Genomic DNA, 144179 nt, shown 5'->3' with positions numbered 1-144179 from the left:
GGTTGTTTAACCCTGAAAGGGTTAAACTTATGCCGAGCAATTTCAAATAAAGAGGTAGAATCCAGCTTCCAAACAACGTATTAAACTTTAATAAATACGTGCTTTAAAATCCAATATGTACAACCAAGTCTACGCGTTTCAGATCATTCCATACAGATCCTTACTCATGACAAGAGAAGGAATGTAAAACTCTGACCTTAAATAAAGGTCAGGTCAAACATATCAGGTGGAAATAATTAGCAACAGCTCCACCTCTGAGACACTAAAACATGTATTAAGAACCAAAAACAACGCATCAGGATCAGTAATGCACTATAAGGTCGTGTCTACGATTTAAACCTATTGGTACACAGGTGTTCATAGAAAAAATCCAATAGGATTCTCTATTCAAAAGAATCCTCCTATGTTCTCCTCCACGTTTAGGATAATTAACTCTTTCCACCCCCTGCACAATAAGACCTTTAGTATTTCCTGCATGACAAGCCGCATAGTGTGAACTGACCGCAGACATATTTCTTGTTAGCGCATGGGGAATATCAGAGATGTTTCTGCGGATTCTGGTTTTGAGGCTGTTAGTAGTGCAACCTATATATTGCAACCGACATATCGTGCAGGTGATACAGTAAACCACAAAATTGGTGTTGCAGTTAACATATTTTTTGAGTAAAACATTTTTTTGCTTAGGGCCCTTTCACACTTGCGTTGTCCGGATCCGGCGTGTACTCCACTTGCCGGAATTACACTCCGGATCCGGAAAAACGTAAGTGTACTGAAAGCATTTGAAGATGGATCCGTTCAGTGTTACTATGGCAGCCAGGACGCTATTAATGTCCTGGTTGCCATAGTAGGAGCGGGGAGCGGGGGAGCGGTATACTTACAGTCCGTGTGGCTCCCGGGGCGCTCTAGAATGACGTCAGAGCGCCCCGTGCACATGGATAACGTGTTCCATGTGATCCATGTGAGCCGCACGGATGGTAAGTATGCTGCTCCCCCGCTCCCCACTACACTTTAACATGGCTGCCAGGACTTTAGCGTCCCGGCAGCCATGGTAACCACTCTGCATGCTGCGGTATTTTCTCCGGCGAAAAAAACGTTCCGTTCCGGAACTGAAGACATCCTGATGCATCCTGAATGGATTTCTCTCCAGTCAGAATGCATTAGGATAATCCTGATCAGGATTCTTCCGGCATAGAGCCCCGACGACGGAACTCTATGCCGGATCCAGACAACGCAAGTGTGAAAGGGCCCTTAGCCAGCTCTGCTGTTTCTGGGAATCATCAAGAAACAAACTAGGGCTGACCCGCTGAGCCAGTGTGGGCACTCAACGAACAATGCATTTGACACCCAGATGTACTGTATCCATCCATTGTTCATCGGCACGCAACACTGACAGATGTTTCTTAACTATTTGGGAGATCTTCTTATGTTCAAGACTGTAATTAGTAACAAAAACTGGGGCCCTATTCCGGGAGGCCCTACTGGTCTTTTTAAAGGTACCTCTATTTCTACCATTAGGAAAAACCAAATCTGCCCGCAGTTTAGTTGATACGAGTGCCCTGGCTTGTTTCAAAAGGTTATCACTATAGCCACGGACAGCCTCAACTCTTCCTGGAAACCAACATTGCTAGAACAATGTTTTCTGAGCAGGATGACATGATGAAGCAAAAAGCGTGCTGTTCCCAGCAGTTTCTTTGCGGTAAGTATGGATAATGATGGTATATTCAATGACCTCACCCACCAAAGTGAGATCTAAAAATGAAATAGATGTAGAATCAAAATTAACTGTAAATTTCAAATTTAGAGAGTTAGCATTCAAATACTTCCCAAACAGTGGTACGGCAGCATGGTCACCTGACCAAATAAACAATAAATTGTCAATATATCGACCGTGCCACTGTAGGGAAGCTGCCCGTACATTGTCTTCAGAGAGGAGATATCGATGTTCACACCATGCCATATAGATGTTTGCCATGGAGGGCGAAAATTTTGCCCCCATGGAAACACCAGCGCGTTGTAGAAAAAAGCTGTGGTTGAACATAAACATATTATGCTCCAATAAAAAATAAACAACATCACAGATGAAATCCTGAAATTCAATACTATAGTCTGCATAAATGTTCAAAAACCATTGCAAAGAAGAAATGGCTGTCATGGGGAATGACAGTATATAAAGATATCACATCCGCACTGATCCAGGCATATTCCGATTTCCATGTGAACTTGTAAAAAGACTGCAAGACTATTCTTGTATCTAGAAGGAAACCCGGAATAGTCTGAACCAATGGTTGTAATAAAATGTCAACCCATGCAAAAAGCCGTTCCGTGAAAGACCCTATGCCGGCCACTATGGGCCGCATGGATGGAGAGAAGCCTGCCTTGTGAATCTTGGGGAAAGAGTGGAATATTGGAATAATGGGATGTGGGACATATATAAAATCAGCCTGCTTTTGATCCATAAAACCACTCTTTACGCCCAAAGACAACAAGGAAAGCAAATCACACTGGTATTGGCGGGTGGGGTAATTCGACAGCTCCAGATACAGTATGTGTCCAAATACTCTAACATAAGAAGATTTTGGGACCTATATATGGAGCGGTCGATGACCACCACCACACCACCTTTATACGCCTGCTTAATAATGACATCTTTCATGTTTTCAAGCTCCCTCAAAGCTGACCTTTCTGTAATGGACAAGTTGCAATTAGAATTAAATTTGGCAGCTACATTACATGTGTGCCTCAAACCGAACAGATCTCGCTCAACCAGCTCCTGAAAGTGATCAAGAGCCGGAAAGCGAGACTGAACCGGATAGAAGTCACGATTGTGGGTGACAAAGATGTAAGAAAAATCATTAACAGGCAAACTGTATGTCACAGTGTGGCATTCCTGTAGATAGGAAACATGAACCAATTCTTGAAATGACACCAGGGCCTCATGAGCAGTGGTCACTATGGGAGATTCAGAGGCAGAACTTGCAGAGGAAGAATCCTCCACATTCATATTTGCGAAATGTTACCTCAAGGTAAGATCTCGGGCTAATTTATTTACATCCAGAAAAGTCCTGTAGATTTCAAAGTGGCAGGTAGGTGAGAAAGTGAGTCCTTTTGATAATACATCAAAGGGACCCTGCAAGTCTTCAACTCACCACACAAGGCATCTCGCCTGCTACTTGAATGGGGCCTCATCAAAGAAGATTCCCTGCTGGCGAAAGATACCACATTGCATCCAGATAAGATCTCTCAGGGCTGGGACACTGCCTGATTTGTGAGTCTCTCAATGTTCGGGAGCAGTTAATTATAGTTTGTAGTGTTGGTCCGAGGTAGGGAGCTTTTGTTTCTTTGTCCCAACTTGTATTCTTCACTCTCAAACACCTTGGCTGATTAGGCCATAAGCTTGTCCAGGCTTTCCTGCCATGTCGGCCTTAACATGTACCTTAATATTCATGTCTCTATTATCTGTTTTATGTTTTGTTTATAATTATGTTCCTGCAAATGCCGTTAATGTGTTTTTTTTAAGTTTTTTTTACTAACTGGTTTCACACTGCCGCTGCAGTACAACTTTCAGGGAATTTACAATTATGGGTCATGGGTAGGGATGAGCGAACTCGAACTGTATAGTTCGGGTTCGTACCGAATTTTGGGGTGTCCGTGACACGGACCCGAACCCGGACATTTTCGTAAAAGTCCGGGTTCGGGTTCGGTGTTCGTCGCTTTCTTGGCGCTTTTGTGACGCTTTCTTGGCGCTTTTGAAAGGCTGCAAAGCAGCCAATCAACAAGCGTCATACTACTTGCCCCAAGAGGCCGTCACAGCCATGCCTACTATTGGCATGGCTGTGATTGGCCAGAGCACCATGTGACCCAGCCTCTATTTAAGCTGGAGTCACATAGCGCCGCCCGTCACTCTGCTCTGATTAGCGTAGGGAGAGGTTGCGGATGCGACAGTAGGGCGAGATTAGGCAGATTAACTCCTCCAAAGGACTTCACTTGATTAATCGATTGATCTGCAGCTGTGCATCATTGAGCTGCTGAAATTCAAATGCTCACTCACTGTTTTTAGGCTGCCCAGACCGTTTGTCAGTCACTTTTTTCTGGGGTGATCGGCGGCCATTTTGTGTCTTGTGCGGTGCTGCGACCAAGTGCATCCAAGCTGCGACCAAGTGCATTTAACCCTCAATGGTGTGGTTGTTTTTTGGCTAAAGCCTACATCAGGGTGGAGCTGTCACACCAAGTGCATTTAACCAGCAATAGTCTGTTCATTTTTTTGGCCATATACTAAATCAGGGGCAAGCTGCGCCTGTCACCAAGTGCATTTAACCCTCAATGGTGTGGTTGTTTTTTGGCTAAAGCCTACATCAGGGTGAAGCTGTCACACCAAGTGCATTTAACCAGCAATAGTCTGTTCATTTTTTGGCCATATACTACATCAGGGGCAAGCTGCGCCCGTCACCAAGTGCATTTAACCCTCAGTAGTGTGGTGCGTCAAGCTGTGACACCAAGTGCATTTAACCAGCAATAGTCTGTTCATTTTTTGGCCATATACTAAATCAGGGGCAAGCTGCGCCCGTCACCAAGTGCATTTAACCAGCAATAGTGTGGTTATTTTTTGGCCATATCCCAGTCTAATTCTGTCACTAAATCCATACCGGTCACCCAGCGCCTAAATACTAGGCCTCAAATTTATATCCCGCTAAATCTCTCGTTACCGCTGTCCTGTTGTGGCTGGGAAAGTTATTTAGTGTCCGTCAAAGCACATTTTTTGTTCTGGGTTGAAGTACAATTCCCAATTTAGCAATTTCATAATTTAGTGGTTCCTGCTATATCAGAGCTATTTGAAATCTATCCCTAAAAGGGTATATAATATTCAAGGTGCACATTGGGTCATTCAGAATAACTTCACACACACCCGCTACTGTGTATTTCCAAGTCTAATTCTGTCACTAAACCCATACCTGTCACCCAGCGCCTAAATACTAGGCCTCAAATTTATATCCTGCTAAATCTCTCGTTACCGCTGTCCTGTTGTGGCTGGGAAAGTTATTTAGTGTCCGTCAAAGCACATTTTTTGTTCTGGGTTGAAATACAATTCCCAATTTAGCAATTTCATAATTTAGTGGTTCCTGCTATATCAGAGCTATTTGAAATCTATCCCTAAAAGGGTATATAATATTCAAGGTGCACATTGGGTCATTCAGAATAACTTCACACACACCCGCTACTGTGTATTTCCAAGTCTAATTCTGTCACTAAACCCATACCTGTCACCCAGCGCCTAAATACTAGGCCTCAAATTTATATCCTGCTAAATCTCTCGTTACCGCTGTCCTGTTGTGGCTGGGAAAGTTATTTAGTGTCCGTCAAAGCACATTTTTTGTTCTGGGTTGAAATACAATTCCCAATTTAGCAATTTCATAATTTAGTGGTTTCTGCTATATCAGAGCTATTTGAAATCTATCCCTAAAAGGGTATATAATATTCAAGGTGCACATTGGGTCATTCAGAATAACTTCACACACACCCGCTACTGTGTATTTCTAAGTCTAATTCTGTCACTAAACCCATACCTGTCACCCAGCGCCTAAATACTAGGCCTCAAATTTATATCCTGCTAAATCTCTCGTTAACGCTGTCCTGTTGTGGCTGGGAAAGTTATATAGTGTCCGTCAAAGCACATTTTTTGTTCTGGGTTTAAATACAATTCCCAATTTAACAATTTCATAATTTAGTGGTTTCTGCTATATCAGAGCTATTTGAAATCTATCCCTAAAAGGGTATATAATATTCAAGGTGCACATTGGGTCATTCAGAATAACTTCACACACACCCGCTACTGTGTATTTCCAAGTCTAATTCTGTCACTAAACCCATACCTGTCACCCAGCGCCTAAATACTAGGCCTCAAATTTATATCCTGCTAAATCTCTCGTTAACGCTGTCCTGTTGTGGCTGGGAAAGTTATTTAGTGTCTGTCAAAGCACATTTTTTGTTCTGGGTTTAAATACAATTCCCAATTTAGCAATTTCATAATTTAGTGGTTTCTGCTATATCAGAGCTATTTGAAATCTATCCCTAAAAGGGTATATAATATTCAAGGTGCACATTGGGTCATTCAGAATAACTTCACACACACCCGCTACTGTGTATTTCTAAGTCTAATTCTGTCACTAAACCCATACCTGTCACCCAGCGCCTAAATACTAGGCCTCAAATTTATATCCTGCTAAATCTCTCGTTAACGCTGTCCTGTTGTGGCTGGGAAAGTTATTTAGTGTCCGTCAAAGCACATTTTTTGTTCTGGGTTTAAATACAATTCCCAATTTAACAATTTCATAATTTAGTGGTTTCTGCTATATCAGAGCTATTTGAAATCTATCCCTAAAAGGGTATATAATATTCAAGGTGCACATTGGGTCATTCAGAATAACTTCACACACACCCGCTACTGTGTATTTCCAAGTCTAATTCTGTCACTAAACCCATACCTGTCACCCAGCGCCTAAATACTAGGCCTCAAATTTATATCCTGCTAAATCTCTCGTTAACGCTGTCCTGTTGTGGCTGGGAAAGTTATTTAGTGTCCGTCAAAGCACATTTTTTGTTCTGGGTTTAAATACAATTCCCAATTTAACAATTTCATAATTTAGTGGTTTCTGCTATATCAGAGCTATTTGAAATCTATCCCTAAAAGGGTATATAATATTCAAGGTGCACATTGGGTCATTCAGAATAACTTCACACACACCCGCTACTGTGTATTTCCAAGTCTAATTCTGTCACTAAACCCATACCTGTCACCCAGCGCCTAAATACTAGGCCTCAAATTTATATCCTGCTAAATCTCTCGTTAACGCTGTCCTGTTGTGGCTGGGAAAGTTATTTAGTGTCCGTCAAAGCACATTTTTTGTTCTGGGTTGAAATACAATTCCCAATTTAGCAATTTCATAATTTAGTGGTTTCTGCTATATCAGAGCTATTTGAAATCTATCCCTAAAAGGGTATATAATATTCAAGGTGCACATTGGGTCATTCAGAATAACTTCACACACACACGCTTCTGTGCATTTCCAAGTCTAATTCTGTCACTAAATCCATACCGGTCACCCAGCGCCTAAATACTAGGCCTCAAATTTATATCCCGCTGAATTTGAATACAATACATTGGGCCAAATAATATATTTGTTGTTGTGGTGAACCATAACAATGAGAAAAACATCTAGTAAGGGACGCGGACGTGGACATGGTCGTGGTGGTGTTAGTGGACCCTCTGGTGCTGGGAGAGGACGTGGCCGTTCTGCCACATCCACACGTCCTAGTGTACCAACTACCTCAGGTCCCAGTAGCCGCCAGAATTTACAGCGATATATGGTGGGGCCCAATGCCGTTCTAAGGATGGTAAGGCCTGAGCAGGTACAGGCATTAGTCAATTGGGTGGCCGACAGTGGATCCAGCACGTTCACATTATCTCCCACCCAGTCTTCTGCAGAAAGCGCACAGATGGCGCCTGAAAACCAACCCCATCAGTCTGTCACATCACCCCCATGCATACCAGGGAAACTGTCTCAGCCTCAAGTTATGCAGCAGTCTCTTATGCTGTTTGAAGACTCCGCTGGCAGGGTTTCCCAAGGGCATCCACCTAGCCCTTCCCCAGCGGTGAAAGACATAGAATGCACTGACGCACAACCACTTATGTTTCCTGATGATGAGGACATGGGAATACCACCTCAGCATGTCTCTGATGATGACGAAACACAGGTGCCAACTGCTGCGTCTTTCTGCAGTGTGCAGACTGAACAGGAGGTCAGGGATCAAGACTGGGTGGAAGACGATGCAGGGGACGATGAGGTCCTAGACCCCACATGGAATGAAGGTCGTGCCACTGACTTTCACAGTTCGGAGGAAGAGGCAGTGGTGAGACCGAGCCAACAGCGTAGCAAAAGAGGGAGCAGTGGGCAAAAGCAGAACACCCGCCGCCAAGAGACTCCGCCTGCTACTGACCGCCGCCATCTGGGACCGAGCACCCCAAAGGCAGCTTCAAGGAGTTCCCTGGCATGGCACTTCTTCAAACAATGTGCTGACGACAAGACCCGAGTGGTTTGCACGCTGTGCCATCAGAGCCTGAAGCGAGGCATTAACGTTCTGAACCTGAGCACAACCTGCATGACCAGGCACCTGCATGCAAAGCATGAACTGCAGTGGAGTAAACACCTTAAAACCAAGGAAGTCACTCAGGCTCCCCCTGCTACCTCTTCTGCTGCTGCCGCCTCGGCCTATTCTGCTGCTGCCGCCTCGGCCTCTTCCTCCGCCTCTGGAGGAACGTTGGCACCTGCCGCCCAGCAAACAGGGGATGTACCACCAACACCACCACCACCACCTCCGTCACCAAGCGTCTCAACCATGTCACACGCCAGCGTTCAGCTCTCCATCTCACAAACATTTGATAGAAAGCGTAAATTCCCACCTAGCCACCCTCGATCCCTGGCCCTGAATGCCAGCATTTCTAAACTACTGGCCTATGAAATGCTGTCATTTAGGCTGGTGGACACAGACAGCTTCAAACAGCTCATGTCGCTTGCTGTCCCACAGTATGTTGTTCCCAGCCGCCACTACTTCTCCAAGAGAGCCGTGCCTTCCCTGCACAACCAAGTATCCGATAAAATCAAGTGTGCACTGCGCAACGCCATCTGTAGCAAGGTCCACCTAACCACAGATACGTGGACCAGTAAGCACGGCCAGGGACGCTATATCTCCCTAACTGCACACTGGGTAAATGTAGTGGCAGCTGGGCCCCAGGCGGAGAGCTGTTTGGCGCACGTCCTTCCGCCGCCAAGGATCGCAGGGCAACATTCTTTGCCTCCTGTTGCCACCTCCTCCTTCTCGGCTTCCTCCTCCTCTTCTTCCACCTGCTCATCCAGTCAGCCACACACCTTCACCACCAACTTCAGCACAGCCCGGGGTAAACGTCAGCAGGCCATTCTGAAACTCATATGTTTGGGGGACAGGCCCCACACCGCACAGGAGTTGTGGCGGGGTATTGAACAACAGACCGACGAGTGGTTGCTGCCGGTGAGCCTCAAGCCCGGCCTGGTGGTGTGTGATAATGGGCGAAATCTCGTTGCAGCTCTGGGACTAGCCAATTTGACGCACATCCCTTGCTTGGCGCATGTGCTGAATTTGGTGGTGCAGAAGTTCATTCACAACTACCCCGACATGTCAGAGCTGCTGCATAAAGTGCGGGCCGTCTGTTCGCGCTTCCGGCGTTCACATCCTGCTGCTGCTCGCCTGTCTGCGCTACAGCGTAACTTCGGCCTTCCCGCTCACCGCCTCATATGCGACGTGCCCACCAGGTGGAACTCCACCTTGCACATGCTGGACAGACTGTGCGAGCAGCAGCAGGCCATAGTGGAGTTTCAGCTGCAGCACGCACGGGTCAGTCGCACTACAGAACAGCACCACTTCACCACCAATGACTGGGCCTCCATGCGAGACCTGTGTGCCCTGTTGCGCTGTTTCGAGTACTCCACCAACATGGCCAGTGGCGATGACACCGTTATCAGCGTTACAATACCACTTCTATGTCTCCTTGAGAAAACACTTAGGGCGATGATGGAAGAGGAGGTGGCCCAGGAGGAGGAGGAGGAGGAGGAGGAAGAGGGGTCATTTTTAGCACTTTCAGGCCAGTCTCTTCGAAGTGACTCAGAGGGAGGTTTTTGGCAACAGCAGAGGCCAGGTACAAATGTGGCCAGCCAGGGCCCACTACTGGAGGACGAGGAGGACGAGGATGAGGAGGAGGTGGAGGAGGATGAGGATGAAGCATGGTCACAGCGGGGTGGCACCCAACGCAGCTCGGGTCCATCACTGGTGCGTGGCTGGGGGGAAAGGCAGGACGATGACGATACGCCTCCCACAGAGGACAGCTTGTCCTTACCCCTGGGCAGCCTGGCACACATGAGCGACTACATGCTGCAGTGCCTGCGCAACGACAGCAGAGTTGCCCACATTTTAACCTGTGCGGACTACTGGGTTGCCACCCTGCTGGATCCACGCTACAAAGACAATGTGCCCACCTTACTTCCTGCACTGGAGCGTGATAGGAAGATGCGCGAGTACAAGCGCACGTTGGTAGACGCGCTACTGAGAGCATTCCCAAATGTCACAGGGGAACAAGTGGAAGCCCAAGGCCAAGGCAGAGGAGGAGCAAGAGGTCGCCAAGGCAGCTGTGTCACGGCCAGCTCCTCTGAGGGCAGGGTTAGCATGGCAGAGATGTGGAAAACTTTTGTCAACACGCCACAGCTAACTGCACCACCACCTGATACGCAACGTGTTAGCAGGAGGCAACATTTCACTAACATGGTGGAACAGTACGTGTGCACACCCCTCCACGTACTGACTGATGGTTCGGCCCCATTCAACTTCTGGGTCTCTAAATTGTCCACGTGGCCAGAGCTAGCCTTTTATGCCTTGGAGGTGCTGGCCTGCCCGGCAGCCAGCGTTTTGTCTGAACGTGTATTCAGCACGGCAGGGGGCGTCATTACAGACAAACGCAGCCGCCTGTCTACAGCCAATGTGGACAAGCTGACGTTCATAAAAATGAACCAGGCATGGATCCCACAGGACCTGTCCGTCCCTTGTCCAGATTAGACATTAACTACCTCCCCATAACCATATATTATTGGACTCCAGGGCACTTCCTCATTCAATCCTATTTTTATTTTCATTTTACCATTATATTGCGAGGCTACCCAAAGTTGAATGAACCTCTCCTCTGCCTGTGTGCTAGGCCTAAATATATGCCAATGGACTGTTGCAGTGGTGGCTGACATGAAGCCTGATTCTCTGCTATGACATGCAGACTAATTCTCTGCTGACATGAAGCCAGATTGTCTGTTACGGGACCTCTCTCCTCTGCCTGAGTGCTGGGCCTAAATTTATGACAATGGACTGTTGCAGTGGTGGCTGACGTGAAGCCTGATTCTCTGCTATGACATGCAGACTGATTCTCTGCTGACATGAAGCCAGATTGTCTGTTACGGGACCTCTCTGCTCTGCCTGTGTGCTAGGCCTAAATATATGCCAATGGACTGTTGCAGTGGTGGGTGACGTGAAGCCTCATTCTCTGCTATGACATGCAGACTGATTCTCTGCTGTCATGAAGCCAGATTGTCTGTTACGGGACCTCTCTGCTCTGCCTGTGTGCTAGGCCTAAATATATGCCAATGGACTGTTGCAGTGGTGGGTGACGTGAAGCCTCATTCTCTGCTATGACATGCAGACTGATTCTCTGCTGACATGAAGCCAGATTGTCTGTTACGGGACCTCTCTCCTCTGCCTGTGTGCTAGGCCTAAATATATGCCAATGGACTGTTGCAGTGGTGGCTGACGTGAAGCCTCATTCTCTGCTATGACATGCAGACTAATTCTCTGCTGACATGAAGCCAGATTGTCTGTTACGGGACCTCTCTCCTCTGCCTGGGTGCTGGGCCTAAATTTATGACAATGGACTGTTGCAGTGGTGGCTGACGTGAAGCCTGATTCTCTGCTATGACATGCAGACTGATTCTCTGCTGACATGAAGCCAGATCCTCTGTTACGGGACCTCTCTCCTCTGCCTGGGTGCTGGGCCTAAATTTATGACAATGGACTGTTGCAGTGGTGGCTGACGTGAAGCCTGATTCTCTGCTATGACATGCAGACTGATTCTCTGCTGACATGAAGCCAGATCCTCTGTTACGGGACCTCTCTCCTCTGCCTGGGTGCTGGGCCTAAATTTATGAAAATGGACTCTTACAGTGGTGGGTGACGTGAAGCCTGATTCTCTGCTATGACATGAAGACTGATTCTCTGCTGACATGAAGCCAGATTGTCTGTTACGGGACCTCTCTCCTCTGCCTGGGTGCCGGGGCCTAAATATCTGAGAATGGACTGTTCCAGTGGTGGGTGACGGGAAGCCAGATTCTCTGCTATGGAACCTCTCTCCAATTGATTTTGGTTAATTTTTATTTATTTAATTTTTATTTTAATTAATTTCCCTATCCACATTTGTTTGCAGGGGATTTACCTACATGTTGCTGCCTTTTGCAGCCCTCTAGCCCTTTCCTGGGCTGTTTTACAGCCGTTTTAGTGCCGAAAAGTTCGGGTCCCCATTGACTTCAATGGGGTTCGGGTTCGGGACGAAGTTCGGATCGGGTTCGGATCCCGAACCCGAACATTTCCGGGATGTTCGGCCGAACTTCTCGAACCCGAACATCCAGGTGTTCGCTCAACTCTAGTCATGGGGATAAAGGTTTTTTCACTTAATGTTCGTGGGCTAAATTCTCTGTATAGACGCATCCATCTGTGGTCGGAGATCCTAAAGTCTAAATGTGATATGGCCTTTATTCAAGAAAGATGCCCACCGATGTACGCATAGGAGATTCCCTGAAATATGCCACTCTCACACAAAACAAAAAAGGAAAACAGGGGTATTTATTGGCATAAAGTCTACACTTGCATTCTCCTTAAAAGATTGTATATTAGATTCTGTGGGGAGGTACGTCATTTTGATATGCACACTAGATGGCAAGCCATTCACATTAGAGTCTGTGTACGCCCCCAATGTCGGACAGGTGGCCTTTTGCAGAAGATTGTTTAACAAAGTGCAAAAAGTAGCAGTGGGTGATGTGGTCATAGGGGGTGACTTTAATATCCCGGTTAACTCAGACTTAGATTATTATTCTTCGCATGATAGCCGCCGTGCGGATCTTCAAATGACCCTTCATGAATCACCCTTTCATGATATATGGCGTTATCAGCATAGTGATGAACATGATTTTACGTTCATATCCACAGCGCACTTGTCTCAGTCACGTATCGACTACATATTAGCATCTAGAAGTCTGCTGCATAGGGTCCTGAGGTCCGACATTGGTGGAGCAACGTGGTCAGACCACACACCTGTGAGTATAATTATCGAAGACGGCCACCCTAACCCCCCTCCCCACAATGGAGAATGAATCCTTAACTGCTCAAATGCCCTGAAAGGGTTGAGGGGTTTTCTGCCACGTTACAAGAGTTTCTACACTTTAATGACTTCCCTGACATAAACATTAATACTTTGTGGCTCACACACAAAACATTTATGAGAGGGATCCTATTGCAGTCAGCCGCAAAATTGAATAAGAATGAATAAGGCAATGCAGGATGCCCTCATCCAATTACAAGTGGCAGAGAAGAACCACAAGCTTCTCAATAACACCCAGACCTTAGCTACCCTTCAGGAGTGCAGGTCCTCTCTCAGAACCTTGCTCTTATACCGCCAAGAATCAGGAATGAAGTGATTACCATCTAATTTCTACCACTCAGGATATAGAGCAGGTGCATTGCTGGCCCGCAGACTGAATCTCAGACGGGCTGAAGCTAGAATTGACAGACTACACTACGCTAATTCTGTGTTCAGTCACCCACAAGCTATAGCTAATGCCTTTGCATCGTATTATTCCTCCCTGTACAACCTGCGGCTTTACAGCAACACCCCTCAGCCCTCTTCAGCTGCCATCTCATCATTCCTAGACTCTATATCTCTCCCCAAACTGTCCTCGGATGCCATAAACATTTTGAACAAACCTATAACTACTCACAAAATCCTTACAATTATTAAACCACTCCATCTAATAAAGCACCGGGGCCGGACGGCTATCCGGTGGAATACTATAAAACATTTCATCCCACATTATTTCCTTACTTGGAAAAGCTCTATACTGGTTTTATGTCATCTGGAGATATACCCCCTGACATGCTAGCAGCTACAGTGGTCACCTTGCCCAAACCTGGGAAATGTCCTACTGCCCCCGAAAATTTTAGGCTGATTTCCTTACTCAATTCAGACCTTAAAATATTTGCTAAAATTCTAGCCGCTTGCATTAACGCCCTGTTGCCCTCCTTTGTTGCCCCTGACTAGGTCGGTTTTGTGCCGGACAGGCAGTGCAGGGACGGCACTAGGAGAATGATAAACTTAATCCAGGTTGTGGAATCGTCCAGGACCCCCTCTGTCTTTGTCTCCCTAGACGCTAAAAAGGGTTTGATAGGGTTCACTGGGGGTTCCTGGACCAAGTGCTTAGGTGGTCTCCAACTACACCCCACCGATGGTTGCACATAGAAGAACACTTTGTCAAAAGACGGTCCCTAAAAACACTTGGTAGCATACCTGTAAAAACCCTTTAGCTGTTCTTTGACTCTGAGCACTATGCAAGCTACCCTTTTTGCCTGGACACACCTGATTAGATTCAAAGCACAAATACCTCTAGACAATGGGCCCTTTCCTATCACGGTTAGTGAATACCATATACCTACACTTTTACTCACTAATTGGTTGAATTGCGGGGTGGGTACTCTGGGATGCCTTTTTAACCAATCCATATTGAAGCCTTTCGAATCATTACACTCCACCTATAAGTTGCCCAATTTGTTGTTCTACCAATATCTGCAGATCCACCACTTTCTTTCTTCTCTTCCGTCTCAGGCAGATAGAGGTGAAGATGACACACTCTGTAGTCTACTTAAAGAAGGTAGCACCTCTCGCTCCAGTCTCTCAGTCTGGTATGCAATTCCACTGTCAATAGTGGGTACAAAAAACCCTTAATGGTTAAATGGGAGGCTGAAATAGGGAAAGTATTTACCCTAGACTCATGGGCAGATGTTATGTACTGGTCCATGAAAAGCTCGAGATGTATCTCCTACGCGGAGCAGAATAGGAAGATACAGCTTCGGGGGTATTTAACACTGAATAAGTTATTTCACATCAAACTACTCACCCTTATGCTGGAGGGGCTGTGGTCAAGTGGGCATATGTGGTGGCTTTGCCCTCCACTTACGCATTTCTGGGCAACTTTATCTACTGTCCTTGACGAGGTAACGGGTTTGCAGTGGATTTTAAACCCTGAATTGGCTATCTTAAGCATAGGATTGGCGGAGATCCGACATAACGCTAGGGAAATTGTGGCCCATATCCTTAATGCTTCGAAAAAGGTGATAGCACGTCAATGAAAGGAGGTGCCCTCCCCCTTAATTAAAGAAGTGGTGAGTCTGGTGAACTTTCATATGCAATGTGAGTTTGTGTTTGCCTATTCGATGAACCACAGGTTTTTTTTTTTACTATTGTAATTGTATTTCTTTGCCCTTTTTGCCTATCAAATACTCAATAAAAATGTATTGATATAAAAATAAAAAAAATGTCCTTTACGGCCCACTGGGTAAATGTGGTTCCTGCCCAGCCACACCAGCAACTTGGCCAGATCACGTCGCTTCTGCCTTCATGTTCTCACTCCATTGGTCCTGCAAAAATGTCCGCCTCTACCTCCTCATCCTCCACCGTGTCCTCAGCCTTCACTGCAGGGACAATTCACAGTGCTCCTCCAGCATACCACATGTGCAGGGCATGGCGGTGTCAATCTGTTCTACACCTCGTTTGCCTGGGTGAACGGAGACACACAGGGAAGAAACAGCTCCGTGTCCTTCATCAAGAAATTGAATCCTGTCTTTCTCCGCGACAACTCAAAATCGGAACCATGGTGACCGACAACGGAAAGAACATGGTATCAGCGTTGCGTCAAGAAGGGCTAAGCCCTGCGCCCTGCATGGCACACGTGTTCAATCTGGTTGTCAAGCGGTTCCTGAAGTCTTCCACCCATCTGCAAGCAGTGGCGTACATATAGGGGTCGCAGGGGTCGCAGTTGCGACCGGGCCCGGCACCCCAGGGGGCCCGGCCGCCTGCGGACCCCTGGCCCCTGCTGCAGCTGCGTCTGACTTCTATCTGATCTAATTTTCTCACAATCACTTCCCAGTTAAGTTGCCCCCTCCTTGCGGTCAGCGCCGGGCCCGGGCAGGAGCGAGCATGGTGTCAATCCCGCGAGACCTGTGAACTCCTGTGGCAGGTGTCTCGGGAACATGCGCGCCCAGTGCGCGCCTAAACTCAGACGGGATCTGGACATGACAGAGAGGACGGACGAAGAAGAGGACCGCTGAGGCGCTGACCGACCAGAAGACAGAAGATTCAAAGTTCCCCTGCCCTAGACAGCGGCGCAGCAGCCGCCAGCCGGTAAATCGACGGTAAGTAAGAAAAAGCCGTGGGCTGGGCCGCACTGACTCTGAGTCTGACTGACTCATCATCATCACTAATATGACACTCACTGGAGACTAGTAGTTGTTGGAGTAGTAGTGAGAGCCCCAGGCCCCGCCCGGCCCCTGGCAGATGACGGGGGGGGGGGGGGGAGGGTTTGCACACTGGCACTCTGGCAGGAAAAGCCCGCATCAGGGCACTGACTATTCGAGTAGGGGGCCCTGGCCTGCTGAGAACAATGACCAGCAGCAGTGGGGCCCTGGGGGGCAGCCGGAATTTATTGATGGGATTGCCAGATTGGCGTCTTTGGGGCCTGGGCTGATCTGATCTGAGGGGTCTTGACACTTTCGGCTGATGATTGATCTGGTGGCTGATGGGGGGGTCTTTGGGCTGATCTGAGGTTTGATGGGCATGGGTGATGACTGGGGGGGGGTCTTTGGGCTGATCTGAGGTCTGATGGGGGTTGACTAAGGGTGTGATGTGGGTCTTTCGGCCGATCTGAGGTCTGATGGGGCTGACTGGGGGTATGAGCTGATCTGAGGTCAGATGGGAGCTGACTGGGGGTCTTTGGGCTGATCTGAGGTCTGATGGGGGCTGACTGGGGGTATGATGGGGGTAGGAAACTAAGATATCTGTCTGTCAACCTCTGCAGAGATGAGAGATGGCTGAAAGAAATCATTATGGTGGTCCGGTCTGAATGGAGAGGATGAAGAAAGAGAACATCCACATCAAAGGAGACATCACTGGATGTAAAAGATATGGGTGCGATATATAGGTAGGGCTGTGCGGGAGGCCGGGGGTGGTGGGGCCCATGGATCAGTTTCGCACAGGGGCCCCATGGATTGTGTGTACGCCACTGTCTGCAAGACATCCTAAAAATGGCTAGGAAACGTTGCATGCACTTCAGTCACTCGTACACCGCAAAGTACACCCTCCTTGAGCTGCAGCGGCAGAACAGAATCCGCCAAGATAGGCTGATATGCGATGTTTCCACCCGTTGGAATTCCACCTTCCATATGTTGGACCGACTATACAAACAGAGAAAGGCCATAAACGATTTATTGATGATCCAAGTGGACAGGAGTACTCCCCTGTGTGACTTCGATGTCAGCCAGTGGCAGCTCATGCTTGACACCTGCCGTTTGCTCAGGCTCTTTGAGGAGGCCACGTTATTTGTCAGTCGCCAGGACTATGGGATGAACAACATCATTCCACTGCTTCATGTCCTGGAACAGATGCTAGTAAATCTGGCTGGTCAGGGGACTGGAGACATGGCGCCTAGATCTCACATTCACATGAGCCCTGTGGGGGCTAAACTGGAGGAGGAGGAGGACATTGGAGCACAAGCAATGTGTAGCCAAATGGGTGGTTTTTACACACAGGTGACAGGAGAGGAGGAGCAGGAGCAGCCAGAGGAGCTACAGGGCGATGAGGAAGACGATACAGAGGACACAGACACACAGCGGTAGTATGCAGTAGAGATGGAGTCCCTCCGAATCACTTGCACAAATGGCCCAATGTGCATGCTCACTTGCTTGCTTAGTGACAGCTGAATTGTCACCATTCAGCAGAGGGATGACTTCTGGCTCTCCATCTTGTTGGACCCTTGCTACTGGTCCAAAATGGGGGCCTTTTTTAAACCCGCTGAGAGGGAGGACAAACTGAACTACTATGGAGACATCCAATCCTCTCGCAGGTCTGACCGGGGTAGTCCTCTGCACTCACATTCCTCTACCATGGCTGCTGTGGCAGGAGCAGTTCCAGCTCCATCAGCAGCAACTTGAGTCTAGAGTCGCTGATGAGCAGCTTTCTTCACCCGCCTAGTGAAGAAAGTACTCACCAGCAGCAACAGCTAGACCTGGAGCAGGACCTGAACCGGCAGGTGGTGGCATACTTGAAGATCCGCTGGACTACTGGGCATCCAAACTGGATTTGTGGCCGCAACTAGCAGTTTGCCCTGGAAAAGCTGTCCTGCCTCGAAAAATGAGATGCACAACGGATCCTGTCTGTGTAGCTGTAAGGCCTGTATGGTCCCAACAGAATTGGTTTATGATTTGGTATCCAAAAGCAGGAGTGGGTACGAAACACAGAAGACATGCAAATATTTCATTCACGTGTCATCCCTGTTTTGGATCCACTTCTGTTTTTTTTGGCTTTAGCGATACTGATGGATTACTGACCAAATGCTGACCGAGTGAAGGCGGATGCTTAACAGACAGGATCCGTTTTTTGGGGGTTATTGTTCTGATAGATCAGAGAATGGGGAAAATTAATCAGTGACGTCAACACAAACTTACTGCTGACACCCTCTCCACTCTGTCGGGGGGCTCTACTTGTATAAGCGTTTAATAGAACAGGTTCTGTAGACATCTATGTGGAATCAGCTGACAACGGTGTGAAAGGAGTGCGCTTCTTCTTGGCACTAACATCGACCTGTAAGGCTGAGTTCATACTTGAGTTATTTGGTCAGTTGTGGCCCCATGACTGCCAAGATGAGTGAAGTGTGCAGTGATTTTAAGAGTGACTCCTGTCATCTGCATGTCATACTGACTCACAGTATTGTTTCACTACCACAGCAGACTCCCTATGCGTGTTGCGAGGCACAGTGTTTTACACCACTATAAAGGCTCTCAGCAGCCCGGAAATAGCAATTCGCCACAAATATATTCGGATGGAACCAAATTTTTTCGATAAATTCGGCGAACCGGCCAAATCAAATTTTTGAGAAATTCGCTCATCTCTAATTGACAGCTATCGCTGTATGCACGGTCATAGAGGGAAGACTGTCAATCACTGATCGGACTGCCTCATTGACTTCACAGCCCAGAATGAGCAGGAATTTAAAGGGTCACTGCACTTTTGAAAAACTTTTGATATGTTGTAGGGACATATCAAAAGATTTGATTGGCAGGGGTCTGAGTGTTAAGACCCTCAATGATCTCTAGAATGAGGAGAGAGAAGCACTTGCTTAGACGGGAGTGACATGGGCCCATAGACTTTCTATTAAGCCCGTCTCTCTTTCTGGCCTGCAGTGAAAAGAGAGAATGCGCTAAGCAAGTGCTTCTCTCCCCTTGTCTAGAGATTGGTGGGGGTCGTGGCATTCAGACTCCCACCGATTAAAACCTTTGATATATCCTTTTTACAGTACCCCAGACCTGGGGGTATCTGCAATGTTATGTTAATATACTGTCATCTTCTTTTATGCCCTGTACACCAGCAGAGGAGGTATGGTTGGCAGGGACAGGGTTAAATACCCAGTTCCTCCACTCTTGGTAAGAATGGGCTGGTTTCGAGTCTAGACAGAGTAGAAGAAGGAGGCACATGCTAGAGCTCCTAATCCAAGGGACCTTATCCAATTCTTTTGTGAGACCACCACTCTAGAGAGATTATCAGAACCAAGACTACAGCGTGTTAGTCAGCAGAATAACCAGCAACAGCCTCACAGACCCTGCTGTAGGTGAAGGAATACAGATTAGTCACCCATCACCAAAACAACATCCAGGCCAGGCTAACTTAAAACATGTATCACACAATTGACACCTATCTCTACAAGTGCCAGCATACTACTGTTAGCCAGAATTACAAGAGACATCAGCAGGACAGCACATCTGTAGTGCCATTTAATTGCCACTTATACAGTCACCATACCTCATCATCTGTTGAGAGAAATTGTTCTTTGCACCTATTACTGCTGGATGTACTACAAGTTAGAGAGACTTTGCTCTTTTACCTCTGACCTGATTCTTTAAACCACCTTTCCACTGCACAAATTCCCAGGGAGAAACAGCCTGAGGGACTACACGGTGGACACAAAATCTCATCAGAGCCATTAGCATTTCCATCCTCTCCACTGGCTCCTCAGGGGCTTGCTGCACCATAATATATGAAAAGTTTTCTGAAAGCACAGTGACCCTTTAAATGAATGAAATACGAAATCTCTTCCCACAAAACTATATATCAATCTGCTCAGCTCTTCGTGCTCTATAACATGCTGCCTGCAGATTGCACTGCATTTTCATGGTGACAGGTTCCCTTTAACCATGTACACTAGAGTTTTACTATTGATATACTGGATGATGCTTCAATATTGTGATTGAAAAACTATTTTTTCTGGCTGGACTTACTTTGGCTATAAACTAGATGGCGAAATCTCCTGGCATAATGGGGTGGAGGAAATTTGATAATTTAAACTTGGAATATAGAGTCAAGAGAAAAGCCGTCATTATTGGGGGGATCTGGATTTGCTCTTTACCTTGGGAGGAAAGGGTATTGCTTAATGTATTTTCTATTGTCTTGTTTCCAATACCAAATTGTTTCTGTAAGAAATAAGAAATAAAAAAACAGGACACACTGTCTGGACAACAATGATTCAGAAATTCAGTGTAGTCATCCTAGAGCAGGGATCAGCAACCTTCGGCACTCCAGCTGTTGCAAAACTACAACTCCCAGCATGCTCCTTCAACTTGTGTGGGAGTTTAGAGAACAGACAAGCAAGTGTGCATGATGGGAGATGTACAGGTGAAACTCGAAAAAATTAGAATATCATGCAAAGTTCATTTATTTTAGTAATGCAACTTAAAAGGTGAAACTAACATATGAGATAGACTCATTACATGCAAAGCTAGATATTTCAGGCCTTTATTTGTTATAATTTGGATATTTATGGCTTATAGCTTATGAAACCTCAACGTCACACTTTTGAGGTCCCCTTTGCTCAGGGGGTATGGACTAATTAGCTGACTAGAGTGTGACACTTTGAGCCTAGAATATTGAACCTTTTCGCAAAATTCTAATTTTAAGCTGCATTAATGCAATTCCTTTTAATTTGTACTACTAAAATAAATGGACTTTTGCACGATATTCTAATTTTTTGAGGTTCACCTGTAGTTTCACAACATTTGGAGTGCCCGAGGTTGCTGACCCCTGTCCTAGAGAGCTTCTGGAAAATAAACATTTTACATGATACCATTATCCAACATTCAAATACTATTTTGTTAATAAACCCAGATAATGCTGCCATACGTTGTTCCATCAATGTCATAATACCATGTCCAAATTCTTTAGATGTTTATAAACGGTTTGTATGTATAAGCAACGGTTTTTATCAATGATATAAATAATGATCAATACCAGGGTTATAGGCAATATCTGCACATGTGTAGGTGTCGTGTAATTTGTAGTTGCAATTTATAAAAAAATGTCAATGATACAGATTGATACAGTCCACTTTACTGACAGACTTGCAATTTAACAAGGCAGCCTTCTGACATATCAGCCGTCCAGACAGTTTAGGAGTAGGGCATTCATCTCTTGCAAAAACAGTTCTTGAGCATCACAAGGTAAAACTTACATGACCGCAAACCTTTTGTTTAAAGAGAAAAGATCTTTCTTTGAAAGAATGTTCCCAGAAAAATCTTTTGCTGTTTGACCATCAACCAACTTCTAATATGTATGGCAAGGGACCTGCTTATAGGCCAGGCTCTCACTGCTACACTATACCTCCTCCTACTGTCTTAATGACTCTTTGGATGTTGTACACTTTAATTTTTCCAAAGCATTTGATACTGGTTGGGACATAAAAGAGAACTTGGACTGGGAGAAAATGTCTGTATGTGGGTGAGTAACTGGCTTAGTGATAGAAAACAGAGGGTGGTTATTAATGGTACACACTCAGATTGGGTCACTGTCACTAGTGGGGTACCACAAGGGTCAGTATTTGAGGGATCACCATCACTAGTTGGGTAACTTAGGGGACAGTATTGGAGAGGTCACCATCACTAGTGGGGTACATTAGGGGTTAGTATTGGGCCCTATTCTCCTTATTATATTTGTTAACGATCTTGTAGAAGGCTTGCACAGTAAAATATACATTTTAGCAGATTATATAAAGGCAGTGTTCACATATGCATTGGAGGTTCAGTTCCCCCAAAGTAACCCCTCCCCCACCCCCAACTCCCCAGACCTAAACTCGATCTTCAGATCAGCTTACACCACTGCTTTCAGTATAAAAATGACTCAATTACTACATATCACAATCAACTACCTTGTGTGTCACCCCTATTTCCTCATAGGCTGTAAGCTCTTGTGAACAGTGCCCTCTCTCCTACTGTTTCAGCTGTATATTAGCCAGCTATGTTGTGATGTCTTTTGTTTTGTACATGAACCCTCTGAATTTCAAAGCACTACGGGATATGGAGGCGCTATATAAATAAATATGATTATTTTAGGGATTTAGGTCCCAACCTTAGGGCATGGACCTCAAAGGTGGTGTTTTCTGAAATACTACCTGTACCACGAGCCACACAAGAAAGGCAGCGGGAGATTAGGGAGGTTAAAAAGTGGCTCAAGAACTGGTGTAGGAAGGAGGGGTTTGGGTTCCTGGAGAACTGGGCAAACTTTTCTGTCGGCTACAGGCTCTATCGTAGGGATGGGGTGCACCTCAATGGGGAAGGGGGAGCTGTGTTGGGGGAGAAGATGGCTAGAAGGTTGGAGGAGTGTTTAAACTAGGAACTGGGGGAGGGAAATTACGTTATAGGAGGGGAAAATAGTGCATATAGAGACCTGGGGCAAGGTAATGGAACTGGGGGAGGAATGGAAGGAGGGACTAGAACAGTTCAGAAGGAAAGGTGTAGGGTACAAAATATACATAAACCTCTTGCATGTATACTAATTCCAGAAGCCTAACTAGTAAAACTGGGGAACTGGAATTAGTGATGTGTGAGGAGGACTATGACATAGTGGGAATAACTGAGACATGGCTGAATGATATCGATGACTGGGCGGTTAATGTACAGGGTTACAGTCTGTTTAGAAAGGATTGTCAAAACTGGAGAGGGGGAGGGGTCTGCCTTTATGTAAAGTCCTGTCTAAAGCCCACACTCCGGGAAGATATAAGTGAGGGACATGAACATGTGGAGTCACTGTGGGCAGAAATACATGGAGGAAAAAACAATAATATATTACTAATAGGAGTTTATTATAAGCCACCTAATATACCAGAGTCCACAGAAAATCTACTTCTAAACTAAATAGACGAGGCAGCAAATCAAAATGAGGTTGTTATTATGGGGGACTTCAACTACCCAGATATAGACTGGGAAACTAAAACCTGTATATCTCATAAAGGAAACAGGTTCTTGGTAATAACCAAAGACAATTACCTTTTCCAAATGGTTCAGGACCCAACTAGAGGGGCAGCCACACTGGACTTAGTATTAACCAATAGACCTGACAGAACAACAGATGTGCAGGTTGGGGGACACCTGGGAAATAGTGACCATAAAGTAATTACCTTCCAATTATCATTCAAAAGAGTGTTTCTTCAGGTAGGAACAAAAATACCAAACATTAAAAAAGCTAAATTTAGCCAACTAAGAGAGGCCATAGGCCTAACTAACTGGGACAAAGTCCTCAAAAATAAAAATACAACCACAAAATGGGATATTTTTAAAGACATCCTAAAATCTAATTGTGAGAGGTACTTTCCTTATGGGAGTAAAAGGTTAAGGAACAAGAAAAAAACGATAAATAGAAATGTAAAAAAAGCAATAAATGACAAAAAGAAAGGATTTAAATCAGGAAGGTAGCGAGGAAGCATTTAAAAACTATAAGGAAAAAAATAGAATATGTAAAAGACAAATAAAAGCAGCCAAAGAGAGTAAAACTAACCCTAAAATGTTCTTCGATTACAAACCGGATTCCCAAAAAGTTGGAACACTAAACAAATTTTGAATAAAAACTGAATGCAATGATGTGGAGATGGCAAATGTCAATATTTTATTTGTAATAGAACGTAGATGACAGATCAAACGTTTAATCCGAGTAAATGTATCATTTTAAAGGAAAAATACGTTGATTCAAATTTTCATGGTGTCAACAAATCCCAAAAAAGTTGGGACAAGTAGCAATAAGAGGCTGGAAAAAGTAAATTTGAGCATAACGAAGAGCTGGAAGACCAATTAACACTAATTAGGTCAATTGGCAACATGATTGGGTATAAAAAGAGCTTCTCAGAGTGGCAGTGTCTCTCAGAAGCCAAGATGGGTAGAGGATCACCAATTCCCACAATGTTGCGCAGAAAGATAGTGGAGCAATATCAGAAAGGTGTTACCCAGCAAAAAATTGCAAAGACTTTGCATCTATCATCATCAACTGTGCATAACATCATCCGAAGATTCAGAGAATCTGGAACAATCTCTGTGCGTAAGGGTCAAGGACGTAAAACCATACTGGATGCCCGTGATCTCCGGGCCCTTAAACGACACTGCACCACAAACAGGAATGCTACTGTAAAGGAAATCACAGAATGGGCTCAGGAATACTTCCAGAAACCATCGTCAGTGACCACAATCCACCGTGCCATCCGCCGTTGCCAGCTGAAACTCTACAGTGCAAAGAAGAAGCCATTTCTAAGAAAGATCCACAAGCTCAGGCGTTTTCACTGGGCCAGGGATCATTTAAAATAGAGTGTGGCAAAATGGAAGACTGTTCTGTGGTCAGACGAGTCACGATTCAAAGTTCTTTTTGGAAATCTGGGACGCCATGTCATCCGGACCAAAGAGGACAAGGACAATCCAAGTTGTTATCAACGCTCAGTTCAGAAGCCTGCATCTCTGATGGTATAGGGTTGCATGAGTGCGTGTGGCATGGGCAGCTTGCATGTCTGGAAAGGCACCATCAATGCAGAAAAATATATTCAGGTTCTAGAACAACATATGCTCCCATCCAGACGTCATCTCTTTCAGGGCAGACCCTGCATTTTTCAACAAGATAATGCCAGACCACATTCTGCATCAATCACAACATCATGGCTGCGTAGGAGAAGGATCCGGGTACTGAAATGGCCAGTCTGCAGTCCAGATCTTTCACCCATAGAGAACATTTGGTGCATCATAAAGAGGAAGGTGCAACAAAGAAGGCCCAAGACGATTGAACAGTTAGAGGCCTGTAATAGACAAGAATGGGAGAGCATTCCTATTTCTAAACTTGAGAAACTGGTCTCCTCGGTCCCCAGACGTCTGTTGAGTGTTGTAAGAAGAAGGGGAGATGCCACACAGTGGTGAAAATGGCCTTGTCCCAACTTTTTGGGGATTTGTTGACACCATGAAATTCTGATTCAACATATTTTTCCCTTAAAATGGTACATTTTCTCAGTTTAAACTTTTGTTCCGTGATTTATGTTATATTCTGAATACAATATTAGAAGTTGGAACCGCCACATCATTGCATTCAGTTTTTATTCACGATTTGTATAGTGTCCCAACTTTTTTGGAATCCGGTTTGTATATAAATGGTTAAAAGTATAAATCTGAAGGTGTTGGTCCTTTACAGACTGATGAGGGGGGAGTTGCAGAGAGCGATGAGGAGAAAGCAAAGCAATTCAATATTTTTTTCTCCACTGTATTCACTGAAGAAAATAAACTGTCAGATGAAATGCAGAATGTAAAAGTAAATTACCCATTAAAAGTGCCCTGTTTGACCCAGGAAGAAGTACAGCGGCTTCTTAAAAATATTAAAATAGACAAATCACCGGGACCAGATGTCATACAGCTTCGTATCCTAAGAGAATTAAGTAATGTCATCTACATGGAGGTGGAACACATCATGATCACCATGGCAGTTTATCATTCATTATTCACGTGAGAGGTCCTTGTGACCATTGACGGGTTTCTTCTGATTATGATCTTCATGTAACAGGTGTAGCTGGCCAGCTAAGACCTGTCCTAGGTTGCTAGTATAGCTTATATGTGTATACAGCTAGACCTGCCAATAGCCTTAATACAGTTCCTATGTTTATGTGTTAAAGACAAAAGCAGAGTTATTTACTGTGACATCATGTTTTGGATGTTATATAACTATATTTTGTGTTCACAGAAACAGAGAAAGATAATATGCCTTTAAGATTCATTTTGTAATTTAAGGTAAGCTCAGTGACACAGCAGAGAAACATAGTATAGTGTTAATCTGTTGTTGCTGGGCAGAAGTCTAGACCAATCACAGCCAGCTTCTCACACAGCAAGAGTTTTCACCAATCGCAGCCAGCCTCACAAACAGCCTGTCTGGAAATTCCCCCAGCTCCTGCTGCTAGAATCATTATTCACCAGAGACAGGAGCTGAAGAGACCTTCACTCCACTGAGAGTCCAGTTTTATGGGAACAAAAGGACAAAATATGTATTTAATCTGTTACGGACACAGGTACATGTACACCCTGATGTTACCTGGTACTTAAGGACACAGGGCGTGAAATCAATCAGCAAGCACCCTGGATCAATGCTGAGGGGGGTCCTGTAACAAGCCATATCATTGATCGCTGCAAACCGCAGGTCAATTTAGACCTGTGGTTTGCAGTTCTTTCGGAAGTTTCTGATCCCCGCGGTGTGTTTAACCCCCTGTTTAACCCCCTGTATGATGATGTCAGCCATTTCAAGCAAAGTGTCAGCAATGTGCTGACACTCTGCTAAAACCACTCGGCCATCCTGAGAGAAGGGGCGAGCAGATGTTTGCGCGCCTGCCCACCCCCTCTCTCAGGATGGCCGAGCGGTTTTAGCAGAGTGTCAGCTGACACTCTGCTTGAAACGGCTGACATCATCACACAGATGTCATCCATCTTACCCCTTCCATACCCCTGTATGGAAGAGGTTAGCAGGGAGGGAGCTCCCTCCTTTCCCATTGGGGGCTGCTGTGCCTTTTCAGCCCCCAATTCTTGACGGGATCACAGACGGAGGGGGCCCCCCTCCTTCCCCATCACCCGCTGCTCTGTTGTGGCAGCGAGTGATGGTTACCATGGCAACCGGACGCCTTCACATGGGGCATTTCTGTAAACTACAGAATCAGGGCAATAAATATAGAGTTTTGTTTGGCTGTTAACTCTTGCTTTGTTACAGTAAAAAATTGATTAAAATGGAAAATTTGCAAAAATATTCAGAAATGTCATCTCCATTTGCCAATAACTCTTGTGGAACACCTAAAGGGTTAAAAAAGTTTGTAAAATCTGTTTTTAATACCTTGAGGGGTGTAGTTTCTTAGATGGGGTCACTTTTATGGAGTTTCTACTCTTGGAGTGCATCAGGGGGGCTTCAAATGGGACATGGTGTAAATAAACCAGTCCAGCAAAATCTGCCTTGCAAAAACCACATGGTGCTCCTTTCCCTCTACGCCCTACCGTGTGCCCGTACAGTAGTTTATGACCACATATGGGGTGTTTCTGCAAACTACTGAATCAGGGCAATAAATATTGAGTTTTGTTTGGCTGTTAACACTTGCTTTGTTACTGGAAAAAATGGATTAAAATGGAAAATTTGCCAAAAAATCTAAATTCTGAAATTTTATCTCATTTGCTATTAACTCTTGTGGAACACCTAAAGGGTTAACGATATTTGTAAAATCAGTTTTGAATACCTTAAGGGGTGTGGTTTCTAAAATGGGGTCATGCATCTTTTATCAGGATGAAAGATGTCTGATTATCGGCAGTATGTCTCCCTATGCTGGTAATGGATTGTCACCACCAGACATCTGAGAAGCTCTGACAGACGTCCTTCAGAACATCCTCCTTGAGGTTCCTTTTGTTTTGCTTTCCTTTTCTCATCTCGTTAGCCTCTCTCAGCTGTCATGTAGTTGCACTGATTGCATCCCTTTAAATCCCTTCCCATACTGCATCACTTTGTGGTTTATACAACTTCCTGGAGTGTATGCATGCTGGATGCTACTACTGAGTCTTCTACAGATAAGTTTTGTTCATTCATTTGTGTTTTCCTGTCTGCTGGATCCCAGGTGACCCTGACTCCCTCCGTATCAAGTGTAGGGAGCCGGTGGTCGTGTCCCCTCACTATTATAGGGTGTTCAGGTGTTATACAGTCGAGGTACGAGGATATGCGATCATCTACCATTGAGATTTTTGCATAGGCTGAGCAGTTAGGGAGAGAGCCAGGTCTGTTGCAGGGCTCTCCCTTTTGTTCCTTAGTTTTGGATCCAGTCAGTCGGATCTTCATTTTGTGTCTTCTAGTTTTCTATACACCTTCCGTGACATGGATAAAACAGAATGAGGGAGGAATGAATAGTTCCTCCAGTATTCTGTTTGCATTGCCGCACCGTACATCGCACCCTAACGTATTTGGATCTGGAAAAAAAGATATCCGTTTACACACGGATTTCCGGATCCAGCAGGCAGTTCCAGGAACAGAACTGCCTGAAGAATTCTTCTAACGCTAGTGTGAAAGTAGCTTAAGAGTTTTAAGCAAAATACCTTGTTTTTGGTCAATCTGCGTATCAATCAACCTTTGTTTGCAGCATTGCTGATTTCCTGATGTACTTTTTGGCCTACACGATCATAGCTTGTGTTTCTGATAGTTTATAGGAAGTTGTGCAATGGACTCCAACTCCATATTTTACGTACAGGAAGTATATTGAAATAACATACTCATCTGCTTTTAATTGAGCTTCTTTGGTCAGACTTTGCTACTTTTGTTAGCAGAGTCTTTAGACCCCTAGGAATTCACCCCTTTTCCTCTATACAAGGATCTGGACTTAACTATTTGGCATTCCTGGTTGGATCTGTAGAGTAGTCACCAACCTGTTGAACAAGCAGGTGACCATAGCCAAACACAAAACCTGAAAACATCAGCCCAAAGAGATATTCAAACTCAGATTCAACACAAGGTCAAACCAGAGGGTACTACAAGTAACAAGCGTCAGCTGGATCATACTGGCCCACCAGAGTATCAGAGGATCCTCCGGGGGGCCCAAGCTTGGACATAAATAATGGACGTCTAATAAAGCTTGAGTCAACTTGAGCTGACTGGACAAACCACATGTGCAGTCTGTGCAGCTGCACAGGGGCCCAGTAGGAAAAAGGGCCTGCAAGTGCTACAACAAAAAATTACTGTGGATGTTCAGTCCAACGCCAGGCGTCAGGCAAATAGAAGTTCAGGCAGTCTGAGTTAGTATGATCAAAAGTGAAAGCAAGCATAATGCAACTGCCCTCTGCAAACATAGAATATATGGACTAATACTATATTACCTCGTAGATTGTAAGCCCTCATGGGCAGGGCCCTCTCTCCTTATGTACCAGTCTATAACTCGTCTTGTTCATGCTTAGTGCAATTGTCTGTATTATGTATGTATACCCTTTACCATATGTACAGCACCATGGAATGAATGGCGCTTTAAGAAATAATAATAAAAAAAGTAATAATAAAATAAATATGCAAATATTTTTCGCTCAATAAGACACCGAAAAATAAGACGCACCTAGGATACAGGGAAGGAAAATAAGAAAATAATATTTTTTATCAGACATCACATCAGACTCCCAAACTTCATCAACCTCCCAAATCATACCCCCAATTTTCATCAGACCCCAAAATCAGCCCCTCATTCCTCATCAGACCTCTTCATCAGACCCCCATAACAACACCAAGCTCCATCTGACCTTTGTATCAGATCCCAAGCTCCATCAAACCTCTGCATCAGACCAGCTCCATCAGACCTCTGCATCAGACCCCCAAGCTCCATCAGACCTCTATCAGACTCCCATCTCATCAGATCTCTGCATCAGACCCCCAAGCTCCATCAGACCTCTGCTTCAGACCCCATCTCCATCAGACTGTTTTGTCAGATTTAAAACAAACAAAAAAACAACAACCCTTATCTCTTTTGCTCCCGATCCAGGCTGCCAGTCTGCAGATCCAGCTCCTCATGTCTTCTGCCAGCTCCACACTGCACTGTGATGTGATGTCTCACAGCATTATGTCATTTTGTGCACCTACGTGCCCTAGGCCCTAACGCTGTACACAGTCAGGACACATGCAGTGCTGTGTCTGAAAGAAGACCAGACTCACCGCTCCCTGTGCCTTCTGTACACTGATGGAAGCGGTCATTGGTATTCTCTCCATAAGAAGCATTGCCATTTTCCTTCTGCTTTTCAGCAGAAAAATTGCATCCTATGGTGCAAAAAATACAGTATTTTGATAAAAAAAACTAAATTGCCCACCCACTACGGCAATGTGACCTCAATCTGGATGGGAACCTACTCTGTGATACCTCTCCCTGTGCCATCCAGACTGTTAATTCAGGGTAAGCAGGTTCCACATGTATACTGTGTCTGCTCTATATGTTACCTCTCTTTGTGCCAGGAGGTCTCTGAATTCAGGGAGAGCAGACCACAGCTATATATACTGCACTAATTAAAAACAGTCTGTGGAATGGATGGGTTAGTTAGGAATGCACAACCAAAATGGAAACAGCCATACCGTATCTCCAAACGCATACTGCAAAGACAAAAGTTAGTCAGCGCCTTCTACAAAATGGAGCATGTCACCATGGCTGAGACTACAAAAGAACATATGGACTAATACTATACTAATATATTATACTACTAATACTATATTCAGAATAATGGCAGACAAGATTGGGTTAATGCAGAAGAGTAGTCAGGTGAAAAGCTGGGCCAATATCATATTTATCTGAACTATACTTAAAATAGCACCAGGTTATAGTGGCAATAACTGGCCAAGGATTGGTGAAAGTTAAACAGATCACCAGAGCTTCTGACTGTCTGTTACATCTGTCCCTTGATTTGTCCCCTGTCCGAGAATCCTGAGACCAGCCATACCATCTCATAAGGTGCATGTGCCACCTGGCATCCGTGCCAGCACTGTCATATGTACCAGAACAGGGGAAAGCATTGCTAGAGTGTGGAGAGGTAAGTACTTTACAGCAAGGCTCTTCAGATGCTATGATGACTATGGACAGATGCCGCAGCCTATGGTGACTCCATCCTTCGTCCTTCTATAGTGAGAGAAGAACTGTTCTAGTGGACCTGTTACCCTTGTTACATATAGTCAGGCTCGGACTGGCCCACAGGGGTACAGGGGAATCTCCCGGTGGGCCCCTGAGCAAGGTGGACCCCTAGTCCCTCACCCCCTGCACTAGTGGCACATAATACAGTAGATTTACTGCACTACATACATTTATTCAATGTACAGCACCTAAACCAGCCTGTGTTTATATAGAAAACTGGTTGAATTATTTATTATATTTGAATGTTTCTGTACGGTGGGCCCCCAAAATAAATTTTACTGGTGGGCCCTAGGCACCCCAGTCCGACACTGCATATAGTGGATGGAAAGAGAAGAAACGTACACCAGGACTTTGTATTCTGAGACTGGGGTTTTGGTGGTTTAGACCAAGATCATCTGACTGATCCTGTAGATCACCATCAGTACCAGAGACGTATATTTGAAGTTTCTCAAATTATTAAGGCAATGGTATGTATGTTTAAAGCGTATAAAGGAGTTCAAAGGGAAAAATAAGCATTTACCATTAAAGCAGACCTTTCAGATGTGTATTTGGGGTCTCCTGAGGGCCAGAGAGTTAGGCCACGTTCATGTGGCAGTAGTAGCATCTTGTATCAGTGTTTGTAAGCCAAACCAAAATACTGCCCAAAACATCCACACGCAAAAGTGGCCTTAGCATTTAACGTCAATTTACCATTTTTAATAGTGGATTGCCCAAACTTTTATAATAACGAACAATTGCGCCTCCATGTAAGGCTGCATCTACAATACGTTAGTTTTCTTTTATGTAAGCAACATACTATCCTAGTCAAGACAGTTCAGACCTCTGTAAGAATTGCTACAATCCCCTGTACTTTCAGTTCAGTGACTCAATTTCATTTCAACCACCGGAAACCCAAGTTTTTTAAGCAGAAGGTTTGTAGCAGCAGAGAAAGAGGAATCGAGCAGAGCAGAGGGTGGAGAGCTGAGGCTAAGAAGGTTCCTCTTGCTCAGCCTGTCAGGGCCTAAGGTCCAGCCTGGGTGGGTGGGGTGTGTGGGGAAGGGGGTGCATGGAGGACGACATCTGGCTTCCCTTCCTGTAGAGAAGTCCTAGGGCTGGGCAGCGTATCCTGGGGACAGGCTCACCATGGAAGATGTAAGTTACACACCAGCCTCTCTTATTAACCCATCCTCTTCCATTGTCACCTGTTTATCGAATCAGTGCTTACTCTGCTGCAGGATGGGCTTGGTAACCCTTTCCTTCCATAGGGATGCAGTGATGCTGTCGCTGTTCATCTTCTGGTATTGCTGAGAAGTCCAACTGTAAAAGTAAACTTCAGTTTCCACTTCTCGGCCAGCGAAATGGTCTGAAAAAAGAGGAAGACAGCATTAGAAAATGCTAAAACCAGCAAACAGCAGCGTACCAGAATGGTGCTTGTGGTTTTAGGCTGTTGTAGCTTCTGAGTGCAGAGCCCAGCTTGTACAGTGTGATCGAGCTCCTTGCCCTATGTGATGCATGACTTCCTCCTCAGTGCAGATGTGAGATGGTTAAGTAGGTGTCCTCTTCTGCACACCGCAGAACCCTGGTTATGTACTTAAAGATGCTGAGTACAAGTATTACAAGGAGCCGCCTGTGATCCCTCTGTGCTATCTGCCAGATATCCCAGCTCTGCTTGTCTTGCCTTACGAATGTGGTGATGAGGGAACAGAACAAACCGCAGTGAGGTCACCTCATTGCTAAAAGCCCTGCTTTGAATGTGGAGAAATGGCTAGATGTGAAGAGAGGATAGAAGCGTTCTTCGTAGATCAGTCGTGCCCATGTTCTGGCTGCGCAGGACGGGTTAATGCACCAGCAGCTGTGTGTCAAGCTGTTGTAGCTTCTCCAGGCAGAGCCCAGATTGTACTCTCTATTCAGCACTGTTTTTCAGCTGATTAAAAGTTTCCAGCTCCACCGCACTTTCACATAAGCAATCCAGAGAAGCCAGGAAAGAATTCCAAATAATTCAGCTTTATTGTGCCTGATAATAATACTAATAATACATGAATACAATGACACGATAAATCCCAATAATACGGAAATCTCTATGACCTGCCCTATGTAAAACCCCAAGAGTTGCCTTAGGGTGCTGCTGTCACACATAGGTTTTTACTGGTGTTTTGTGTTTTTTGCAGCCTGACTTGATCAATGTTTTTTGAGGTGCCTTTGAGCCTTTTTGCCCATATAGTAAAGGAGATTTATCAAGGAATATTAGCTTGGTTGCCCGTAGCAACCAATCAGATTCCACCTTTCATTTACCAAAGGAGCTCTAAAAAATGAAAGGTGGAATCTGATTGGTTGCTATGGGCAACTAATCCAGTTCTCCTTTACACCAGTTATGATAAATCTCTCCTACTGTGTTTTAGAACCTGGTGGGTTTTTTTTAAAATGGCATTTAATGTATGTCTGGCATTTTTGGTATAAAGTATGTCATGTCGCTTTTTCTGTAGAGCTGTATGGGAGAAAAAGCATTGTTAAAAAAAATACCATGCAAACATGCCATTAAAAACACCAATACGTTATTTTTGAAGCACCATTGACCCAAAAAACGAAAACAAACTTAGGCTCCATGCACACGACCGTATGTGTTTTGCGTTCCACAAAAAAACGGATGACGTCCGTATGGCATCCGTTTTTCTTTGCGGATCCATTGTGACAATGCCTATCCTTGCCCGCAAAACGGACAAGAATAGGACGTGTTATATTTTTTTTGCGGGGCTACAGAACGGACATACGGATGCGGAGAGCACACAGTGTGCTGTCCGCATTTTTTGCGGACCCATTGAAGTGAATAGGTCTGCATCCTATCCGCAAAAAAATAACCAAAAAAACGGAATGGACACGGAAACAAAATACGTTCGTGTGCGTGAGGCCCTAAAGGCTGAGAAAAATGCCACTACAAAAATGCCTGTTTGTCCTGCATTTAATATTTCTCATAGACTTCCACGAACCATACAGAACTGGCATTTTATGCCTAAAACAAAAAGCAGCAAATATGCCATAAAAAAAGCACAAAAACAGAAAGCCCCTCAAAAATGTCCTAAAAAGTATAGGAGAGACGGGAGAACTGGCTTAGTTGCCAATAGCAACCAACCAGATCCCACCTTTGATTTTTCAGAGCTCCTTTGGAAAATTAAAGGTGGAATCTGATTGGTTGCTATGGGCAACTAAGCCAGTTCTACTTGACACCAGTTGTGATAACTTCTCCCCTCTTTGACCTTTTTTTGTAATTTTAGTGTAATTTTTTGCACAAGCGTTTTTTGCGGTAAAAACGCTAATTCCAGACTTTAGTTGAAAGTCTATGGCAGGGCTGGCCAACCTGCAGCTCTCCAGCTGTAGCAAAACTAAAACTCCCAGCATGCCCAGTCTGCCTACAGCTATTAGCCTACAGCAGGGAATGGTGGGAGTTGTAGTTTTACAACAGCTGGAGAGCCGCAGGTTTGCCAGCCCTGGTTTATGGCCTATGGGAAATATAACAAGCAGGCAAGCATTTCTTACATTTTTTTGCCAAGTGAATTTTATCTTCTAATTGGTGATGTTTTTCATTTTGCTGTCATTTTTCACAGCATGTTGAAGCTTTTGGCGTTTTTTTCCTGACATCTTCCCACGTCCTTCTCTATAGCAGGGGTCAGCAACCTTTGTCATGCCAGCTGTGAAACTACAATTCCCAGCATGCTCTATTCATCTCTATGAGAGCAGAGGCAGCATGCATGCTGGCTGGGAGTTGTAGTTTCACCACAGCTGGAGTGCTGGAGGCTGCCTACCCCTGATCTAACGCCATTCAAACATTGGTTTTGCAAAAAATCTCCTGATAAATTTACTGAAAAAATACATGTTAATATGAAAAAAAAAAAAAAATGCGAGCAGTTTCTGTGTTGTTTTTTAGTGATAAAAAACTCCAGTCCCAGAGCAACTGTGTGTAGGAGATCTTACAGCGCCCATGCAAGGCTGACTCACAGCTGAATGGTACATAGTTCCACTCTGCTGCTATGTACATACTTGCGATGTCGGATGCTTAGGGTGTAGTTACACATGCAGGTCTTGTGCTGTTTTTTTCTGGGTTTGCGGTTACTTTGTGTAACCAGAATGTTGTTTGGCAGCAATTTTGCACAGAGTGGTAAAAAGCCCAGGAGGCCTGTACTGACTGGTGTTAGTACTGTAGCTAGCACCCGTCTGATGCGTGATTGGCAGAGAAAGGTAATTTGCCAGAGATTTAGGCTAGCCGCTAGGGCTACACGGCGGCCGTTGTCGCACGACTTCTTGTCGCACAAAAGTCATGCGTCAATTTTTATAATGATTGTCAATAGTGTCGCATTGCAGCATGCAACATGCTGCGACATGACAGTCACAAAAACGCCATCCAAGTTGGATTTTTGTGCGACGGTCACGTTGCAGTGGCAGCATGTCACACGTCGCAGTGCGAAGCCATTGATTATCATTGCAATAAATGTTGCTCTAGCCTAAAAGAAGGGATCTACTTTTTCCCCCCAGAAACAGCACCACTCTTGTCTATGGGATATATCGGAAACTGCGGCTCAGTGCCATTCATTTGCAAATTCAGGCACAGCCCATAGACCCCTTTTTCAAATCTCTGACAACCCCTGCACAACACCAGATTTATTTATTTTTTTCAATATGTTTAGCTTTTAAATAAATAAAGTCAAAGTGACATGGCACCAAGTGCCATGCTAATGATTAGGCTTTACTTTGGTACTGTGGTAAAGAAATTCATACACTTTAGGCCTCATGCACACGACCGCTGTTGTGTTCCGTTCCGCAAAATGGGGTTCCGTTGTTCCGTGATCTGTTTCTGTTTTTGTTTCCGTCTGTCTTCCTTTATTTTTGAAGGATCACCAGACATGAAGGAAAGTAAAAAAAAATCTAAGTCAAGTTTGCCATCCAAATGATAGGAAAAAAACGGACGCGGATGGCAATCTTGTGTGCCTCCGCGTTTTTTCACTGTCCCATTGACTTGAATGGGTCCGCGAACCGTTTTCCATGAAAAAAAATAGGACAGGTTATATTTTTTTACGGACTGGAACCACGGATCACGGACGCAGATAAAATCACAAAAAACGGAACAACGGACATGGAATAAAACAACGGTCGTGTGCATGAGGCCTTAATCAATACTCATATGACATTTTTAAATATATAGGTTATAACTAGAAAAGAGCCTAAACCTGAATGCAAAAGCTTGCAAGAAAACCCGTGTTGCTCCTTGATATGGATTTGTTGGTAACACTGTTCAATTTTTTTTTATTTTGTACCAATAAATTATTATCATTGGTGTTTAAATATAAGGAATACATTACGGTAATGAATTTGGCACATTTTAGTCTTTCTAAGGGCTGTTTCACACCAGCATGAGCAGTCCTGAAATCTCGCTCTGTGTGTGAGTGTGATCCTCTGTTCTGGACTTGCAGGAGCACACAACATTATACTGATTTATAAAGTTGTGTGTCTCTGTATGACCTGCCTTCTACAGAATCATACTGACACAAAGCTGTCAGTTATAAGGCTAGGGCTACACGACGACATGTGTTGCTCGACAATAAATCACGCGACACATTGGGCACAACTACACTGCAACATATGTCGCTCGACATTGATGTCGCCCCAATGTCGCACGACAATTTTTATAATAATAGTCTATGCAGTCGCAGCATGTCGCATGTCGCATTGCGACACCATAGACTATCATTATAAAAATTGTCACACGACATTGGTGCGACAAAATGTTGCACGACAACTGTCGTCGTGTAGCCCTAGCCTAATTCTGTAGAAGGAAGGTCAAGCAGAGGCACACAGCATTATAAATCAGTATAATGCCATGTGCTCCTGCAAGACGAGCAGTGTCCAGATGAAGGATCATGCTCACACACGGAGCGTGATTTCCAGACTGCTCAGGCTGGTGTGACACAGCCCTAAGGGTATGTTCACACAGCGTCTTTGGCCATGGAACTTTGGTGCGGACACCTATGCTGAAACTTCTCTGGCGTAGTTTATGCCTCACATTCATTTTAATGGGAGGCAGCGCTGATGATTGCTGAAAAGCAGCCTAAACCTGCGGCCACACAGAGAAAAGGACATGTTTATTTTCCGTGTGGCCCCCAACTTTAAGGCACTGCTCCATGATCCTCAGCACTTCCTCCCATTGAAATGAATGGACACGGCTGCCAGTGGGATTTCTGTAAAGTTTTGGCACAGCTGTCTGCACCAAAATTCTGAGGGAAAAACCACCATGTGAATGGCCCCTGAGGCCTCATGCACATGATCGCATGCAATTTGCAGTCTGCAAATTGTGGACCTGCGAAATACGGATACCATCCGTGTTGCATCTGCACTTTTTGTGGACCTATTGTCTTCAATGGGTCTGTGTTCCACATTTTTCAGCCAAGTGCAGGACATGTTCTATATTTTTGCAGAATGGACATATGGATACGGAAAGCGCATGGATCATGCACATTCGTATGTCCGTTCCACAAAGGATAGAACATGTTCTAAATGCAATCCAAGGACCCTCTGAAGTGTTGGATCCCTGCCGATCAGAAAGTGAAAATCTCCCAAAAAACATGACGAAAACATCAAAATCCAAGATTGTTACATAGACATATTTTACTCTGTTGTCACTTGCTGTACTTACAGCTAACATCTGGTCACATCATTTTAGACTAAACAAAACATAAAAAATTCACAGCAAAACACCACAGGAAACACGGATCCAGCAAAAACACTAAAAGTTTATTATACATTGGCAGATATATAACTGTATAGACTTTTTTTTGCAACAAAAGTGTTCCATATATAACCCGCTTTTACTTTCTGATCCAAGAAGAAGCTGCTTCCTGTCCGCCATAATGGCTCTCATAAGGCTTCTTTTTTATTTATTCGATTACCGTATATAAAGATATAACATATTCCTCAGCACTTTACAGACTCACTTTTGTCACCACTGTCCCCATTGGAGCTCACAGTCTAAATTTCCTATCAGTATGTCTTTACGAAGAAAGCCACGTAAACACGGGGAGAACACAAAAACTCCATGCAGATGTTGTCCTTGGCTGGATTCAAACCTAGACCCCAGTGCTGCCCACTGAGCCACCCTACACTTGTAAGCACACTTAAGGAGCATCTGTCATCAGGATCAACATTTGTAATGAGTTTTTCTCACAGGGACAGAGATAGTTGTCACAGGGTGCAGGGATAGTTGTGTGGCCTGGAAGTCAATGGTTGTCATATAGGTGCTCAACCGCAACGCACACTTGGGTCAATTTCATAGAAAGCCCATTTTCCTATTTGTATACTTTTGGAGTGTGGGAGTAAACCATCACAAACACAGGGAGAACATGCAAACTCCATGCAGATGTTGTCCCTGGTTGGATTCAAATCCATGACCCCATCGCTTCAAGGCACCATGAACCACTGAACCACCATGCTACCCTACACAATGCCTGCTTGGACTGCCCCAGCTTATTAAAAAAACCTCTCTCTCCCATTCCCATGCAGCATTTAGTAGAAATCTCATTTAGAAAAATATGTAAATTAAGCATTAAAGGAGTTGTCTGAGACAAAAAAGAAGTTTAAATGAAGCACGTGTTAGGGCTGGTGTTTGGGGCGCCTACTGGGTCTGTATATCTGTATTCTTCCATTGCGGCCTTGGTACTTATACTACCTGCGTTTTATGGCCTATCTACATTGGTCTGTGTTATTTTTGACCCTAGTAGGTGTCCTGGTGTTTTTTGTCTTTACCAAATATGTGTACTTTTTACTTGTACTATAAGGCCTCATGCACACGACCGTTGTGTGCATCCGTGGCCGTTGTGCCGTTTTCCGTTTCTTTTTCGCGGACCCATTGACTCTCAATGGGTCCGTGGAAAAATCGGAAAATGCACCGTTTTGCAGCCAAGACCGTGATCCGTGTATCCCTTCCATCAAAAAATATGACCTGTCCTATTTTTTTGACGGACAGCGGTTCACGGACCCATTTAAGTCAATGGGTCCGTGAAAGAACACGGATGCACACAAGATTGGCATCCGTGTCCATGATCCGTGGCCGTAGGTTACTTTCATACAGACGGATCGTGAAAACTCAGATCCGACAGTATATTCTAACACAGAGGCATTCCCATGGTGATGGGGACGCTTCTAGTTAGAATATACAACGAACTGTGTACATGACTACCCCCTGCTGCCTGGCAGCACCCGATCTCTTACAGGGGGCTGTGATCCGTACAATTAACCCCTCAGGTGCTGCACCTGAAGGGGTTAATTGTGCGTATAATAGCCCCCTGCAAGACATCAGGGGCTGCCAGGCAGCAGGGGGCAGAACCCCCTCCCTCCCCAGTTTGAATATCTTTGGTGGCCAGTGTGCGGCCTCCCCTGGTCCCCCTCCCTCCCTCTATTGCATTATTTGTGCGGCCTCCCCCGGCCCTCCTCCCTCCCTCTATTGCATTATTAACATTGGTGGCAGTGTGCGGACTCCCCCGGCCCCCCTCCCTCCCTCTATTGCATCAATAACATTGGTGGCAGTGTGCCGCCTCCCCTCCCCCCCCCCCCGATCATTGGTGGCAGCGGAGTTCCAATCGGAGTCCCAGTTTAATCGCTGGGGCTCCGATCGGTAACCATGGCAACCAGGACGCCACTGCAGTCCTGGTTGCCATGGTTACTTAGCAAGTACGATGCTTCTACTATTGCTAAGTAACCATGGCAACCAGGACTGCAGTAGAGTCCTGGTTACCATGGTTACCGATCGGAGCCCCAGCGATTAAACTGGGACTCCGATCGGAACTCCGCTGCCACAAATGATCGGGGGGTGGGGAGGGGGGGGAGGGGGGGGGGGGGGAGGCTGCACACTGCCACCAATGTTATTGATGCAATAGAGGGAGGGAGGGGGGCCGGGGGAGGCCGCACACTGCCACCAATGTTAATAATGCAATAGAGGGAGGGAGGGGGGGCCGGGGAGGCCGCACACTGCCACCAATGTTAATAATGCAATAGAGGAAGGGAGGGGGGGCGGGGGAGGTGGCACACTGGCCACCAATGTTAATAATGCAATAGAGGGAGGGAGGGGGGCCGGGTGAGGCCGCACACTGCCACCAATGTTATTGATGCAATAGAGGGAGGGAGGGGGGCCGGGGGAGGCCGCACACTGCCACCAATGTTAATAATGCAATAGAGGGAGGGAGGGGGGCCGGGGGAGGCCGCACACTGCCACCAATGTTAATAATGCAATAGAGGGAGGGGGGGCCGGGGGAGGCCGCACACTGGCCACCAATGATATTCATACTGGGGAGGGGGGGGTCTGCCCCCTGCTGCCTGGCAGCCCCTGATCTCTTACAGGGGGCTATGATACGCACAATTAACCCCTTCAGGTGTGGCACCTGAGGGGTTAATTGTGCTGATCATGGCCCCCTGTAAGAGATCGGGTGCTGCCAGGCAGCAGGGGGCAGTCATGTACACAGTTTGTAGTATATTCTAACTAGAAGCGTCCCCATCGCCTCTGTGTTAGAATATACTGTCGGATCTGAGTTTTCACGATGTAACTCATATCCAACAGTATATTCTAACATAGAGGCGTTCCCATGGTGATGGGGACGCTTCAAGTTAAAATATATCATCGGATTGGAGAAAACTCCGATCCGATGGTATAAAAGAGACTCCAGACTTTACATTGAAAGTCAATGGGGACGGATCCGTTTGCAATTGCACCATATTGTGTCAACGTCAAACGGTTCCGTCCCCATTGACTTGCATTGTAATTCAGGACGGATCCATTTGGCTCCGCGCGGCCAGGCGGACACCAAAACAACTTTTTTTTTCATGTCCGTGGATCTTCCAAAAATCAAGAAAGACCCACGGACGAAAAAACGGTCACGGATCACGGACCCCGTTTTTGCGGACCGGAAAAAAAAACGGTTGTGTGCATGAGGCCTAAAGCTGATATTTTTAACCATGTAGTGTTCACAGAGTTCACTTTTACTCTTCGGTGTTAACTGGTGTCCTCAGCCTGCATCCGCTATTGAAAGATTCATACTTACCTTCTCCCCATTGCTGCGGTCCTGTGCGCTGGCTCCTACGTGTCCATCTTCCCGCCAGCAGCTTTCTTATTTCTGACCTGGGCATGGTCACCTGCTCCTCTGCAGCCAAATAGTGGCTCCAGCAGTGTGTAAGAGACACATCACTGATGAAGGAGCAGCTGAGTAAGTAATATTTCAATAGCGGAGGCAGGCTGCAGTTGAACCTAGGTATTCCCAGACAACCCCTTTAAGTGCACTGAGGGCAGGCCAGCACTGGAACTACCTAGCTCCATCCTCTGTGTAGTGAATGGAGCCTGGTTACTGCAGTGCTACCCCCATTGAAGTCAACAGATAGCTGATTGGCAGTGGGAGTGGGGTGTCAGACCCCTGCTGATCAGATAGTGATAGCCCATCCTGAGGATAGCCCATCACTTGCAATCTCCTGGACAACCCCTTTAATGCAGTTACAATGGTTATCTAAATTAATTCCTTTGATAAACTGGTGGTCAGCATGTATGAAGGTTGATATGTCTGAGAGTGTGGTTTTACATTCACACTGGAAGTGACACTGGTTTACTACCACTTTGTCTTAAAATGTAGTGGTGGGACCTGGCATTGTTGAGGTGGTCCTATTCCCCAATATGCGTAGGTAGTGCTAGTAATAGAGACTCCATCTTTTCCACCCTGCTTTCCAGAGTAGGTAACATTCAGTTGCTGAGACGGTCTTTATAAAAACTGTTGCACGTCCAGGTCCAGAACTGTGAAAGTCTATTTCTTGTTACGCCATGGTGCGATTTCCTTCACGGTGAAGCAACATGTAAGATGTTACTTTAGTGACTCAGCGAGCGGAACTGAGTAGTACTCACACCACAACTCAACAGCAAGAAAAATCCCAGTGCTGTACTCATCTTCTACATGTATTCCATATGTATAAATGTAACGTAGACCTCTGCAGGCAGTGTAAAAGGCATCTGTCACCGCGATCTGCTGTGATACACGAGTAGTACTATAGATAGTCCAGATCGATATTTATTTTCTCTTCTGCCCCTTGTTTCCTTACTCTCATTCTTTAAAGCTGCGCTGAAATACATCGTCAGGACTGCTGTGCATGCGCACAGGAGTCCTCTGTATTATTTCAGCACAGCAGTCCTGGCTGTGTCATTCAGCGCAAGTTTGAGAGCTGACAGCGGGGGGACAGGGGGCAGTAGGAAAATAAAAAATTGTGATCTGGACTCCTTATCCTCATGTATTACTGGAGGTAAAAGATCAAAACCATGGTGGCAGATTCACTTTAAAGGGCATCTGTCAGCAGATTTGTACCTATGACACTGGCTGACCTGTTACATGTGCGCTTGGCAGCTGAGGGCATCTGTGTTGGTCCCATGTTCATATGTGCCCGCATTGCAGAGAAAAATTATGTTTTAATTTATGCAAATGAGCCTCTAGGAGCAATGGGGACATTGCTGTTACTCCTAGAGGCTCTGCTCTCTCTGCAATTGCCATGCACTCTACACTTTTGATTGACAGGACCAGATGTGATGAGGTTTTCACTGCCTGGTTCTGTCAATAAAGGTGGAGAGGACACAGAATTTACAGAGAGATCACAGCCTCTAGGTGTAATGGTAACGCCACCTTTGCTCCTAGAGTCTCATTTGCATAGATTGAAACATCATTTTTCCAAGCGATATTTGCACACATGAACATGGGACCAACACAGATGCCTTCAGCTGCCAAGGGCACATGTAACAGGTCAGCCAGTGTCATAGGTACAGATCTGCTGACAGATGCCCTTTAAAGACCAGACCAAGTTTTTCTATGTCCGATTCCAAGAGCCACAGTGTAAGTCCATGGTGACAGATCCGTTTTTTTTAGGATCCTAAAATACCAGATCCATCATCCATTGACTTTCAATGTATTTTTTGCTCGATCCAGTTTGTTCTGTTTCGATTTCACACAACCGCATCCTAGCAGAACGGATGCGTCCTGATGTGTAATCAAAACGGAACTGTTTTGGTCAGGTTTTGCGATCCTCTGCTGAACCTCAAAACCTGAAACCATAATGCATATGTGAAAGTTTTTTTTAAACTTTCCAATTGATAGAGCTGTGCTTGTGTTTTGTTGGACGAGCCGTAGCTTTTATTGGTGCCATTTTGTTTATGTGACTTTTTTACCTCTTTGGATCACAGAAACATCCCTTAGTTGGCTGATGGCAATCACTGCCGATAATCACTACTAGGGTTGAGCGAAGCGCACTTCGGATCATATATCTGAAATCACTTTGGTCAAAACTTAGTTTTAATCCTGTATAGAGATCCAAAGTTATAGCTATTAGAATTCTGGAGAAGGGTCGCTGATCCAGGGAGCCATTCTGATTACTGGATTTAGTCAGATAGGAATTTTTTCCCCTAAGATGAGGAAAACTGGCTTCTGCCTCATTAACGTTTGTATCTTCTTCTGGATCAACCTCATAGTAGACTCAACGGAATGGAATAATGTATGTCTTTCTTAGAGGGATTGGACTTTCCTCTGAGGTTATATATGAGTAGTAACGCAGATAAGGAGCCCAGATCACTATTTTTTATTTTCCCACTGCACTTCGTTCCCCACTGGCAGCACTGCAAGCTAAACTGAAATACTCAACCAGGACTGCTGTGCTAACATAATGGAGAGGACTCCAGCAGTCCTGACAATGTACTGTATTTCAACACAACTTGAAATGCTGACAATGGAGAATTGGAGGGCAGTAGGAAAATAAAAATTAGTGAGCTTTGCACTACTACTCATTCATTACCACAGATCATTTCCAGGCTCATGCTGACAGACTAATGTTTCTATTGCTTGCTATGTCCAGGACCACCACCATAAACCCCTTCCCACGCCTCAATGTAACTGTACGTTCAGGTGAGCACTAACTTTGCGCATCTTTGGTGAGCAATAACTTTTAAACGCTGCTGATACACAAGGAAGGGTCACTGCGCAGGCGACTCTGGAGATGCCAGCAAGGGACCAATCAGCATGGTCCCTTGTCGGGGGTTAGTCTGTGCAAACTAACTAATCAAGGCTTAATCCAGTGGAAAAAAAAGCAGATTACAGGCTCTTATCTCCTCAGTCAGGCTGCTTTTGCCATGAGGCAAGATGAGAATCTTGCCTCAGGTGGCATCTTGTGCTTGCTCTGAAGGTGCGGTACTTAACCCTCCTCTTGCTTGTTCTTCTCAGGTCCCGCGCTGCTGTGTCCCGGCTGCCTGCAGTGTCAGGATGTACAGAGCGCACTGTGACCTGATGCTGTAGGCAGTCAGGTGACTGTACAGTGCGGGCCCTGAGAAGAGATGAGAGCCGGGGAGACCACCGGACCTGGAAAGGAGCAGTGGAGAAGGAGAGATAAGGGAATTGATTTATTTTACAGTCTGATCTGAGGTCTGATATGAGGGTCTGTAAGTCTAATAGGGGTCTGATTGGGGGTATAGAGGTTTAATGGGGGTCTGGAGATCTAATGGGGGTCTGATATGGGGCTCTGGAGGTCTAATGGGGTCTAGAGATCTATTGGGGGTCTGATATAGGGGTCTGATGGAGGTCCTATATGGGGGTCTGGAGGTCTGGTCTGAGATCTGATATAGGGGTCTGGAAGTGTAATGGTGGTCTGGAGGTCAAATGGGGTCTGATATAGGGGTCTGGAGGTCTGGTATGAGGTCTAATATGGGGATCTGGAGGTCTAATGGGGGTCTGATGTAGGGGTCTGGAGGTCTAATGGGGTCTTATATGGGGTTCTGGGGGTCTAGTCTAAAGGTCTGATATGGGGGCCTGGAAGTGTAATGGAGGTCTGGAGGTCTAATGGGGTCTGATATGGGGGTCTGGTCTGAGGTCTGTTATGGGGTCTGAGAGATCTAATGGGGGTCTGAGAGGTTTGATGTGGGTCTGGTCTGAGGTCTGATACATGGAGGTTTGCTCTGAGCTGGGAGGGCTTCTGACATGGAGATCTAATGGGGTCTGATCTGGGGTCTGACATAGAGGTCTAAAGAAGGTCTGGTCTGAGATAGGGGGTTCTCATCTGCGGTTTGATATAGGGGTCTCATCTGAAAGGCAAGGGGGTATTTTGTGTACTGGCGTATCTGTGTGGTACCAGTATTTTCCGGGGAACTGTTTCTGCAGTATAGTATTGGGGAGTACAGCGGACACAGTATTAGAGGTGTCTGGATGGGGTGTTCAGAAGGTGGAAGGATGATGGAAAAGTAGGAAACTAAGGTGTCTGTTTGTCAAACTCTGCAAAGAAAACAGATGGCTGAAAGGAATCATCATGGTGGTCTGGTCTGAATGGAGAAGATAAGGAAAGAGAATATCTACATCAGAGACGTTGCTGGATGTAAAAGGTACATATGTGGTGCTGTGTTACCTTTTATGTTTTGTAGGGCTGTATGTAATATTTTCCAAGTATGCCTTTAAAGGGGTAGTCTGCTTTTTCATACGAGCGCTACCTTCTCTGCTCTATTTACCTGCTCATCACTGCAAATGCCTTCTCTTCAAACAGCTGATCGGCATGGGGTGCCAGGTGTCGGATCCCCGCCTATCTGGAGGGAATGGGTTAGGTTGAGAATTTGGCATGTGGGTGACATTTCAATTTTTACCTCAGACAGCAGAAAGGCTAGAATCAGCCCTGTCCTCAGTGAAGATCAAAGCCTGTATCTATGCCTTGCTGCTGCTCCCTCCATGCCCCCTACTGCCTCCAATGTGCCCTGTGCTGCCTCCAATGTGCTCCTTGCTGCCTCTGATGTGCCCATGTGGCTGACACTGATTGCTAGCACACCATGCTGCATATTTACAGCATGTGTAGTGTCCTACTAGGTAAATGTGGGCACTACACAAGGGTTAATATGACTATTGTATTGATGTGATGTTCTATGTTCATTTCCCTGTGTTATCTGGGTAGCAGGCCTATTAGGGCGTAGCTCAGCCTCCTAGACACTAGAGGGAGCTAGGGAACCCTTAGTATATATAGTTAGGCCCAGACAGGAAAGGATAGTGCAGTCCAGGAGGCAAGTAAGTGCAGTCTAGCCGGCCTGAAGTTCCTGAGCCTCAGTTAACTCAGAAGATTCACCCCAAGAGAAGAGTTTACCTCCTAGGAGAAACCAAGCTCCCTAACCAGAGCAGAGCCATTGTTCCAGCTAGACAAGTAAGCTGAAGGGCAGAAGGATCATTAACCTAAAGCATGGGATATGTACCTAAGGAGGATTGCTAACAAGGATAAAAGCCAGCATTAGGGCATATGGGCCTTAGGATACAGACAGCCAGGATATCTGAGGAATAGTGCAGCCTGGTCTGTGAACGTTGATTTTACCCTCTGAGTATGTTGTAAAGAACATTACCTGCCATTGATGTAAAAGCCTGCTATTGATTGCTGCTGCAAAGTGGAACTGAACTCAAACTGTATAAAGTTGAACTGTTTCCAGTAAAGAAAGTTTGGGTCACCATAACATTGTGTTCCTCACTTATTACTCCTATAAATCGGTGTGCCACCGTTATAGGCACTGGCGTCACGGACCTTAAAGGGACCTTGCCCTAGGCACATTAAACACCTGCAACATCCAGGGCACCTCATCCACCATCAGGCCTGGTCCCTAAATCCAGAGTGTGCCCCAGAGGACCCCTGTGCCAGCCTCTCCATCACTGCTGGACGCCTGCCCAGGGTTTTCCTACAAACTGTGAGTAACCCTCGCTTGCCCATTAACCGTGACCTCACTTCGCAATACCCTGCAGGTCTGCGTACTGCACATGGAAATGGCGTCAGCTCAGGATCAGAGCCGCCGCCATCAGCAGCTGGTGTCTGCTGTAACATATGACTAAACAGCATTTTATGACCACATATAGGGTGTTACTGTATTCAGGAAAAAATGCATAACGAATCGTGCTTTTTCTCCTCTGACCCCTTTGTTAAAATAAAAAATTTGAGTCTAAAACATTTTATTGGAAAAATATAATTTTTTCATTTTCACAGCTAAGTGTTTCTAAACTCTTTTAAACCTTGTTGGGTCAAAGCGCTGACTACACCCCTCAATAAATTCCTTGAGGAGTTTCCAAAACAGGGTCACTTTTGAGTGTTTCCTTTGTAGGGGTATCTCAGGGTCTCTTCAAATGCGACCTGGTAGCCAAAAAACATTCCAGCAAAAGCCATATGCCATTTATTCCCTTCTGAGCACTGCCGTGTGTCCATACAGCAGTTTACGACCACATATGGGGTTTCTCTAGACTGCAGAATCAGGGTACTAAATATTGAGGTTTGTTTTGCTGTTAATCATCACTCTGTTTGCAACATTCTGCCCCCAGGGCCGAGGGGGTCCCAGCTTTATCATAATGCTGAGTGGTGTGTCACGGTGCTCCTACCTGGATACCGTCTCTCCCCAGGGTTAGGCTCTGAAACAATAAAGGGGAGAGTAATGGTGGGGGTGGAGAAGTAGTCGAATCCAGACTTTTATATATACAGTATATATATATATATATATATATATATATGTATATATTTGTATATATCAAGCTGGCAGCTCAAGTGGAGTGTCCTTTCTCAGGAAGCATGTCTTTCTTCTGTAGCTCTCCCTATCACAGCTCAGGAGGCAGTAGAAGGATAAAACCGAGCATGAGCGGCCATCTCAGTGAGCAGGACAAAGAAATCAGAGAAAACAAACAGCATGTGGCGCTATACAGATACATTGTATTGAATAATGGCTTTGCTAAATTTTTAATTACCTAAGAATTCAGATCCAGGTGCTGGTTTGAAAACTGCTGAATATTTTTCGTGGCACAATCCCTTTAGGGTCCATTCACACGTCCGTAACGTGTTTTGCAGATCCACAAAACACGGACAGCGGCAATGTGCGTTCCACATTATGCGGACCGCACATTGCCGGCACTAATAGAATATGCCTATTTTGTCCGGACAAGAATAGGACATGTTCTATATTTTTCAGGAACAGAATTGCGGACCCGGAAGTGACCCGGGACATCGTGCTGCCCCATAGAAATGAATGGGTCCACAATTCCGTTCCGCAAAATGCGGAACGAAATTGAGGACGTGTGAATGGAATGTCATTAGATCACCTCTATTAAACCAGGAACATAGCCTGGTAGGGGTGATCCTGCAGTTTAAAATAATCACTTACTCCTTACTGTCGGTGCCACGGTTGTTGATAAAATTGTATTTTTATTCATTTGTGGGCAGGCAATTGCAAGCACCAGGAGGCCGGCTTGTTTAATGTGAGCACTGCTATGCAACGCCTACCGACGTCTAAACACCCCCTTCCCTTGATTGACAGTGCTTGAGTACCGACTTTGACTTAGTCTAGTGTTGTCAATCAAGGGGGGTGTTTAGACATCGGCAGGCGTTGCATATATATATATATATATATATATATATATATACAGTGGATATAAACAGTCTACACAACCCTGTTAAAATGTCAGATTTCTTTGCTGTAAATAATTGAGACATAGATAAATAATTTCAGAACTTTTTCCACCTTTTAATGTGACCTATAAACTGTACCACTCAATTGAAAAATAAACTGAAATATTTTAGGTGGAGGGAAGAAAATAAAAACTAAAATAATGTGGGGGGATGTAGCTGTGTTCAGAACTAAGCAATCACATTCAAAATCCTGTTAAATAGGAGTCAGCATACACCTGCCATCATTTAAAGTGCCTCTGATTAACCCCAAATAAAGTTCAGCTGCTCTAGTTGTTCTTTCCTGAAATGTTCTTAGTCATGGTCCACAGAGAGCTTCCAAAGCTATACTACTTCCTGGAGTGTGTGCATGCTGGATGCTACTACTGAGTCTTCTACACTCTGTGTGCTGTCCGCATCTGTTGCTCCATTCGGTGGCCCCGCAAAAAAAATATAACATGTCCTTTTCTAACATGTCCTAAGAATAGGCATGTTTACAATGGGCCGCCTGTTCCGTTCCGCAAATTGCAGAAGGCACACGGGTGGCTTCCGTGTTTTGCGGACCGCAAAAAACGAAATGGTCGTGTGCATGAGGCCTTAGGCTAAGTTCACATCTGTTCCGCCTTTCCGTTCTCCTGCTCCGTTTAGGAGCAGGAGAAATGACAGGACGGATTCGGCACATAACTGAGCCGAACGGAGCCTAAGAACCCCATAGACTATAATGGGGTCTGTCATGTTTCCGCTCAGAAGATGATTTTGGAGCGGAGACAAAAGTTGTGCATGCAGGACTCGTCTCCGCTTCAAAATCATCTTCTGAGCAGAAACAAGAGACCCCATTATAGTCTTTGGGGTCCTAGGTGCTCCGTTTGGCTCAGTTATGTGCCTTCTCAATTTAGGAGCAGGAGAACGGAAAGGCTAAATGGTGATGTGAATGAAGCCTTAAAGGGGTATTCTCAACACGCTATTTCATACTTACCTGCTCCCGGCGCGCTGTCCACTTCCTGGTTTCAGCACTCGGCAGGGGGCGGGCTCCATCTTGATTGAAGTCTTCTCCTGGCCGGGCCTCGCGCTGTACTGAAGCGCACGCCGAGGCCGCGCATGCACCCTGGTGACTTCTTCCTGGCAAGTATACTATACTGGCTAGGAAGAAATCACCATAGCGCATGCGCGGCCTCGGTGTGCGCGGCCAGTACAGCGCGCGGCCGGCTAGGAGAAGAGAAGAAGTCGTCCGCACACGCGCGGCCGCCGCGATTCCTGAGAAGAGTGGTGGCCGTAACCAGGGGAGACGGAAGACAACAGTCAGGTAAGTATATGTTTATTTTCTTCTAAGGGGTGGGGATTTGTTAATTAAATATATTTAGAAAAAGGATCACTGTTAAATCATTAACAGATTTAACAGTGATCATTAAGATGGGAGTACCCCTTTAATGCATAGAAATTCTAATTTAGAAAATTGCATTTTTTTCAACATTTTCGTCAATTTTGGATATTTTTTATAAATAAAGGTAAACCATATTAACTCAAATTTACCTTTAACATGACGTATGATGTGCCACCAAAAAAACAAAACAAAAAAAAAAACATTCTCAGAATCAGAATTGCCTGGATAGCTAAAAGCATTGCAAAGTTATTACCACATAAAGTGATTAATGTCAGATTTGCTAAATTAAGCTGTCAGGAAGGTGAAAAATGACTTGGTCCTGAAGGGGTTAATAGAACCACAGAGAAAGCACATACATCCACTATGTTTACAATGGGTATGACTACACGATGCGGTCATGCTGCAGTTAGGATACACATGTGGTTACCCCATGTATTATCCAGCTTTTAGGGTGTGTATCTTGACTGTGATTGTTTGTGGACTGCTGCTTGCTCTGTTGTGGATTTTTCTGGTTCTTCAGCATTCTGATTAACTTTATTCCTGTGTTAAAGGTTTGAGAACCACTTGCCTCTACCACAAGCGGCTGATCTGCTGTATAGCCAATGCGGCCAGCAGCTGCAAGTGGCTGGACAAGTTTTAAGTGCAGTCAACTGCGTTAGGTGCTCTGAAAGTGCCAAGTCTATCTCAGAAACCTTTTTTCCCATTGACTCCTATTGGAAAATGAGATTCTGCAGTTCCTACTGGTTGGCACTGGTATTTGGAGGCATTGTGGCTGGTACTTGCATTTGGAGGTATTGAGGTTGGCACTGCTGTGTTGCGTGCTTTGGCCTTTTTTACTACAAAGGAATTTTGCAGAGGCACACAAAAAAATAGAGAAAAGTGGACCCTGAAACCTAAAATCTGGGCCTTTCGATGCGGTGTCATGCACGACAAACTAACATCTAGGAATAGGATGATGTTTTCCTATCATTTTCCCACCACTGGTAGGAGGAGGTAAGGGCAGCATTGCTCTTTGGTCATTTCCTCCACACTTTTTAGCCTGAGCTAAGCTTCTTCTCTTCTAGCAGCTGTATGGGCCACCTTTATGGTGTTGCAAATAATGAGTATCTTTTAACAAATTTGGTGCATTTAACACCAACGATCTTCATTTTCAGTGTGGCCTATGAAATGTCAGCCTTAAGGGCACAAAAAAATGTATTTTCTTTCCGTGTCTGTCCCGTTTTCTTTGCAGACTGCATACGGAACCATTCTGTTTCCGTATGTCCGTATTTCTGTTCCGCAACAAAATAGAATAAGTCCTATTATTTTCTGCATTACGGACAAGGATAGGACTGTCCTATTAGGGGCCAGCTGTTCCATTCTGCAAAATACTGAATGCACACGGACGTCATCCGTATTTTTTGCGGCTCCATTTTTTGTAGACCTCAAAATACATACGGTCGTGTTCATGACCCCTAAGGCTCATGCACACAAACTTATTTTCTTTCCGTGTCCGTTCCGTTTTTTTGCAGACTGTATGCGGAACCATTCATTTCAATGGGTCTGCAAAAAAAAACGGAAGTTACTCCATGTGCATTCCGTTTCCGTATATCTGTATTTCCGTATGTCTATTATTGTCCTCATTATGGACAAGGATAGGACTGTTCTATTAGGGGCCAGCTGTTCCGTTCCGCAAAATACGGAATGCACACGGACATCATCTGTATTCTTGGCGGACCTCAAAATACATACGGTTGTGTGGATGAGCCCTTAAAGGCAGTCTGTCAGCTCCAATATCACTTTGTAACCAGAAGCATACACTGGTCTCATAGGACTCCATGACAAAACATAGTATGAGTCTTCCCCCATTTTTTCAGCATGTGTGTTTCAAACACTCCCAGGCAAAGTGGAATGCAAAGCGCAATAATTAGATCTCTGACTAATTTATGATTTTTTTATTAAGCTAAGAAATTTTTATTAAATAAAATTCATAAAAAAGGGTTGCCGATGGCCTGACACATTTTATCTGACTTCTATGTCTGAATAAGTGGAACAGTTGTTTTATAAAAATGCCACTTTTTCTGAACACCATATTTCTCAAAGAATTTACACCAGACAACTGGCGTAAATACTAGAAATTTTTCTTCTCCAATTTTGTATTGGCGTTAATACATTAACAAATTTCCCCATATAGCTCTATGTCTGTGGCTTTCCATGCAGTATATTACAAAACTGTCTGCCTGAAGCCACCACTAGGGGGAGCTCAGTGCATAGGAATTAATATAGTTACCATTGACTTCAATAGAAGCAGTAAAATCTGTTTGCATTGAGCTCCCTATACTGGCAGCTGTCATGTTGGGAACAGAAGATGCTCCCCATAGCAATCACATGGTCTGCCTGCATGGTAGGTACGCCCCTGTATTTTTATCTAAATGTAGTGCCTTTTAGGGCTGCCTCCATGTATAAGACTCATGTCAAATCTGTTGCTGCAAAGTCTTGAAATTCATCATTCTACATTTATGCAAATTATGAAACTTCCTGTAAAATTGCTGTTGTTTCCTTTTTCAAAGTCAACACTGTTTATACAAACTTTATAACCTTATAGTATATTTTTAGGGTGGTATTTTTCACGGACACGAACTATGGATTGTACCAAGCCAAGATCTTTTTTATTTCTTTTCCTGCATTTCTAGACTTAGTTTACCTTGACATTTTCCACAGAAGACAAAAGCAGAAATGTTGCAAAATGGTAACTAAAAAAATTGCTACAGTTCCTCTTAACAAATAGTAGCATAGGAATTCTATAAATGCTCTTTGCAGTGTTCCAATACAAGACCCATTGGGTTACAGAAGTGAAAAACAATCTGGGGGGAAGTGGGAGGATAAATAAAGAAGCCTTCTGAGAAATGAGTGACACTGAAACCTAAAACATCTTTATTTTTTCAACAGTTCATCTTGCAAATATCACATTGCTGGGACCCACCTAATATTGAGAATGAGCGGTTCCTAGTCCCAGTTTCCTTGAGCTGCTATTTGTATTTGGGGTCCCGGTGTGGAGACTCCATTGACCTTTGTTATAATCCTGAATGAAGAGTCATTATTAGAAAAAGCATATGGCTATAACCAAGTGAGCTAATTTTTTATTTATTTTATGCACTTATATAGCGCTGACATATTCCGCAGAGCTTTCCAGCCCCACAATCTACATTCCCTATCAGTGAGTCTTTGGAGTGTGGGAGGAAACCCACACAAACACGGGGAGAACATCCAAACTCCATGCAGATGTCGTCCTTGGTTGGATTCAAACCTAGGACCCCAGCAAGGCACTAGTGCTAACCACTGAGCCACCGTGTGCAGTCTATAATATGACCCCAGCGCTGCAAGGCACCAGTGCTAACCACTGAGCCACCGTGTGCAGTCTATAATATGACCCCAGCGCTGCAAGGCACCAGTTCTAACCACTGAGCCACCGTGTGCAGTCTATAAATATAACTGCTAATATAATTCTCATGTACGTTTCGAAATGTATCTGCGGGCTCTCAGAAGTGGAAATACATGAGAAAAATTAGTGATACACATTGCCTCTCCCGGGCCTAAAATGGCTCCACCCAGAATAAAGTATGATTTAGGTTTAGTACCCTTTAGGCCTAGTTCACACAAACGTTTTTTTCGTGAGTGTACAGGCCTTTTTTTTTTGTTCCGTATACGGTCCGTATACAGAACCATTCATTTCAATGGTTCCGCAAAAAAAACGGAATGTACTCTGTATGCATTCCGTTTCCGTATTTCCGTTTTTCCGTTCCGTTGAAAGATAGAACATGTCCTATTATTGCCCGCAAATCACATTCCGTGCCTCCATTCATTTCAATGGGTCTGCAAAAAAAAGGAACACATACGGAAATGCATCCGTATGTCTTCCGTTTCCGTTCCGTTTTTTCTGAACCAGCTATTGAAAATGTGATGGCTAGCCCAATCTTTTCTATGTAATTACTGTATACTGTACATGGCATACGGAAAAACGGAACGTAAAAATGGAAAGGAAACGGAAACACAACGGAACTCAAAAACGGAACAACGGATCCGTGAAAAACAGACCGCAAAAAACAATAAAAGCCATACGTTCGTGTGAACTAGGCCTTAAAGGGACTGTCGGCAGTTTTTTGCTACCCTAACAAAAATGGCGGCATAAAGCAGTGACAGATAACCGTAGCAAAATGCTGGGTCACTTTCTTTAATTAGCCATTTTGCTAAAATCTTTGTATTGAACGGCTCTAGTGCTGGAGCTCTTCAATACGAAGGGTATACCAGTGAGTCCTGATATTCACGAGGTTCCGGCCCCCATCTCCCTCCGGCTGCTGATTGCAGTAAAATATGTAAATCATCAGCAGGAGGAGATGGGACCTCGTGAATATCAGGATACATTGGCTTGGGCTGTGTATTGAACAATTCCAGAGCTGGAGCCGTTCAGTGCAAGATTTAACAAAATGACCAGGTCAACTTAAAGAGGACCTTTCATGTTTTTTTTTTTTTTTTTAGTTTAGATAAATACCTTTACTTGCAGGATACCCCCCGCTAATGCTGCCACCCTGCCTGTTTTTTTTCAAATATCGCTCCTACACCCCGCCGTGCCCCCCTGCAGTTTTCCCACTCAGTGTGTTAATCCTGAGCATCAATACAGGGACGAGGAGACACCAGGGTTTCTCAATGGGCGTCTCCTTCTCCCTGACTGTGTCACGATCCAATCACAGTGGAGAGAGTCACAGCCAGGGAGAAGGTTGCTTGTGCTGTCTTTCAGAGAGCCCAAATACTCCACATTTAATAGATTTGGCCCATTTTAAGCAGTGTCGGACTGGGGTGCCTAGGGCCCACCTGGTAAAATTAATTCTGGGGGCCAACTGTACAGCTACATGCAAATGCTCACACGGCAGCAACAAGGTGATGAAGATGAATGATTATGGAGGTCCCTGCAGTGGTATCAAGAAGGCACGCTGGTTGGCGTGCCTCTGTGCCTAGAAATTTTTTTCCGCCACCCAATGCATCTATAGTAAAAAATAAAACTGGGTAGTTTCTTAAATAATCCACCTAGTGTTTGATATTGACACATAGTCTGGTTGAGATTCTGTAAGCTGCCTATTCGCATGTAGCGCCATCACCCTATTGTGCCATGTGCCATTATATAGGCGATGGGGGACTAGGAGCTCCACCCTTACTGAGGGGTCCACTGAGGAATTCACCTGTTCCACTTTAGGCCAGTCGACGCCTGAGTTTAGGACTAGTGTCAGTCTTAATATACAGTCCCTTGTTCCCAGGAGAAACATTTTTTTCTCCATTTTATTTAGAGGCCAAAATGCACCATATAAGCGCCAAACAGGAATCATGCTGACAGATGCATTTTAATGCACTGTAGCATCAAATCAGATTTTCATACAGGTCTGGAGTTTAGCCACAGAAAAGACTGATGGCACTTTCCATGTGTAGATAACATTTCTCCCAGTGGCTTATCTATGCAGCCATTCCTCACTGCTATTTCTGGCTCTATCTCATTGTTTGCCTGACTTCCTCTATGTCATTTTCCCTTTGTATCTCTTACCTGGTAATTTCCCCCATCATCTTCTCAAACAAACAGTATTAAACTCTGCAACTTGTAACCTACAATTTCAGCAATATCCCTGATGTGTGTAACCTTCACATACACAACTGTGTGCTTGCTTGAGGGGTTAAATCCATTCTACAGCAGCAGGAAGCGCTGCAGCTGAGAACACAAGCCCCCCATGGAGAAATATATATGAAGATAGCATCATAGGTTATGGTTTCTTTTTCCTAATGAAAACTTCAGCAAAAAGCTGAAAGGGAATGTGTCAAAAGAAAAATGACCCATTGTTTAAAGTACATTTTTATGTTAAACATACGCCTATACTTTGGTGATTTTTCGCATTGGCCACTAGATCAAATAATATGTTGAAGTTTCCTTTTCTGTGCAGATAACATTTCAGCAGTCATCGCATTATCACCACAGGAAGGATTTCAATGACAGCTATTGCAAAGTGCCGCCCCCAAAAGGCCGATCGGGGTCCCAGTGTGTAGGAATGCCGAGTGGTATGGCTACCATTCTGTACTGCAACTACCCGTGATGCTGCTCCCTGATTAGCCGAAGGCCCAGGCGAAACGCGTTGGATATTTGAGGGTCTAGTAAGCAACAGGGTAATTTAGCACAGGTCCAAGGTTCCAGCAGGCTGGGGGTCACTCTTTTTACAGCAGGTGCTCCGACGATAGCCACTTGAGGTGCCACCCACTCATAAAACTAGTATCTACAGGGTCAGAGTACCTAGGTAAATTGTGATATAAGCTGTCTTTCCACTTAAAAACTTCCACTGAGACACAATTGGCTATACCCAGCCAGAGCTATCCGAAGCTTTACTGTACCTGGACTACTGAACAAGTTTTATATTATTAAGTATAAGGAGGTCCCAGACTACTGTATTAATAATGCCGAATTGTGCGTTGTGGCCCTAATAGTTTCTGTCATGGTGCTCCTACTTGGATACTGTTGCTCCCCAGGGACAGGGTTAGGCTCCACAGCAACAAAGAGAGCTGCAGTTGGTGAAATAAGTACAGTCCAGACTTGGTGAAGTTCAATAGTTTTACTTAAATAAACTTGCAATAACCTTGTGTCATCCAAACAATGCTTGATCTTTCTCTTGGCTCCAGCAGGCTAAGGGGAAACAGGCAGGTGAATTTGAATACTTTTCTTTCTCTTTCTCTGCTGAGCTGCTCTCTGGCTTCAGTCTGGTTACTGGACTTTCTAGCATTTTTTTTTAAACTTTGAGTGGGATGACTTTGGCCGTTGACCCCCTCGTAATACTCAGTCTAAAAAACTGCAAGGAATTGGGGTGCTCTGCGAGCTGCTACACCTGGAAGATTTCTGCCCAAAAAGTGGTGAAAATGGAATGGTAAGTTCCATTTTATCTAAAGGTACTCTCTGCCAGATACACCTGCTGGACAACTAGGCACATTATCTGTAATAACAGTTGCATAACAATATTATTAAGGCACAGTATCAGCAGACCTGGAATTAAAAATACAAATAAAATTATCTGCTAGCCATTAGAGACAGTAGCTAGGTGTAGGAAATGTAGTGCCCCCTCTGGGGTATTACACTATCAACTCTGTATAAATACAGTAACACAGGATCAACCATTTACAATAGATTAAGTCACAGCTTATAGTACAGTTGCAAGAAAAAATATGTGAACCCTTTGGAATGATATGGTTTCGGCACAAATTGGTCATAAAATCTGATCTGATCTTCATCTAAGTCACAACAATAGACAATCACAGTCTGCTTAAACTAATAACACACAAAGAATTAAATATTACCATGTTTTTATTGAACACACCATGTAAACATTCACAGTGCAGGTGGAAAAAGTATGTGAACCCTTGGATTTAATAACTGGTTGAACCTCCTTTGGCAGCAATAACTTCAACCAAACGTTTCCTGTAGTTGCAGATCAGATGTGCACAACGGTCAGGAGTAGAGTTGAGCGAACACCTGGATGTTCGGGTTCGAGAAGTTCGGCCGAACTTCCGGAAATGTTCGGGTTCGGGATCCGAACCCGACCTGAACTTCGTCCCGAACCCCATTGAAGTCAATGGGGACCCGAACTTTTCGGCACTAAAAAGGCTGTAAAACAGCCCAGGAAAGGGCTAGAGGGCTGCAAAAGGCAGCAAAATGTAGTTAAATCCCCTGCAAACAAATGTGGATAGGGAAATGAATAAAAATAAAAATAAAATAAATAAAAATTAACCAATATCAATTGGAGAGAGGTCCCATAGCAGAGAATCTGGCTTCATGTCAGCAGAGAATCAGTCTTCATGTCATAGCAGAGAATCAAGCTTCACGTCACCCACCACTGGAACAGTCCATTGTAAGATATTTAGGCCCCGGCACCCAGGCAGAGGAGAGAGGTCCCATAACAGAGATTCAGGCTTCATGTCAGAAGAGAATCAGTCTTCATCTCATAGCAGAGAATCATGCTTCACGTCACCCACCACTGTAACAGTCCATTGTCAGATATTTAGGCCCCGGCACCCAGGCAGAGGAGAGAGGTCCCATAACAGAGAATGTGGCTTCATGTCAGCAGAGAATTAGTCTTCATGTCATAGCAGAGAATCAGGCTTCACGTCACCCAACACTGGAACAGTCCATTGTCAGATATTTAGGCCCTGGCACCCAGGCAGAGGAGAGAGGTCCCATAAAAGAGATTCAGGCTTCATGTCAGCAGAGAATCAGTCTTCATGTCATAGCAGAGAATCTGGCTTCACGTCACCCAACACTGGAACAGTCCATTGTCAGATATTTAGGCCCTGGCACCCAGGCAGAGGAGAGAGGTCCCATAAAAGAGATTCAGGCTTCATGTCAGCAGAGAATCAGTCTTCATGTCATAGCAGAGAATCATGCTTCACGTCACCCAACACTGGAACAGTCCATTGTCAGATATTTAGGCCCCGGCACCCAGGCAGAGGAGAGAGGTCCCATAACAGAGATTCAGGCTTCATGTCAGCAGAGAATCAGTCTTCATGTCATAGCAGAGAATCATGCGTCATGTCACCCACCACTGTAACAGTCCATTGTCAGATATTTAGGCCCCAGCACCCAGGCAGAGGAGAGAGGTCCCATAACAGAGAACTTGGCTTCATGTCAGCAGAGAATCAGTCTTCATGTCATAGCAGAGAATCAGTCTTCACGTCACCCAACATTGGAACAGTCCATTGTCATATAATTTAGGCCCCGGCACCCAGACAGAGGAGAGAGGTCCCATAACAGAGATTCAGGCTTCATGTCAGCGACTCAGCAGAGAATCAGTCTTCATGTCATAGCAGAGAATCATGCTTCACGTCACCCAACACTGGAACAGGCCACTGTCAGATATTTTTAGGCCCCGGCACCCAGACAGAGGAGAGGTTCATTAAATGGTAAAATGAAAATAAAAATAGGATTGAATGAGGAAGTGCCCTGGAGTACAATAATATATGGTTAAGGGGAGGTAGTTAATGTCTAATCTGCACAAGGGATGGACAGGTCCTGTGGGATCCATGCCTGGTTCATTTTTATGAACGTCAGCTTGTCCACATTGGCTGTATACAGGCGGCTGCGTTTGTCTGTAATGACGCCCCCTGCCGTGCTGAATACACGTTCAGACAAAACGCTGGCCGCCGGGCAGGCCAGCACCTCCAAGGCATAAAAGGCTAGCTCTGGCCACGTGGACAATTTAGAGACCCAGAAGTTGAATGGGGCCGAACCATCAGTCAGTACGTGGAGGGGTGTGCACATGTACTGTTCCACCATGTTAGTGAAATGTTGCCTCCTGCTAACACGTTCCGTATCAGGTGGTGGTGCACTTAGCTGTGGCGTGTTGACAAAACTGTTCCACATATCTGCCATGCTAACCCTGCCCTCAGAGGAGCTGGCCGTGACACAGCTGCGTTGGCGACCTCTTGCTCCTCCTCTGCCTTCCCCTTGGGCTTCCACTTGTGCCCCTGTGACATTTGGGAATGCTCTCAGTAGCGCGTCTACCAACGTGCGCTTGTACTCGCGCATCTTCCTATCATGCTCCAGTGCAGGAAGTAGGGTGGGCACATTGTCTTTGTACCATGGATCCAGCAGGGTGGCAACCCAGTAGTCCGCACACGTTAAAATGTGGGCAACTCTGCTGTTGTTGCGCAGGCACTGCAGCATTTAGTCGCTCATGTGTGCCAGGTTTCCCAGAGGTAAGGACAAGCTGTCCTCTGTGGGAGGCGTATCGTCATCGTCCTGCGTTTCACCCCAGCCACGCACCAGTGATGGGCCCGAGCTGCGTTGGGTGCCACTCCGCTGTGACCATGCTTCATCCTCATCCTCCTCCACCTCATCCTCGTCCTCCAGTAGTGGGCCCTGGCTGGCCACATTTGTACCTGGCCTCTGCTGTTGCAAAAAGCCTCCCTCTGAGTCACTTCGAAGAGACTGGCCTGAAAGTGCTAAAAATGACCCCTCTTCCTCCTCCTCCTCCTCCTGGGCCACCTCCTCTTCCATCATCGCCCTAAGTGTTTTCTCAAGGAGACATAGAAGTGGTATTGTAACGCTGGCCATGTTGGTGGAGTACTCGAAACAGCGCAACAGGGAACACAGGTCTCGCATGGAGGCCCAGTCATTGGTGATGAAGTGGTGCTGTTCCGCAGTGCGACTGACCCGTGCGTGCTGCAGCTGAAACTCCACTATGGCCTGCTACTGCTCGCACAGTCTGTCCAGCATGGGCAAGGTGGAGTTCCACCTGGTGTGCACGTTGCATATGAGGCGGTGAGCGGGAAGGCCGAAGTTACGCTGTAGCGCAGACAGGCGAGCAGCGGCAGGATGTGAACACAGGAAGCGCGAACAGACGGCCCGCACTTTATGCAGCAGCTCTGACATGTCGGGGTAGTTGTGAATTAACTTCTGCACCACCAAATTCAGCACATGCGCCAGGCAAGGGATGTGCGTCAAACCGGATAGTCCCAGAGCTGCAACGAGATTTCGCCCATTATCGCACACCACCAGGCTGGGCTTGAGGCTCACCGGCAGCAACCACTCGTCGGTCTGTTGTTCTATACCACGCCACAACTCCTGTGCGGTGTGGGGCCTGTCCCCCAAACATATGAGTTTCAGAATGGCCTGCTGACGTTTACCCCGGGCTGTGCTGAAGTTGGTGGTGAAGGTGTGTGGCTGACTGGATGAGCAGGTGGAAGAAGAGGAGGAGGAAGCTGAGTAGGAGGAGGAGGCAACAGGAGGCAAAGAATGTTGCCCTGCGATCCTTGGCGGCGGAAGGACGTGCGCCAAACAGCTCTCCGCCTGGGGCCCAGCCTCCACTACATTTACCCAGTGTGCAGTTAGGGATATATAGTGTCCCTGGCCGTGCTAACTGGTCCACGTATCTGTGGTTAGGACCTTGCCACAGATGGCGTTGCACAGTGCACACTTGATTTTATCGGATACTTGGTTGTGCAGGGAAGGCACGGCTCTCTTGGAAAAGTAGTGCCGGCTGGGAACAACATACTGTGGAACAGCAAGCGACATGAGTTGTTTGAAGCTGTCTGTGTCCACCAGCCTAAATGTCAGCATTTCATAGGCCAGTAGTTTAGAAATGTCGGCATTCAGGGCCAGGGATCGAGGGTGGCTAGGTGGGAATTTACGCTTTCTCTCAAATGTTTGTGAGATGGAGAGCTGATGCCGTGTGACATGGTTGAGATGCTTGGTGACGGAGGTGGTGGTGTTGGTGGTACATCCCCTGTTTGCTGGGCGGCAGGTGCCAACGTTCCTCCAGAGGCGGAGGAAGAGGCCGAGGCGGCAGCAGCAGAAGAGGCCGAGGCGGCAGCAGCAGAAGAGGTAGCAGGGGGAGCCTGAGTGACTTCCTTGTTTTTAAGGTGTTTACTCCACTGCAGTTCATGCTTTGCATGCAGGTGCCTGGTCATGCAGGTTGTGCTCAGGTTCAGAACGTTAATGCCTCGCTTCAGGCTCTGATGGCACAGCGTGCAAACCACTCGGGTCTTGTCGTCAGCACATTGTTTGAAGAAGTGCCATACCAGGGAACTCCTTGAAGCTGCCTTTGGGGTGCTCGGTCCCAGATGGCGGCGGTCAGTAGCAGGCGGAGTCTCTTGGCGGCGGGTGTTCTGCTTTTGCCCACTGCTCCCTCTTTTGCTACGCTGTTGGCTCGGTCTCACCACTGCCTCTTCCTCCGAACTGTGAAATTCATTGGCACGACCTTCATTCCATGTGGGGTCTAGGACCTCATCGTCCCCTGCATCGTCTTCCACCCAGTATTGATCCCTGACCTCCTGTTCAGTCTGCACACTGCAGAAAGACGCAGCAGTTGGCACCTGTGTTTCATCATCAGAGACATGCTCAGGTGGTATTCCCATGTCCTCATCATCAGGAAACATAAGTGGTTGTGCGTCAGTGCATTCTATGTCTTCCACCGCTGGGGAAGGGCTGGGTGGATGCCCTTGGGAAACCCTGCCAGCAGAGTCTTCAAACAGCATAAGAGACTGCTGCATAATTTGAGTCTCAGACAGTTTCCCTGGTATGCATGGGGGTGATGTGACAGACTGATGGGCTTGATTTTCAGGCGCCATCTGTGCGCTTTCTGCAGAAGACTGGGTGGGAGATAATGTGAACGTGCTGGATCCACTGTCGGCCACCCAATTGACTAATGCCTGTACCTGCTCAGGCCTTACCATCCTTAGAACGGCATTGGGCCCCACCAAATATCGCTGTAAATTCTGGCGGCTACTGGGACCTGAGGTAGTTGGTACACTAGGACGTGTGGCTGTGGCAGAACGGCCACGTCCTCTCCCAGCACCAGAGGGTCCACTAACACCACCACGACCATGTCCGCGTCCATGTCCCTTACTAGATGTTTTCCTCATTGTTACCGTTCACCACAATAAGAAAAATATTATTTGGCCCAATATATTGAATTCAAATTCAGGCCTTTTTTTACAGACACCTAACACTATCTGGCTATCTATTTAGGTACCGTATTACCCTAATACAGGCACAGCAGTAATGACAGATTTAGCTGAATATAAATTTGAGGCCTATTATTTAGGCGCTGGGTGACAGGTATATGTTTACAGACAGAATTAGACTTGGAAATGCACAGTAGCGTGTGTGTGAAGTTATTGAGAATGACCCTATCAGCACCTTGAATCTAATATACCCTTTTAGGGATAGATTTAAAGTAGGCCTGATACAGCAGAAACCACTAATTTAGGAAATTTCTAAGTTGGGAATTGTATGTCAACCCAGAACAAAAACTGTGCTTTGACGGACACAAAATAACTTGACCAGCCTCAGCAATAACCACAGATTTAGCTGAATATAAATTTGAGGCCTATTATTTAGGCGCTGGGTGACAGGTATACCTCTACAGACAGAATTAGACTTGTAAATGCAGAGTAGCGTGTGTGTGAAAATATTGAGAATGACCCTATCAGCACCTTGAATCTAATATACCCTTTTAGGGATAGATTTAAAGTAGGCCTGATACAGCAGAAACCACTAATTTAGGAAATTGCTAAGTTGGGAATTGTATTTCAACACAGAACAAAAATATATCCTTTGCCAGACAGCAGACAGTATTACAATTGGCTGGCCACAGCTGAAACACCAGATTTAGGGCACTGCTATTTTGGCAATTGTATTTTACCCCTCAATAAAATAGCAAGCACAGCCAAGCCCCTGATGTAGGATATAGCCAAAAAATAACCACACTATTGATGGTTAAATGGACTTGGTGACAGCTTGGCCCTGATGTAGGATATAGCAAAAAAATAACCACACTATTGATGGTTAAATGGACTTGGTGGCAGCTTGCCCCTGATGTAGGATATAGCCAAAAAATAACCACACTATTGATGGTTAAATGGACTTGGTGGCAGCTTGTGCTGGCGCACCACAAGACACAAAATGGCCGCCGATCACCCCAGAAAAAAGTGACTGAAAAACGCTCTGGGCAGCCTAAAAACAGTGAGCAATTGAATAGCAGCAGTTCAATGATCCACAGCTGTAGATCGATCACTGACTTAAGTGTTTTGGAGGAGTTAATCACTGCCTAATCTCGCCCTAACAGTCGCAGCTGCAACCTCTCCCTACACTGATCGTGCGGCGCTACGTGACTCCAGCTTAAATAGAGGCTGGGTCACATGCTGCACTGGCCAATCACAGCCATGCCAATAGTAGGCATGGCTGTGACGGCCTCTTGGGGAAAGTAGTATGACGCTTGTTGATTGGCTGCTTTGCAGCCTTTCAAAAAGCGCCAAGAAAACGATGAACACCGAACCCGAACCCGGACTTTTACTAAAATGTATGGGTCCGGGTCCGTGTCACGGACACCCCAAAATTCGGTACGAACCCGAACTATACAGTTCGGGTTCGCTCATCCAAACTCAGGAGTAATTCTTGACCATTCCTCTTTACAGAACAGTTTCAGTTTAGCAATATTCTTGGGATGTCTGATGTGAATCGCGTTCTTGAGGTCATGCCACAGCATCTCAATCGGGTTGAGGTAAGGACTCTGACTGGGCCACTCCAGAAGGCGTATTTTCTTCTGTTTAAGCCATTCTGTTGTTGATTTACTTCTATGCTTTGGGTCGTTGTCCTGTTGCAACACCCATCTTCTGTTGAGCTTCAGCTGGTAGACAGATAGCCTTAAGTTCTTCTGCAAATGGTCTTGATAAATTTGGGAATTCATTTTTCCTTCGATGATAGCAATCCATCCAGGCCCTGATGCAGCAAAGCAGCCCCAAACCATGATGCCCCCACCACCATACTTCACAGCTGAGATGAGGTTTTGATGTTGGTGTGCTGTGCCTCTTTTTCGCCACACATAGTGTTGTGTGTTTCTTCCAAACAACTCAACTTTGGTTTCATCTGTCCACAGAATATTTTGCCAGTACTGCTGTGGAACATCCAGGTGCTCTTGTGCAAACTGTAAACGTGCAGCAATTTTTTTTTGGGACAGCAGTGACTTCCTCTGTGGTATCCTCCCATGAAATCCATTCTTGTTTATTGTTTTATGTATCGTAGATTCGCTAACAGGGATGTTAGCATATGCCAGAGACTCTAGGATTTTTCTTCACCTCATTGAGCAGTCTGCGCTATGCTCTTGCAGTCATCTTTACAGGACGGCCACTCCTAGGGAGAGTAGCAGCAGTGCTGAACTTTCTCCATTTATAGACAATTTGTCTTACCGTGGACTGATGAACAGCAAGGCATCATTCACATCAGGCAATGCTTCTTGTGAAAAGCAAACCCAGAACTGGTGTGTGTTTTTTATAGGGCAGAGCAGCTGTAACCAACACCTCTAATCTCATCTCATTGATTGGACTCCAGTTGGCTGACACCTCACTCCAATTAGCTCTTGGAGATGTCATTAGTCTAGGGGTTCACATACTTTTTCCACCTGCACTGTGAATGTTTACATGGTGTGTTCAATAAAAATATGGTAACATTTAATTATTTGTGTGTTATTAGTTTAAGCAGACTGTGATTGTCTATTGCTGTGACTTAGATGATGATCAGATCACATTTTATGATTAATTTGTGCAGAAATCCATATCATTCCAAAGGGTTCCCAATTTTTCTTGCAACTGTATATACACCCTCCTGATTTCTGCACAGGTCACAGGGCATGCCTAGAAAACTCTCTCATAGAAGTCAGCGAAGTCCCCTCCTGTCTACTGTGTCTATGGCCAGGGTGTCTGCCCTGAGTCTTGACATATTTTAGGCCTAGTGGCCAATGTGAAAACTGCATGATTTGGGGATATTTTTAGAAAGGGACATAGAACACTTCAAAAACATAGAGTGTCACTAGAGAGTCTTTGGAGGATTATTAAGCTTTTTTGTGAGCTTCCGCATGAAATCTGCACCAAGAACTGTATGTGTTACTTGCGGATTTTGTTGCATTTTTGATGCAGATTTTCCGCAGATCTTACCCTTGCACTGAAAATTGTGAAATCTGAACAAAAAATTCTCAAAAAGAACTGAGATGCTCGGAATTTCGAAATCTGCACGGCAGGTCATTTCTCACATAAAAAAAAAAAGGAAAGTGTATATGAGATTTGTCTAATCCCATTCACTTTACTGGTACTGTATTACACTGCGGTTCCTCCACATGGAAATCCACGCTGAAAAACCGTTACCCAAACTGTGCAGATGTCCATTGATATTGCTGGTTACCATGCAATGCTTTTTCCCATTGTTGCAGGGGAAATAATACAGCACTGAGTGGTTTCACCGGTGATATTAGCTGGCTGTAAGGGGTCCCAGGAGATTGTGCTCATTAAAAGGAGGTGATGTCCTCAGCTATGTGTTCAGTGAAGACCATTTTCAAAGGATTCTACCTGTTATTTTCAACATGTAGGGTGCGACAGCCGGACGCGGATAATGCTTGTGATTTACCGGTAAAAACCAGGCCACACTTGGATTTGCCATTCTTCCAAATTTCCAAGTCCAGGTGCCTCCTGGTTAATTTCCTGATTAATTCCTGATTACTAAAAATAAAATGATCTAGGACAGCAGCCACGTTATAGCATATGGTATGTATCTGTGAGATCTCCTTTTTCTTTCATGTAAATCTAACATATATGTGCGTATGCTCTTCTTTAAGGGTGTCAAGGGAAGCAGCGTTTCTCCCCAGGAATCTAAAGTGATCCACAAGGCTGGCTGGCTGAAGAAAAGCAGTGGGCTGCTGGGACTGTGGAAAGATCGCTACATCCAGATTCTGCAAACTCAGCTCCTGGTTTTAGACAATGAGGTAAAAAAGTTCAAATATTATCATAACTCAAAAACAGTGACCTAAGAATTCAACTGTATCTTCTGTCCATATATAGAGGAAAAAGAAAATTGGTGACTCACCGTTTATTGCTGATATGGAATAGGGGTGCACTACTCCCAGGTCTAACGAATTCAAAAGAAAAAAATGTAACATTTTGGTGTGCCTACTATGTTATATATATATATATATATATATATATATACATATATACTGTATATCGCATCATGGTTCCATTCCATGAGGTATCCATCGTCCCTGATACAGACCAGCCTGGTCTTCTGTGCCATTGTACTAAGCAAAAAATGGAAACCTGGTGGAACCATCTTACGTCAATGACATGTCTTTACAGATCTGTCATTCATCACTTTGCTATAATAAAATCATGACACCAGCTTCTTTCATACATTCTTTTTTTAGACAGTTTTTTTCATTGACTTCTAAAACAATACCACAAAATGTATGCTTTTTAACAAACATTTTTTTTGTGGCTCTTTTTTGGTTACACATTTTACACAGACCTTTATGTCTTACCTACAGCATTCTGCATTTAAAAAAAGTCAAAGACCTATAAGGTACACCAAAAATAAGAAAATGGCACGAAAAAATAGATGCAATATTTAACACATCATTTAGTCCATACTACAACCTTGGTAGCACATGTCCATTGGAATCTGTAAGTCCTCTACTACGACGTATACCTATAGTAGGAGCAAACCTGACACCAAAAAAAGCTGCTGGGACAAAAAATAGAAGATCCAAGTTACAGGAAAGGAAGGAAACGTTTGGATGGGGGGCATGAATTTGACCTGTACAGGACATCCTGGAAAATGAAACTGTCTTTTCTACAAGTTTAGTATTTCTGCTTGTATATAAAATAACTGCAAGTAAGAATATTATGATGGGTGATCCAACAAGGGAGCAGGGCTGTGAGGAGAAAACCAAAGTATTGGCTGTAGCCATAAAAGTCCATCAGCAGAATGCAGGCTTCCATTTAGTCACAGACCCTTCTGCAGCAAATCTGCGGTGTGAGCATATACCCTGAGTGCTGATAAGGTGCAGGAAAACCACAATGAGTTAGAATTTCCTTTCTCTCTGAATATATTACTCACAGTGGCGACTCTAGGAACAATATATAGGGGGGGGCACAAAGATACCACAGTCAAAAATGGGGGGGCAAAAACAAAATAAGTATATAGAAATAAGATTACAAAATACTAGAGAGTTGCGGTATGCAGGGATACATTTATAATAAAACAATTTACTTACAAAAGAAGCTATTCAGTCGTCTGCTGTGCCGTCCTCTGCTTGCTTCCGCGGATTCTTTCCCCTTCTTTCTGTCTCTCGTCAGTGCACAGGCGCACTGTTATGGTGGATCTGTGGAAGACACACTGTTATGGGGGCATCTGTGGATGACACATTATGCCTCTCATTAGCCCTCATTATGCCTCTCATTAGCCCCCATATCAGCCCTTATGCCTCATTAGCCCCCATTATTCTTCATATTAGCCCCATTATGCCTCATTAGCCCACATTATGCCTCATTAGCCCACATTATGCCTCTAATTAGCCCCCATTATGCCTCTTATTAGCCCCCATATGCCTCCTATTAGCCCCCATATGCCTCCTATTAGCCCCCATATGCCTCCTATTAGCCCCCATATGCCTCCTATTAGCCCCCAATTAGCCCCCATATGCCTCCAATTAACCCCATATGCCTCCAATTAGCCCCATAGACCCCATATGCCTCCAATTAGCCCCCATATGGCTCCAATTAGCCCCCATATGCCTCAAATTAGCCCCCAATTAGCCCCCATATGCCTCATATTAGCCCCCATATGCCTCCAATTAACCCCCATATGCCTCCAATTAGCCCCATAGACCCCATATGCCTCCAATTAGCCCCCATATGCCTCCAATTAGCCCCCAATTAGCCCCCATATGCCTCCTATTAGCCCCCAATTAGCCCCTATATGCCTCCAATTAGCCCCTATATGCCTCCAATTAGCCCCCATATGCCTCCAATTAGCCCCATAGACCCCATATGCCTCCAATTAGCCCCCATATGCCTCCAATTAGCCCCCATATGCCTCCTATTAGCCCCCATATGCCTCCTTTTAGCCCCCAAATATGCCTCCTATTAGCCCCCAAATATGCCTCCAATTAGCCCCCAAATATGCCTCCAAATGCCCCCATATGCCTCCAATTAGCCCCCAAATATGCCTCCAATTAGCCCCCAAATATGCCTCCAAATGCCCCCATATGCCTCCAATTAGCCCCCAAATATGCTTCCAATTAGCCCCCAAATATGCCTCCAATTAGCCCCATGTGCGTCTAAATGCCCCCATATGCCTCCTATTAGCCCCATATGCCTCCTATTAGCCCCCATAATGCCCCCAGCAGCCACATTTTTTATAAAATAAAATAAAAAAACACTTACCTCTCCTGCTCCTGGACGGACGCCGCCTGCCATTTTCTCCCTCCTCAGTCGACTGTGCTCTAAACTGGCGCGCACAGCGTGAGGTCACAGAGCGACCTCACGCTGTGCGCAGCCCTGCACAGCCGACAGCCGAGGACCAGGAAGTGGTGAGTACAGAGCGTTCACCACTTCCTGGTTCTTCGGTACTAATGAGCGCTTCCATAATGGAAGCGCTCATTAGTATTCACTCAGGGGAATCAGCGGGGGGGCACCCGGGGGGGGCAAGGAACAACATAGGGGGGGCAATTGCCCCCCCTCGCCCCCCTCTAGCGACGCCACTAATTACTCACTATATACAGCATTGCATTAAAGGGAACCCGTCAGCTACAAAATGAGCCGTACCTTAAAGATGTTGTCATAGTGTTTCTAAAGCTGTTTTTGTCTGATGTGCATGATCGCAGCAAACAGACTTTTATTCCCCCACAGGCTGTATGTAAATGAGGGTATTGAAGCCCCCTTCCCGTCCCTTAGCATTTGATTGACGGCCTTTGGCATACTTTAAGGGTGCAATTCCATCCTTACATCTCGCACATGTGCCGTATGATCATGTTCCTGGCGCCTGCGCATTGTTCCGCGCTGCAGTGTACTTGTCTTCAGCGGGTCAATGCGCAGGCTCAGACTTACATGTGCGAGTGCGCCACAGAACATTGCCGTGCATCTAAATCCCTCTTAGAAAACAGGAACACTGCAGCGGAGAGCAATGAGCAGGCACCAGAAGTGTGATCATATGGCAAATAGGCCAGATGTGTGGATGGAATCACACCCGAAAGTATACCTAAGGCCGTCAATCAAATGCTAAGGGATGGGAAGGGGTCAAGGGGGAATAAAAGTCCTTCTTCTGCAATCATGCACATTAGACACCTAAGACAAAAACATCTTTAGGCCTCATTCACACAACCGTATTTTTGCTCTGCATCCGATCCGTATTTTTTATGTGGTGTCCTCATCCGTATGTCTGTTCTGCATCTCCGCAAAAAAGATAGAACATTTCCTATTCTTGGCCGCAAAAAAAAATTGATGCAACATGGACGTCACATGGATGTCATCCGTATTTTTTACGGCAGGAAATGACAACCACTGGACAGGGGGAGGGTCACCGGCAAATGGCTGAGTGGTTTTTGCAGTGTGTATTCACAAAACTGCTTCTTACTGAAAATTCTGATATCTCCCTGAATGCCATTTACAAAATGTGTCATTATGGGCATAAATATAGTCTTCATTATCCAGTTATAGCACTTTTATTTAGATATTTCCATTTTTTTTATAAAGAAGAATGAATTCCCAATTCCATGATTAATTGTATAATAGATATTTATATATTTAGGAGTTGAAGCTCTATTTTCTGTTAAAGATCTGGAAATCCCTTGCCCTATTGTGCTGCTAAATGGTAACATTCTGCCTCGTTGCATCACTTAGGGTTACTGTCAATGGATTTACTATCGTGTTTAATAGTATAAAAGCATATGAAGTAAACTGGCGCAGGCTGCAGGTAGCCCAAAATTTAGGATTTTAATGAATGTTTGAACAGAAGTCGCAAATTTAGGGCCTTTTCTGCATGGCATTTACTGTATCTTCTACATTCACTTACGTTTTGGATCCTCTCCCATGAATGTGGGCAAAATCCATGGCTCTACCTTCATGCAAAAATGTCAAATTATGCTATTCATGAAGAACTGCAAAAGATTAACGTCCATTTCTGCTGAGGCCATTTCTATCACAAAAAACGTGATTGCCATTATAAAATATGGTGCAAGAAATTGTACTTTGGCTGGATCCACATTTAAATTTAGGTAAATTGGTACACCTCTAACAAATGTGAAATATTTAGATTAGTTTAATTTCAAGAGGACCTTTCATCAATAAAGGTCCAGCTGGGTGACACCAGTAGGGTGTGTGTCCCTGCACAGTCTGACACTGGCAGCACAAGGACACACCCACAACTCAGATGGACTTTTATTGCAGACTGCTGGCAATGAATGGCACAACACAGAGTTAGGCCTCTTTCACAGTGGTGTGTGCGGCCGGTTGCCGTATTGCGGCCAGCAAAATGCGGGCTGCAATACACGAGCACAGTCCATGGGGCAGCCGCAGCGGATTGAGGACCCATTCACTTGAATGGGTTCGCGATCCGGCCGTTCCGCAAAAGATAGGACATGTTCTATCTTTTTGCGGAAGTACGAGACAAAACCCCACGGAAGCACTCCGTAGTGCTTCCGTAGGGTTCCGTTCCGTGGTTCCATTCCGCACCATTCCGCATCTCCGGATTTGCGGTCCCATTCAAGTGAATGGGTCCGCATCCATGATGCGGAATGCCCACGGAACGGCACCCGAGTATTGCGGATCCGCAAATGCGGTCCGCAATACGGCAACGGGGCGCACACGCCAGTGTGAAAGAGGCCTTATGAAAAGAAGCTCCAGAATTGTTTTACTTGGGAAATGTAGTAGTTACTAAAATAGACAAGTCAAGAGAAGTGACAAGCTTCTCTTACTGTCCACGCACATAAGATGTCCTTTTGCTGCTTGTGAAACTCAACAAGCAAGATTGCTGCTGTTGGTGGATCTTATTATTTTATTATATGTTGGATACCATGAGTGAGCTCTATGATTATCTAAGTAACATTTTAATACCCATGTCTGTTTACATAGTAACAGTCTGTAAGGCTGAAAGTTTGGCCTGTTATCCTGCAAGTTGATCCAGAGGAAGGCAAGAAAAAAACTTTTGCCCCTTTTGATGCAACTCATTATCTTAAGATGCCGAGTAGTATCCAGGCTTTGCTTCTTCCAGTGCAATGGTCCAGTTTGATGCCCCAAGGCACTCTAACTAAATACCCAGATATACCCAGTATTCTCATGTACAGAGAGTTAACACAAGGCACTTCCAAATTTTTTGTGATTGTCCATATTGCCTCCTTTGTTGGCTGGATTAATTTTTCATCACATTATACACCGCTTGTTTCCATGGTTATGACCTCCCTGCAATCCATCAGCGGTGGCCGTGCTTACAGACTATAGAGAAAAACGTTGGCCTCCCTGGTGACCGGAACTGTGGGGGTGCTCATAGTGCTTTCTTCTATAGTGTGCAAGCACAACCACCACTGATGGATTGCAGCCACCACCTTGGAATTGAGCAGTGTATAATGTGATGGAAAAATGAATCAAGCCAGCAAAGGAGGCAATATGGATAATAACAATATATTAGTAAGGGCTTTGTGTTAACTTTATCTACATGATAAATGCCGTTGGCTGAAATAAGACAATGGCTTTAACCTGTTGACCTTTGTTTGGTCAGTGTCCCAGTTTTATTTTATTCTTTTTACAAGAGATTCTGAAACTGGAAAAACCCGTTTGGATCCAACTTGAGGATTTATTTGTCTGTTACTCCACCATATTTATGAATCTACGGCGGTTCTCGATAAAATGGATTTAAATTTTCAGTTTTTTCCATTTCCACAGGATGAGCAGAAGTGTCTAGAGACATTGGAGCTTGCCAGTTATGAACGGTGCCAAGACCAAAGAACGTTCCTGAAACGAAAAAAGCATTTTAATTTGATCCCATCGCAAGGAACTAAGGTAAATTGTGTTGATAATTAGACTTAAAAAATATAAATTCATCGGGAACAAGCTTTGTAGCGACCCGCAGGGGGAGAGCCAGGAGAAGTGGTAGTTGTGACACTGATAGTGGTAGTAGTTCACAGTGGCTGTCCTCAATCCAATGCTCCCTGGGGTTGTGCAGGGAGCACACCCTGGTAGAGTCGATGATCAGGCCCGTTTGGCTGGAACAAATCTAGTTTGCCTTTACTAAATAATGACAGCAGTTGCAGTACACTTAGCAGCAATAGCACATGTGTGATGTGAGGTATATTAGAGAGCAGGCTTTTTGTTAAAGTTGCATATGGGCAGTAACAATGATAGTGGTAGTCCTCCCTGCGTCTCTCTATGGAAGTTCTAGCAATCCTTCCAAATAATCACAGACGTGCAACTCTGTTCTCATCAATACTTCCTGCAATACACAAGCTGCGGGTGCAGATCTCATATTCAGATGGCCAGTCCATCTCAAAGTGTAGTGTGTGCTGAAGAAATATGCACTTTCCAAAAGCAGTAAAGTCCTTTGCCATAAATTTGTGCTACCTTACTGACTTCAGCATGGTCTTGAGGGTTCTAAACCTTCAGTATGAATTTCAGGCTTTCTATCTTTCAGGGGTAGACTCTCAGTTTTTTTTACTTCTCTCTGGTAGCTCTTCCAGTCTCAGGGACTAAGGTTTCCAGGACTAGGTTTCTCTATGTGCAGCGTGCTACAGGGACATGCACGAGTATGGTAGGCCAGATGGGAGTAGTAGTAGTAGTAGTCACAGTTCTGACAGTCCCTGGGCCCATGCCGTAATGCTGAATGGCGCATCTTTCTTCCATTTGGGGCACACTTTGGATCTGGGGTTTTCTAGCCTGATTATGGTTGAGGTGCCTTTGGTGTTGAAGGTTTTGAGGTGCAGGACAGGGTTCTGGTTCGTGATGACAACACTTTTCAATGTTATAGTGCAGGAAGCAATGAGGAGGCAATTGCACAGTAGAAGAGTTCTTTATTTAAGAATTCACATGAAATACATCAGGACAGTTCTTAGCATGCAGTGCACTGGCAGTTGGTACACAAAATGCACTTTCACAGATGTTACTGGATTCACAGCTGCATAGTTAGTTGATAGACCAAGTAAGTAAGTAGTCTTACTTACACTATGCTTCTCTAGCTGACTTGTACTTAAGCATCCAGGCATGGGGTGTAGCACTTCTTTCTAAAGCAATGCGATGCTATGCAACCATCAGGATGGCCCCCCTAATGGTAGTCAAACTTTTTTTAACAGGTTGCTATTCCACTCTTCAAACATGGGATGTGGGCAATGTACTCAAAAAATTGGCAATCTGCAGTGTGTGTCCAGGCATCAGAAGAACATTCATCTCATTTACATGGCCACCTTAAAAGGAGTATTCCAGGATTTTAATATTGATTGCCCAACCTAGCTACTCTGAAACAGGTGATTGACAGGGGCGCCAGCACTGGAACTCCAGCTTCATCCATTATGTAGTGGAAGGAGCTAGTAACTGCAGTGCTGATCCTATTGACGTGAATCGGAGAAGCAATGCGGTTACCAGCTTTGTCCACTAAACAACACGGCAAAGCCATGTAGTTCCAGTGCTGACTTCCACTATCGGATCTAATCTGAAATAGCTGATTGTCAAGGGTTTGAGGTTTCAGATACCCACTAGTAAGATATTGATGGCCTGTTCTGATGATAGGCCATAAATAGTTAAATCCTGGAATACCCCATTTAAGTTCATACAGAGAATGGAAGTCACTGCTATATGTCAAAATGTCTCAAACTTATCACCACTGAGAAACCTCTGAAATGTTTCCACATTTGAAATCTGTACTTAGATTGCTACTTCAAAAATGCTTAGTGCAAAAGCAGGGAATGCATTCATACCATTCAACAGTCTGGGGAAGATTTTTTGATTGCTTTGCCTACAGCCATGCCAAGTATCTATGGAAAGACAAAATACATTTTGCCATTCTTACGGTAAAAGTAATGATGGCTGTAAAACAATGCTATCTGTCTTTTACAGTGGTGCTTTAAAGTTTGTGAACCGTTCAGAATTTTCTATATTTCTGCATAAATTTGACCTGAAACTGCATCAAATGTTCACACAAGTCCTAAAAGTAGATAAAGATAACCAAATCAAACAGTGAGGGAAAGCATAAAGGCGTCCATTTTGTATATGTATTCATTTTATATCTATATATAACCTGCACTTAGATAGGAGGGGGATTTAGCCTTGGAAGGCAGAAGTACAAATTCCACAGTGGGCCCCTAATCCATTAATGCTTACCATTCATTTCTTATCTCAAACCAAACATAGTAACTCAAAGCTTGTCTACACTAGAACACTTTTATTGCGTTTGTGTGTGTATAAATACGTGTACTGCTCATTACAATAAAAAAGGGCATTACGAGGAACACATGTTGTATGTGTCTCTGTGTCATGACCTCGAGCCGGCTCACTTGGCTTCAGAACTATTAGGACACATCAGAAGGTCGGTCTGCGACCACAAATCAGTTAAAAATATTAGACTTTCTTTAATTGAGGAACATTATCTATTTTTTCTGTGAGTGGCAAAGTATGTGAACCTTTGCTTTCATTTCCTGGTGTGACCTCCTTGTGCAGTAATAACTGCAACTAAACATTTTCCCTTATTGTTGATTAGTCCTGAACATTGGCTTGGAGAAATGTTTGTCCATTCCTCCGTATAAAACAATTTGAACTGTGTTATGTTGGTGGGTTTCCTCTGATGAACTGATCTCTCCAGGTCCTTCCACAACATTTCTATTGGATAAAGGTCAGGACTTTGACTTGGCCATTCCAAAACTTTACCTTTATTCTTTTTTAACCATTCTCTTGAAATTCAGCTTGTAATGTCACAGGATTACCCCCAAGCCAGCAGATGGAGATGTGTGAGATGTATACAGCAACCTGGAAGAAGACAGGATCCAGGGGAGAGAGGTACATGTATGCCATGTGAGGCACTAGAAGCTAAGCTGCTGAATGAGCAGGTTCAAGGAGCTCTGGCTCTATTAGAAAGCCACAGACTTGGCTGAAAGCAGGAATATGAGATTCTGAGGCTGGTTTACCGACAGAGACAGAGTCTGGCAGGTGAACTGTGCAGTGCACACCACAGATTGCCAGGGAGTCCTGAGAGGACCTAGTGAGGGCCATAGTGAGACGCATGCAATGGGAGCATAGCATTCCCCAGGACAGAGAATATAGGTTTTTTAAGTTTGTTAGACACGCTGTCATTTCAGAATCAGATTCCAGTGTCTTAGTTGTTGTTTAACCACCTCAGCCCCCCTAGCTTAAACCCCCTTAATGACCAGACCACCTTTTACACTTCTGCACTACACTACTTTCACGGTTTATTGTTTGGTCATACAACTTACCACCCAAATGAATTTTGCCTCCTTTTCTTCTCACTAATAGAGCTTTCATTTGGTGATATTTCATTGCTGCTGACATTTTTACATTTTTTGATATTAATCAAAATTTACCAAAATTTTTGAAAAAAAATGCAATTTTTCACTTTCGGTTGTAAAATTTTTCAAATAAAACTACATTTCTATATAAATTTTTCTCTAAATTTATTGTTCTACATGTCTTTGATTAAAAAAATGTAATAAGTGTATATTTATTGGTTTGGGTAAAAGTTATAGCGTTTACAAACTATGGTACAAAAATGTGAATTTCCGCATTTTGAAGCAGCTCTGACTTTCTGAGCACCTGTCATGTTTCCTGAGGTTCTACAATGCCCAGACAGTAGAAACACCCCACAAATGACCCCATTTCGGAAAGTAGACACCCTAAGGTATTTGCTGATGGGCATAGTGAGTTCATGGAAGTTTTTATTTTTTGTCACAAGTTAGCGGAGTCTAAGTCTCATATTCCACTAACTTGTGACAAAAAATAAAATTTTACATTAACTCACCATACCCCTCACGGAATACCTTGGGGTGTCTTCTTTCCAAAATGGGGTCACTTGTGGGGTATTTATACTGCCCTGGCATTTTAGGCGACCTAAAGCGTGAGAAGTAGTTTGGAATCCAAATGCGGAAAAAATGCCCTGTGAAATCGTAAAGATACTCTTTAGAATTTGGGCCCCTTTGCGCACCTAGGCTGCAAAAAAGTGTCACATGTGGTATCGCCGTACTCAGAAGAAGTAGGGCAATGTGTTTTGTGGTGTATTTTTACATATACCCATACTGGGTGAGAGAAATATCTCTGTCAAATGACAACTTTGTATAAAACAAAATGGGAAAAGTTGTCTTCTAGATAGATATTTCTCTCACCCAGCATGGGTATATGTAAAAATACACCCCAAAACACATTGCCCTACGTCTCCTGAGTACGGCGATACCACATGTGTGACACTTTTTTGCAGCCTAGGTGCGCAAAGGGGCCCAAATTCAAATGAGTACCTTTTAGGAGGGCATTTTTAGGCATTTGGATTCCAGACTTCTTCTCACGCTTTAGGGCCCCTAAAATGCCAGGGCAGTATAAATACCCCACAAGTGACCCCATTTTGGAAAGAAGACACCCCAAGGTATTCCGTGAGGGGCATGGCGAGTTCATAGAAGGTTTTTGTTTTTGCCACAAGTTAGCGGAAAATGATTTTCTAAGAGAAAAAAAACAAAACATTTTCCGCTAACTTGTGCCAAAAAAAAAATATATTCTAGGAACTCGCCATGCCCCTCACGGAATACCTTGGGGTGTCTTCTTTCCAAAATGGGGTCACTTGTGGGGTATTTATACTGCCCTGACATTTTAGGGGCCCTAAAGCGTGAGAAGAAGTCTGGAATATAAATGTCTAAACATTTTTACGCATTTGGATTCCGTGATGGGTATGGTGAATTCATGTGAGATTTTATTTTTTGTCACAAGTTAGTGGAATATGAGACTTTGTAAGAAAAAATAAATAAAAAATAAATAAAATAAAATAAAAATTTCCGCAAACTTGTGCCCCCAAAAAAATTCTTCTATGAACTCGCCATGCCCCTCAAAAGTGATCTTTTTATAGCGCTGCAGCAATTTTACGGTGTTTTTGCAGTGATCAGAAAAAAAAAATTGGCACTGCGGTGGGGCGGACTGAACGCAAGTGTGCGCACAAGATTAGGCCTGATCGGGCGAACACTGCGTTTTTTGTAGAGCCTATAGAACATGTCCTATTCTTGTCCGCAATTGCGGACAAGAAAAGGCATTTTCTATATAGTTCTGGCAATGTGCGGATCCGCAAAATGCGGAAAGCACATTGCCGGTGTCCGTGTTTTGCGATCCGCGGTGTCCGTGTTTTGCGGATCCGTGGATCCGCAAAACACATTCGGACGTCTGAATGGAGCCTTACAGGGGGGTGATCAATGACAGGGGGGTGATCAGGGAGTCTATATGGGGTGATCACCACCTGTAAGGCTCCATTCAGACGTCCGTATGTGTTTTGCGGATCCGTGGATCCGCAAAACACATACGGACGTCTAAATGGAGCCTTACGGGGGGGGTGATCAATGACAGGGGGTGATCAGGGAGTCTATATGGGGTGATCAGGGGTTAATAAGGGGTTAATAAGTGACAGGGGGTGGGGGGTGTAGTGTAGTGGTGTTTGGTGCTACTTACAGAGCTGCCTGTGTCCTCTGGTGGTCGATCCAAGCAAAAGGGACCACCAGAGGACCAGGTAGCAGGTATATCAGACGCTGTTAACAAAACAGCGTCTGATATACCTTTCAAGGGTTAAAAAAATAGCATCTACAGCCTGCCAGCGAATGATTGCCGCTGGCAGGCTGTAGGTCCACTCGTTTACCTCCCGATCCTGTGACTCGCGCGCTCCCGTGTGAGCGCGTTCACAGGAAATCTCGCGTCTCGCGAGATGATGCACCGGCGCGTCAAGGAGGACCAGATCGACCGCCGCCAGAACGCAATCCTGCGTTAGGCGGTCCGGAGGCAGTTAAGAGACATTGTTCATTGCAATACCCTGAGAGACGACGTGTGAGAGAGAGGGAGACTCCCCTTACAAAGGCGTGCGGCCGAAGAAAGGGTAAACCCAGAGTTATTTGTTGAATATTAATTTCTTTTGTTCTAAGTGTTATCTGCTATTTAATGCCATTTTTACAGTAAGATACTATCTTAAGGAAAAACCTCTTTCAGTTGTCCTGCACGTGTTTTGCACTTTACAAGCTCACGGACAAATGTTGCAACATTTTTATTTAAAGTTTGCTGATATAATTCAGAATTCATTGTTCCATTAATGGTAGAAAGCTGTCCTGGCCCAAAGGTAGCAAAACAGGTCTAAACCATGATACTACCACCACCATGTTTCACAGATAGGATGAGGTTTTTATGCTGAAATGCAGTGTTTTCCTTTGTCCAAACATAATGCCTCTCAATTAACCAAAAAGTTCTATTTTGGTCTCATCTGTCCATAAAACATTGTTCCAATAGACTTCTGGTTTGTTCAGGTGATCTTTAGAAAACTGCAGATGGGCAGCAATGTTGTTTTGGAGCCCAGTGGCTTTCCCCTTACAATCCTGCCATGCACACCATTGTTGTTTAGTGTGTTCCTTATGGTGGACTCATGAACATTAACATTAGCTAATGTGAGAAAGGTCTCTTGGAGGTTACCTTAGGTTCCTTAATGACCTCGCAGCCTATTACACATCTTGATCTTGACACTATCTTTGTTGGTCAACCAGTGGGAAGGCTAATAATGACTTTAAATTCCCTCAATTTGTACACAATCTGTCTAACTGTGGATTGGTGGAGTGCAAATTCATTAGAGATGGTTTTGTAACCTTTTTCAGTCTGATGAGCATCAACAACTCTTCTTCTAAGGTCCTTAGAAATCCTCTTTATTTGTGCCATTATACAATTCCACAAATGTGGTATGAAGATCAGACTTTGATCACTGTTCTTTAAATAAAACAGTTCACTCTCTCACGCCTGTTTGCCATCCCATTGACTGAAAACAACTGACTCCAATTTCACCTTCAAATTATCTGCAAATCCTAAAGGTTCACATACTTTTACCACTATGTGATATTAGATCAGTTTCTTCAATTAATAAATGACCTATTTTGATATTTTTGACTCATTTGTTTCATTTGGTTATCTGTATCTACCGTATTTTTAGGACTGTGTGAAAATCTGATGTAGTTGTAGGTGAAATGTATGCATAACTATGGCAAGGATTCACAAACTTTAAAACACCACTTTATATATCTATTGGATTTTCATGTTTAATTGTTTGTTTTTCCGTTATTCAACAAGTACTATATTCCTTTGCAACTGCTGCAGTTGGCCATATTTTATAGTAGCATTATACAGTTACATTTCACTTTTCCTCTGACTGTTGATAACATCATTGGGTTAGCAAGTATATTAGCCAGCAGCGGAAGAGTAGAAGATGATACAAAGTGACTATATGCATTCCCTTTTTTGGATGAGATTACGATAACTGTAGACATACCGTAATAACATTTGTGATAAATCTGGCCTGCACAGTCAGTTTGTTTCATAAGCTAATGTATTGGACACAATGAATAATGAAAATGATCATTTTAGGCGCAAGATGTGAAATTCCAAGCTAAGAATACAGAAGAAAGAGATGTATGGATCCAGGCTCTGAATGAAGGAATTAACAGAGGCAAAAACAAAGTTTTTGATGAGGTAGTAGTTTGTGACTGAACGCATATGACTGAATCAAATAAAGGAGAAACTCTTCTTAAATAATTGCCATGTGCCAGTTTGTCATGAGAAACTGCTAATTTTAATCTAAACGGGGATAGGAAGTGAGAAGCCCATTTTGGAGTTGCAAGTCATAGTCACCCAGTCACAAGGGTGCATATTAGTATGTATCTTGCTCAATCCCTTCTTCCTCCATTTCTCCTTGGGTGTCTGTTTATGACTCACATAGTCATAATCTTGTGCCTTCTGTGCATATACAAATAGTACAAAGGTGAAGGTACATGGCAGTCCATGTACGTGCCCTGAGATATAGCCATGGCATGATCAAAGGGGACTTCCCCTGCGCTCTGGTCACTGTGTTTCCCAGTGACCTAATCAGAGACTGGTGGAGCCATTTGCAGCCAGTCCCGAGAACCTACAAAAGACTCCAGTAAGCAGCTGTTAGGACACACTAGTTTTACCTCAACGGCAGTCTGTGCCATATTTCTGATATATAAAACTTTAGAGAGCTGCAGAAAACCCTGCATTACATCCATGACTTGACCAGAATTTGTGAACCCAGCCAACATACTGTATTAATAAAAACAGAGTGGCACCTTAGCTCAGCCTTGAATGTTACTCTTGCTTTCTCACTGACATCTGGCTCCATAAATTGCGTCTAATACTGTACTGTACAGCTCCGGGCCATCTCCAACATGAATTTTGCAGCTAAGTGTCCAGTACTTTTTACATGCCAAGTATTATAATCCACTGCACCCTGTTGCCATTGGGGCTCGGCTCTAACTTCCCTTCTGTTTTTCACACCAAGGAACAAGTGAGTAATGACAAACTTTGCTTGATGAAGGGTTTAAACCAGACTTTATATAATAGGTAATAGATTAGAGAATCTGTTAGGTGGCTCACCCAATAGTTTACACGGAATTGGTGCTCATACCTATATGACCCACCCTGTCATGCAACGTATCAATATAAAAAGGCACTCTGCATCTGGCTCAATATGTAAAAACACTTGTTTATTGGCAGAACAGACAATACAAATTAAAATACATGCATGCAAATCAATAATATTAATAATGATAAAAAAATGATAAAAAAATTCACAATAAAATGATATTAAACTTAAGGTGTCTCATATAGCTGGCCCTTGTTTTTTTTTTTTGGCTCTATGAGACCACCCAATCAGTTTTGGCATAAAATACCATATGCACGGATATTGCGAAAATCCACTCCTGAGGTGGATAATAGTCCACCTAGAACGTATACTTATATAGGATTTGGACTCTTCTGGATATTGCTATCTGTAATCAACGTTAAAATAACCTGCAAAGAGGTCCACGTTATGTGTTAATATAGACCCAGTGTCAATATTTAGGTTGAATCCAGTAGTATCATATAATGTCCTATAGTAATGCAGACGGTGCGATAACTTGGTTCAACACGCACTCTCAGTTCACATAGTATACACCATAGTTATAGACAAGAAGATTGTTCCAAAAGTTATGGGTCTACGGAGAGTTTTTTATTGAGTGGTCAGCAGCTTACAGTCCTCTAGGTAGGTGCCTGCCCAGGCGTCCCTCGTGGTGTTCGGCATTTAAGATCTTACCTCGCTGCATCATCTCCAATAGTAAGTATTGCTTTGTTGCAGTGCTATGTTCGCCACTTGTGGTATGCGCGTGATGTCAGCGCTCCGCTTGTTGGAGTCTTCACGTCCCCACGTCTTCCCGATTAGGTACAAGTAGTTGGCAACGTTGCATTCATATGGAATTTTAGATACCGATATGCAATTTGGAGCGCTCCCTATTGTTTATCCATATGTTATAGGTAGTTAGGCATATAGCAGACGCATTTCGGAGTATATAGACTGACTCCTTCTTCAGTGGTGGATTTTAACTACCTTTTAAATATTAGCTCACAAAGTCCAATTAGGTGGATCCAAACTGTGGTATGGATCGGGGCTTGGAATGGCTAATAGCCAGCTAATAGTTGGTTCCTAGTTTTCTATGTATAGCTTAACTTCGTATATTACATCCGAGATCTAAATATAATTCCCCTAGAGTTCATCCATTATATAAGGAAATAAAATATATGTATAAAAATCAATAATTATACAATTCACGAGCATATAATTTAGCAAACATACAAATTAATAATTGTTGCTGTATCCCCATAATGCGGTTTATTTGTGATTTTCAAGCGTTTTTTTCAAAGGACTATTTAATCTTTTTATTATCACTTTCTGTAATAGTCTTCTAGGTTCAGGGTATATAGCATCTTAATGTATTTACACCATTACTTGTTTCCATTGTGTTTTATTTCAGAATTGTCATCTCCCCTCAAATAATAAAAATAAGAAAAATCTGGCTGTAACCTGGCAACAAAGGCTGGCAAGTCTGGAGGCAAGGGTGTGGAGGAAAGGCTACCGAAGGTGTGGGTGGGGGCCTCCCATCAAGGGGGGATCGGGGATCTGATAAAACATTCGACCACCCATCCCTCGGTGAAGGGCACACACCCTTTGATTCAGCTGAACATTTCTATAACAAGCCGAATATTTCTAATTCCTCATTGAGGCCTATAGGTAATAGTGTGTTAAATTAAAAAATCCAGAAGGATCAGCACCCTGATCCCCTTTGGTGGGAGGCCTCCACCCACACCTTCGGTAGCTTTTCCTCCACACCCTTGCCTCCAGACTTGCCAGCCTTTGTTGCCAGGTTACAGCCAGATTGTTCTTATTTTTATTATTTGAGGGGAGATGACAATTCTGAAATAAAAAACAAAAAAAAAATATTAAAAATAAAAAACTATAGAAACAAGTGATGGTGTAAATAGAGTATTAAGATACTATATACCCTGGACCTAGAAGATTATTACAGAAAGTGATAATGAAAAGATTAAATACTCCTTTGAATAAACGCTTGAAAACACAAATAAACCGCATTATGGGGATACAGCAACAATTATCAATTTGTATGTGTGTTACATTATATCGGATGTAATATACAAAGTTAAGCTATACATAGAAAACTTGGAACCAACTATTAGCTGGCTATTAGCAATTCCAAGCCCGATCGTTACCACAGTTTGGATCCACCTAATTGGACTTTGCGAGCTAATATTTAAAAGATACGCGGGCAAAAGTAAAATCCACCACTGAAGAAGGAGTCAGTCTATATATTTCGAAACGCGTCTGGTATATGCCCAAGTACCTATAACATATGGATAAACAATAGGGAGCGCTCCAAATTGCATATCGGTATCTAAAATTCCATATGAATACAATGTTGCCAACTTGTACCTAATCGGGAAGATGTGGGAACGTGGAGACTCCAACAAGCGGAGTGCTGACATCACGCGCATACCACAAGCGGCGAACATAGCACTGCAACAAAGAAATACTTATCATTGGAGATGACACAGTGAGGTAAGATCTTAAACGCCGAACACCACATGGGACGCCACGGCAGGCACCTACCTTGACTCCAGCTCGTCAAATTGTAAGTAAATGGACAGTCATTGATTATAAAGACCGCTTAACAACTTTGTGTCTCTCGTATATCGTATAACCACAACATCTTCCACCTATTTTGGAATAGATTAAGGAATAGCATATACAGCCTATACCATCTGAACAGTAAAGGTGCATGCTGAATAGGTCACCGCATTGTCTGCATTATCCTGAGGAGAGGACTGTAAGCTGCTGACCACTCAATAACAAATTCTCCGTATACCCATAACTTTTGGAACAATCTATAGTATAATACAACTATGATGTATACTGTGTGAACTGAGAGTGCGTGTTGAACTTGAACCACGTTACCGCACCGTCTGCATTACAAAAAGGAAAACGTCACATGTCTCTACTATAGGACATTATATGATACTACTGGATTCAACCTAAATATTGACACTGGGTCTATATTAACACATAACGTGGACCTCTTTGCAGTTTATTTTAATGTTGATTACAGATAGCAATATCCAGGAGAGTCCAAATCCTATATAAGTATACGTTATAGGTGGACTATTATCCTGCTCAGGAGTGTATTTTCGCAATATCAGCGCATATGGTATTTTATGCCACAACTGATTGGGTGGTCTCATAGAGCTAAAAAAAAAAACAAGGGCCAGCTATATGAGACACCAAGTTTAATATAATTTTATTGTGAATTTTTTATAATTTTTTTTTATCATTATTAATATTATTGATTTGCATGCATATATTTTAATTTTTATTGTCTGTTTTGACAATAAACGAGTGTTTTATATATTGAACCAGATGAGAAGTACCTACCTAATATTCTTAGATTTACAGACGTGGACAAAATTGTTGGTACCCTTTGGTCAATGAAAGAAAAAGTCACAATGGTCACAGAAATAACTTTAATCTGACAAAAGTAATAATAAATTAAAATTCTATAAATGTTAACCAATGAAAGTCAGACATTGTTTTTCAACCATGCTTCAACAGAATTATGTAAAAAAATAAACTCATGAAACAGGCATGGACAAAAATGATGGTACCCCTAGAAAACACAGAACATAATGTGACCAAAGGGACATGTTAATTCAAGGTGTGTCCACTAATTAGCATCACAGGTGTCTACAACCTTGTAATCAGCCATTGGGCCTATATATATGGCTCCAGGTAATCACTGTGTTGTTTGGTGATATGGTGTGTACCACACTCGACATGGACCAGAGGAAGCAAAGGAAAGAGCTGTCTCAAGAGATCAGAAAGAAAATTATAGACAAGCATGTTAAAGGTAAAGGCTATAAGACCATCTCCAAGCAACTAGATGTTCCTGTGAGTACAGTTGCACATATTATTCATAAGTTTAAGATCCATGGGACTGTAGCCAACCTCCCTGGACGTGGCCGCAGGAGGAAAATTGATGACAAATCTAAGAGACGGATAATCCGAATGGTAACAAAAGAGCCTAGAAAGACTTCTAAAGAGATTCAAGGTGAACTTCATGCTCAAGGAACATCAGTGTCAGATCGCACCATCCGTCGTTGTTTGAGCCAAAGTGGACTACATGGGAGACGACCAAGGAGGACACCATTGTTGAAAACGAATCATAAAAAAGCAAGACTGGAATATGCCAAACTACATGTTGACAAGCCACAAAGCTTCTGGGAGAATGTCCTGTGGACAGATGAGACAAAAATCGAAGTTTTTGCCAAGGCACATCAGCTGTATGTTCACAGACGAAAAAATGAAGCATATCAAGAAAAGAACACTGTCCCTACTGTGAAACATGGAGGAGGCTCTGTTATGTTCTGGGGCTGCTTTGCTGCGTCTGGCACAGGGTGTCTTGAATCTGTGCAGGGTACAATGAAATCTCAAGACTATCAAGGAATTCTAGAGAGAAATGTACTAGCCAGTGTCAGAAAGCTTGGTCTCAGTCGCAGGTCATGGGTCTTGCAACAGGACAATGACCCAAAACACACCGCTAAAAACACCCAAGAATGGCTAAGAGGAAAAAATTGGACTATTCTAAAGTGGCCTTCTATGAGCCCTGACCTCAATCCTATTGAGCATCTTTGGAAGGAGCTGAAACATGCAGTCTGGAAAAGGCACCCTTCAAACCGGACACAACTGGAGCAGTTTGCTCATGAGGAGTGGGCCAAAATACCTGCTGAGAGGTGCAGATGTCTCATTGACAGTTACAGGAAGCGTTTGATTGCAGTGATTGCCTCAAAAGGTTGCGCAACAAAATATTAAGTTAGGGGTACCATCATTTTTGTCCATGCCTGTTTCATGAGTTTATTTTTTTACATAATTCTGTTGAAGCATGGTTGAAAAACAATGTCTGACTTTCATTGGTTAACATTTATAGAATTTTAATTTATTATTACTTTTGTCAGATTAAAGTTATTTCTGTGACCATTGTGACTTTTTCTTTCATTGACCAAAGGGTACCAACAATTTTGTCCACGTCTGTATATAATAGGTGATTACATTTTTTATACTTCCAGACCTCACTTCTTGCCTTCTGTTCTGTATTCTCCTAGGAACAAATTCCATAGTAATTCTTAATATTGTTTTGTTGTTGCTTACATTTAGGTCAAGGTAGACCCCAAATGTTCTCTAGAACATGTTACTCGGGATCGTGTTAAGGTTGGAGCTGCAAAGAGAAGACCTCCCACTAGAATCCACCTCAAAGAGGTTTGTGAGAAAACATTTAGAAAAATATCTTTCAGACTGATAGAAATTAACTTGGATAATTTTGTAAATTAGATCACAGTCACTGAGAAAACTTTAAGTATTGTCGTCATTTGTAATAGCATTTTCACCAAGAATGTCCTCTCCCTGTAACATACAGATGTGGGTTTTTAGAGGTGCTCACTATAAGATGGCTCAAAATGCAGGGAATATGCTACAAGTTTTAGCTGTGACAATATTAGAAAGACTAGGCAATCAGTAGTTTCCTGAAAGTTTGCATATTCCTTGAAGAATAAACATAGTTAGAAAAGAGATGGTCCCATGTTAGTGCCTTAAAACCTAGCTGTACAGAACAACTGTTTAGCAGGCTATATTGAAAGAAAATGGCCGAATGTGACGTTTGTGAAGTCTCATCAATAACCACCACTTATATTTGATAATTTGTCTTCCTGTAGGTGGCAGATGCGGCTGCTGATGATTCCATAAGACTAGGCCTGGAAGCTTTGGACACTGACATTTTAACAGTAGTTCCACCTATTCCTAAAGAACATGTTGAGGAAGCTAAACCCCGGAAGGAACCAGTTAAGATCCCAAAGCCACCCACAAAGCAAAACAATCTTCAGACAACAGAACCTTCCATATCTGAAACAGATAGTAATGTTCAAGCACCTCATGTGCCAGCTCCTCCACCCAAAATCTTAAAAGAAAATATTTATGCTCGTGAAAAACTTCTGTCTGAAAATGCAGAGGCAAATATGGAAAATAAGTCAGAACATGAAGCTCCTACTAGTACGAGTGAAGAAAATGTAAGTAACGTAGTAAGTACTCCACCAAAACCCCCACCGAAAATTTTGTCAGACAGGATGAAGATTAAATGGGAAGGGTCATCCTCAGATTTGCTGGAAAAAGAGATCCTATCAGTTGAGAAAGAAAGCAAAGAGAACCTGGTAGACTTTGACAATCCAGAAAAAACAAGTACTCCCCAAATTATAATATCTAATGATATTGAAATAGAGGAGAAGAAAGACAGTACAAACAGCCTACAAGACAAAAATGAAATGAAATCAAATAATGCGGATGATGACCAAAATGATACAGGAGATAGTTATATGGAGAGTTATATGTCTGTAGAAAGGACAACTGAAGACACAGAGGAACAAGAAAAAGACATTCTTGATGAGAACGAAATGACAAATAATACTCAAAAATCATTAACCGATGTTCTCTTGGATGACACAAATATGTCTCCCAGATTACTGAGCAAAAGTGAAGACTATCAAAAGCTAACAGTAAGGCATTCCATTGATAAAAAACATAAGGCATCTTCCATGGGAGACCTCTTGTCTGATAGTAATATAGACTTTAGAAGTAAAGAGGATGGATCTGCTTTACAGCTAACCAAGGACCGTTTAAACAGAGTGGAAATGAAGCTGGCATGTGGCAGACAGAGAACAGAAACTCTCTTAAATCAGGTTTTAAATGGGCAACGTGGAACAACAGACGAGGGCAATGGGCTAAATGTTAATTCTGCAACACTTCTAAATAAGGTGATGAGAGACCTTCAAGAAGCTTCTGATGCATTAATGGAGATCAAGGGACCCAAAAATGCAACACAAGAGGGAGTGACTGATAAGCAAAAAGAGAAGCAGAAGGAATTACTTGCACTGCAAAGGAGAACTGTTCATTTTTAGTACTTGTTGGAAAGCAGAAATACTTGTAGATAGTATATAGCACAAATCGCTTCAGCACTTTATATATAATCAGCCTCTGTTTGCACCTTGAGGACGACACAAGTAAATACTTCTAGGGTCTCAACAGCAACTAATCGATATAAAATAGATCTGTCCTTGTTGCTCTTCTAAATATCTTATTTATATAAAGTCCCAAACGTTTCACAGCATTCATCTTGACAAACTGACTTTGTACCTAGAGAGAATATATCAAAAGCTCTAAGCATTTAATTAGGATTCTGAAAACTGAAAAATTTGTTACATACAATTACAACATTAGTTTAAGGCTCTGTTCACACTGGGTCATGATTTCCGGTTTCACAGGAGTCATGGCAAATATGATGGATCCATTATTGGAGAGGATCCCAAATGGCAGACCTCCACTGATCTGTTTTTTATTGCCTTTCCATGGCATGTAACTACACGGACAGTTTAACATTTTTATTGTACACGTCATTGCATCTTGTCCAACAACTGGAATATGTCGTTGTTGAGGGTAGATCTGAATGCGGCTTGCCATGTCAGCATTTGGAAAATACTTCACCTCTCAGACCAGAGACATATGTCCTGCTGTGTGCTAATAATCTATTATTGTAGCCAACATTCCTATTGGTTCTAAACTGGAACAGATATATTAATGTGTGATTACTTAATGTATTCTGTCTTCTCTTGCATTTTACCTGTTATAATTTTATTGTTAAAAATCTTATTCATATACAGCAGCTCATACAGTGACATATTTCCCAGCTGAGTTGAAAAAGGAAGAACATGGGAGGAATATTGCATGTAAAAATTACAATTCCCTAAGGTCGTGTTTACACAGTGTTGTTTTATTGCCTTTTTTAAAAGAAAAATGCAACAAAATGTATGTATGCACAAGGCATAACATTGTCTTGCTCAATCTTATGCATTGTGAAATTCAGCATTACTGGAAAAATGTCTATGTTGCAGATTATTTGACTTTCTGGATCATTTGATGCTGGATTAAATCAACTCCACATCTTTCAGAGTATAGTCCGTACTCTGAATGATGGAACCTGTCACCACATACCTCTGTAGTAATCCAGATGTGCTCTAGTCTCTTGATTACAATGCTTCCCCCCCCCCCCCACCCTGATAGGTGATTGATTTTTTAAAAATATGCAAATGAGCTGTTTGGTGCAACAAGGGCATCACCGTTTTACTTTGCTGCACCAAAAGCTCCACTCCTTATTTTCAGCTCTGCCAACACACAGGCTTTGAGTGACAGGTTCAGGCCGGGGAGAAGTAATCTCTCCTTTTCCTGTGCTCTTGCTATTATGGACTGTGGTTGTGAAACCAGTACGCCAACCAATTGTCTTTGACTTTGAGCTAGACCTAAGCATGTTGTCCTGGTGTTCCTAGGGATCAGGCCATACTTGAAATCAGGAGTCAGGGGTGGCAGAGTTCATGCAAATCTAGTCCAAGGTCAGGGCAGGCAGCAAAGGGTCAAAACAGTGAACAAGTAATGGGTTCGGCAGGCAGTGGAGAGTCAGAGTCAGTAAACAGTAAGGTTACGGCCACAGGGTAAGAGAGAGGCGCTCATAGGGTAAATAAGTCAAAATGCAACAGCTTCCTTCAAAAACAGGTGGATATAATAAACTTACATGTTTCTGGTTGCACCGAAATCAGGTGTAATCGTATTGAAGGTAGGCTGTGAGATTTGTAGGTAACAGGTTGGTGCTGCCAGATGCGTCAGGAAACCCTTGGGGCGAAGGTCAGGTCGCCACTCGGGCAAAAATTGGAAAACGTATCTCAGCTTGTCACGGTGGAGTGATCCAGCTAATAGACAATCGTAAGGCGCATATCCACAACTCGATGCAGGATACAACAAAGTTTATTACGAAACAACGCGTTTCGGGGTCTCGACGACCCCTTTATTAAGTCTACAAGAAACAAAAATAGTAAAAAATATAGTAGAAAATAAATAGTAGAAAGTATATGTATGTATGTATAAATGTCATATATAGAATTTGATATATAGAGATCTATGGATATATACTTGCATGAATAAATAAATACATAGGTAAAATAGAACACTTAATTGAGTGGGCAAATACATCAATGAGTGTAAGAAAGTATATATAAAAAGAGATCTGCAGGTATATGCTTATGTACACAAATAGATGAATAAGTAAAAATTAAAATACTTCATTAAGTGAGTAAAAACATCAATAACCTAAATTCATCAGTAAATATATATAATAGTGTATACATAATTCATTATCCACATAACTAATGTATACATAATTCAATATGACGAGACGTTTTATGTTGATAGGACTGACATACGTTAATACACATTGACAACAAATATTTACGTATTTAAAGGGTTTCTACCACTTCGGTGTCACATATTTAGCTGTCAGACACTAGCGATCCGCTAGTGTCTGCTCTGCCCAACCATCCTAATATAATTGCTTTTGGGGCAGCCGTTTTGCTAAAAAAAGAACTTTTATTAATATGCTAATGAGCCTCTAGGTGCTATGGGAGCGTCATTAGCACCTAGAGGCTCCGTCTACCTTCAGAAACTGCCGCCGCCCAGCGCGTCCCTCCAGCCCGCCCATCTCCTCCTGAATACGATCCTCCTTGTGAGCGCCTGTATTCGGCGCATGCGCAGTGAATGTCTGACAGCTTCCCTGCTCAGACATCTCTACTGCGCCTGTTCCTCGGAGCACTATGGCGTCATCGCGCAGGCGCAGTGGAGATGTCTGAGCAAGGAAGCGGTCAGACATTCACTGCACATGCGCAGAATACATACGCTCACAAGGAGGATCGCATTCAGGAGGAGATGGGCGGGCTGGAGGGACGCGCTCGGCGGCGGCAGTTTCTGAAGGTAGACGGAGCCTCTAGGTGCTAATGACGCCCCCATAGCACCTAGAGGCTCATTAGCATATTAATAAAAGTTCTTTTTTTAGCAAAGCGGCTGCCCCAAAAGCAATTATATTAGGATGGTTGGGCAGAGCAGACACTAGCGGATCGCTAGTGTTTGACAGATAAATATGTGACACCGAAGTGGTAGAAACCCTTTAAAAGTATCTGTGTCACCCCAGTTTAAGTGCAGCTGGGTGTATACTGCCTGGTTCCTTCTAAAAATGGCGCGTGTCGGTGCCTATGTAGTCACGGAAAACAGAGAGGGAAGGTTTTTAGACAGTTGACTAGGGCAGACTAACGGGTAAATATATACCTTTCCCTTTTCCCCTTCTCTTTTTTCCTTTTTTTCTCTATATATATGTAACTGTTTTGGAGAAGTGGACCTTTGAATATATGTAACAGTCTGGGGATAGTTACATATACAGTACAGACCAAAAGTTTGGACCCACCTTCTGATTCAAAGAGTTTTCTTTATTTTCATGACTATGAAAATTGTAGATTCACACTGAAGGCATCAAAACTATGAATTAACACATGTGGAATTATATACATAACAAAAAAGTGTGAAACAACTGAAAATATGTCATATTCTAGGTTCTTCAAAATAGCCACCTTTTGCTTTGATTACTGCTTTGCACACTCTTGGCATTCTCTTGTTGAGCTTCAAGAGGTAGTCACCTGAAATGGTTTTCACTTCACAGGTGTGCCCTGTCAGGTTTAATAAGTGGAATTTCTTGCCTTATAAATGGGATTGGGACCATCAGTTGCCTTGTGGAGAAGTCAGGTGGATACACAGCTGATAGTCCTACTGAATAGACTGTTAGAATTTGTATTCTGGCAAGAAAAAAGCAGCTAAGTAAAGAAAAACGAGTGGCCATTATTACTTTAAGAAATTAAGGTCAGACAGTCCGAAAAATTGGGAAAACTTTGAAAGTGTCCCCAAGTGCAGTCACAAAAACCATCAAGCGCTACAAAGAAACTGGTTCACATGCGGACCGCCCCAGGAAAGGAAGACCAAGAGTCACCTCTGCTGCGGAGGATAAGTTCATCCGAGTCACCAGCCTCAGAAATCGCAGGTTAACAGCAGCTCAGATTAGAGACCAGGTTAATGCCACACAGAGTTCTAGCAGCAGACACATCTCTAGAACAACTGTTAAGAGGAGACTGTGTGAATCAGGCCTTCATGGTAGAATATCTGCTAGGAAACCACTGCTAAGGACAGGCAACAAGTAGAAGAGACTTGTTTGGGCTAAAGAACACAAGGAATGGACATTAAACCAGTGGAAATCTGTGCTTTAGTCTGATGAGTCCAAATTTGAGATCTTTGGTTCCAACCACTGTGTCTTTGTGCGACGCAGAAAAGGTGAACGGATGGACTCTACATGCCTGGTTCCCACCGTGAAGCATGGAGGAGGAGGTGTGATGGTGTGGGGGTGCTTTGCTGGTGACACCGTTGGAGATTTATTCAAAATTGAAGGCATACTGATCCAGCATGGCTACCACAGCATCTTGCAGCGGCATGCTATTCCATCCGCTTTGCGTTTAGTTGGACCATCATTTATTTTTCAACAGGACAATGACCCCAAACACACCTCCAGGCAGTGTAAGGGCTATTTGACCATCAAGAAGAGTGATGGGGTGCTGCGCCAGATGACCTGGCCTCCACAGTCGAGATGGTTTGGGATGAGCTGGACCGCAGAGTGAAGGCAAAAGGGCCAACAAGTGCTAAGCATCTCTGGGAACTCCTTCAAGACTGTTGGAAGACCATTTCAGCTGACTACCTCTTGAAGCTACTCAAGAGAATGCCAAGAGTGTGCAAAGCAGTAATCAAAGCAAAAGGTGGCTATTTTGAAGAACCTAGAATATTACATATTTTCAGTTGTTTCACACGTTTTTGTTATGTATATAATTCCACATGTGTTAATTCATAGTTTTGATGCCTTCAGTGTGAATCAAATTTTTTCATTGTCATGAAAATAAAGAAAACTCTTTGAATGAGAAGGTGTGTCCAAACTTTTGGTCTGTACTGTATATCGAGGAAAAAACGAGAAGGGGAAAAGGGAAAGGTATATATTTACCTGTTAGTCTACCCTAGTCAACTGTCTAAAAACCATCCCTCTCTGTTTTACATGACCGCATAGGCACCGACACGTGCCATTTTTAGAAGGAACCAGGCAGTATACACCCAGCTGCACTTAAACTGGGGTGACACAGGTACTTTTAAATACATAAATCTTTTTTGTCAATGTGTATTAACGTATGTCAGTCCTATCAACATAAAACGTCTCGTCATATTGAATTATGTATACATTAGTTATGTGCATAATGAATTATGTATACACTATTATTATATATATTTACTGATGAATTTATGTTATTGATGTATTTACTCACTCAATTAAGTATTTTAATTTTTACTTATTCATCTATCTATTTATGTACATAAATATATACCTGCAGATCTCTCTTTATATATACTTTCTTACACTCATTGATGTATTTGCCCACTCAGTTAAGTGTTTTATTTTACCTATGTATTTATTTATTTATGCAAGTATATATCCATAGATCTCTATATATCAAATTCTATATATGACTTTTATACATACATATACATATATTTTCTACTATTTATTTTCTACTATATTTTTTACTATTTATGTTCTGAAACGTGTTGTCTCGTAATAAACTTTGTTGTATCCTGCATCGGGTTGTGGTTATGCGCCTTGCGATCGTCTATTAGCTGGATCACTCCACTGTGACAAGCTGAGATACAGAGTCAGGAAACAGGCAGAGGTCAGTACGCAGACAGACAAACAAAAAAGCATACCTCTGGCAGCCGGCGTTCCATGTGGTTCCTGCAGGCCGCAGCCTGTGCTTCTCAGTGAAGGCCTCCCGGCCTATCTCTAGGGCATGCGCATCCTTCCTAGCTGGCCAGCGAGCACCCTAGTTTCATCCTGCCAATGGCTGGACATTTCTGAATATTGAAGGCACCTTCCCCTAGGTGCCTGAGTTTTAGGTTTTCTAGTTACCATTGACCACTGACAGGGGAGAGGAAGACAGGTGAGAGATGGCACCCGGCCTGCACGTGCCACCATTGCAATACTTGAATATGTGCCAGTGCTTTAGAAATTGGTGCACACGTGCAGTACGGCTCTGATGCTTGCCATGGCTGCGTAGTACAGACGACTTCAGCCCTAGCAAGCAACAGGGCTGCACTGTGAATGCACTGACTACTGAAGCACCAGCACACATCTAAGGCTACTTTCACACTAGCGTTCGGCTGTCCGCTCGTGAGCTCTGTTTGAAGGGGCTCACGAGCGGACCCGAACGCCTCCGTCCAGCCCTGATGCAGTCTGAATGGATGCGGATCCGCTCAGACTGCATCAGTCTGGCGGCGTTCAGCCTCCGCTCCGCTCGCCTCCGCACGGACAGGCGGACAGCTGAACGCTGCTTGCAGCGTTCAGCTGTCCGCCTGGCCATGCGGAGGCGTGCGGATCCGTTCAGACTTACAATGTAAGTCAATGGGAACGGATCCGCTTGAAGATGTCACCATATGGCTCAATCTTCAAGCGGATCCGTCCCCCATTGACTTTACATTGAAAGTCTGAACGGATCCGCGCAGGCTACTTGCGCACTTGCGAATTTTTTTAAAGTTATTAATGCAGACGGATCCGTACTGAACGGAGCCTCCGTCTGCATTAATATGATCGGATCCGTTCAGAACGGATCCGATCAAGCGCAAGTGTGAAAGTAGCCTAACACAGGGCCAGGCAAGATTACCTCTCCCTTGTCTGGCCCTTGTCTGGCCCCGAGGGGGGGCAAGGCTGGAAGTGATAAGGAGTCAAGCTTTTGGTGGAATTAGGTGCAACGCTGATGCCCTCGTTTCACCAAACAGCTCATGTGCATATGCAATAATTCGTTATTTCTCATGAATGCAGGCATTGATCGGGATGGGAGGGAAAGCATTGTGATCAGGACACTAGAGCACATCTGACACTTGACTTGGATTACTATGGAGGTGACAAATTCCCTTTAATTATTGTGGAACAGCACAAGGAAATACATTGCAATATATGTATGTTTGTGCTCTACAGCAATGTTCCTCAACTTCAGTCCTCAGGGCCCACTTTCCAGTCATATTTTCAGGATTTCCTTAGTACTAAGCGGGTGATATCAATAGTGTCCATGCATCAGGACTTACAGGTATTCATTCTGTGGGATATTCTCAAATCATGACCGGCAGGTGGGCCCTGAGGACTGGAGTTGAGAAATACTGCTATACTGGAAGTGCAGTAATAGAATATTACCAATAGTAAAATGCATTTGAAGAGCCTTCAGTCAGAATGTCCAACTGCTAGTTCCAAGGGAGCGCCAATGCAAACTAGGGGTATCATTGTGGTTTCTGTTGTTTGGACAGCGAAAGTAGAGCTGCATGCTGCGCTATTCTTGTCATTAGGTCTCGTAAGATGGTTAATGGAGCCTCCTACACATGTGTGAACATCCCCTTAGTTCAAGGTTTTACAATCACCACTAAATATCAGATCTTGTGTTGCTGACAGCCCCTTTAGATATTGAAGCTGGCCTCAAAAATCTTCTTCTGAAACCCTCAGTGACCAGATGTAATCATCAAAGAAGGTGTAACTGACCACACATTTTTCCTGCCATGGCCAACAATGTAATGTGTGGGTAGCAGCAACACTCTTTGGCAGGGGCGTAGCTAACGGCCTATGGCCCTGGTGCAATAGTTCAGCTTGGGCCCCCCTTCCCTCAGTGCTATGTGGCCAGGGGCAGGGAAGCACATAGCCTTCCTGCTGCCTGAGGCAAAAATTGAAACGGCCCCCCCAACATTCCAAATTCTTGACCTAACCCCTTCCCTCCAGCCAGAGGTGTAACTTGACCAGCATGCACTTTCTATAATATGGGTGTTTTCTTATGCAGCACAAGGGTCTTTGGGCCCCCTCAGGCTCTTGGGCCCGGTAGCGACTGCTACTTCTGCACCCACTGCTCTATGGGTAATAGAGGCGTCCCAAGAGGAGTATTTCCTCCTTTATGACATCTCTCTATCTACCTAATAGGTAATATGGAAATTATTTGCCTTCATAGAACAATCCCTTTAAGTTCAGGGGGATCTGACAAGGTTTCAAGCAGAACTGAATTCTACTAGCCAAATAATCAGAGATGATTACATTTTGTACTATTGATTTTCTAGATTACAGTAAGTACATATAATGTACAATAAAAACATCTTGCTTGGGAAGTGATTAGCTTTGAGCTGGAAAGAATAAGATGTACAGTCTGAACCATTACTAGAAGAGTCCCTTGGAATTCTACTTTTGCCTCTTGCTAGAAGCATGCCTTAGCTGTAAAGGCTTTATGAATAGTGTAATACACATAAGTAATCTAATGATATGCAGTCTGCTGACCCTGAGACTTACATTGCTTTGTTTTCTGTGTATTTCATGGCAACTGGTTACCAGTCTGGCACCAAATTACATATTCTATTTAGATTTGGTGCCAAGAGTGGATTTTGGCCCTGGATCTCATTCAGCTGGTGCTGTTCATTTCTGCTGGTTCAGATCCAGTTTAACAGCTGGGAAAGACTCCACTAAATGTCTGGGATTCCATACTCTGCCATTGCCAGTGTTTTCACTGTGGGAAATGTCCTACTGGAGATAGTTTAATTTTTCTTGATGAGATGGTCTTGAAGCGTGACTACTACCAAGTATGTACACATTCTTTTTTGCCGACTCATTAGTTTATTGTAATTTCAGATGTGTATTTCCATAACTTTCCTCATGGTGCACCATATCCTTAGATGTATGGCGCAAGTTGACCAGCTTTAGAAAAAAAAACACAATTTCGCAAGATGTGTCTATATTGTATATTCTATATGTGTCTGTGTATGGCCAGCCAGTGGTTGTGTTTTGAATTGCAGTCTGTCAAGGGTTTTGCTACCATGTCACAATATTGTGTTGAAATAGTTTCTTCAGTCCTTAACCAGATTCAAACAAAAGAGAGGGTGGGCACATCTGTACATAGACTACATAAACGGGGCACAATATTTCTACAATTTTATTACAAAAGATTTCCTATGCATATAAATTATTTTGTGATGATTATCGCTCTGTGAAGAAAAAAAATCATTAAAGCTTTTTTTTCATATAACTTTGCTTTGCTGCCACTTTTCCTTAGAGGGGTTGCTGTCCCAGCAGTTGTGAAAATGCTAAATTGATAACAACACCAGTAGAGCCTACTCTATGTGGGTGAAGGGGTCTCAGTGGGCCAGTGTGTCACATGTGGCAGTAAATCTGCATGTACTGACTGCAAAATACAAATGGTTGTGTGCATGAGCCCTAAAATCCAGGTACAATAGCAGGTACAATAGCACTCCTGTTAACATTTCATTTGCAGTGTTCTGTACCTGATGAAGGGGAGTTACTCCCCGAAACGCGTTGTACTTCTGCAATAAAGTATCATCTTTACCATTACCACCTGGACTGGATTGTGGTCGGCTTTCTTGCGCCCTGGGAAATTTTATTTATTTATCTCTGGAACATTTCAGAGCCGACATGTTTCAACCGCACTATGTTAACAAGAGTGCTATTGTCACAGATGTAGTAGGGGAGAACACCAAAAGACAACAAGAAGGAAGGGAAAAGACACTAGGCCTCACCGCTAGGGAAGGAAAAGGGTCACCACCTATAAAACCCTGCTCCTGGCCCTGACTTCTATATGGGCACCTCTCGATGGTAGAGATGCCCATACACAGGAACCTAGAAAACCCTGGTGGCCCTTGAATGCCCTAATGGTATTGACAGGGCAGAGACGACCCGCTCCTTCCCTGGTGAAGGATCCAGCATCTCGCTGATGCCTAGTAAACAACACTTTTGACAGCTCTGTCTCTTTTTTTGATTGAACTTTGGTTAAGTGACAAAAACCCACGTCACTATTTGCGGCTTGCAGCGCCGAGGATTTACCGTAAGATAACTAGAGACATTTTCCTTTGTATTTCATCCCCCCTCCTACCAGATAATATGCCCCCCTCAGATCCAATTTAGAGAAAACCTTGGCACCGACAATCTGACTAAACAAATCCGGAATCAAAGGAAGGGGGTAAGGATCACGGACGGTAATACGATTGAGCTCACGGAAGTCCAGACATGGTCTCAGGGTACCATCCTTTTTCTTTACAAAGAAAAATCCAGCAGCCACTGGGGACTTGGATGGTCTAATATGTCCCTTTGCCAAACTCTCGGTGATATACTCTCGCATAGCCTTTCTTTCGGGTTCCGAAAGATTATACAACCGAGATTTAGGCAATTTAGCTCCGGTAATAAGATTGACGGGACAGTCATACTCCTGATTACCACTCAGAAATTAACTAGGGTACAGTTTTAGTGGTAACCATAGAGAACGATGCATTAAGACAGTTGTACATGCAAAATTCACTCCAATCGAGAATCTGTCTCGCTTGCCAATCGATGTTAGGGTTATGTTTGCTTAACCATGGTAAGCCCAACACCAACGGAGCAGGCAGACCCTCAAACACATAACAGGAGATAGATTCCTGATGCAAATCACCCACTCTTAAATGAATGCCATTCACTACCTGCGACAGACATTTTTGGGCGAGAGGTGCTGAGTCAATTGCAAAGACAGAAATACTATTCTCTAATGCATTAGTAGTCAACCCGTGAATGCGTACAAACTGTCCATCAATCAAGTTAACTCCTGCCCCACTGTGGATAAATGCTTCGATTTTCAAAGTTTTGGACTCTAGCGCCACCTCGGCAGACAGGAGAAAACAGGTACTAACAGTAAAAGACAAGAGTAGGTTTTCTTGCTCCCCACCCACAATACCAATAGTAATTTGGGGATTAAACTTTTTTTTCTTTTTGTTTACACCTTGATGCTGCAAGTACTGTCAAATATTCACAAAATGTCCCTTCTTGCCACAACAAAAGCAGACTAATTTCACATGACCCAAGCTTTTGCCAGTAGTTCCAGGAGTAGCTCCTCCTAACTGCATAGGCTCATCACAAGGCACAACCACCCGTGTCTCTCCACCATAAGTGTCAAAGGAAGCAGTACCCTTATTGGACAGTACGTCTTGAAGGTGAGGACCCCTAGATCTCTCCCTCAGGCGTCTATCAAGATGTACAGCAAGGGACATAGCTGCTTCCAATGACTCAGGATTTTCATGAAAAGCCAATGCGTTTTGCAGTCTATCAAAGAGACCCTGGCAGAACTTCGCTACTGAGAGCAGAATCGTTCCACTCTGTATCCGTAGCCCATCTCCTAAATTCAGAGCAATAGGTCTCCGCAGAACGTTCTCCCTGCCGCAAACCCGGTAACTTGGTCTCGGCCTGAGAGATCCGATCCGGATCATCATAGATAAGACCCAAGGCTCTAAAGAATTAATCTACCGACCGGAGGGACAGTGATCCGGTCGGCAGAGAAAAAGCCCAAGATTGGGCATCCTCTTTAAGCAATGAAATAATCATACCCACACGTTGACACTCATCACCAGAAGAGTATGGCCGCAGCCTAAAGTATAATTTACATGACTCCCTGAACCAGATGAAATTGTCACTACCCCCGGAAAACCTGTCCGGGAGAGCTACCTTCGGTTCAGGGCAGGCCTGGAACCCACCACCGGAGCCAGCAGCCTGTGGACTATGAATCTGCAAAACCATCGATCGGAGGTCTGCTACCTCCAAAGTCAGATTCTGCAGCTGTTCGACCAATGCAGTCATAGCATCCATAGCTCTACAGATCAGAAAAAAATGGCGGTATTGGATAATGTCACAGATGTAGTAGGGGAGAACACCAAAAGACAACAAGAAGGAAGGGAAAAGACACTACGCCTCACCGCTAGGGAAGGAAAAGGGTCACCACCTATAAAACCCTGCTCCTGGCCCTAACTCCTATCCGCATGGGCACCTCTCGATGGTAGAGATGCCCATACACAGGAACCTAGAAAACCCTGGTGGCCCACGGATGCCCTAATGGTAATGACAGGGCAGAGACAACCCTGCTCCTTCCCTGGTGAAGGAACCAGCGTCTAGCTGACGCCTAGTAAACAACAAAGGTGGAGGGGGGAATACAAAATACAACAAGCGGAACACTTAACTTCTGAGGCTGATGGATGATGGATGAACAGGACTTCAACTAGAACCACACTCCAGCTCTTCCAAAAACCAAATGAAGCTATCCAGATCAAGGAGTGATGGGTAAAGTCAGACTAAATAGGGGGAGGTAAAGGTCACATGATACACACCTGAACAGGAGGTGTGGACATACAAGCAACACACAGACAAAGTGAAACCAAAACCAAAAGAGGCTGTCAGATCACAGATAATCTTTCAGACCTTCTAAAACCTGTCACCGGTGTGACAGCTATTCTACCTGGATTGTAGTATGTGAAAATAAATTATGAACATTTTATTGCATGCTGCATTCAACACCTTCATTCTTCATATTCATACTACTCCTGATGATAAATGCTCCACAAAAAAAAAATGTAGGAACGGAACTGGTTCACCCTGCTGTTGCTGCTGCCTTTGCCCATTGGTCGGGTCCCGAAGGCCCTTCTCTGCCCTCCAGCACCGGGCCCAGCAGCCAGAGACCACTGTTGCAGGCCACAGCTTGCGTTTGTCTTCTAGGCCTCCTTGCTTGTGCAGCGGGGCATTCATGCACTCCCTGGCTCTTTAAGCGTCAGCACACATGCACCCTAGTCTTTATTAGTTATTGACTGGGCACCTGTTGGTATTTAAGGCACCCTTCCCTTAGGAAATATGCCTGAGCAATAGCTGTATCTAGCTCTCTAGTCCCTGCATCAGGTGTGCTGTTCTGTTTATCTACCAGTGCACTGATCTTTGCCTGATTGCTGACTCTGACCCTCCACTGCCTGACCTAAACTGTGCCTAATTACCGTATTGACCCTTTGCTGCCTGCCCTGACCTTTAGCCTGTTCCACGAATCTGCACAAATTCTGCCTGCCCTGACCTTGGCCTGTTGCTAACTAAAGTTTTGCCTGAGCCCTCACCAGTGTCTCTGACCCCCATGGGTCAGCTAATAACCACACCAGGTCAACTACAGAAGGTAGCAGCCTAGTGGCTGAAGTGAAATTTAGATCCCTTTATAGGGATTAAATGGTGAATACCAGGGGACTGCCAGGATAATGGCCTTAGGTTTTAGCCCAGTCATACTGGTTGGGGTTGACACAGTGGTTCCATACCCCCTAATCGTTACATCTCCCTGTCCTCTACCTAGCGCTGTCAGCAGTTTATCATGGTGAAAACTGTTGACAGACTCCTTTTAAAGGGGTTCTCCAGGAATGAATTTACAATGGCTTCCAGCAATCTGTCCTAGAATGTGAGCAAAACTGGTTGCCACCACTTGCAGGTCTATGTAGTGGGGCGCTGTACAATAGATGGTAATGATGTGATCCTGCCTATGACAAGTGGGAGGTTTGCCAACATCCCCCCCTTCACCCCAATTCTTGCCAACTCTTTAAAAAAGATGTTTACCTTGATTGAAGGTGGACATACTGTTATGGTTTTGATATGCATTCATGAGAAATGTTTTGATCATATTCTGCAGCGTACTCATTCTTTGTAAGAGATGCATATTATTATGACACTGACTTTCTGCTCTGAGACAGGAAGGTGCAGCCATCCCTCATCCTGTAGCTGGTACAGCCCAGCAGTGGAATCCCCCTCGCTCCCAGCAGCATATTACTGCCAACAACAATACGATAAACAGCAGCTCAGTGTCTGTGCTGCCAGAAGATGGAGAGATGGTAACAATGAGGCTTTATGCTGCAGCAAGGACACAGGATTCCCACCAGAAGATCAGCAGAAAAAGTTTCATTCTGTTAGCACGCCAGAAGAATGTAACCATCTCATGTTCAGTCACAGGTTGATGCATATTTAAGCAACCTTTAGAAAACCCATCTTCAGGTACCCTATTAGAACTTTCTTAGTTAATAGAGGGAATCCCCTTCATTTGCAAGCTCCATCAATTAGCTGGAGCAGAGATTGGCTTCTCCCTGTGCCATGCTTCATTTCTCCTATCTAGGCACTACAGGTTCCCCTGTAGATTAAATTTGTGGGACACCCTGTGTTCAGCTTATTTTCCGGGGACCCCTATTAAAGGGGTTATCCAAAACTATAAAAATGCGGCTGACGCTAGGGAGGCTCATCTCCGTCCCCGCCTCAGGACAAGGCCTCAAATAACAAAATGTAAAAAAAGTGAAAGTGTATGAAGAATTTCTGAATGCACTATATGTAGAAACCCCTGCACTGGACCCAAATTGGTCAGACCATTATGATATGTCTAATTGATATGTCATAAAAGAGTTTTGGAAAAGAAAACATTTCACTGGGAGACCATCTCTTCTGTACATACTCTCTGCCTGCATCTTTTCTATGCTAACCATTTGGCCAAGTGACCACACTGCTCTGTTGTGATGGCAGCTCGCTCTTAAGCTGTGGCCTAGTAGGGGATAGCAAAGAATCTCTGTAATAGCACCTTTCACAGGGAAGAAACTTTGGGGGGAGCGTCGGAGGAAGTCATTAAACCATTTTTCAAGAGGTGGAAGTCTTTTATATGCACCTTTCTGGCTGATGTGGAAATCAGCATGGTGACTCCTTTTCGTGTTACTGCTTGGTATGACCTCGCTAACATAACTGGTTAACGTGATAGACTCAAGCAACTTTGCTGATTGAACTTTCCTAATACTGAACCCTTGCACATTATGGCTTTTGTGATTAATGGTCCATCTTGCTAGTGAAGAGATCAGTTTGTGCTTAAACAATAAAATCACAATAAAAGTTTGTTTTCCCTGAAAAATATTAATGGGATCTTGATATAGAGACAGAAAACACTGGGATTTGGGGTGAAGCGTTTTCTCGTGCTGAGCTGTCATGAGGCTTCTTGTAGGAGGTAATACCGCTGCTATAGGAAGTAGTTAGCAAGCTGGCATTTTCAGTTTTTTACACCTCCTTTGAGCTGAATAAATGAAATCATGAAATTAAATTGCAGCTGTTCAGAGATAAAGGGCAGCAATAGAGAATATAACAGTGTGTATGGCAGTGGCAGGCCAGGCCGGCGTCAGCACCCGGCATACCTGGGCAAGTATCGGGGCCCACAACTCCTGCAGGGGCCCCCACAGCACAGCTGCCAGAAGCAATGAGAGCTTCCATCAATACAGATGGAAGCGCTCATTGCTGGAGCGCAGGGAGCTGCGGTCCTGTCCCTCACCACTCAGCTCCCCGCGCTCCTCCCCTCCTTCAGACCAGCCGCACTCTGAATCAGGAAGACTTCTCCCCGCTCCACCATTCAGCCTGCAGGCACTGATCGCGCTTCCGGTCTGTGTGGGTGCAGCCTGCATAGGCTACGCCAAAACAGAGCTGCAGAGCGATCTGTGCCTGCAGGGAAGAGAGGACTGTGAGCTTCAGGAACGGGACAAGGTGAGTAGTTACTGTGTTTTTTGTTTTTAATACAGAGGGGTCACAGAGGACTTTATTACTATGGAGAGGGCACAGAGGACTTTATTACTATGGAGGGGGCACAGAGGACTTTATTACTATAGAGGGGGCACAGAGGTCTGTACTACTATGGAGGGAGCACAGAGGTCTTTATTATTATAGAGGGGGCACAGAGGACTTTATTACTATAGAGGGGGCACAGAGGTCTGTACTACTATGGAAGGGGCACAGAGGTCTTTATTAATGAAGGGGCACAGTTGACATTATTACTGTGAAGGGGTACAGTGGGCATTATTACTGTGAAGGGGGTACAGTGGGCATTATTACTATGAAGGGGGCACAATGGGGATTATTACTATGAAGGGGGCACAATGGGGATTATTACTGTGAAGGGGGTACAATAGGGATTATTACTGTGAAAGGGGTAAAATGGAGATTATTACTGTGAGGGGGTACAATGGGGATTATTACTGTGAGGGGGCACACTTCTGTACAAAACTACTGAGAAGGCTGTACAATGAGGGAAATACTACTGTGAGGGGGTCAACTCCAATATGAACATTAGCACATCAATATGCATGGAAACATAACATAAGCTCCTATATAAATCTTAAGCCACACAAAAAGCAATAAACAACATTTGTATTAATTAATCCAAAATAGGACATACATATATTACAAACAAATAAAATTACATACAGTCAGGTCAATAAGTAAGTCCACAATTCTAAGATTTTTGGCTCTATACACAACCACAATGAATGAAATGAAACAAACTAGATGAGCTTTAACTGCAGACTGTCTGCTTTAATTTGAGGATATTTACATCTAAATCAGGTGAACGGTGTAGGAATTACAACAGTTTGCATATGTGCATATGTCCCGATATATATGGACCTGACTGTATATTGTAGGATAGCAGGAATATGGAGAAAGGTCCCCTTTTTAAAAAATGTTGAGCCTCTTTCTCTGTACCGAAGAGATTCTCTATTAGCAAACTCTGTATTTTTACTTTGTTCCATAAGACAGCCCAGCTGACGGCTCCTTATGTCTGATATCTGACCTCCTAAACACTCATTATATCTGAATTCTTAGCTTACTGATAAGAATGTGGCTTACATAAGTGTTTATTTCCTTTTAGTAATATAGACATAAGGTTTATTAGATGAACAGCACAAAGTGAAAGAACAAATCGCACAACCCTTTCTGACAGAATGGCTGAATAAAGAGCAATTGAAAACATTATTTTAGCCCAAAATGAGCAAAATGCAATCGTTAAAAAATGCGCCTAAAGGTGAACATAGCCTTTAAAGCAGCCATATGGGCCATAGTCACAATAGACTGGAGGGGACCACATTGACTTTTTTTTATAGAGTTCTTTAGCCATGCACTGTGACCTGTGTAGAGGTCAGGAGGGACATCCCCTATAGTAAACGGTGGGTACTGTTTCTTGTACCTGTCTATCTATCTCTATATCTATATCTGTCATTGGAATCCTGTCTGTGATAATAATGAGATGACTGTTGAAAAAAGACCTGAACAAACTAGGAAGTGATGCCTATCATTAGGCTTTTGCGAAAACTGCAGGAATTTATGATTTTCATAAATATAGATAGGAAAATCAACAATATGGAAAACTAACAATAGTGTCACCAAAACTCTTGAAAGAGGACCTTTCAACTGGAAAAACATTGTGAACTAAGTATCCTGACATATACAGCGGCCCCCAGGGATCTCACTGCACTTACTATTATCCCTGGGCGCCGCTCCGTTCTCCCGTTATGTCCTCCGGTAGTTTTTTTTCTCCCAGGGTGTGAGCTGTGCGCTGCAATTGGCCAGCGCTGCAGCCTAGGAGGAGGAGACGCCAAGCAGAACAAGGGCAGACACCGCCTACTATAACTTATTGAGCGAAGATACCGGAGGACATAACGGGAGAACGGAGCGGCGCCCAGGGATAATAGTAAGGGCAGTGAGATCCCTGGGCGCCGCTGCATATGTCAGGATACTTAGTTCACAATGTTTTTCCAGGTGAAAGGTCCTCTTTAAAATATGTTTCTAACATAAAAATATGATTTCATCAATAGGTAATTTTCTGATTACACATTCGCTTTAACGTATTGGTGTCTCTAGCAGAAAGGTTTATCTAACTCCTGAGTGCTGGAAATGCTCTGTGTCTGGCCACAACTTCCTGGTTAAATCAGCTGTTTTCTGGGGGTCTTAGGCTACGGCCACATGGTCAGGTTTCTTGATGCAGTTTTGGAAGCCAAAACCAGGAGTGAATTAAAAAAAGACGAGAAGTCGTATCGGTAATTTCTCTCTTTTTTTCGATCCACTCTAATTTTTGGCTTTCAAAACTGCATAAGAAAATATGAAATAAATGGAGCATCCAAACACAAGCTCGGCCTGCTGCTCCATTCATACCAGCACATGGGACTGCTGCTCTCATGAACTGTGGGGGTCTCGGCGTCTGTTGTGCATATATCTTCAGTTAATCTCAGAAAGATAATTGGTTCATTCAACACTGCAGTCGCCTATGTAGATATAACGTATACTGAACTGCTCGTGTATTAGAGTAGTGCTGGAGCACACATTGCCATAATGTACAAGTGGATGTAAAACAACAGGACTGCAGACACACCGACACTATTCGGTGCTGTGCAAATCTTTCACATGTCCGTGAAATGACAAGACTGATCATCTGTACACACTGAAAAAATTTATCAGGAAACTGTTTCCTACATAACTAGTTATTAGCCGAAAGGGCAAACAGTACCGAACCACAATTAATCATAGCACAGGAAGTCAGTGCCTCCACTTCCTTCCAGCATTGTGCTGCAGTCCTGGCCCAAAAGTGTGACTAATAAAGACTATAAAATAAGACATGAAAAACAAATGCCAATCTACAATGTCTTAGAAAAAAAGTGAATAAAAAATGTATGTTATTATATATGGTGACTAGAGTTGAGCGAACACCTGGATGTTCGGGTTCGAGAAGTTCGGCCGAACATCCCGGAAATGTTCGGGTTCGGGATCCGAACCCGATCCGAACTTCGTCCCGAACCCGAACCCCATTGAAGTCAATGGGGACCCGAACTTTTCGGCACTAAAACGGCTGTAAAACAGCCCAGGAAAGGGCTAGAGGGCTGCAAAAGGCAGCAACATGTAGGTAAATCCCCTGCAAACAAATGTGGATAGGGAAATTAATTAAAATAAAAATTAAATAAATAAAAATTAACCAAAATCAATTGGAGAGAGGTTCCATAGCAGAGAATCTGGCTTCCCGTCACCCACCACTGGAACAGTCCATTCTCAGATATTTAGGCCCCGGCACCCAGGCAGAGGAGAGAGGTCCCGTAACAGAGAATCTGTCTTCATGTCAGCAGAGAATTAGTCTGCATGTCATAGCAGAGAATGAGGCTTCACGTCAGCCACCACTGCAACAGTCCATTGGCATATATTTAGGCCTAGCACACAGGCAGAGGAGAGAGGTCCCGTAACAGAGAATCTGGCTTCATGTCAGCAGAGAATCAGTCTGGATGTCATAGCAGAGAATGAGGCTTCACGTCAGCCACCACTGCAACAGTCCATTGGCATATATTTAGGCCCAGCACACACACAGGCAGAGGAGAGAGGTCCCGTAACAGAGAATCTGTCTTCATGTCAGCAGAGAATTAGTCTGCATGTCATAGCAGAGAATGAGGCTTCACGTCACCCACCACTGCAACAGTCCATTGGCATATATTTAGGCCTAGCACACAGGCAGAGCAGAGAGGTCCCGTAACAGACAATCTGGCTTCATGACAGCAGAGAATCAGTCTGCATGTCATAGCAGAGAATGAGGCTTCACGTCACCCACCACTGCAACAGTCCATTGGCATATATTTAGGCCTAGCACACAGGCAGAGGAGAGAGGTCCCGTAACAGAGAATCTGTCTTCATGTCAGCAGAGAATCAGTCTGCATGTCATAGCAGAGAATGAGGCTTCACGTCAGCCACCACTGCAACAGTCCATTGGCATATATTTAGGCCCAGCACCCAGGCAGAGGAGGGAGGTCCCGTAACAGAGAATCTGTCTTCATGTCAGCAGAGAATTAGTCTGCATGTCATAGCAGAGAATGAGGCTTCACGTCAGCCACCACTGCAACAGTCCATTGGCATATATTTAGGCCCAGCACACACACAGGCAGAGGAGAGAGGTCCCGTAACAGAGAATCTGGCTTCATGTCAGCAGAGAATCAGTCTGCATGTCATAGCAGAGAATGAGGCTTCACGTCAGCCACCACTGCAACAGTCCATTGGCATATATTTAGGCCCAGCACACACACAGGCAGAGGAGAGAGGTCCCGTAACAGAGAATCTGGCTTCATGTCAGCAGAGAATCAGTCTGCATGTCATAGCAGAGAATGAGGCTTCACGTCAGCCACCACTGCAACAGTCCATTGGCATATATTTAGGCCCAGCACCCAGGCAGAGGAGGGAGGTCCCGTAACAGAGAATCTGTCTTCATGTCAGCAGAGAATTAGTCTGCATGTCATAGCAGAGAATGAGGCTTCACGTCACCCACCACTGCAACAGTCCATTGGCATATATTTAGGCCTAGCACACAGGCAGAGCAGAGAGGTCCCGTAACAGACAATCTGGCTTCATGACAGCAGAGAATCAGTCTGCATGTCATAGCAGAGAATGAGGCTTCACGTCACCCACCACTGCAACAGTCCATTGGCATATATTTAGGCCTAGCACACAGGCAGAGCAGAGAGGTCCCGTAACAGACAATCTGGCTTCATGTCAGCAGAGAATCAGTCTGCATGTCATAGCAGAGAATGAGGCTTCACGTCACCCACCACTGCAACAGTCCATTGGCATATATTTAGGCCTAGCACACAGGCAGAGCAGAGAGGTCCCGTAACAGACGATCTGGCTTCATGTCAGCAGAGAATCAGTCTGCATGTCATAGCAGAGAATCAGGCTTCACGTCAGCCACCACTGCAACAGTCCATTGTCATAAATTTAGGCCCAGCACCCAGGCAGAGGAGAGAGGTCCCGTAACAGACAATCTGGCTTCATGTCAGCAGAGAATTAGTCTGCATGTCATAGCAGAGAATCAGGCTTCATGTCAGCCACCACTGCAACAGTCCATTGGCATATATTTAGGCCTAGCACACAGGCAGAGGAGAGGTTCATTCAACTTTGGGTAGCATCGCAATATAATGGTAAAATGAAAATAAAAATAGGATTGAATGAGGAAGTGCCCTGGAGTCCAATAATATATGGTTATGGGGAGGTAGTTAATGTCTAATCTGGACAAGGGACGGACAGGTCCTGTGGGATCCATGCCTGGTTCATTTTTATGAACGTCAGCTTGTCCACATTGGCTGTAGACAGGCGGCTGCGTTTGTCTGTAATGACGCCCCCTGCCGTGCTGAATACACGTTCAGACAAAACGCTGGCTGCCGGGCAGGCCAGCACCTCCAAGGCATAAAAGGCTAGCTCTGGCCACGTGGACAATTTAGAGACCCAGAAGTTGAATGGGGCCGAACCATCAGTCAGTACGTGGAGGGGTGTGCACACGTACTGTTCCACCATGTTAGTGAAATGTTGCCTCCTGCTAACACGTTGCGTATCAGGTGGTGGTGCAGTTAGCTGTGGCGTGTTGACAAAAGTTTTCCACATCTCTGCCATGCTAACCCTGCCCTCAGAGGAGCTGGCCGTGACACAGCTGCCTTGGCGACCTCTTGCTCCTCCTCTGCCTTGGCCTTGGGCTTCCACTTGTTCCCCTGTGACATTTGGGAATGCTCTCAGTAGCGCGTCTACCAACGTGCGCTTGTACTCGCGCATCTTCCTATCACGCTCCAGTGCAGGAAGTAAGGTGGGCACATTGTCTTTGTAGCGTGGATCCAGCAGGGTGGCAACCCAGTAGTCCGCACAGGTTAAAATGTGGGCAACTCTGCTGTCGTTGCGCAGGCACTGCAGCATGTAGTCGCTCATGTGTGCCAGGCTGCCCAGGGGTAAGGACAAGCTGTCCTCTGTGGGAGGCGTATCGTCATCGTCCTGCCTTTCCCCCCAGCCACGCACCAGTGATGGACCCGAGCTGCGTTGGGTGCCACCCCGCTGTGACCATGCTTCATCCTCATCCTCCTCCACCTCCTCCTCATCCTCGTCCTCCTCGTCCTCCAGTAGTGGGCCCTGGCTGGCCACATTTGTACCTGGCCTCTGCTGTTGCAAAAAACCTCCCTCTGAGTCACTTCGAAGAGACTGGCCTGAAAGTGCTAAAAATGACCCCTCTTCCTCATCCTCCTCCTCCTCCTCCTGGGCCACCTCCTGTTCCATCATCGCCCTAAGTGTTTTCTCAAGGAGACATAGAAGTGGTATTGTAACGCTGATAACGGTGTCATCGCCACTGGCCATGTTGGTGGAGTACTCGAAACAGCGCAACAGGGCACACAGGTCTCGCATGGAGGCCCAGTCATTGGTGGTGAAGTGGTGCTGTTCTGTAGTGCGACTGACCCGTGCGTGCTGCAGCTGAAACTCCACTATGGCCTGCTGCTGCTCGCACAGTCTGTCCAGCATGTGCAAGGTGGAGTTCCACCTGGTGGGCACGTCGCATATGAGGCGGTGAGCGGGAAGGCCGAAGTTACGCTGTAGCGCAGACAGGCGAGCAGCGGCAGGATGTGAACGCCGGAAGCGCGAACAGACGGCCCGCACTTTATGCAGCAGCTCTGACATGTCGGGGTAGTTGTGAATGAACTTCTGCACCACCAAATTCAGCACATGCGCCAAGCAAGGGATGTGCGTCAAATTGGCTAGTCCCAGAGCTGCAACGAGATTTCGCCCATTATCACACACCACCAGGCCGGGCTTGAGGCTCACCGGCAGCAACCACTCGTCGGTCTGTTGTTCAATACCCCGCCACAACTCCTGTGCGGTGTGGGGCCTGTCCCCCAAACATATGAGTTTCAGAATGGCCTGCTGACGTTTACCCCGGGCTGTGCTGAAGTTGGTGGTGAAGGTGTGTGGCTGACTGGATGAGCAGGTGGAAGAAGAGGAGGAGGAAGCCGAGAAGGAGGAGGTGGCAACAGGAGGCAAAGAATGTTGCCCTGCGATCCTTGGCGGCGGCAGGACGTGCGCCAAACAGCTCTCCGCCTGGGGCCCAGCTGCCACTACATTTACCCAGTGTGCAGTTAGGGAGATATAGCGTCCCTGGCCGTGCTTACTGGTCCACGTATCTGTGGTTAGGTGGACCTTGCTACAGATGGCGTTGCGCAGTGCACACTTGATTTTATCGGATACTTGGTTGTGCAGGGAAGGCACGGCTCTCTTGGAGAAGTAGTGCCGGCTGGGAACAACATACTGTGGGACAGCAAGCGACATGAGCTGTTTGAAGCTGTCTGTGTCCACCAGCCTAAATGACAGCATTTCATAGGCCAGTAGTTTAGAAATGCTGGCATTCAGGGCCAGGGATCGAGGGTGGCTAGGTGGGAATTTACGCTTTCTATCAAATGTTTGTGAGATGGAGAGCTGAACGCTGGCGTGTGACATGGTTGAGACGCTTGGTGACGGAGGTGGTGGTGGTGGTGTTGGTGGTACATCCCCTGTTTGCTGGGCGGCAGGTGCCAACGTTCCTCCAGAGGCGGAGGAAGAGGCCGAGGCGGCAGCAGCAGAATAGGCCGAGGCGGCAGCAGCAGAAGAGGTAGCAGGGGGAGCCTGAGTGACTTCCTTGGTTTTAAGGTGTTTACTCCACTGCAGTTCATGCTTTGCATGCAGGTGCCTGGTCATGCAGGTTGTGCTCAGGTTCAGAACGTTAATGCCTCGCTTCAGGCTCTGATGGCACAGCGTGCAAACCACTCGGGTCTTGTCGTCAGCACATTGTTTGAAGAAGTGCCATGCCAGGGAACTCCTTGAAGCTGCCTTTGGGGTGCTCGGTCCCAGATGGCGGCGGTCAGTAGCAGGCGGAGTCTCTTGGCGGCGGGTGTTCTGCTTTTGCCCACTGCTCCCTCTTTTGCTACGCTGTTGGCTCGGTCTCACCACTGCCTCTTCCTCCGAACTGTGAAAGTCAGTGGCACGACCTTCATTCCATGTGGGGTCTAGGACCTCATCGTCCCCTGCATCGTCTTCCACCCAGTCTTGATCCCTGACCTCCTGTTCAGTCTGCACACTGCAGAAAGACGCAGCAGTTGGCACCTGTGTTTCGTCATCATCAGAGACATGCTGAGGTGGTATTCCCATGTCCTCATCATCAGGAAACATAAGTGGTTGTGCGTCAGTGCATTCTATGTCTTTCACCGCTGGGGAAGGGCTAGGTGGATGCCCTTGGGAAACCCTGCCAGCGGAGTCTTCAAACAGCATAAGAGACTGCTGCATAACTTGAGGCTGAGACAGTTTCCCTGGTATGCATGGGGGTGATGTGACAGACTGATGGGGTTGGTTTTCAGGCGCCATCTGTGCGCTTTCTGCAGAAGACTGGGTGGGAGATAATGTGAACGTGCTGGATCCACTGTCGGCCACCCAATTGACTAATGCCTGTACCTGCTCAGGCCTTACCATCCTTAGAACGGCATTGGGCCCCACCATATATCGCTGTAAATTCTGGCGGCTACTGGGACCTGAGGTAGTTGGTACACTAGGACGTGTGGATGTGGCAGAACGGCCACGTCCTCTCCCAGCACCAGAGGGTCCACTAACACCACCACGACCATGTCCACGTCCGCGTCCCTTACTAGATGTTTTTCTCATTGTTATGGTTCACCACAACAACAAATATATTATTTGGCCCAATGTATTGTATTCAAATTCAGCGGGATATAAATTTGAGGCCTAGTATTTAGGCGCTGGGTGACCGGTATGGATTTAGTGACAGAATTAGACTTGGAAATGCACAGAAGCGTGTGTGTGAAGTTATTCTGAATGACCCAATGTGCACCTTGAATATTATATACCCTTTTTGGGATAGATTTCAAATAGCTCTGATATAGCAGGAACCACTAAATTATGAAATTGCTAAATTGGGAATTGTACTTCAACCCAGAACAAAAAATGTGCTTTGACGGACACTAAATATCTTGCCCAGCAACAACAGTACAGCGGTGGGTAACGAGAGATTTAGAGGGATTTAAATTTGAGGCCTAGTATTTAGGCGCTGGGTCACCGGTATGGATTTAGTGACAGAATTAGACTTGGAAATGCACAGAAGCGTGTGTGTGAAGTTATTCTGAATGACCCTATGTGCACCTTCAATATTATATACCCTTTTAGGGATAGATTTCAAATAGCTCTGATATAGCAGAAACCACTAAATTATGAAATTGCTAAATTGGGAATTGTACTTCAACCCAGAACAAAAAATGTGCTTTGACGGACACTAAATATCTTGCCCAGCAACAACAGTACAGCGGTGGGTAACGAGAGATTTAGAGGGATTTAAATTTGAGGCCTAGTATTTAGGCGCTGGGTCACCGGTATGGATTTAGTGACAGAATTAGACTTGGAAATGCACAGAAGCGTGTGTGTGAAGTTATTCTGAATGACCCTATGTGCACCTTCAATATTATATACCCTTTTAGGGATAGATTTCAAATAGCTCTGATATAGCAGAAACCACTAAATTATGAAATTGCTAAATTGGGAATTGTACTTCAACCCAGAACAAAAAATGTGCTTTGACGGACACTAAATATCTTGCCCAGCAACAACAGTACAGCGGTGGGTAACGAGAGATTTAGAGGGATTTAAATTTGAGGCCTAGTATTTAGGCGCTGGGTCACCGGTATGGATTTAGTGACAGAATTAGACTTGGAAATGCACAGAAGCGTGTGTGTGAAGTTATTCTGAATGACCCTATGTGCACCTTCAATATTATATACCCTTTTAGGGATAGATTTCAAATAGCTCTGATATAGCAGAAACCACTAAATTATGAAATTGCTAAATTGGGAATTGTACTTCAACCCAGAACAAAAAATGTGCTTTGACGGACACTAAATATCTTGCCCAGCAACAACAGTACAGTGGTGGGTAACGAGAGATTTAGAGGGATTTAAATTTGAGGCCTAGTATTTAGGCGCTGGGTCACCGGTATGGATTTAGTGACAGAATTAGACTTGGAAATGCACAGAAGCGTGTGTGTGAAGTTATTCTGAATGACCCTATGTGCACCTTCAATATTATATACCCTTTTAGGGATAGATTTCAAATAGCTCTGATATAGCAGAAACCACTAAATTATGAAATTGCTAAATTGGGAATTGTACTTCAACCCAGAACAAAAAATGTGCTTTGACGGACACTAAATATCTTGCCCAGCAACAACAGTACAGCGGTGGGTAACGAGAGATTTAGAGGGATTTAAATTTGAGGCCTAGTATTTAGGCGCTGGGTGACAGGTATGGGTTTAGTGACAGAATTAGACTTGGAAATACACAGTAGCGGGTGTGTGTGAAGTTATTCTGAATGACCCAATGTGCACCTTCAATATTATATACCCTTTTTGGGATAGATTTCAAATAGCTCTGATATAGCAGGAACCACTAAATTATGAAATTGCTAAATTGGGAATTGTATTTCAACCCAGAACAAGAAATGTGCTTGAACGGACACTAAATAACTCGCCCAGCTACAGCACTAGGGACAGATTTAGCTGGATATAAATTTGAGGCCTAGTATTTAGGCGCTGGGTGACCGGTATGGATTTAGTGACAGAATTAGACTGGGATATGGCCAAAAAATGAACAGACTATTGCTGGTTAAATGCACTTGGTGTGACAGCTTCACCCTGATGTAGGCTTTAGCCAAAAAACAACCACACCATTGAGGGTTAAATGCACTTGGTGACAGGCGCAGCTTGCCCCTGATTTTGTATATGGCCAAAAAATGAACAGACTATTGCTGGTTAAATGCACTTGGTGTGACAGCTTCACCCTGATGTAGGCTTTAGCCAAAAAACAACCACACCATTGAGGGTTAAATGCACTTGGTGACAGGCGCAGCTTGCCCCTGATTTTGTATATGGCCAAAAAATGAACAGACTATTGCTGGTTAAATGCACTTGGTGTGACAGCTTCACCCTGATGTAGGCTTTAGCCAAAAAACAACCACACCATTGAGGGTTAAATGCACTTGGTGACAGGCGCAGCTTGCCCCTGATTTTGTATATGGCCAAAAAATGAACAGACTATTGCTGGTTAAATGCACTTGGTGTGACAGCTTCACCCTGATGTAGGCTTTAGCCAAAAAACAACCACACCATTGAGGGTTAAATGCACTTGGTCGCAGCTTGTGCTGGCGCACCACAAGACACAAAATGGCCGCCGATCACCCCAGAAAAATGAGACTGACAAACGGTCTGTGCAGCCTAAAAACAGTGAGCAATTGAGGATCAGCAGCTCAATGATCCACAGCTGCAGATCGATCAGTTAATCAAGTCCTTTGGAGGAGTTAATCTGCCTAATCTCGCCCTACTGTCGCAGCCGCAACCTCTCCCTACGCTAATCAGAGCAGAGTGACGGGCGGCGCTATGTGACTCCAGCTTAAATAGAGGCTGGGTCACATGGTGCTCTGGCCAATCACAGCCATGCCAATAGTAGGCATGGCTGTGATGGCCTCTTGGGGCAAGTAGTATGACGCTTGTTGATTGGCTGCTTTGCAGCCTTTCAAAAAGCGCCAAGAAAGCGTCACAAAAGCGCGAAGAAAGCGACGAACACCGAACCCGAACCCGGACTTTTACGAAAATGTCCGGGTTCGGGTCCGTGTCACGGACACCCCAAAATTCGGTACGAACCCGAACTATACAGTTCGAGTTCGCTCATCCCTAATGGTGACACTTACCCTTACACAGAATTTTTGCATTCCAGCTACGGTACTTGCCCAAGCACCCTGATCACAGGATGTGCCTTCCTCAGATGTCCCATAAATGCCTCAGATGTTGATAGTGTCACGATCTGGGCATGGGATCGGGGTCATCGGTGACAGATTCATAGGCTCCAACAGGTTAAAAGTCCAAATAAGGTTTTATTTTGGATGAAATGACCCAGTGACATCAAAGTTGAGCAGTCACTTTGAGCAATTCACAGGTATTGAACACAAACCACAAAAAATAAATAAAAAATATCTGCCTGCCTGGACACTAAACATCTGTTACCTCGCCTAGTCACTTCCATACAAACATGGCGATCAGGCTTTGCACAGCCCACAGGTCATGCAGCTTCCAGGCTTGACACTGAATGAGGCTTTCAGCCTTGTATTTATCCCCACAGTAATGACAGGGGCAGGCAAGCCTTGGCATTGCCCCTCATGGTGTCAATGAGACACCGTATGTCAGTATGTTCTTGTATGGTTTCTTCTCCCCCCCTTGTTTTTTGTGTTTCTCTATTCTCCTCAGATGTTCAAGTTATCCGGTGACAAGGACAGCGCTTTGACTGGCTAAGATGGTTGCTGGGCATTCAAGGACATCGTTTTAATATGTTGAAATGGTTGCGGGGCATTGTGCTATTTTTAAGCTTTGATGTGGATTGGACAAGGGCCATTTGTGGTGGGAATTTGGGGTATTTATAGGTGATACTCACTATGAGGAGCGCTGTCAACACCTGAAGATCCAAGCAGGAAGATCATTCATCATCTGCATGTCAAGTGACGGCGGCATTGGCAGCGACAGCGGAAGAAGCACAGACCCAAAGGGAGAAGATTCGGCAGGAGGTGGAATAGAAGTGGCGGTGCCCCAGCTAGAAGAAAGCAGTCATTGCCGGAGTTAGTGGGATTCAATGTCCAGGCTGTGGCTGCTGTGAAGCGGGCGCTATAGAGGTGCTGCTCAGCCAGATTCTCGAAAGAGCTCATAACTGGCGGGGAGGAGTGGCTGCGCAGATGTCTGGCTGAGGTGGGGCCCGCAGCACAAGTAGCGGAAGATGGAGCAGGCAGCGCTACACAAGAGGAGAAGCGGCGTAGCAGACATCATTCAAGGGCCGAGCGCATCGTTGAATGTACTTCCGGTGCTGACCCGGAAATAACCCAGCAAGGTGGATCGCGTCATCAGGAGGCGCCGGTCCGTGCATCAGGACGGAGGAAGAGGCCGAGGATCGCCTATTCACCCTCAGGAGAAAAGAGCTGTGGATTAGGTGGGCGCCAGCGGTCTCCCAGGTCGGCGGTCTCGCAGCCTGGTTTTGAGGAGATAGCTAGGCAGCCTACTGGAGATTTGGCTGATCAGAATTTTGTTAGAATACTTGTAGGCAGGTACCTTTTCCTGCCAGTATTGATTTTATCAATAACATGAATGTTTCGTTTCTACAGGTTTTGACTAAGGTTTTTTCTGGCCCAGGGTGCTGCTTCCGGTAATAGGGGAGTGGTTACCTCACCGGCTGCAGCCTGGACTGGCCGTCCCTCATCTGTTCCCCTGGTTGCTCCTGGTGAGGGTGGGCCAGTTTTGGCCAGTGCTGTGGGAGTGTCTGAGCCGTGTTTAAAAGAAGTAATGGCATGTGAGGTTTCTCCTCTGGGATTCCATTTGCCCAATTCAGTTAAAGAAAGGATTTGGCGGAGGGAGTACGTCCAAATAGGTTTTTAAGTCAGATACGTAAAAGGACGGATGAAAAAGCAGAGGAAGAAAGAAAAAGGACAGTCCACAGATCATTTAATAATTGGTTGCAAGTTTATGTTCTGGTTTGTTTCAGCATGTTGACTTTATGAGGCCTACCATAATTTCGGTGGTTTGTCTTGGTTTCAATATGATGAAACATTTCGGCAAAAACTGGCTGTTCATCCTGGTTTAAAATGGGGAAGTAAGAATGTGGGTTTGTGGCTGAGTTTAATGCTTCCTCAGAGATCTGGCAAAGTATTGAAGCAGGAAGCCAATCCATCTCAGAATGTTATAAGTAAGGGGCTGTGCTTTGCTTTTAATGAGTCAGCGTGTAAGTGGTTAAATGGTTTCTGTCATCAGAAATAACGTTAGCGATGTGCTAATGTCAGCAGTACATAACAGTATGCTTTATAACTCACTGCCTGCCGCCGTTCTCTTAAAATAAAGACTTTTTAAATTTATCAAAAGCTCATTTAATACTAATGAGCCTCTTGGTGCTACTGGGGCATTGCTTCAGCACCTAGAGGCTCGGTCTACTCACCCTTTGGCATGCCCAGGTCTCGTTGATTGACTGTCGAGTTCTCCACATCGTCATGTAAATCCTGCGTCCTTCACTCACTGCGCCTGCGCCGAATACTAAAAGGGACGGCGCAGGCGCAGTGAGTGAAGGGCGTGCTCCTAGTGCCGGCTCAGGCGCAAGCACAGTGAGGAAGCTGGCAACAGGAGCGCGACCTTCACTCACTGCGCCTGTGCCAAATACTAAACGGGGCGGCGCAGGTGCCTCTAGGTGCTAAAGAAACACCCTAATGGCACCTAAAGGCTCATTAGCATATTGTAATCGTTTTTATTTTAAGAGAACGGCGGCAGGCAGGGAGTTATAAAGCATACTGTTATGTAGTGCTTACATTAGCACATCGCTAATGTCAGCCAGCTACATAACGTTATTTCTGATGACAGAAACCCTTTAAACTCTTGTAAATATAAACACGAGTTGTTTGAGTCCGCACCCTATGTTCCGTTGTTTCAAAAGGGTTGCCGGATCCCAGCAGGCCGTTACCAGTCATGATTTTCAAAAAAGCGCTGACTCCGGTGAAGTTGGAAAGCATGGTTCTGTGGTTAGGCATGTACCCAAATCGGGAGAAAGCAGAACTAATTCTGCTTAATACTAATGACTTAAAACTAACGGTTTTAGTCATGTTTTTTTCATCCCTAAATTTAAAGGTCTTGGGTGTGTTTGGATTTAGAATCTGACTTCAGTTAAATGAAATGTAGAAGTTGTTCGGGAAAAGATTGAGAAGGAGGTGTTATCGGGCAGGGTAGCGGGCCCCTTTTATCATCTGCCATTCCAGGATTTTGGCTTTTCCCCTCTGGGTTTGGTTCCCAAGAAAGCGGCTAATAAATTTAGGTTAATTCATAAGTTATCCTTTCCAGAGAAGCAATCATTTAATGATGAATTAGACAGAGAATTGTGTTCGGTGTCTTATAGTTCCTTTGATGAAGCTATCAGCTTGTTTAGCGGCTTTGGTCAGGGTTGTTTATTGGCAAAGGCGGATATAAAGGCGGCCTTTCGTTTACAGCCAGTTTGCCCGGATGGTTTCAATTCATTAGGCTTTCAATTTAAGGGAGGGTATTATTTTGATAAATGTTTGCCAATGGGTTTTTCTTTATCTTGTTCTTATTTTGAGTCTTTTTCATCGTTTGTTCATTGGGTTACTATGCATTCGGTTAAGGTTGGTGGTTTGTCACATTATTTTGATGATTTTTTGTTGGTTGGTCCCCCTAGTTCTGATGTCTGTTTATTATTGTTGAAGCATTTTTTGTGAAGTTTGCAAGTTTTTTGGTATACCTTTGGCGGAAGAAAAAGCGGTTTTGCCTTTTTGTGAAATTGAATTTTTGGGTATAACAATTGATACTATTTCAATGGAATTTAGACTTCCTATGGAGAAAGTACAGAAGTTGTTGGAGCTTATTAGAAAATCTGTTAAGAAAACCACATTGTGGGAATTGCAGAGTTTATTAGGTTTGTTTGTTTTTGCTTCCAAGGTAATTCCTATTGGGAGAGTATTTTCCAGGAGACTTTACATGGCAACTAGGGGACTCCATTTGCTCATATTAGAATATCTAAATCATTAAAAGATGATTTGAGGGTTTGGGAGGAATTTCTGCATATATTCCTAGTAGATCTAATTTAATAGCAGATGCTCTTTCTCGCACACAATGGGAGAAGTTCTAAGCCTTGGTTCCAAATGCGGAGAAAGAAGGCATCCTGTGTCCACCTTACCTGTGGAGTCTAATTTGGCATTGATGTGTGAGCAGATCTGGAATTCTTTGGCACCTAATACTTGGTATGGGTATGCGTTATCTTGGAATAAATTGGCATTAATTTGCGAATCTAATAAAATTAATGTTTTTGAAGGTGATATTGGAGTGATTATGGAATTTATTTGTAGTTCGGTTTGGGGTGTTCAGTGGTGCAGAAGACTTTGGCAGGGGTGTCTTTCTTTTTCAAGTTAGCAGGGCTTCCTCCTGTCAATAATTAATTTGCTGTTAATCAATTTATGAAGGGTTTCAAAAGAGGGAGTGTTCGTCCTGACCTTCGCAGGCTTATTACTGTTGAGTTATTATCTAGGTTAATATCCACTTTACATTATTGTTCAGCTTCTGTTTATGAGTTTAATCTGTTTAGGTCTGCCTTTGTGTTGGCATTTTTTGGTGCGTTAAGGGATAGTGAGTTGTTTGCTCCCAATGTTCGTGCAGTTTCTTTATTGTTGTTGTCTGATATTCAGTTATTGTCTTCTAGCGTTAGGATATTGGTTAGAAAGTCCAAAACGGATCAGTTAGGAAATGGTTCGGTTATTTCATTGAGTCAGGTTTTTGGTTCAGTGATCTGTCCAGTTTTAGCGGCAAGGGAGCTTTTAGAAGTGAGGCTACCAAGATCTGGTTCCTTTTTAATGCATGTTGATGGCTCGGTACTTTCTAAATTTCAGTTCAATGCTGTCTTTAAAAAATGTTTGTCTTTCCTGGGTTTGGAGTTGGAGCCTTATTCATCTCATTCCTTTCGTATTGGCGCAGCCACTGAAGCGTCTAGGATGGGTTTGGATAATGCTTTAATTAAGAGAATTGGAAGATGGGAATCTGATAGATTCAAGCTGTACATTAGACCTAATTTAGTGTTACTGTAATTAAAAAAAAATTCAGATTTTGAGCAGAGCAATGTATGGATTTGGGGTCACTCCTTTGTTTTCTGGGCAGAGAAGAGGGCTTCAGCTAGTAATTATGCTCAGCAATTGTTCTTTGATATTCCTTCTGTCTCTATTTATTGGTTAGGGTTTAGGGGGTTGCGTTGGAACCAAGTCATTACTATTATTAAAGGAGAATTGCAGGCTTGGCCTCCGCCTCAAGTGATTATATTTTATGTGGGAGGTAATGATTTGGGAAAAAAGAAAACGTTAGATTTACTGGCGGACATATAAAGGGATCTGGCATACATTAGTTACTTGTTGCCAGGAGTTATTTAGTTTTTTTCCGAAATTATCCCTCGTTTTGTGTGGAATAACTCGCGTCTTCGTTTTTTGGATAGGGTCCGTAAGAGGATCAATAGGGGCTTAGAGAAATTCTTGTTGGTTTCGAATGGATGGTCGTTTCGGCATCTTGAATTAGATGGTTCCGTTTTGGGTCTTTACCGGGATGATTTGGTTCACCTCGGGATGACATTGGATTAGACGTTTTTAATATTGGTTTACATTTAGTTATTGAAAGGGCCACGGTTTTGTTGGGAAGGGGGCAAGTGTGGCTGATACCGCACTTGGCTGTTCGGTGTTAGTCGTCCCCAGACTTCTGGATGGACCGAGGATCAGTTCAGTAATAGACTTTAATTAACATATGGGTAATTTAAAGAAGTTAATGATGGATGGATTTTTGTTCATATTTACCCCCATTTTAATAAAGACTGCCGCCTTTTTAATCCATATCAGTAGTATATCTTTATTTATAATATTTATTAATGTTAAGTTGTCGAATTTGACACCATGACAGGGGCAGGTCAAGCCTTGGCATTTGCCCCTCATGGTGTCATTGAGACACAGTATGTTCTTGTATGGTTTCTTCTGCCCCCGCCCCCCCCCCCCCCCCCCGGTTGTTTTTTGTGTTTCTCTATTCTCCTCAGATATTCAAGTTAGCCAGTGACAAGGACACAACTAAGATGGTTGCTGACCGGTTGCTGGGCATTCAAGGACATCGTTTTAATTGGCCGAAATGGTTGCTGACCAGTTGCTGGGCATTGTGCTATTTTTAGCCTTTGATGTGGATTGGACAAGGGTCATTTGTGGCGGGAATTTGGGGTATTTATAGGTGATACTCACCATGTGGAGCGCTGTCAACGCCTGAAGATCCAAGCAGGAAGATCGTCCCCCGCTCGCCCTCCCGGTTCCTAGTCACGATCTTGTTGAATTGGGTGGGGGGGGGGTGGGGGGGTTAGTCGCCCAGACTTCTGGGTGGACCGAGGATCAGTTCAGTAATGGACTTTAATTAACATATGGGGAATGGATTTTTGTTCATATTTATGGTTACCCCCATTTTAATAAAGACTGCTGCCTTTTTAATCCATATCAGTAGTGCGTCTTTATTTATAATATTTATTCATGTTAATTTGACACCATGAGTCCAACAGCCATACCTGTGTTTGCTTCAGGCTAGAGGAAAGTGTTGTACTGGAGTGGGGAGGGAATGGTACATCAGGGTGTTCATGCCATTACATAAAAATCCAGTCTCATAAAACACTTTAAAGAAAAGTACCTTGGCAAACTATACTTTTTCTGAAACCAGAACTATTCATTTCAAAGGGTCCACAAAAAAAAACGAAGTTACTCTATGTCCATTCCATTTCCCTATGTCTGTATTTCCATTACACAAAAAAAGAACAGACAAGGATAGTACTGTTCTATTAGGGGCCGGCTGTTCCACAAAATACGGAATGCACACGGATGTCAACCATATTTGTTGCGGATCCATTTTTCGCGGACCGCAAAATGTATACGGTCGTGTGCATGAGCCTTAACTCAGTAATCGGCAGATACTTGAATTAATTGAAAGTGTAGGGTGTCACGAACTATGGATCCGATCGCTCCAGATCCCACAGCTGTGACGTAGTGGTCTGTGACGGAGTCTGCGCACACACAGAGACCTCACGTGACCGGGGTATTACCATCCGGCTAACACCCCCACTACACTTCGGTAACTGCCACCACGTGGGTTCCCGGTCCACGAGCCGACTATCCGGGTCATTCACTATCACACAGATTAGTGGATGATCCGGATATCACTTACTGACCAACCGCAGTCAATCACCCCCAGCTACAATTCCTAAATGCAATTTAACTAACTACCTGGTAACGTCTCTTCAAAGGCAAGGTACGTTGTTCAGCAGCTTAGAATATGGAAGACTTGGCCACTTAGATTTTATAATCTTTAAGAAGAGGTAAAAAGCAGTGCATACAAGTCTAATGAAAATGACTATAAATCTACAGAATAATAATAACAATATAAATAATCACGACAGTTCAAATGAAAGGGAAAAAGATGAAAGAATACTTAGTTTCTCTGGAGGGTTTCAGATGGTTGTTCATATGTCCTTTTTGAATCCTTGCAAACCCCTTTCCAGTATGTATCATGGGAGACCCTCAAAGTTCTTCTGATACAGGGATATGCCGTCAATGTCCAATTAAGTGTCTGGGGATGTTCCATGGGTCTCTCTCCTCTGTCCTTGTGCATGGATTTTTATGAACTCTCCCATGGGCAGGAGGCTTACTCCTGTCAGCCAATGGCAGCAGAGTGACTGTGAAACCTAGGGATTGGCCCCCAAGTGTTTTATGACCCCATCAAAGATCAGTTCCTACAAGGAGGATTATACTTAAGCTCGTATCTCCTTGATACATCGGCATATTTTTATACAGAATACATATTTGCGATCCTTATTTATTTACCTACAGAATGAGACCACACACGGTAATGCTGGGACCTGTAGTTCTTCTACCACCCATAGGTCAGCTACGGAATCACATCCTCTAGTCATATTTGATACCCAATTAACCACAATACTCTATAGAGCCTGGATCTGGTGTCAGAAAGGGCATAAGTTGATTCATAAATGAAATATGAAAGTGGACTGGTTTTATGCCCAGAGCTAATTAAGGGCTATTAGCTCTCCTCAAACCAGACCTGGAAATTAATGACGTCACGCTCCAGCCAGGCTTGACAGCGAGCTGATCTTATCTTAAAGAACAGGATGAGCTGGGCCTGGTATAGCCTTTATGACCTTTTTATAGATGGCCTCAAAGAGTAGTGGTAATAAAAGTGTCCATTTATATCATAGGCGACCCAGGCTTCAGGAAGATGAGAGTTCAGTTTTTTACATCTGCCAGAAGCATATAAGATGGCTACCCAGAGGAATTATGTATGTATGCCGGCACATAGGGGTTTTACAACTAACCCAAATCTACAGCTATGCTGATATCTTCCAGCTGAAACAAAGTGACATTTTTGTCTCCACCCATTATTTATGTTCTATATTACTACAATAATAACTTTAGTTATGCTATTCTTTTAAGTTCTGGTACATATATCGGTGTTCCTTGGAATTACATCTTGAAAACGCCACATCTGAGATAAATATTGCAGTGTGTGAACTGCCGCAGATTCTTTTTACATTTTAATATAGGCACACTGTATACACATTTTTAAACATTTTATTTTACTAATAAGCACCATAGAAAAGGATATAGTAACGTTGTTGATCTGTGACTTCTATTTCTTTATATTTATTTAAATTAGTATTTTTGCCACTGCTATATTTATTTATTTATTTATTTACTTAATGTGGATCCACATGAGTACATAACTGCAGGGCCTGCAGTTTCATAAACAAACTGGTATGGTTTTATGAGATTACACCTATTGTGTTTTATATGTATCTACGCATCTATTTAAATAATATTTTGTTATTTGCTTTTTTTATTTCTATATTAAAAATACATTTGCACATGTTTGTTTTGAGCACCTGACCATTATTCACCTGGATGCCTGTCATCACCTTGGCGATGAGCATGTTCTTGTCATTCATCGGGGTGATTCCACAATACAAATGGTACAAGATCTTCCCCCACCGCCAGCTGTGACATCTATAAGAAAAATACAATAAATAACTCAAAACTAAAAATGAGTTTGAATAAATATTCGGAGGGTGGTTGTAACTTCCTGCGTGAATTACCTGGCAAGTTTAAGGTGGGTAAACCAACAGGACTTTGTGGTCAGTAGTACACAGACAGATTTCAAAGAGTGCCAGGAACTGCTAAAGCTGGAGAAAAGAGAGCCAGCCAAACTTGCATGGTAGTGAGCAGCAAAATAGAGGTGAGTGGCACTCTCCAATTGGTCCTGGATATCCAAGGCCTAGACAGAGACTGAGCAGCTAAAGCTGAAGAACAACAGCAAAGAAAAGTGGTCTTGAGCAGGGGTAGCCGATTTGCACTGTCTAGTACCCACACCCTTGAATATCAGAAGACAGGTCAAAAGGATAAGACCAGTCAGCTTGCCTCCAGAAAAAAATGTCTGTGTAGAGAACGGGTAGGCAACATCCGGCACTCCAGCTGTTGAGAAACTACAACTCCCAGCATGCATACTTGCCCTGCTTTTCTCAGAACTCCCATAGAAATGAATGGCGCATGCTGGGGATTGTAATTTCCCAACAGCTGGAGTACCAAAGATTGCTGACCCCTGGTGTAGAGAGTGGCATAAAAGTCCAAGTTCATGGAGCATGTAGAGAGGAAAAAAAATACTCTGTATAGTATAGACGCCGGTGCAGAGTGATCTTTAGCTCCACATGTCGAGAGGATGGATACACAACATGTAGAAACACATGAGAAATGTGTGCAGAGTACACCACAAAGAGATTTGCTGTGGCTTGTCAAAAAGCAAGAGTCCTCTACATTGCTGTCAAGAAGAAGGAGACTCAGAGACAAAGTCTTGTCATCAAAAGATGGGTGCAAAGCTTGAAGAGAGAATAAGCCTGTTTCTGTTGCCAGGGTAGGTCATCAATATCTGATCAACAGGTTGTCCAACTCCAGGTACCCCTGCAGATCAGCTGTTTCCAGAGGCAGTGGTACTTTGACCAGTGCTGCAGCCTCTCCATTTGCAGCGTGCCGGACCACAGGGGGAAACACGGGAGGCTCACGGTGGGCCGATGGGTGCAATAGTTCATGTACTCACGGTTAGCAGATGCCTCCCTGGGTCAGTAGTGCAGTGATGGGGAGAACAGCACTAGATTCTTCGGGGCAGACTCTATTACAGGGGACACCGACCAGGTGGTGATTGAGGTGCCCTTGATGGTGACTGGATTTTCCGGGTGCTTGTGCAGCAGGGCCCCTGAATTAGGTAATGTCATGACTTCAGCACCTTGGTGGAGAGTGGTTGTAGCATGGAGATCGAAGAATGAGACAGGGTTCGAATCCAACTAAGAACTTTACTGAAAACAGGATCTTGACAGCAATTTACATCCAGATATAAACAGTCTCTCATATATATATGGAACTTGAATGCTGTAAATCCAGGTAACAGGCTGTATATGTGGCTATATTTCAGGCTATAGTAGGAGGTTTTGTACTCACTGGTATTTAGTCCTGAATCTGGTCCTTTTTCTCCAGCTTATTAATGGTGAGGCTACCGAAAACTAATAAATCCCTCACCTTGAATCCAAAGGTCCCTAAAGACTGGTAAAATGGCTATTGTCCTTTGTGACCTAATCCACTCCTTCTCACTTAAGCTGAACTCCACTAACACTGCAAGCAACTGCACTCTCAATCCTACAGCTACTACTCCTCCAAAAACTAGGCCTGAACTGATGGTATACAGATGTCAATACAAAAGCAGCTTGAAAATACACATTGCTAAAACATCAGCATTTATGTGGATCACGACACAAAAGGGACACTGGGCGGCGTAACTTCTGAACTTGCCAGTGACACAAATGTGTCTTGATCTCACAAATAGGGTACAAAGTCCATGGCAAAGTCCAACCAAGTCTTTAGAGTATAAAAACCTTTTAGTGCAACATAATAATTAAAGTGCAAAAGTCTGTTGACTTGTAAACATAGGCATTGCTTAAAAACAAACACAGAAAATGTCCTTCTGGGTACACAGCTTAAAACATTGAATAATCCAATGTCCTGAGTTAAAGTTCCCAGTCAACCTGAGAAGGAGGAAAAATTTGGCGCAAAAACAGGCGCAAACTGGGAAAAACAATAATGGTCCGGCAGGGAGTTTAGAAACTTTTTAAAAGAAGCCAGTAGGCTTGAAGTGGCCTTGTAACTACCACCTGCTTTGTGGAACTAGCAAATAGTCCATACTAGGCTAATGTTGGACTACTTTGCGGCACAGTCAGTAGGGAATGGCCTACTTACAGGTAGGTGTCTTCCTATTCAAGATCCTCTCCAGGCACAGGCCATAGGACCCGATCGTCAGGGGACAGTATTTGCACTGGGACTCTCCAGGGCGCAGGCTGAACTGCCTCAGCCAGGATCTCTTCCTGTGCATGTATCCTTGATCGGGTGTAACAAAATTTCTCTGGAACATCGGCAAGCTCCAGTGTGACAACCTATTTTTTAGGCTCTGGTTTGGGAGGGTAATTAATCCCTTGGTGCGCAGTCATTTGGCGTTGGCTCTCCAGGTAGGCCCGAAGCTTCTCTTGCACCTCCATCTCGGCCATTACTTGGGCTGGACGACTAAGGTCAAATGATGGATAGGGGCTGGCATCTCTTTCCAACACAGTCGGCTGCCAGAAGATGTTGGAGCCTATGAAAGAAGATTTCTGCTGATAAGTGGACCGAACAGGTCCTGACCAGAATTCAGACGTGCTCTCCGCTTCTGTGGCATCATGCGTGCACTCCCAGTCTTCTGGTTCGATACACAATCTGGAGACTGCTGTCGCATACGGACCTCGCAGGCCTTTAGCAGAGGTGAACTCCACCTTTTCTCCTTCCGTCAGGTTTTGCAGACGACCCGGCAGGTAATTCCGTTTCACGGACCAGCGATTCACATAAAAGTCCCTGCCGGTATCGTGATCTTTTATGAAGCCATAGCCCTTTTCTTTATCGAAGGCCAGTACGGTCCCTGTTCTCCATTCTAGTCGGGGCTGGCTGTCCTCTGGATGCTCAATTCATCTTTTTGTGAGCTCCTCAAAATAGATCTTGGTACGATTGGTTTTCTTTATCGCAGCTTCGCGTACTTCAGCCATAAGAGCAGGCCATAATGTATTAGGGGTGGCGAACACTCCTAGCGTTCGTGGTGATGGCGGTTCATGTGCAATAGGCTCATAGATGCCTTGATGGTAATTCTAGGTTCCTTCACGCGGCCATGGGCCAGGGTAAGACAGCAGTCCTTCACCTGGTTAGTATGCAGGCAGTGCACTCATCTCACACTCTGGCCCAGGCTGCGTTAACATAGCTGCGGACCTAGCATCTCTCTACATGTCTGAAAACAGCCACTCGTCTCGCAAACTGATCCATTGATCACGCAGGCTCCACCTTTTCTCTTCCATGCCCCCTAGGTTCTGCAGCATAGGGGAGGCGGCGCTCATACTGTAATCCATGTTAAAACTTTTCCTGCTCTTTAAAAAGGGTGGCACTTAATTGTTCCCGCCAAGCAGGGCATTCTGCACAAGGATGGCACCATAGATTAAGCAGGAAGGCCTCCGGCGGCCATTTTGGGTGCAAGGAAAAAGTAAATTCAGTCATAGCAAGCAGGTTTAGTGACACAAAAGTCTATGATTTCACCATTTTAACAGTGTGCGATTTTAAAGTAGACAATTGACACAAAACATTCATGTACTTCAAGTAGTTTAGACAGTTCTTTGGCCCAATAAAAAGTGTATCGAGCGAAGTCTCAGACTCAAGCAAGTAGGGCTTATTCTTATAAGGCAATGGCGACATGGCACACAGTCATACAATGTCCAATCCGGTTCAATAAGGCACAAAGGATTTGTATCCTGTTCGTGACGCCAATTTAATTTGCAGTGTACCAGACCGCAGGGGAAAACATGTGAGGCTCACGGTGGGCCGATGGGTGCAATAGTTCATGCACTCATGGTTAGCAGATGCCGTGAAGGGGAGAACAGCACTGGATTCTCCGGGGCACACTCTTTTACAGGGGACACCGGCTAGGTGGTGATTGAAGTACCCTTGATGGTGACTGGATTTTCTGGGTGCTCATTCGGCTGGGCCCCTGAATTAGGTAATGTCGTGATGCCAGCACCAAGGTGGTGCAAAATGATGAGAGTAGTTGTAGCTTGGCGATGGAAGAATGAGACAGGGTTCGAATCCAACAACTTTACTGAAAACAGGATCTTGACAGCAATTTACATCCAGATATAAACAGTCTCATGCATATGGAACTTGAATGCTGTAAATACAGGTAACAGGCTGTATATGTGGCTATATCTCAGGCTATGGTAGGAGATTGTGTCCTCAATGGTATTTAGTCCTGAATCTGGTCCTTTTTCTCCAGCTTATTAATGGTGAGGCTGATGGAAGCTAGTAAAATGGCTGAAAGGGATTTTTCATAATCTTACTTTTGATACATCACAGATTAGACATAGATTATACAAGCCTCATCTCTTGTGGAATAGAGTACCCCGAATTAGCACATCTCACACCCTTTGCCAGTTGCTGGACACAATAGCAGCCTCCCTTAACAAAAGGCTATTTAACATCACACCTCATATACAATGACAGCAAACTATGATAAGTCATTCAACTTATTAGCATGTAGAGTAAACCTGTTCAATATGTAAAATAACCCGTTTCATGTATTGTTTAAAGCAGATACCAGTATTGTTTAACAAAGTTTCATCTGTATCTTGACAAACATGTTCCCCAAGGCCTCCTAAGAATACCAGGATTGTTCCAATTGGATCTTGACATACAATATGCCCCCACCCCCAAAAAGCCCTATAAGTATGTGCTGGGAAATAAAGATTTCAGATATTTAACAACCTAAGTTAAGTCGAGGCTGATATTTATCTCCTGATCAGAGCAAATCGGATATTCGTTGTACAGGGAAATATTCACTGGTTGGAGGTCTGATGCCTCATCATTTAACCAGCATAAACTTGCCAGAAGAAAAACCGCTAACAGTTTGGTGTCAGAAGGTGGGATCCGCCAAAAAAACTGTATTGGGTAAGTGATTCTATTTTTTTATATATATATATATATATATATATATATATTATTACTACCCTATACTGTAAGAGTGGATTATTTGAACCCGGTAAGCGCTTCTGATAAGCGTCTCCCTGAGGAATCTGATATTCCTAAAGAAAAAAATATGGGTCTGGAGTCCCCTAATCTGAAAAACAGTATTGTGTGCAACAAATATCCTTTGCTAAAAACTGTATATAGCTGTATAGTTGCTTAAGCATTTTTAGTCGTTATATACAGTTGCAAGAAAAAGTATGTGAACCCTTTGGAATGATATGGATTTCTGCACAAATTGGTCATAAAATGTGATCTGATCTTCATCTAAGGCACAACAATAGACAATCACAGTCTGCTTAAACTAATAACACACAAATAATTAAATGTTACCATGTTTTTATTGAACATACCATGTAAACATTCACATTGCAGGTGGAAAAAGTATGTGAACCCTTGGATTTAATAACTGGTTGAACCTCCTTTGGCAGCAATAGCTTCAACCAAACGTTTCCTGTCGTTGCAGATCAGACGTGCAGAACGGTCAGGAGTAATTCTTCACCATTCCTCTTTACAGAACTGTTTCAGGTCAGCAATATTCTTGGGATGTCTGGTGTGAATCGCTTTCTTGAGGTCATGCCACAGCATCTCAATCGGGTTGAGGTCAGGACTGGGCCACTCCAGAAGGTGTATTTTCTTCTGTTTAAGCCATTATGTTGTTGATTTACTTCTATGCTTTGGGTCGTTGTCCTGTTGCAACACCCATCATCTGTTGAGCTTCAGCTGGTGGACAGATGGCCTTAAGTTCTCCTGCAAAATGTCTTGATAAACTTAGGAATTCATTTTTCCTTCGATGATAGCAATCCGTCCAGCCCTGACGCAGCAAAGCAGTCCCAAACCCTGATGCCCCCACCACCATACTTCACAGTTGGGATGAGGTTTTGATGTTGGTGTGCTGTGCCTCTTTTTCTCCACACATAGTGTTGTGTGTTTCTTCCAAACAACTCAACTTTGGTTTCATCTGTCCACATAATATTTTGCCAGTACTGCTGTGGAACATCCAGGTGCTCTTGTGCAAACTGTAAACGTGTAGCAATGTTTTTTTGGACAGCAGTGGCTTCCTCTGTGGTATCCTCTCATGAAATCCATTCTTGTTTACTGTTTTACGTATCATAGATTCACTAATAGGGATGTTAGCATATGGCAGAGACTTTTGTAAGTCTTGAGCCGACACTCTAGGATTCTTCTTCACCTCATTGACCAGTCTGCGCTGTGCTCTTGCAGTCATCTTTACAGGACGCCACTCCTAGGGAGAGTAGCAGCAGTGCTGAACTTTCACCATTTATAGACAATTTGTCTTACCGTGGACTGATGAACAGCAAGGCTTTTGGAGATACTTTTATAACCCTTTCCAGCTTTATGCAAGTCAACAATTCTAAATCATAGGTCTTCTGAGAGCTCTTTTGTGCGAGGCATCATTCACATCAGGCAATGCTTCTTGTGAAAAGCAAACCCAGAACTGGTGTGTTTTTATAGGGCAGGGCAGTTGTAACCAACACTTCCAATCTCATCTCATTGCACTCCAGTTGGCTGACACCTCACTCCAATTAGCTCTTGGAGATGTCATTAGTCTAGGGGTTCACATACTTTTTCCACCTGCACTGTGAATGTTTACATGGTGTGTTCAATGAAAACATGGTAACATTTAATTATTTGTGTGTTATTAGTTTAGGCAGACTGTGATTGTCTATTGTTGTGACTTAGATGAAGATCAGATCACATTTTATGACCAATTTGTGCAGAAATCCATATAATTCCAAAGGGTTCACATACTTTTTCTTGCAACTGTATATAAGGTTGAATTTTACTGTATAGACTGTGTATAGATTTTGTATAGATTGTATGCGAGTTCATGCTGAAATTGAAGGTATAAAATCTGCCATAAATAGTTTAAAATCTGCCATAAATTTAGGAGTAGTATGAGCCTGAATTAGAAGCAATACCATCCAGAATAGTTTAAAATCTGCCATAAATTCAGGAGTAGTTATGAGCCTGAATTAGAAGAAATAGGATAAAAAAAACACATAAACTGATAAGCATAAGGTTTATCAGTAAGTATTTTTGCACTAAACACAAACATAATATTCATTTGATAAACCTTTAAATTCAGCTGATCTCACTGTATATTTTAGCTAAGAAAAAATGGGCAATGTTTGTCCAGAGGTGTTTAGGTCCATTTTATACTGATCATTGGGTTGATAAAATGTGTAAATGGACAGAAAGAATGAAATGTACTGACCCGTTCCCAAAAGAAGAGTCTTTTTCAGACTTTCATATGGCCATGGTCAAGGGCCTATATCTGAATGACATAGACACTTTTCCATGGTACAAAGGAGACCCTCACTGGAATAAAATGTATATGAAAACTTGCGGCCAAGCATGGCTATCAGTGCAAACGTTTTGGACTGACTTGTGCAGTTTCAAATACAAGACAGCAAAGTAAAACCCCCATCGTGACTCCAACTCCTGCCCCACCTCCATATGTGCCATTGTACCCTGTAGTAACTAAATTAACAACAGAATCAGATGATGAGATATGCGCACACTTGACTCTACCACAGGTTCCTGGCTTTACAGAACCTGAGGAACAGGTTTTCTCTGAGCATGCTGATCAGCCTATTGTACAGTCTGCACAGCCCAGTAGAACAATATATGCAAGGGCAGCAAAGATTAAGGGTTTTGAACTAGGAGATACCCCTCCCATAGCAGCTGAAGCATTCCCTTTTGTAATAATGGGGAATCAAATGGTAATGAAACCATTACCATCCAATGTCTTAAATGATATTATTAAGAATTCACCAGACCCCAGAAAAAACCCTGGTGCCACTGTATCGTACTTGAAAAGGATGTGTAAGGGTCAACAGTATACTGTAGAGGATTATAGATTGATTTTAGAGGGGGTCACAGGATATCAGGATCCAGCAGAAGGCGGTTTTAATTTTGAATAGAGTTGAGCGAACACCTGGATGTTCAGGTTCGAGAAGTTCGGCCGAACTTCCCGGAAATGTTCGGGTTCGGGATCCGAACCCGACCCGAACTTCGTCCCGAACCCGAACCCCATTGAAGTCAATGGGGACCCGAACTTTTCGGCACTAAAAAGGCTGTAAAACAGCCCAGGAAAGGGCTAGAGGGCTGCAAAAGGCAGCAACATGTAGGTAAATCCCCTGCAAACAAATGTGGATAGGGAAATGAATTAAAATAAAAATTAAATAAATAAAAATTAACCAAAATCAATTGGAGAGAGGTCCCATAGCAGAGAATCTGGCTTCCCGTCACCCACCACTGGAACAGTCCATTCTCTGATATTTAGGCCCCGGAACCCAGGCAGAGGAGAGAGGTCCCGTAACAGACAATCTGGCTTCATGTCAGCAGAGAATCAGTCTGCATGTCATAGCAGAGAATGAGGCTTCACGTCAGCCACCACTGCAACAGTCCATTGGCATATATTTAGGCCCAGCACACAGGCAGAGGAGAGAGGTCCCGTAACAGACAATCTGGCTTCATGTCAGCAGAGAATTAGTTTGCATGTCATAGCAGAGAATGAGGCTTCACGTCAGCCACCACTGCAACAGTCCATTGGCATATATTTAGGCCCAGCACCCAGGCAGAGGAGAGAGGTCCCGTAACAGACAATCTGGCTTCATGTCAGTAGAGAATCAGTCTGCATGTCATAGCAGAGAATGAGGCTTCACGTCAGCCACCACTGCAACAGTCCATTGGCATATATTTAGGCCCAGCACACAGGCAGAGGAGAGAGGTCCCGTAACAGACAATCTGGCTTCATGTCAGCAGAGAATTAGTTTGCATGTCATAGCAGAGAATGAGGCTTCACGTCAGCCACCACTGCAACAGTCCATTGGCATATATTTAGGCCCAGCACACAGGCAGAGGAGAGAGGTCCCGTAACAGACAATCTGGCTTCATGTCAGCAGAGAATTAGTCTGCATGTCATAGCAGAGAATGAGGCTTCACGTCAGCCACCACTGCAACAGTCCATTGGCATATATTTAGGCCCAGCACACAGGCAGAGGAGAGAGGTCCCGTAACAGACAATCTGGCTTCATGTCAGCAGAGAATCAGTCTGCATGTCATAGCAGAGAATCAGGCTTCACGTCACCCACCACTGCAACAGTCCATTGTCATAAATTTAGGCCCAGCACCCAGGCAGAGGAGAGAGGTCCCGTAACAGACAATCTGGCTTCATGTCAGCAGAGAATCAGTCTGCATGTCATAGCAGAGAATCAGGCTTCACGTCACCCAACATTGGAACAGTCCATTGGCATATATTTAGGCCCCGGCACCCAGACAGAGGAGAGGTTCATTCAACTTTGGGTAGCCTCGCAATATAATGGTAAAATGAAAATAAAAATAGGATTGAATGAGGAAGTGCCCTGGAGTCCAATAATATATGGTTAAGGGGAGGTAGTTAATGTCTAATCTGGACAAGGGACGGACAGATCCTGTGGGATCCATGCCTGGTTCATTTTTATGAACGTCAGCTTGTCCACATTGGCTGTAGACAGGCGGCTGCGTTTGTCTGTAATGATGCCCCCTGCCGTGCTGAATACACGTTCAGACAAAACGCTGGCCGCCGGGCAGGCCAGCACCTCCAAGGCATAAAAGGCTAGCTCTGGCCACGTGGACAATTTAGAGACCCAGAAGTTGAATGGGGCCGAACCATCAGTCAGTACGTGGAGGGGTGTGCACATGTACTGTTCCACCATGTTAGTGAAATGTTGCCTCCTGCTAACACGTTGCGTATCAGGTGGTGGTGCAGTTAGCTGTGGCGTGTTGACAAAAGTTTTCCACATCTCTGCCATGCTAACCCTGCCCTCAAAGGAGCTGGCATTGACACAGCTGCCTTGGTGACCTCTTGCTCCTCCTCTGCCTTGGCCTTGGGCTTCCACTTGTTCCCCTGTGACATTTGGGAATGCTCTCAGTAGCGCGTCTACCAACGTGCGCTTGTACTCGCGCATCTTCCTATCACGCTCCAGTGCAGGAAGTAAGGTGGGCACATTGTTTTTGTAGTGTGGATCCAGCAGGGTGGCAACCCAGTAGTCCGCACAGGTTAAAATGTGGGCAACTCTGCTGTCATTGCGCAGGCACTGCAGCATGTAGTCGCTCATGTGTGCCAGGCTGCCCAGGGGTAAGGACAAGCTGTCCTCTGTGGGAGGCGTATCGTCATCGTCCTGCCTTTCCCCCCAGCCACGCACCAGTGATGGACCCGAGCTGCGTTGGGTGCCACCCCGCTGTGACCATGCTTCATCCTCATCCTCCTCCACCTCCTCCTCATCCTCGTCCTCCTCGTCCTCCAGTAGTGGGCCCTGGCTGGCCACATTTGTACCTGGCCTCTGCTGTTGCCAAAAACCTCCCTCTGAGTCACTTCGAAGAGACTGGCCTGAAAGTGCTAAAAATGACCCCTCTTCCTCCTCCTCCTCCTCCTCCTGGGCCACCTCCTCTTGCATCATCGCCCTAAGTGTTTTCTCAAGGAGACATAGAAGTGGTATTGTAACGCTGATAACGGCGTCATCGCCACTGGCCATGTTGGTGGAGTACTCGAAACAGCGCAACAGGGCACACAGGTCTCGCATGGAGGCCCAGTCATTGGTGGTGAAGTGGTGCTGTTCTGTAGTGCGACTGACCCGTGCGTGCTGCAGCTGAAACTCCACTATGGCCTGCTGCTGCTCGCACAGTCTGTCCAGCATGTGCAAGGTGGAGTTCCACCTGGTGGGCATGTCGCATATGAGGCAGTGAGCGGGAAGGCCGAAGTTACGCTGTAGCGCAGACAGGCGAGCAGCAGCAGGATGTGAACGCCGGAAGCGCGAACAGACGGCCCGCACTTTATGCAGCAGCTCTGACATGTCGGGGTAGTTGAACTTCTGCACCACCAAATTCAGCACATGCGCCAAGCAAGGGATGTGCGTCAAATTGGCTAGTCCCAGAGCTGCAACGAGATTTTGCCCATTATCACACACCACCAGGCCGGGCTTGAGGCTCACCGGCAGCAACCACTCGTCGGTCTGTTGTTCTATACCCCGCCACAACTCCTGTGCGGTGTGGGGCCTGTCCCCCAAACATATGAGTTTCAGAATGGCCTGCTGACGTTTACCCCGGGCTGTGCTGAAGTTGGTGGTGAAGGTGTGTGGCTGACTGGATGAGCAGGTGGAAGAAGAGGAGGAGGAAGCCTGGAAGGAGGAGGTGGCAACAGGAGGCAAAGAATGTTGCCCTGCGATCCTTGGCGGCGGATGGACGTGCGCCAAACAGCTCTCCGCCTGGGGCCCAGCTGCCACTACATTTACCCAGTGTGCAGTTAGGGAGATATAGCGTCCCTGGCCGTGCTTACTGGTCCACGTATCTGTGGTTAGGTGGACCTTGCTACAGATGGCGTTGCGCAGTGCACACTTGATTTTATCGGATACTTGGTTGTGCAGGGAAGGCACGGCTCTCTTGGAGAAGTAGTGGCGGCTGGGAACAACATACTGTGGGACAGCAAGCGACATGAGCTGTTTGAAGCTGTCTGTGTCCACCAGCCTAAATGACAGCATTTCATAGGCCAGTAGTTTAGAAATGCTGGCATTCAGGGCCAGGGATCGAGGGTGGCTAGGTGGGAATTTACGCTTTCTCTCAAATGTTTGTGAGATGGAGAGCTGAACGCTGCCGTGTGACATGGTTGAGACGCTTGGTGACGGAGGTGGTGGTGGTGGTGTTGGTGGTACATCCCCTGTTTGCTGGGCGGCAGGTGCCAACGTTCCTCCAGAGGCGGAGGAAGAGGCCGAGGCGGCAGCAGCAGAAGAGGCCGAGGCGGCAGCAGCAGAAGAGGTAGCAGGGGGAGCCTGAGTGACTTCCTTGGTTTTAAGGTGTTTACTCCACTGCAGTTCATGCTTTGCATGCAGGTGCCTGGTCATGCAGGTTGTGCTCAGGTTCAGAACGTTAATGCCTCGCTTCAGGCTCTGATGGCACAGCGTGCAAACCACTCGGGTCTTGTCGTCAGCACATTGTTTGAAGAAGTGCCATGCCAGGGAACTCCTTGAAGCTGCCTTTGGGGTGCTCGGTCCCAGATGGCGGCGGTCAGTAGCAGGCGGAGTCTCTTGGCGGCGGGTGTTCTGCTTTTGCCCACTGCTCCCTCTTTTGCTACGCTGTTGGCTCGGTCTCACCACTGCCTCTTCCTCCGAACTGTGAAAGTCAGTGGCACGACCTTCATTCCATGTGGAGTCTAGGACCTCATCGTCCCCTGCATCGTCTTCCACCCAGTCTTGATCCCTGACCTCCTGTTCAGTCTGCACACTGCAGAAAGACGCAGCAGTTGGCACCTGTGTTTCGTCATCATCAGAGACATGCTGAGGTGGTATTCCCATGTCCTCATCATCAGGAAACATAAGTGGTTGTGCGTCAGTGCATTCTATGTCTTTCACCGCTGGGGAAGGGCTAGGTGGATGCCCTTGGGAAACCCTGCCAGCGGAGTCTTCAAACAGCATAAGAGACTGCTGCATAACTTGAGGCTGAGACAGTTTCCCTGGTATGCATGGGGGTGATGTGACAGACTGATGGGGCTGGTTTTCAGGCGCCATCTGTGCGCTTTCTGCAGAAGACTGGGTGGGAGATAATGTGAACGTGCTGGATCCACTGTCGGCCACCCAATTGACTAATGCCTGTACCTGCTCAGGCCTTACCATCCTTAGAACGGCATTGGGCCCCACCATATATCGCTGTAAATTCTGGCGGCTACTGGGACCTGAGGTAGTTGGTACACTAGGACGTGTGGATGTGGCAGAACGGCCACGTCCTCTCCCAGCACCAGAGGGTCCACTAACACCACCACGACCATGTCCACGTCCGCGTCCCTTACTAGATGTTTTCCTCATTGTTATGGTTCACCACAACAATAAAAATATTATTTGGCCCAATGTATTGTATTCAAATTCAGCGGGATATAAATTTGAGGCCTAGTATTTAGGCGCTGGGTGACCGGTATGGATTTACTGACAGAATTAGACCCGGAAATGCACAGTAGCGTGTGTGTGAAGTTATTCTGAATGACCCTATGTGCACCTTGAATATTATATACCCTTTTAGGGATAGATTTCAAATAGCTCTGATATAGCAGAAACCACTAAATTATGAAATTGCTAAATTGGGAATTGTATTTCAACCCAGAACAAAAAATGTGCTTTGACGGACACTAAATAACTTTCCCAGCCACAACAGGACAGCGGTAACGAGTGATTTAGCGGGATATAAATTTGAGGCCTAGTATTTAGGCGCTGGGTGACAGGTATGGGTTTAGTGACAGAATTAGACTTGGAAATGCACAGTAGCGGGTGTGTGAAGTTATTCTGAATGACCCTATGTGCACCTTCAATATGATCTACCCTTTTAGGGATAGATTTCAAATAGCTCTGATACAGCAGAAACCACTAAATTTTTAAATTGCTAAATTGGGAATTGTATTTCAACCCAGAACAAAAAATGTGCTTTGACGGACACTAAATAACTTTCCCAGCCACAACAGGACAGCGGTAACGAGAGATTTAGCGGGATATAAATTTGAGGCCTAGTATTTAGGCGCTGGGTGACCGGTATGGATTTAGTGACAGAATTAGACTGGGATATGCACAGTAGCGTGTGTGTGTGAAGTTATTCTGAATGACCCTATGTGCACCTTGAATATTATATACCCTTTTAGGGATAGATTTCAAATAGCTCTGATACAGCAGAAACCACTAAATTTTTAAATTGCTAAATTGGGAATTGTATTTCAACCCAGAACAAAAAATGTGCTTTGACGGACACTAAATAACTTTCCCAGCCACAACAGGACAGCGGTAACGAGAGATTTAGCGGGATATAAATTTGAGGCCTAGTATTTAGGCGCTGGGTGACAGGTATGGGTTTAGTGACAGAATTAGACTTGGAAATGCACAGTAGCGGGTATGTGAAGTTATTCTGAATGACCCTATGTGCACCTTCAATATGATCTACCCTTTTAGGGATAGATTTCAAATAGCTCTGATACAGCAGAAACCACTAAATTTTTAAATTGCTAAATTGGGAATTGTATTTCAACCCAGAACAAAAAATGTGCTTTGACGGACACTAAATAACTTTCCCAGCCACAACAGGACAGCGGTAACGACAGATTTAGCGGGATATAAATTTGAGGCCTAGTATTTAGGCGCTGGGTGACCGGTATGGATTTAGTGACAGAATTAGACTGGGATATGGCCAAAAAATAACCACACTATTGCTGGTTAAATGCACTTGGTGACGGGCGCAGCTTGCCCCTGATGTAGTATATGGCCAAAAAATGAACAGACTATTGCTGGTTAAATGCACTTGGTGTCACAGCTTGACCAACCACACTACTGAGGGTTAAATGCACTTGGTGACGGGCGCAGCTTGCCCCTGATGTAGTATATGGCCAAAAAATGAACAGACTATTGCTGGTTAAATGCACTTGGTGTGATAGCTTGACCAACCACACTACTGAGGGTTAAATGCACTTGGTGACGGGCGCAGCTTGCCCCTGATGTAGTATATGGCCAAAAAATGAACAGACTATTGCTGGTTAAATGCACTTGGTGTCACAGCTTGACCAACCACACTACTGAGGGTTAAATGCACTTGGTGACGGGCGCAGCTTGCCCCTGATGTAGTATATGGCCAAAAAATGAACAGACTATTGCTGGTTAAATGCACTTGGTGACGGGCGCAGCTTGCCCCTGATTTAGTATATGGCCAAAAAATGAACAGACTATTGCTGGTTAAATGCACTTGGTGTGATAGCTCGACCAACCACACTACTGAGGGTTAAATGCACTTGGTGACGGGCGCAGCTTGCCCCTGATGTAGTATATGGCCAAAAAATAAACAGACTATTTCTGGTTAAATGCACTTGGTGTGACAGCTTCACCCTGATGTAGGCTTTAGCCAAAAAACAAACGCACCATTGAGGGTTAAATGCACTTGGTGACAGGCGCAGCTTGCCCCTGATGTAGTATATGGCCAAAAAATAAACAGACTATTGCTGGTTAAATGCACTTGGTGTGACAGCTTCACCCTGATGTAGGCTTTAGCCAAAAAACAAACGCACCATTGAGGGTTAAATGCACTTGGTGACAGGCGCAGCTTGCCCCTGATGTAGTATATGGCCAAAAAATAAACAGACTATTGCTGGTTAAATGCACTTGGTGTGACAGCTTCACCCTGATGTAGGCTTTAGCCAAAAAACAACCACACCATTGAGGGTTAAATGCACTTGGTCGCAGCTTGTGCTGGTGCACCACAAGACACAAAATGGCCGCCGATCACCCCAGAAAAATGTGACTGACAAACGGTCTGGGCAGCCTAAAAACAGTGAGCAATTGAGGATCAGCAGCTCAATGATCCACAGCTGCAGATCGATCAGTTAATCAAGTCCTTTGGAGGAGTTAATCTGCCTAATCTCGCCCTACTGTCGCAGCCGCAACCTCTCCCTACGCTAATCAGAGCAGAGTGACGGGCGGCGCTATGTGACTCCAGCTTAAATAGAGGCTGGGTCACATGGTGCTCTGGCCAATCACAGCCATGCCAATAGTAGGCATGGCTGTGATGGCCTCTTGGGGCAAGTAGTATGACACTTGTTGATTGACTGCTTTGCAGCCTTTCAAAAAGCGCCAAGAAAGCGTCACAAAAGCGCCAAGAAAGCGACGAACACCGAACCCGAACCCGGACTTTTACGAAAATGTCCGGGTTCGGGTCCGTGTCACGGACACCCCAAAATTCGGTACGAACCCGAACTATACAGTTCGAGTTCGCTCATCCCTAATTTTGAAACATGTGACACTCTTGCAGTACCCAGTGCAGATATCACGCCTGCCAATTATCCTTTACGGACTTCTGTCCAGATAGAGTCCATGTGGACTCAATTATTTGCAATTAAAAAAGATGCTGTCACCACCACTTCTGAGAGAAGGTCTGTTAGATGTTCTTCTCTACCTGCATGACGTTCTTTGTTTTGGTTTCACTTTGACATCTCCTTTCCTTCTCCCAGCTGTCACCTATTTACACTAATTGTCTCCCTTTATATTCCCTCCCATACTGCCTCACTTTGCGGTTTATACTTCTTCCTGGATTGTGTTCACTGCTGGAGGCTGCTTCTGCTGATTCCTCAGATAAGTCTGTTTCCTTTATTTGTGTTTCCTTGCTGGCTTGATTCTAGGTGACCCTGACTCCGTCCGGATTAAGTGCAGGGAGCCGGTGGTCGTGTCCCCTCAATATTATAGGGTTTTCAGGTGTCACATAGTCTTAGGTACGTGGACATGCAATCGTCTACCATAAAGACCTTTGCATGGGCATAGCAGTCAGGGAGAGCTCTAGGGGTTTTATATGGCTCACCCATATGCTCCTTAGTTTGGGATCAAGCCAGTCAGATGTTTATTTATAAGTTCCAGCTTTCTGCAACACCATCCGTGATATTTTAAACTGCCATAACCGTCTTAAGCATGGATCCGGTTTCAGCCTTGATTGACTGCATGCAGGGTCTTTCACTGGAGGTAGCAGATCTCCGTAAAACTGTGTCTCAGTTTCAGGTGACCGGTTCTGCTGGCGTTCATGGAGTTTGTTCCGAGCCTAAGATCTCGCTTCCGGATACGTTCTCCGGGGTTAGTGAGAATTTTGTTCGTTTTGGAGAGGCTTGCAAACTCCATTTTCGGCTACTTCCCTATTCCTCTGGTGATGAGGAGCAGAGGGTGGGGATCATCATCTCGCTGCTCAGGGATAACGCTCAGCCTTTTCGCTGCTGGTCGGGGCACGGTCCCTCCGATCGGTAGATGAATTTTTTGTAGCCCTGGGGCAGATATATGATGACCCGGATCGTATTGCTCTGGCTGAATCTAAACTGCGTCTTTTATGCCAGGGTAAACAGTCCGCAGAGATATATTGTTCAGAATTTCGGAGATGGGCAGCTGATACTGGTTGGAATGATGCCGCACTCCGAAGTCAATTTTGCCATGGTCTTTCGGAAAGATTGAAAGATGCATTTGCTTTTCATGAGAGACCAGCCTTGTTAGAATCTGCCATGTCTCTAGCTGTTCGTATTGACAGGCATCTTAGCGAGAGAGAGGAGACTACTCCTTTCTGTCATATTCAGTCCAAGGATAGTGGGGCTCTCTCATTCAGTGTGCAGGGGTCTCAGTCGGTCTCAATCCCCTCTGAGGAGGAGGCCATGCAGCTGGGTTTGCTTGCCTTGGATAGTAGAGGATTCAGTTCTCAGAGGAGGGTTTGTTTCTGTTGTGGGGGTATAAATCATTTGGCAATTGTTTGCCCCTCTAGGAGATTCATGGAGTTTTCTGAGGGTAATAAAAGAAAAACAAAAAGAAAAAACCCTCTAGAAACTTTCCATTTGCTACTATTGGCAAGGTTGACGCGGAAATTGAAGGTTTGACATTTACTTGTAGTTCCTGTTTTCTCCTACCTGCCAGGGTGGCGCTAGACAGCAAGAACATTGTTTGTGAGATTTTTGTAGATAGTGGAGCAGCTGTCAATCTAATTGATAATCCATTTGCAATAACGCATGGTTTCCAGGTATGCACTTTGGAAAATGATATACCTGTTTTTGCTATCGATTCCGCTCCACTTTCTCAAAGATCGTTAAAGGGCATAGTTCACAATATCCGTTTGACTGTGGGTGATGCTCATGTTGAGGATATGTCATGTTTAGTCTTAAGCGGATTACCTACTCCTCTAGTGTTGGGGCTACCCTGGCTCACTAAACATAACCCCACCATTGATTGGCAAGCAAGGCTAATAAATGGTTAGAGTGAGTTTTGCAGAGAGAATTGCCTCACGGCGTCTCTTTCAGAGGTTTCTACCAAGACTGTGCCATCTTTTCTCTCAGAATTTTCGGATGTGTTTTCCGAGAGTGGTGTCCAGGAGTTGCCCCCGCACCGGGAGTACGACTGCCCTATTAATCTCATCCCAGGCGCCAAACTGCCAAAATCACGCTTATACAATCTCTCCCAACCTGAAAGAGTCGCTATGCGTACTTATATCTCTGAAAGTCTGAGAAAGGGACATATCCGACCCTCGAAGTCACCTGTTGCCGCTGGGTTTTTTTTGGGTTAAGAAAAAAGATGGTTCTTTAAGACCTTGTCTGGATTTCAGGGAGCTAAACCGTATCACGATTCGTGACCCATATCCGCTTCCTCTAATCCCGGACCTGTTTAACCAAATTGTTGGGGCTAAGGTTTTTTCTAAGTTGGATTTAAGAGGAGCATTCAACAGTCAGGGAAGGGGACGAATGGAAGACGGCCTTCAATACCCCTGAGGGTCATTTCGAGAATTTGGTTATGCCTTTTGGTTTGATGAATGCTCCGGCCATCTTCCAACATTTTGTGAACAGCATTTTTCATCATTTAATGGGGAAATTTGTACTGGTGTATCTGGATGACATTTGGATTTTTTCTCCTGATTTCAAGACTCATCGAGACCACCTACATCAGGTCTCGCTGATTCTGCGGGATAATAAATTGTACGCTAAACTGTAAAAATGTGTGTTTGCAGTTCCGGAGATTCAATTTCTTGGTTTTCTTCTGTCTGCTTCTGGTTTTCACATGGACCTTGAGAAGGTCTGCGCTGTGCTTGATTGGAAGCTTCCTGAGAATCAGAAGGTGCTGATGCGGTTTTTGGGTTTAGCCAATTATTACAGAAAGTGCATTTTGAATTATTCTTCTGTTCTTAAGCCACTCACTGATATGACTAAAAAGGGGGCAGATTTTTCTTTGTGGTCGGTAGATGCGCTTAAAGCCCTTTCTAGTATCAAATAGAGTTTTGCTTCCGCTCCCATTTTAGTACAACCCGATGTCTCTCTACCTTTTATTGTTGAGGTGGACGCTTCTGAGGTGGGTGTGGGTGTGGTCTTATCTCAGGGTCCCTCTCCTGCCAAATGGCAACCGTGTGCCTTTTTCTCAAGGAAACTCTCCTCTGCAGAGAGAAATTACGATGTGGGAGATAGGGAGTTGTTGGCCATCAAATTAGCTTTTGAGGAATGGCACCATTAGTTAGAGGGAGCCAGACACCCTATTACCGTGTTTACAGACCGTAAGAATCTGGCCTACTTGGAATCGGCGAAGCGTCTGAACCCGAGACAGGCCAGATGGTCTTTGTTCTTTTCTAGGTTAAATTTTGTTGTTACGTTCCGACCCTGGGGTTAAAAATGTGAAGGCGGATGCCCTGTCACGTTGTTTTCTGGGAGGGGGGAACTTTGAAGACCCAGGTCCCATTTTGGCTGAAGGGATGGTCATCTCTGCTCTTTATCCTGATTTGGAGGCAGAGGTTCAGGCAGAGGCTCCTGATATTTGTCCCCCTGGCAGGTTGTTTGTGCCTCTTGCTGTACGACACAAGGTTTTTAAGGAGCACCACGATACTGTCCTTGCTGGGCACCCGGGGAGCAGAGCCACAGTGGATCTCATTGCTCGGAGATTCTGGTGGCCGGCTCTTCATAAGACGGTTGAGGGTTTTGTGGCAGCCTGCGAGACCTGCGCTCGTGCCAAGTTCCCTCATTCACGGCCATTGGGTTCTCTCCTCCCGTTACCCATTCCTTCCCGTCCTTGGACGCATCTGTCCATGGACTTCATTACGGACCTGCCTCGTTCTTCGGGGAACACTGTGATTCTGGTAGTAGTGGAAAAACACTGTGATTCTGGTAGTTTAGCAAAATGGCGCATTTCATTCCCTTTTCTGGGTTACCCAATGCTAAGACACTGGCGCAAGCGTTTGTTGATCACATTGTTAAATTGCATGGCATTCCTTCAAACATCGTTTCTGATAGGGGCACGCAATATGTTTCCAAATTCTGGAAGGCCTTCTGTTCTCGCTTGAAGGTTCGGTTGTCGTTCTCTTCTGCTTTTCACCCGCAGTCGAATGGTCAGACCGAACGCGGCAATCAGAATCTGGAGACATATCTGCGCTGTTTTGTGGCGGAGAATCAGGAGGATTGGTGTTCTTTTTTGTCCCTTGCTGAGTTTGCTTTAAATAACCGTCGCCAGGAGTCCTCTGATAAGTCAAAATTTTTTGGTGCATATGGGTTTCATCCGCAGTTTGGGACATCCCATATGCATTTTTTCTGGAGCGTGCCCTGCGAAGAGTGCTGGATCAGCCCGTAGATGAGCATGAAGAGGAAGAGTTGTGGTCACCATCACCACCAGAAGAAGCCTTGTCGTCGTCGATTTCTGGACCTGCGGCAACGCAGAGAGAGGAGTCTGAAGAAGAGGA

General features: G+C 44.6%; 1 protein-coding gene across 1 annotated transcript; it reads left to right on the top strand.

The window, feature by feature from the left end:
• The first annotated feature begins 31611 nt into the window (after positions 1–31611).
• Positions 31612–88505, top strand: PLEKHO2 (pleckstrin homology domain containing O2). The gene is made up of 6 exons (XM_044283178.1): positions 31612–32015; positions 65883–66029; positions 71980–72096; positions 79672–79776; positions 85859–85960; positions 86413–88505. The coding sequence occupies exons 1-6, from the start codon at positions 32007–32009 to the stop codon at positions 87646–87648; spliced, it is 1716 nt and encodes a 571-aa protein (XP_044139113.1). The 5' UTR covers positions 31612–32006; the 3' UTR covers positions 87649–88505.
• The last annotated feature ends 55674 nt before the right edge of the window (positions 88506–144179 follow it).

Source organism: Bufo gargarizans, chromosome 2 (assembly GCF_014858855.1).
Source record: "Bufo gargarizans isolate SCDJY-AF-19 chromosome 2, ASM1485885v1, whole genome shotgun sequence".
Taxonomy (NCBI): Eukaryota; Metazoa; Chordata; class Amphibia; order Anura; family Bufonidae; genus Bufo; species Bufo gargarizans.
Note: the sequence above shows the minus strand (reverse complement) of the source record. Positions and strands in the feature narration are given on the sequence as shown.

Excerpts from the sequence above, each read along its gene's own strand:
- PLEKHO2 (XM_044283178.1), top strand. Across the intron at positions 66,030-71,979 it reads TCCTGGTTTTAGACAATGAG|GATGAGCAGAAGTGTCTAGA; the intron begins GTAAAAAAGTTC and ends CCATTTCCACAG. Across the intron at positions 79,777-85,858 it reads AAAACAAAGTTTTTGATGAG|GTCAAGGTAGACCCCAAATG; the intron begins GTAGTAGTTTGT and ends GCTTACATTTAG.